Source organism: Spea bombifrons, chromosome 3, assembly GCF_027358695.1.
Source record: "Spea bombifrons isolate aSpeBom1 chromosome 3, aSpeBom1.2.pri, whole genome shotgun sequence".
NCBI lineage: Eukaryota > Metazoa > Chordata > Amphibia > Anura > Pelobatidae > Spea > Spea bombifrons.
Genome location: NC_071089.1, coordinates 57,854,145 through 57,992,290, shown reverse-complemented (window position 1 = coordinate 57,992,290; position 138,146 = coordinate 57,854,145). Strand labels below are relative to the sequence as shown.

The 138,146-nt window shown below is 38.2% G+C and overlaps 2 protein-coding genes across 3 annotated transcripts; one reads left to right on the top strand and one right to left on the bottom strand.

Annotated features, from left to right (window-relative positions):
* Positions 1-16,478: 16,478 nt before the first annotated feature.
* Positions 16,479-88,174, bottom strand: ROS1 (ROS proto-oncogene 1, receptor tyrosine kinase). Of its 2 annotated transcripts, XM_053460169.1 has the most exons (41): positions 87,732-88,174; positions 80,531-80,591; positions 79,491-79,639; positions 78,385-78,520; positions 77,995-78,202; positions 76,112-76,188; positions 75,133-75,249; positions 74,486-74,670; positions 73,464-73,561; positions 71,551-72,068; positions 71,039-71,248; positions 68,610-68,720; positions 67,884-68,059; positions 67,450-67,641; positions 67,069-67,169; positions 66,584-66,798; positions 64,844-65,007; positions 64,471-64,636; positions 62,728-62,963; positions 62,013-62,076; positions 61,347-61,549; positions 59,037-59,248; positions 58,342-58,631; positions 56,245-56,421; positions 55,064-55,281; positions 53,991-54,135; positions 52,737-52,969; positions 52,480-52,653; positions 51,321-51,492; positions 50,746-50,863; positions 49,216-49,403; positions 46,802-46,888; positions 46,525-46,660; positions 45,733-45,895; positions 44,064-44,128; positions 43,474-43,606; positions 43,107-43,204; positions 42,178-42,381; positions 38,736-38,870; positions 20,988-21,151; positions 16,479-16,594 (listed from the first exon to the last, which is right to left on the bottom strand). In XM_053460169.1, the coding sequence occupies exons 1-41, from the start codon at positions 87,843-87,845 to the stop codon at positions 16,488-16,490; spliced, it is 6,720 nt and encodes a 2,239-aa protein (XP_053316144.1). In that variant the 5' UTR covers positions 87,846-88,174; the 3' UTR covers positions 16,479-16,487. The 2 variants fall into 2 exon arrangements, 1 of the variants encoding a protein (XP_053316144.1); XR_008351118.1 differs by lacking the exons at positions 16,479-16,594; positions 20,988-21,151; positions 38,736-38,870; ... (1 more) ...; positions 43,107-43,204; positions 43,474-43,606 and having other exon boundaries at positions 44,072-44,128; positions 45,733-45,809.
* A 13,921-nt stretch (positions 88,175-102,095) lies between these two features.
* Positions 102,096-134,039, top strand: DCBLD1 (discoidin, CUB and LCCL domain containing 1). Its single transcript, XM_053460759.1, has 15 exons — positions 102,096-102,349; positions 111,110-111,328; positions 120,484-120,621; positions 121,281-121,332; positions 121,575-121,647; positions 125,242-125,375; positions 126,649-126,689; positions 127,893-128,099; positions 129,013-129,137; positions 129,541-129,688; positions 130,164-130,280; positions 130,425-130,509; positions 131,611-131,660; positions 131,753-131,881; positions 133,465-134,039. The coding sequence occupies exons 1-15, from the start codon at positions 102,280-102,282 to the stop codon at positions 133,992-133,994; spliced, it is 2,118 nt and encodes a 705-aa protein (XP_053316734.1). The 5' UTR covers positions 102,096-102,279; the 3' UTR covers positions 133,995-134,039.
* The last annotated feature ends 4,107 nt before the right edge of the window (positions 134,040-138,146 follow it).

Below are 138,146 nucleotides of genomic sequence, written 5' to 3'. Positions count from 1 at the left end.
TGTAAGGGCAGTTTCTCCCCCCTGGCTGCCTCTGTCTGCGGTGTGGCAACGCCTGCTACCTCCGCCGGAGTGGCCAGCTTACGCTAGGGCCTTGTGTCTGAGCTCTGGAAGTCTGCTGCCAAACGTCTAAGACTGACAGTGTTTGGGTGCTTTGCCCTGGGGTGAAACAGGTGAGTGGGTCGCCAATTGCCCACTCATTCGCCTTTCCCATTTTTCAATGCTGCTGCTGGTGGTGGTGGTGGTGCCAGCATCTCTTCTCTGCCAGTTCGCTTCCTGGCTAGAGTCATGCCCAAAATGTCCCTAGTGGTAAGGGCAGTTTCTCCCCTCTGGCTGCGTCTGTTTGCGGTGTGGCAACGCCTGCTACCTCCGCCGGAGTGGCCAGCTTACGCTAGGGCCTTGTGTCTGAGCTCTGGAAGTCTGCTGCCAAACGTCTAAGACTGACAGTGTTTGGGTGCTTTGCCCTGGGGTGAAACAGGTGAGTGGGTCGCCAATTGCCCACTCATTCGCCTTTCCCAATTCTGCTGCTGCTGCTGCTGCTGGTGGTGCCAGTGTCTCTTCGATGCCAGTTCGCTTCCTGGCTAGTGTCATGAATCAAATGTCCCTAATGGTAAGGGCAGTTTCTCCCCCCTGGCTGCCTCTGTCTGCGGTGTGGCAACGCCTGCTACCTCCGCCGGAGTGGCCAGCTTACGCTAGGGCCTAGTGTCTGAGCTCTGGAAGTCTGCTGCCAAACGTCTAAGACTGACAGTGTTTGGGTGCTTTGCCCTGGGGTGAAACAGGTGAGTGGGTCGCCAATTGCCCACTCATTCGCCTTTCCCAATTCTGCTGCTGCTGCTGCTGCTGGTGGTGCCAGTGTCTCTTCGATGCCAGTTCGCTTCCTGGCTAGTGTCATGAATCAAATGTCCCTAATGGTAAGGGCAGTTTCTCCCCCCTGGCTGCCTCTGTCTGCGGTGTGGCAACGCCTGCTACCTCCGCCGGAGTGGCCAGCTTACGCTAGGGCCTAGTGTCTGAGCTCTGGAAGTCTGCTGCCAAACGTCTAAGACTGACAGTGTTTGGGTGCTTTGCCCTGGGGTGAAACAGGTGAGTGGGTCGCCAATTGCCCACTCATTCGCCTTTCCAATTTTTCAATGCTGCTGGTGGTGGTGGTGGTGGTGGTGGTGGTGCCAGCATCTCTTCTCTGCCAGTTCGCTTCCTGGCTAGAGTCATGCCCAAAATGTCCCTAATTGTAAGGGCAGTTTCTCCCCCCTGGCTGCCTCTGTCTGCGGTGTGGCAACGCCTGCTACCTCCGCCGGAGTGGCCAGCTTACGCTAGGGCCTTGTGTCTGAGCTCTGGAAGTCTGCTGCCAAACGTCTAAGACTGACAGTGTTTGGGTGCTTTGCCCTGGGGTGAAACAGGTGAGTGGGTCGCCAATTGCCCACTCATTCGCCTTTCCCAATTCTGCTGCTGGTGGTGGTGCCAGTGTCTCTTCTCTGCCAGTTCGCTTCCTGGCTAGTGTCATGAATCAAATGTCCCTAATGGTAAGGGCAGTTTCTCCCCCCTGGCTGCCTCTGTCTGCGGTGTGGCAACGCCTGCTACCTCCGCCGGAGTGGCCAGCTTACGCTAGGGCCTTGTGTCTGAGCTCTGGAAGTCTGCTGCCAAACGTTTAAGACTGACAGTGTTTGGGTGCTTTGCCCTGGGGTGAAACAGGTGAGTGGGTCGCCAATTGCCCACTCATTCGCCTTTCCCAATTCTGCTGCTGCTGCTGCTGCTGGTGGTGCCAGTGTCTCTTCGATGCCAGTTCGCTTCCTGGCTAGTGTCATGAATCAAATGTCCCTAATGGTAAGGGCAGTTTCTCCCCCCTGGCTGCCTCTGTCTGCGGTGTGGCAACGCCTGCTACCTCCGCCGGAGTGGCCAGCTTACGCTAGGGCCTTGTGTCTGAGCTCTGGAAGTCTGCTGCCAAACGTCTAAGACTGACAGTGTTTGGGTGCTTTGCCCTGGGGTGAAACAGGTGAGTGGGTCGCCAATTGCCCACTCATTCGCCTTTTCAATGCTGCTGCTGGTGGTGGTGCCAGCATCTCTTCTCTGCCAGTTCGCTTCCTGGCTAGAGTCATGCCCAAAATGTCCCTAATGGTAAGGGCAGTTTCTCCCCCCTGGCTGCCTCTGTTTGCGGTGTGGCAACGCCTGCTACCTCCGCCGGAGTGGCCAGCTTACGCTAGGGCCTTGTGTCTGAGCTCTGGAAGTCTGCTGCCAAACGTCTAAGACTGACAGTGTTTGGGTGCTTTGCCCTGGGGTGAAACAGGTGAGCGGGTCGCCAATTGCCCACTCATTTGCCTTTCCCATTTCCTTTTCCATTTCATTATTTTCCTTCTGATACACAACCAACCAAACATAACACACACAATAACACATATAACACATATAACACACAGTGACATCACACATAACACACATACACACACACTTACAATGCACAAAACACAAGGACGTTTTCCTTGTTATTTGCCCTGGCCTTCACTCACTAATAGCATTACATTAACACTATAACTCACACTTCACCCTATAACATTTTTCCATCCACATACCTGCCAACAGACCCAACTTTTTCAGGGACAGTCCTGCTTTTTTCCAGTCCTGTCCCATCTAATTTAGCTAAACTAGGTATGCAAAATGCAAATACACATAGGTAGTTATAGCTTGGTAGGTAACGCTACTATAAACATTTAATAAATATAATCAAGTACTAAATAATAAATCTAACTTTAAAATACATTTAAATAAACCCCTATTTTTTTTTAAAAAAAAAACATTAAAATTAAATTATTATTATTTAGACATAATCCATCTTTAACCAAACCAGTGCACTGCTACTAATCTTAAACATAACCGTACATTAACCCTAAGCTATTTTTTAGTTCTTGTCCAACATTTTTCCATCAGCATACCTGCCAACACACCCAAGATTTTGGTGGACAGTCCTGCTATTTTCCAGTCCTGTCCAATAAGTAAGTTGGGTTGTTGCAAAGTATGCCATTGTAAATAGGTAGCAAATGTTAGGCATGTAAAGTGGTCCAAAATCAATTTAAAAATGTAAAATATTCCCTATTCTTTTATTAAACATCTATGGACAGTACACCTCGGTATGTGTGTGCAACTCTATTGGTCGTTTCGGCAGGGGGCTCGCCTGCCATCAACGAATGAAGTGCATTCTGCAGTTCTGCAATTCACTCGTTGATGCCAGACCAGCCCCCTGCCGAAACGACCAATAGAGCTGCACACACGTACCTTCACGGCAGCTGCTGCTGCTGTGATGTGTTATTAACCCCGTATTAACCCCTGCTAGGCAACCAGGAGGAAAACGAAGATTAAACGAGCACGAAGAATGTCCGCGAATATTCGCCCGAAGAGAAGACAGGAACGGGCGAATATTCGCGGAATACGAAGATTTTTTTTTCCCCGAAGACGAGCACGAAGACGAACACGAAGAGCCCCCTGGTGCCCAAGTCTAGTTAATACTTCTACAAAAAATAATGTATTCCTTTCAAATACAGGCATTTACCGCTTTAAAAGTTTAACATAGGTAATGTTGATGGCCTTTGGAGGAATTTTATTTCTCTTTGGGACTATTTGGTCTGTTTACTAAGAAGTAGAGTGGTAAGTCAAGTTAAAATTTAACTCAACGGAGCTGACAAGAGCATGAGAGCTGACTAAAAAATACTCCCAAAATTAAGCGAAGCAATGTGCAGTAGCCCATCCCACATTATCACAAAATACATTAAATAAAAAAGCGTAAAGAAAAAAATTAAGTTAAACAAAAGAGAAGTCCTTGAACATGGGGGAGAGGGGGGTGTAGTTGTAGCCTATACCCTTCAAAGTGATTTTATGACTTCCCACACCCCACTATAAATGGTGGTCATTCAACTTGCATGTCCTCAGCTGAAACATACAAAATTTCAAGTTGCAAACAAAATGTGAGTATATGTGACCTAAGTCGCACCTGGTCATTAGCATTAACCCTTAACTCAACTGACCAGATTCTGACCATTTACAGATTTATTCCCTTAAGGCTGCGTTGGTAGCAAATCCTTGCAGCCCTTCGTCAAAAGTAGGTGCATTACTTTTACATATACGGTATATTTGAACTTCTTCGAATGTGCACTTTCATACAATGACATATTACTGTCTCTTCAAACAGCTGGGTGTTTTTTCCAGGAATTAACCACTGCTATGCATAGTTGACCCCCTCCTACAGAAGGGGTTAAACAAAGTGACAAAATAAGCATAAGAAAACAGCAGAGTGGTGTCTGAGGTAATTCTACACCTCCTCTATAAATCAGTGATTTATTGCCTCTCCATCACTCATGTCAGCTTCTAGTGTCTGGTATTGAAGCCCTCATTCCTTCTGTCCTTTACAGTAGCACTGAATGAGTTACTTGTGGTCTGATGTTTAAATGCACCTGATGATCTGGCAGGGGAAGGGACAGAAATGTGACTCCCTGGACCCTGTCCATCCTAACATGACTCCTGTCTCCATATTATTCAGTACTTTGAAATTATCTCAAGCTTGCATGCAAATAAATCTTGTAGGTTGTCTCAGGTTTCTTCTAAGGTCTGGGAGCCCTGCTATGATCTATCACTGGAGCTTTGAAGTTCTATTTAGATCAATGCCAGCCACAAACTAATCCTAATCCTGGCTCTCTGTGAAAGGCTGGACAATATATGGTGGTTTTTGGACCTTGGGTCTCATTTACTTATGGGTAGGGAGAATAATCTTTCTAGACTAGTAATGTCATAAGCATGATGTCCTTCATAGTCTAAAGATGGTGCACAGTAGGTGACTGCCACAGTAGTTAACAAATTCCTAAGTAAGCTGCAGGCTCCGTCCACGTTTATATAAAACACAGAAAGCACTAGTGTTGGGAAATGTAAGCAGCTTGAACCATGTTAGCACTATGTCCATATCTGTCCCAGTTTGACAAGTGTTAAAGATTGCTAAAGATCTGCACCTGTTGAAGATATCAATGGGACCATAACACTAAGGAAGACAGTATTATTTTCATACTAGCTGATGTGCCCAAAGTTAAAATGACAGTAGGTGTTTTGCACAGTTTCATATCAGTGTCCAATCAGATCTGGATGTAGCGATTCTGTGCCTGTTGTCCCCAACTGCAGTCTCATCAGTGAAAGTGCCTCCACTCACAGCACATCAGGCATGAGGGCCAATATAAAGGGGAACCAGGCTGCTTTTTATGTTTATCTATTGACCTGGGGTGTACACAGCATACAGGCAGCACAGACAGGGGTCACCGAGAGAGATCAAGCCAAGGTGGTACATTCCATTGCTGTACCTATCGCCATTTTGTATCTGGAAGGCTTGACCAGAGCCGGCCTTAGGCGTTGTGGCACCCTGTGCGGACTACTCCTCTGGCGCCCCCCCTCACTACCCCCCCTCTGCCCCTTCAAAATACACCCCCCTGCCCCTTCAAACTACACCCCCCTCTGCCCCTTCAAACTACCCCCTGCCCCTTCAAACTACCCCCCCGCCCCCTTCAAACTACCCCCCCTCTGCCCCTTCAAACTACCCCCCCTCTGCCCCTTCAAACTACCCCCCCTCTCTGCCCCTTCAAACTACCCCCCCTCTCTGCCCCTTCAAACTACCCCCCCTCTGCCCCTTCAAACTACTCCCCCTCTGCCCCTTCAAACTACTCCCCCTCTCTGCCCCTTCAAACTACACCCCCACACACACACACACACTTACCTTGTTGCCGGAGTCCTGCGGTGAGAGCGGGAGGCATCCGTCTTGTCGCTCTGCCGCGGTGGCGGCATTTCATGTTGAGCGCGGGAATAGTCTGGCGCTCAACATGAGATACCGGCACCGCGACGGAGTCACGGAGAGTAAGGGGCGCCGAGCGGTTGCTGAGAACTTCACGAGCAACCGCTCGGCGCCCCTGCCCGGGACTTAGATTAAAGCATCGGGGTTCTTTTGTTGTTTTTTTTTAAAACTTTATTTAACATGAATGATGTTAAATAAAGTTTAAAAAAACAAACAAAAAAAACAATGTTTTAAGTTAAGTCCCGGGCAGGCGCCCCTGCTACCATGGCGCCCTGTGCGGTCACACAGGTCGCACACCCCTAAGGCCAGCCCTGGGCTTGACCATGTGTAAATAAACTTTACTAATTCAGTAAGTCGTATCAATCTACTTGCCCTACCTGTCTTTACCAAAACACAGGTCCATCTTTCCAAAACATGGCCACAAAAGAAGTTTGACAGTCCTACAGCCTTAATCGTTTCTAGGATAAGCTTCAGAGAACAAAAAAACAGCAACCCATATATAGAACATATAAATAATATGTATAATGTGCATTTCAAATAGATGAGCATACCAGCAGACCTTTGGCCAGGCCTCGTGTAATAAAGTCAGCCCTATTCATTTAATATAGGATACCAGGATCTTGTAGCATAAAGATTTTGCACTATTAAGATCGAGTGATAGGAGGAGGGAGCGCTTTGGTGACATTAGCATTCTTTTAACTGCTGTTTGTATGTAATTGAATCTGGATATTTGCTCAAGCAGTGTAGTTAGACAAACAAACCCCCTTCATTACCATTTCCTTCATTCCCCACCTCCTTTGAATAAAGTGAGAGGAATCCTGACACAATGTGCAATTTCCTGCAATGCAGCATCTAAAGTGCTCTCTTTCTGCGTTGACCTCGCACCAGCTCACATACCCACAAATGATTATTCTTGTTGGATCCCCTCATGCTTGGGCAGACTGCTCTGCCTGTTTCTAACTGCAGCCACAGGCTGCTGGATCAAGGAGCGATACTTGATAGCTGCTGTTTCCGTGGTTGAAATATTTGTGAAGTTAACGCATAATCTGAAAGCAGAAGCTAATAAATTATAGGGTGCTAATTGGGACCGGAGTGGAGCTGTCAATCATGTTATCCTAAACACACTGAGACCCTCATAACCTAAAAAGGCAAGAGAGAGTCTAAGAAGATCTCCCAGTTGTTCCTCGCCATGACCTCCACACAGAGGAAGAGCAACAAGAGTATAAAAAGTACAAAACAAATAGCAAAGTGCAGGTCACTTAGAGGACTGAGAATCAGCAAGTTGTGGCCACTGCAGTTAACAGCTTTGTTTGCAAATGTGTCATTATAAAAAAGCAAATAAAATCTGGATGTTGTGGCTTTCTGCAAAATAATGGTTCTCATTGTGTTTCCCATATGCTTTAGGCACTGGATCCTACTGCTATATGCAGTAGAAAAATAAAACATGTATAGCTGATTTTCTTAATTTCCTTCGAAAGAAACCCTTGCCAGACTGTCCATATTGGGTTGTTAACTGGCTGCTGAAATAAAAAAAAGACACAACATAAACAGCCTAGGAAACCTCCCACATTTCAAGCGGTTAGGCCGAATATTCATGAAATGTTTTATTATTGACTTGAAAATATAGTAATGCATCAAGGAAATTAATGTAAAGGGACAATTAACTGTCACTAACAGCCCCAACAAAGGGAAAAACCCCACTAACCTGTGGCAGAAGCTGCAGCCCTGCTGCCTCCATCTTTTTCAGTGTTTCTTGCCACTGATTAGTTGCTTGAGAGTGCTCCCACTGAACACATCTCCTGCACAGAAAACAGCTGGGAGTGGGGTCGTATGCTATGGTATTTAAATATCAATACTAATTAGGAAGTTCCCATATATTTGTATTTGTAATAATAATAGTAATATTTATCATTATTTATTGTTTTATAGCGCACCAGATTCCACAGCACTGTACAAAAGGGTAGATAGGATAATAAGTATATAACGTAACAAAATGACATACAGAAACAACATGTGAGGAGGGCCCTGCTCAAAGGAGCTCACAATCTAGAGGTGATGTCAATTCATTTAAAATAGCGTGGAAGTGGGAAAAGTAGATTTATTTGAATGCAGTAGAGAATGCACCACTCAGGCAACCCAAGGCATAGATATAACAGAGTGTATCTTTATACAATATGTATAAAAATACAATTGCACTGTTGTGTTCCACAAAACAACTCTGCTATTCTGGTGTGGGTAATTTAGGAACACAAGGCAGCATTTAGTCTCTTCTAATATGTATAAAACCCATACCACCCATTAGAAAGACAGACAGGTGCTGTGGTAAATTTAAGATTAGGGGAATCTAGTTTGCTAAACAGAAATAGCTCAATTATTTTTACATCACCTATTGTAATCATACATCTTTTTTATACCGATACAATATTCACTTACTAAAATCTTATTCTGTTCACTAAAAGTAGAGTGATCAGTCAGGTTACATGTTAACTTAGCTGATGTACCAATGTAAAACAAATGCACTTGTATGTTACAATTTGCAAAACAACTCCTTTTTTCGTGATGCATGGGTTGTTGGCAAGTTGATGTGAGTAAATGCAGCCTTGATTTGCTGAGTCGCAGTTGAGTTCATGAGCTTAACTCGACCCTTACCTTGCTAGCTGGTCTGCAACTTGCCATATCTGTTCAACACATAAAAAAGAAACTCAATTTAAAAAAATGAGGGTCCAAGAAGGAGATACGGCCAATTCTTCTCTTCCCCTGTGAGGAGGTGGGGGGGGGTCATAATACTCCCTCTGGAATAGGGAGTCTATACATAACCCCACACACATTCTCTAGGGCATAATACTTTGGTACCCACCCATACTGCCTCCTCTCCCAAAATAGAAGGCTTAGGGGGTTAAAGTAATGTGAATCCTTTGTGGAGCTATGGTGCCCAACAAATCCCCCCTCCACACACACAAACATCTGATGATGAAAGAGTCCACAATGCCATGCAGTGAAATTATACATCAAAAAACATAAAAACAGGGACAGAGAAATATAGGGCTCAGTTTACTAGAGCTTACAATATAAATCATCTGTCAATGTGGTTTATACGTTTTCAGATAAACATAAATAAAAAATGGTAATTGCGACACACATATAATACACATAATTGCTACATCATCAGTTGTAATAATGCATATACATGTCTGATATAAATTAGAAGGATTTCTGCTTTACGAATAGACCTTTTTGTAATGTTTGTAAGTATTTTAGGCAGACCATTGTAAATTGATGTTACCTATAACACATATTTACAATAAAGTTTATCAGTATTAGCAGCTAACGTGTTTATTCAGATGGACAAATTCATTGGAAAGCCGACAGAATCAGAAGCATGACAAAGGTTTTTGTGTGTCATCATAAAATCAAATAAGTGATGCACAAAATACAGGTGAAAAATTCCGGTTAGTTACAATTACAGTTTGTTAGTAAGAAAAAGAGTAGAGAAGCCTGATCAAAGTTGATTTTATAATCTACAGAATTTTAGAAAATATTATAATGTATAACTATAATGATCATTATTGTTGTTAAAATGTATTGATATAGTACCAAAAGTTGGAACAGGGCTTGATATGGATACGGCTTGATTATTATTATTATTATTGGACAAAAAATGTAATTCTTCTGCTATCAAAATGCATTTGTTTCTAATTTTGAATAGTTAACGAATGGCACTCATAGGCCAGTGCTCTGTGGGATGTGGGATGAACTTCCCCGGAGTTCATCAAGAATGTGAGCAATGCTTTGGTTGGGAAGCATCTCTTCATTATGGTACAGCAGCACACATGTCCTACATGCTTGGTCATTTTCACACTACTAATACTGACATTTTTTTGCATTATGCCGGCTTGGAATTTCGCACAGCTTTGATACAAAATGTTTGCCTTGAAATTTTGAAATTACAATGTTCAAACGTGCTTATAATTGAAGCAGTTGATGTACTCCTGTGTTGTGATCTGTGGAATAAAGACTTGCAATGTTACAGTTTATTTTGAACAACAAGAATAAATATATATACACCGATCAGCCATAACATTATGACCACTGACAGGCGAAGTGAATAACACTGATAATCTTGTTATCATTTAGCCTGTCAGTGGGTGGGATTTGTTAGACAGCAAGTGAACATTTCATCCTCAAACTTGATGAGTTAGAAGCAGGGACAAAGGGCAAGCATAAGGATATGAGCGACTTTGACAAGGGCCAAATTGTGATGGCTAGATGACTGGGTCAGAACATCTCCAAAACTGCAGCTCTGAGTGTTTGCAGGCAACAGTGAAGCATGGTGAAGGTTCCTTGCAAGTTTGGGGCTGCATTTCTGCAAATGGAGTTGAGGATTTGGTCAGAATTAATGGTCTCCTTAATGCTGAGAAGTACAGGCAGTACTTATCATGCAATGGCATAACTAAAAAAGTGATTATATATATATATATGTATATACATATATACAAACACACACACACATACATACATACATATACATATATATATATACACTCACTGGCCATTTTATTAGGTACACCTTGCTAATACCGGGTTGGACCCCCTTTTGCCTTCAGAACTGCCTTCATTCTTCTTGACATCCTTTCTACGAGGTGCTGGAAACATTCCTCAGAGAATTTGGTCCATATGGACATAATGGCATCACGCAGTTGCTGCAGATTTGTAGGTTGCACATCCATGATGCAAATCTCCCGTTCCACCACATCCCAAAGGTGCTCTATTGGATTTAGATCTGGTGACTGTAGAGGCCATTGGAGTACAGTGAACTCAGTTTGAGATGACGTGAGCTTCGTGACAATACTCAGGTAGGCTGATGCATTTAAACAATGCTCAATTGTCACTAATGGGCCCAATGTGTGCCAAGAAAATGTCCCGCACACCATTACACCACCAGCCTGAACCTTTGATACAAGGTAGGATGGATCTATGGTTCTTCCAGTCTTCCATAGTCCAATTTTGATGAGCCTGTGTGAATTGTAGCCTCGGTTTCCTGTTCTTAGCTGACAGGAGTGTCACCAGGTGTTGTCTTTTGCTGCTGTAGTGTTGTGCATTCAGAAATGGTATTCTGCATCCCTTAGATCAGCAGTTTCTGAAATACTCAGACCAGCCCGTCTGGCACCAACAACCATGCCACGTTCAAAGTCACTTAAATCCCCTTTCTTCCCCATTCTGATGTCAGTTTGAAATTCAGCAAGTTGTCTTGACCACGACTACATGCCTAAATACATTGAATTGCTGCCATGTGATTGTGTTAACAAGCAATTGAAGAGGTGTACCTAATAAAGTGGTCAGTGAGTGTGTGTGTATATATATATAGATATATAGACCGTATTGGCTCGAATATAAGACTGCCCTATAAGAAAAAAGTTTTACTTGTAAATATTAATTCACATGTAAACTATTTTTCATATTTAATAAAAACTATGATTGAGAAACAATTTTTTTTTGTTTTTATTTCCTTTTATTTGCCAACCTGTCCCCAGTTATGCACATCTGTCAACCAGATATGGCTTATACCCCCCTATATGCCACTCTGCCCCCAGATTTGCCTTTTAACCCCCCTATATGCCACTCTGCTCCAAAATATGCCTTTTAACCTCCTATATGCCACTCTGCCTCCATAATATTCCTTTTAACCTCCTATATGCCACTCTGCCTCCCTTATTTTTCTTTTAACCCCCTATATGCCACTCTGCCTCCAGAAAGCCCTTATACCCCCCATATGCCACTCTTACCCTCCCCCGACTTACCAGTGCTTCCCTAGACTTCTCCCCGTGCTTCAGATTCCTTGGTGTCTAGTGGTGGCAGCCGGTGAAGGTCTGTGCGACCTTCTAGGACTGAGAACCGAAAGGTCATGTGATGCTGGCGCTCTGTCAAAGAAGCCCCAGAGGAAGTGCCGGCAGCCGCTGAGGTTGTCTGCGTGCATCGCACAGACCCCCACCGGCTGCCGGAGAGGAGGATCCAGGTCCCTGGATGCGCTATGGGAGATCTGGATCTTAGTCTTGTAGTCAGACCTCTATTTGAGGTCTGATTAGAAGACGACCTTGAATAATAGGCGAGGGATATTTTTCAGAGCATTTGCTTTGAAAAAAACCTTGTCTTTTCATCGAGCAAATACAGTATCTGTATGATAGGCACTTATCAAACTTAATTAAAGTCACAGTCAGAAAAAAGGTTTTCAAGGTTATATTTCACAAAGCACATGGTAAAACACCATTAACCATTTCATTACATGCACTATAGCAGTTCTAAAACCCTGATAGCCCCAGGACCTTAAGAAGTATACTATCCCCACCTTAGTACATCTTGACATGTGTCTATTAAAATAAATCAAACCACATAGTCATTGTCTACAATTTACACGTGGAAAGCAAACCTTGGTAAACATTGCCCTAATTGAAAAAAAGGCAAAATCCAATTCAAATAAATAATTAAAATAATTTTTTTTTATTAATCCTGAAGAAGAGCTCGTAATGTTTGGCCAAACAGATACAGACACTTACCAAACTGTTGCATTAACCTTTCAGGCTTGTTACTTAAAAACCTATTACAAAAGATATATTTAAAAGCCTTGTTGCAGTAATTATGTAATGCTTCTATCGGAAACATTTAAGATTTTACAGAATTATGCACAGCAGCAACAAATATTCCTTTTATGTGTTTTGTTACATGAAAAAGTTAGAGGTCAAGGAAGAAGAAAATTACTCTCCTAGTTTTTATGTGACTTTAACAGGTCAAGGACTGTTTCCTTTTAGTTATGATGTCGAATATATTTATTTCCCACATACATGTAAACATACCAAACAATAGTCGATAAGTATCTGCAAAACAAATATCTATGTAGAAAAAAACAGTAAGTTACGTTCAAGAAAATTGCAGACCGAACAATAAAATGTAAATGCCAAGGTGAATAATTTTGTTACTTAAGCAATCAAAGAATATTTGAATATCGTTTTCTAGTGATCTCTGTTCCTTGAACCTATACTTCAGCATAATGAGTATTGGAGTGTAAACTTTGAATACAGTAAAAACCTTCAATTTAAAAAGTCAGTTCATAGAATTTGTTTGGGCTATAAGACTAAAAAGTTAGTGTTCGTACAATGTCTGAAATGTGATATTATCACCATGATCAATTGAATATTACTTTTGATTAGACCATTTCACTGGTTGCTATAGCGATAGGGCCACTTTCCAAAGTTTGCACTGCAACAATTTTTTTATACATAATCCTCTTTGGGTGTTAGGGATTGCAGTGTGCTCATGAAAGAGTGAAATGTTCAGTTAGGGTAGGTGATGGAAATAATTATTTTGACCAAGAAGATATACTTAATCGAGCATGGAGACTCTTAACCCTGCTGCTTCTTATTCTTCCATTGAAATATTTTCTACAAATAAAAAAAAGATTTTGCATAGTTGAACTTGCATTATTGTGCCTCTTATCCAGATATAGCAAGGAATGCACCCACACACACATATATTGTATTTGCTCGATTATAAGATGAGGTTTTTTCCAGAGCAAATGCTCTGAAAAATCCCCCTCGTCTTATAATCGAGGTCGTCTTCTAATCAGACCTCATTCTGCTGGGGCCAGGCTGCTTACCGGGCTTTGGTCGCGAGCAGCGTCCAGGAGAACAGGAAGCTAGCACAGTCCTCACATAACTCTGCCTCCCCCCTCCTTCCTCTGGGGGCGGGGCCAGAGAAGTTGCTCGCACAGCCGGACCCCTGCAGAAGTCTGCGAGTGGGAGATCTGCAGTTCAGGTAAGGGGGTGGGGGAGGGTTTTTGCACAAGTATGGAATGAATGAGTATTTAAAATGTTTGTGAATGAGTGTGTGTGTGTGTGATAGCATGGATGTGTAAGGGGGGTGGGGGTGGTATCATGGCATAGGGAGGCTATAATCACACTACTATCATCCCCAGGTTCCAGCATGTACTGGCTGCCTTGGCTTGATAGGAGTGTGATTGCTGTTAGCAGTTATATATATATATATACCTCCAGAAATGCATTTTAAACCCCCATATGCCACTCAGCCCAATGATATGCCTTTTAACCCCCTATATGCCAGAGTGGCATATAGGGGTATAAGGCATATCATGGGGCAGAGAGGCATATAGGGGGTTAAAAGGCATATCATGGGGCACAGTGGCATATAGGAGGGTATACGACATTTCTGGAGGCAGAGTGGCATATAGAGGGTTAGAAGGCACATCATGGGGCAGAGTGGCAAATAGGGGGATATAAGGCATTTCTGGGGGCAGAGTGGCAAGCCTGGGGGCAGATGTGCATAGCTGGGGGGGGCAGGTTGGCAAATAAAAGGAAATAAAAAATATATATTTTTCTCAATCAAAGCTTTTATTAAATATGAAAATTAGTTTACATTAATTAATATTTACTAGGGTCATCTTATATTCAGGCTTTTTGTTTTTTTCCTAAATTAATATTTTGATTTTGGGGGGGTCGACTTATAATCAGGGTCGTCTTATAATCGAGCAAATACAGTGTATATATATATATATATATATATATATATATATATATATATATATATATATAAACACATGCACTACCTTTCAAAAGTGGTCACTTTTTCTTGGAAAACAAGGACACTTCTAGCTGTAACATAATTGCAAAAGGGTTTTCTAACAATCAATTAGCCTTTTAAACTTAAACTTGGATTAGCGACCAAAACGTGCCATTGGAACATCAAGAATGATGGTTGTTGATAAAGGGCCTCTGTATGCCTATGAAGATATTTTGTTAAAAATCAGTCGTTTTCAGTCATTACAATAGTCATTTACAACATCAACAATACCTGCACTGTATTTCTGATCCATTTGATGGCAAGATGGCAAGTCACCCCAAATTTAGGAACGGTAGTTTGTATTAGATTTGTAAAAACAGACCAAAAACTATTTGCACACATTTTTTGTTTTCATTTTGGTCTATTGGTTTTCGAACAACAAATTTTGTTTCCTGCCCTTTTGGTTCAGATGAAATTCAGAGAACTGTGTTTGTCACTTACTCTCATTCACTCTCTCATGCTCTCTTACACACACATTCTCACGCTCATTCACACTCTCTTGTGCTCTATCTCAATGTCCCTACCTTCTCCACTGACCGCTTCTGTGTCCCTGTCTCCTTTCCTGCAGCTCTGCTTCTTCTCTTGCCTCTCCTTGTTTTTTATCTTCTTTCTTCGTCCGCTGTGCCCTGTGTCTTCTATCTTCATTCGCTTCTCTCTGTGAAGAAATGCTTCTCTTTCTCTGTAAATTCATTATTGTGGCTTCCCAGAGCACTTCCGCAAAATGACGGATGCTCTGAACACACCCTCTCTGTGATTGGAGGGGGGGGAGTCACTGTGGCTCAGCCCTTTTGTGGAAGTGCACACAAAGGCCAGAATAATGCAGATAGATTTTTCGACGATAAAGCGGTGCAGAAACACCTCTCCTTCTCGATGAATATAGGGACTTTCGGAAAGTTTCCGCACTTTTTTAACTCTATTTATTTCCAAACAAATTACGTCACTTGTCTACATACTCACCTTCCTGTGCCATGCAGTGTTCCCAATGTTGTACCAACTTTTTCCCAGAAGACAGTCAACATCAACATCTGACCCTGCCATCAGAATGTCGCAGCTTGAATCGAGACTCATCAGACCAGGCAACATTCTTCCAGTCTTCAGTTGTCCAATTTTGGTGAGCCTGTGCGAATTGTAGCCTCAGTTTCCTGTTCATGGCCGGCAGGAGTGGCACCTGGTGTGGTCTTCTGCTGCTATTGCGTTGTGCGTGAAAATCCCAGTAGATCAGCAGTTTCTGAAATACTCAGACCAGCCCGCCTGGCACCAAGAACCATGCCACGTTCAAAGTCACTTAAATCCCCTTTCTTCCCCATTCTGATGCTCGGTTTGAACTTCAGCAAGTCCTCTTGACTAAGTCTACATACCTAAATGCATCGAGTTGCTGATTAGCTATTTCTGTTAACAAGCAATTTAACAGGTGTACCTAATAAAGTGGCCAGTGAGTGTACAGTATACATACCGGATAGATAGATAGGACAGACCATTCTTTACCAATATTGGACCATCGATTAATTATGAAATATCTAATTATATTCAAAATCGCAAGGTATATTTGTATGTTTTACAATTTCTTTGAGGAACAAACAGATAACAAAGGATTAATGACAAAAACATATGAAAGGAGATTACATTTCTTTATATAATAAGCAATTCATAAGCAGTCTTTTTCTTTTTTAAGTATATATATATATATATATATATATATATATATACACATGAGGGCTCAGTGCATTAAGTGTGTACAGTTGACCCAGACATTGTTAGTTGGCCTTCTGTTATATGTGGAGGAATAGGGAGAGAATAAAGGTAAAGAGGTAGAGAAAAGAAAAAAAGAAAGAAAGAGGGAGGGAGGGTGGTAGAGAAGAAACAGAAGTAAATGGAAAAAGGAAAAAAGGGATGCTGCTCCTATGGAATTGAACATCTAATAATTTAAGCAGTTCCAGTCAAGCATATTTTCAACGAAACCTAAAGATTGAAGCATTTTGAAGGATTTCTGTCTTTTAACATGGGAGATAATAATATGTTTTCTTATCTTGATTATTTTTTGATGTTTGGTCTTCTATGTTGTAATCATAAGGTAATTGAGCCCTTCCGGATTTCTTGTTTCAGTAAGAGTCAATGGACCACTACCTTCTGGTTCTCTGCTGCTAATATTGACTTCTGTATCTGAAACGAAAACAGGTTGTTCAGTTGCAATATTAAAATGTCAGGGGAATGCACAAGTATACTCTTTAAAAATCCAAACAAGAAGAAGCCCACACAATAAATATTTACATTACTCTTATAGGCATAGAAAAATACCCCCAAAAATATATAGCTTATTTTACTGGCATCATTTCTTTCTTTATAAAAATGATTTAAGGTTTAAGATAAAAAAATACTATTTTTACCAGACCTGTTCCACCAGTCTATGTAAATTAAGTTGAACGTCAGAATACCAACATGTCCAACCAAAGGATTAACCAACGTGGCTTGGTATTGTATCTGATTGCCTCACATCTATTCACCGCTAGTCAAAGCCTTCATATGGATAGCCACACTTCATATCACAAAGCTCTATTTTCTCATATGGAGAAAGGAGATTACAATTCTGTACCAGAATACCTGAGAAGTCCTTAAACGCTTCTTCGGTTACTGCCGATAACAGGTATGTGCTGCTTTAAACTTGCCCTTAAGGTGGACATTTTATAATAAGGCCTTCCAATTAAACCTTGGTATTTATGTCTCAGACATTTGCTGGCCTGTCTGCCTAACTTTAGATCTGTTCCTTGTGAAAGTGTTAAGTGCTAGTGTTCGCCTAAATCGAGCTACATGAAGTCATTGTGGTATTTTTATTCAGTATGTGTCTACGTTACTATTCCCAGGGCTTAAGTGTTCACAGAATGGGCTTCATTTAGATTTTATACGTGAGATGTGCTTCCGGCTACAAAACAATTATTCTCCTTGAACCATAATGCAGGTTAGGGCCACCTTTAATATTTCCCACACATTTTTCATGTTATTACTCTTATTTAACATTAGTGGCGTTGCTGGGGGATCTATTGAAGCTAAAGTCCTACATCTCAATGTCATAGCCCTGAATGAGAAATACCAATAACAAAGGTAATGATGGGCAAAGGTGATGGATAACCTTTCCACTTAAAATTAAGGGGGTAGTAGAAGAATTATTAAACACTCATCTACAGATTCTGGGTAGGCGCATGCAAATAAGGTCAATAATGATCACCTTTTGCCTCTATATCCAATCCCCCCAGAAATTAAAGGGTATCAAAGTCATTTTGAAGGAAAAATGATATTGGGATGATAAGCTCATGATCACTTAGATAAAACTCATGAGTTTATTCACATTTCACACAGAGCACGTTTGATTCACACTTTTTGTATTACCTATTTTTTAATATATTCACGTAAACACTCTTTACAAATCAGTGTTATTTATTATATAGTCAGTATCTTTAGTATATATCCAAACTGGGGTGTACAATTGCAGAAAGTTTTGCTTAATGCACATTGCTTGCATCTATTTTCATTATTTTTCATGTTAAATTGTTTGAAAAGAAATAAGGTAATAACGGACAGAATTTAATATGACTTTATCACCTAAACATTGTTTTTACTGTTAATGGAGAAATTAAAAAAAAATGATTGGAAATAATCTATACATTATGTTAGCAGAACTGCAAGCAATTGCCTAAATTAGGGAAAAGATGTGTTTTCAATGTGGAGTCTCCTGTTTATGACATCGCTTGTGGCTTTATATGCAAATTACACATAACCCATTGAAAACCAGTTCATTAACTTTTCATTTAACATTTTTCTCCTAAGTTAGCTATTTGCTTGCAATATTGCGAACACAATGTATGCATTATTTTCAATTATTTTTTCTTTTCATTCACAGTAAAAACATTGTTTAGGTAATAGAGTACCTTTAACTAAATCTGTTTTTGGTGAAGATATTCATTGTTTTGCACTATTGTTTACATGTAAAGCTGAAATCTCAAGAATTAAAATTGCACTCCAAATTCAGTTTTTTTACTAAACTATTGAAAAAGGTTTTCTTAAGAATTGTTTTATATATGACATTTATGTGGCATAACAAATATATATCTCCTAGTCTCTTCACTGGGGTGTACAAATGTACAAGGCCATTGTTTACATCTGTTCATGCATATATTTTTTTTATTATTTTGTTGCCAATTTTTTTTTTTAATGACTCTAGCCTTATTTTCTTTTCTACATATCACATTTATTTTATTTACGTTTGATAGAGGAGGCCAACAGTTGGGCTATATTACCGGTATTTTAAATGACGTGTCCAAAAACATGAAAGCAGTCAGTTTTTTATCATTTCATTTATTTTCATTTATGAATATTATCCATAGCTTATGCCTTTCGTTTTTTAATTTGGAGATAATTGGTTTGAAAGGAATATTTGTCCTCAGTGGAACTAATATACGTGGTAAATGTTGGCAAAACTAACATCACAATTAACTCACTTCCCCCAAGCCTCTCCTTATAATATATTATAAAATTAAAGCAATGTGGTAAAAGGTAGGAACAAGAAAATAAGAACAACTCTAGTCTGCCTTTTTCCTGCTTAAAAACCCCAAACCTAAATTCTTCCTTGAAGAATTATACATGTACTCAGTAATGGGAGGAGAGCAGAGGTGATGATGGCGCATAGCCAGAGGCAGGTATGGGTGTGTTGTCATGTGTGTCATTAAAAACACACTTGCACTTTGCGATCTGTTGAAGCAGAATGTTGGGATATGATTTCATGTGCTAGAATCCAACTTCAAGTGGAAGCATGACAGCCTCGATTCTCATTATTAACTGGCCAGTGGGCCAGTCTGGGGAGATTTGCTTGGGAAAGTGCCCTGAAAATCGGGATGTATATTATAGGTAAGGTGATCCAATGGCCCCATAAACCAGGCGCGCTTACAGAAAATGCACGTTGCAGGGCTACATTAAAATCAGAGCTGCCCAGCATCAACCTGCAAAATCCCTTATTATCTGATCAGCCTATATTTCTGTGTTTGAAAAGGAAAAATAAAGAGGAGGGGAAAGAGGTGGAGGAAAAAGTGTATGTTACATGATTTCTTACAAAGCAAGATAAACATTGCTCCAATTGCTTATATTAACCCCTTAAGGACCAGGCTGTTTTTTACTTTTTGTACCCTTTGGGGCCGAGGCTGTTTTTAACACTTTTGCGGTGCTCGTGTTTCGATGTAATTTTCTCCTCACCCATTTAGTGTACCCACACAAGTTATATATTGTTTTTTTCAGGACAAGAAGGGCTTTCTCCACTGTTTTGATCATATTATCTAATTTCCTATAAAAATAATAATAAAATATGATGAAAATTTTTGAAAAAAAAAACATTTTCTCACTTTTATTTGAAAAATCTTTTACTCATACAAAAAAGCTAATGAAAAAACCTGCGAAAAAGATTCTACTATTTGTCCCGAGTTTAGAAATACCCAATGTTTTTATGTTTTTTTGCTTTTTCTTATTGGGCAATAAGTACAAGTAGCATTTTGCTATTTCAAAACCAATTTTTTTTTTTCAAATCTGGTCATTCTGCACTATGTGCTACTCCGGGTATCTTTGAAGCCGGCCAATGCAATTTACCCCATCAAACCCCATCTCCTGAGTACAGTGATACCATCCATGCATGGGTTTGTCTGGTGCGCCCCCCCCCCATTTTGGTCAGTCTGTGCCTATTCCGTAGCATTCCAGGCACGTCATTGGTCCGTTTGTTTCTGACGTGTCTGGGCCGTCATTGGACGTTAAGGGGTTAAAGTTCACCAACAAAGAATGCCTATTTAAGTTGTTTGTAAGTACTTATGCAATCTCAGCCTCTTAAAATAAATTACCTTAAGCGAATCCAAGCGGGATCATGTTAGACCACCCCAAACTCTCGTACTAACTAGCTTACTGGGGGTAAGTGTGACATGTGAGCAGTGTGGCAGTTGGAAATGTGTTCAGCCAAACATATCTCCTGCAAGGCAAGTAGTCTAAGATCTGGGAAAATTGCAAATGTATATGGAGGAATTCTACAAAATCCTCCTCCAATGCATTTGCAAGGGAGTAAAAAAAACAATTATATAAAGGGATCACTCAGCTATCATTTGCATTAAAGTGTATATGAAAGCTGAAATGTCTTTTTAAACTGCTATTTTGCTTTTTAGTATGAGGCAGACAAAAGAAACACATTTAAAATACACTAATTTCTTATGTAAAGTTACAACTTTTTTAAAGATAACAAACTGACCAGCCTGTCAATGTGGTGAGATGCATGCCAAGAATATATTTCATCATATAAAACAGGTAATGTTAGTGCAAATCTGTTAAACATAAAGTGTCCACAATGTATAATACAGAGATAACAAATATTTATGTAGCACAAGGAAATATTGTATAAAATCTATGGAATAATGTGAAAACCGTCAAACTTAACTTAATTTGCGTTGAATTTAGATTGTGGGAGGGTGGTGTAAAGTGTCTTTAATAACTGTAAAATACCATATATAGATCTTTATGAATAATGCTTAATTACCTTCAAAGGCTGGATTGAAAACGCCTTCCAGACTCATCCTTTTGACATTACGTTGGGTCCATCTTAAAGAGCACAATTTTAGCTCTTCTAATTGTTTACGAAGGTAAGAGAATGATGGTCTTTCTTTCGGGTGCTGGGCCCAGCATTTGAGAATCAAATCCCACCTAAAAGGAAAAAAAAGTAAAAACCAGAATCAAGTAGTAGACTAAAATATTTATGAAATGCTTCTTTCTAAAAAAAAAATAGTAATGTTCTTGATATGATAATATTAATACAAGTGTCTTCTTTAGCTTTAGTTGTTTCTCTACTTTTAATAATTGGCTTCTTCAAATTAGCTCATCTCGTCAAAAGAAAAGTTCTCAGTTGATGGTCTAAACTTTATTTCAGTGCGTAGTCTTCTTTTGAAATAATAACAGAGGGAGGTGATTTTCTAAAATGAATGGTACCAGGTCAATTGTTATTTGGTTATCACTCATAGGTATGAAAGACTCTGTTCTCTGCCTGTCAAAGAGCACTAAGGTCTGATGAAAGCTCATGAGTGCATATTCATTTCTATATGAGTAGCAGCAGCAGCAAAAAAGGCATTCCACTGCATCTCTTGCTGGCCGTTACTAAAAGGAATCAAGGTGTACATTGATGAAGATGGACAAAATAATCCATGGTAATATGTATAGTACAGTACTGAAACTTTTTGTTTATTAATACAATGCAGAATCTCCTTGTCCAAATAACGATATTAATCAACCATTTTTTATAAATAGGGAATGCTTATTTCCCTATCATATAATAATCTATTTGCCAAATGCAAAATAGTCATACTTATCGTTGTACATATTCATATATGTATATTCATATATATATATATATTATTCATAGATGTGTATGTGCTTCAGAATGATCTGTCATCTTGTTTGTTGTTATATTTCTTGTTAATTGAATTCTTTTCACTGGAAGGTGTTTTATGAGGAAGTTGTTCTGCATCATTACTGCTCCAGTAGAGCTTTCAGTGGTTTCCTGCCATGAAAACTACAAATAATAGACAACTTTCATTTTGTTCTTCAAGGCACAGGAAGTATGAGGAATCACCTTACAGACCGTGCTACGGCTGCCTTGAGTTAAGAGCGTTTGATGCCCATGAAATGCCTAAGAAAAGACTTTCAGGAAACAAAAAGATTCTGAGTCGCTACTGAAAAAACCAACACGTAGACACAACAAAGTAAGAGATCAGCCCACAACCAGTAAATACGGTTTAGAAACAACTTACAAATATTGATTGAAAATGGAGTTACTGAACATCAATGGATTATTTACATTAAAGGAAATCTAATAAAGTATACAGACTGCACTGATGTAAGCATCACCACGGGGACTTTCTAGTTACAAAAGAGAATCACAAGATCTATAAAACACAGCAAGTGAACAAAAATACGAAAATATAAAGAAACATTTTTTTAAAAGACACCTTGTAACCAACACAGATCCAAAGATTTGAGAGAATCTTATTTTAATGACCGGTTGCTAACATTAAGCATGAAGAGTTAATGACAATGAACATTATGCTTCCTGTCAGAGAAGTATTGTTAGCTTTAATGAAGAGATGGGACAGAATATGTTTAGGAAGCTGTCAGTGAGTCTGGTATTCATAAATGTTACTGAGATATGTAACACTATGTTTAGTGACAAGGTCACAGTAAAGTTGGAAGGTTTTGGTATGCCTGTGAAATAGAAGATGGATAGCAGATCTGCTAATGGGAAAAATAGTTTTACACTAGAAATAGTTTTACACTAGAAAACTGTGCTTGGGGTATGGGCGCGGAGACAAATGTATCTGGAAAAAGCCTGAACAGAACGAAAAAAGTAAAACTGTCTATATTTACCCGATGACTGTATGACGGAAGGAACTGGAAAATACTTACTAGATGGCATTACCATACTAACAGTAAGATAATACAAAAGCAGCATAAACATGGTTGTAGAGGTAAATAAGCATGTATGAAGTATTTTTTTTTATTTATTATAGATAGAACAATAATTATTTTAAAACTGCTCATGAGGGTTGAGGTTATCCAGAAAATCTATTACTGCTCCCTATCTAAGTGAGACAAGGATCACAGTAAATGTTATATAATTGTGCATATTGACCAGTGGGGCCTTTTATATTCAAAATCGCATAAAAAGTAACTGTCCTTTGTCTGTCGACACAAACATGGAATTGCAAGAAAAAGAAACTTGGCAACCCATGAGCATACCTGGGAACTCTCCGGGTTTGACCCGGAGATTGCCGGGTGAAGCACAGCTTCTCCAGTTCTCCGGGTCAAGACATGAATCCTCCGGGTCGTGGGGTCTTAACACGCCCCGCTCCCCGCCCATTTTCCCTGTAAATGGGGGTGACTGACGACGGCAGGAACTCCCACTGACGGCGGTGGGACATCCCACTGACGTTGGAGGGACCGCCCCCTGATGACAAGGGACCGCCCCCTGACGACAAGGGACCGCCCCCTGACATCAGCAGGCCCATTCCCAGCACTCCCCTGGATTATCAGAGGAGCAGATAGAGGCAGGGAACATAAAAACACAAGCCATTAGGATATGGACTTACTCTAGAACTACAAAAAGTACAAATGGATTGAGAATACTGAATACTCTCAGTACCTGTTATGGTCAGTGCAGCAAGCAGACCCCAATGTAAGTCAGCGGTATAGATGAGACAAGAATGCACCAGCAGCATATTGTGAACCTTGCTGGGGGATACATAATACAGACGCAAATATCCATTCCATATATGGTTTAAAGCACATGTCACAAGTCAACCGTCGAGCAATGATCTAGTGGAAGAGTCAATATGGTTGGTTGATAATTTTAAGTAGTTCTGGTTCTATTAGGATTATAACAGTTGGACAAGTAACTGGAAATCTGTTAACCGAGACAATCCAAAAAACTTTTATTGACATGGAATAATGTTCCGTTCATCAGTATCAGAGATCACTAATTGTAACCTTTCTTCAAGCCATTGTACAGTGCTGGGGAATATGATGGCAGTATATTAAGCAATAAATAATAATAAGGATTAGCATTCTATAATCATGTATATCACATTTAACTTTTTACAGCACATATGTTTTTTTTTTAAGAACTAACAATATAAAATGGACCACATCTTATGAATAATATATAATATTACATACATTTAAAAATATGAAAACAGACATGTATCCATTCCATTATGGTGAAGATCTCACATTAATTTAGTTGAACTCTTTTTCTAGTGTTTTATCATAAAGTAGATAGATAGATAGATAGATAGATAGAATAGATTAGATAGATTTTTTCAGTAACCTTTACAACAGCTGCATAATTGTATAAGGTACACATACTGAACAGGTGTATACATCCAAAAGAAGCTATTATGATTGTGCTGGTATTATCCATGTTTTATTATTTTTATTTGAAAAACATGGTTGGAAACTTTATTTCTACTCTTTATGACATGAACCATTCACAAAAAAGTGTACAATATTTACTTTGTGAACTGTGACTGAACGTATAGCAGTCAGTGTTAATATGGTGCCCTCTACTGGACATTCATCAGAAAACAATGGAATAAACCCTTTAAAATCCTTTAGTGACCAGAATGGAGGGTTGACAAAAACTGTTAAAATGTCTAATATATTTATATGATGTGGTTTTATGCCATCTTGATTAATGTACCATGATATCTTGTTCTCTTTTTAAATTAACAGGAAAAAAAGGAATAAACAGTGTTATCTATTTTACTGATTTATTTAAATATATAGGTCTTAAAAAGATACAGGTTGTCTGCTAGATCTTATAAAATGTGATTAAAGAATTGAAGAAGAGAAAACATCTCAAGTTAATAATGTTGAGTTTATTCAGTGGGCTTACGGGACACTTTTTTTTACTGGATGTGGCTGTACCAAGACTTTGGATGTGGCTTATTCACTTGCTAATAGCTTTTAATGCACTATAGTAAGACATTGTAAATATAATAATGCATTTAATTGAAAAAAATATTTTCTACTTTACAACACTATGATATACTCACAATCAAAAAATATTGCTTTATGACACTAAGATATACTTTTTTATTTCATTGCGACACTAAGATATCAAAATTCTCCTACAAAAAGGGATATCAGGGGTGGCTAGAAGGAGAGAGGGATATGTTTCTAAAAGATGTACTGTCCCTCCTAAATATGGACACTCGGCAGGTATGGCGTAAGAGATAATAAGTCGCCTGAGGATGTAGGAAAAATTGTGAGACCCACAAGTGGCATGCTGGTAATTTATTCAAATATGAGTAGGAAATAGGGAATATATATACAGTATCTCACAAAAGTGAGTACACCCCTCACATCTTTGTAAAAGTATTATTATATCTTTTCGTGTGAGAACATTGAAGAAATGACACTCTGCTACAATGTAACGTAGTGACCATAGAGGCTGTATAACAGTGTCATTTGGTGTTCCCTTAAAAATAACTCAACACACAGCCATTAACCTTGGCAACAAAAGTGAGTACACCCCTAAGTGGAAATGCCCAAATTGGGCCCAATTAGCCATTTCCCTGTGTTAAATTTAGTGTTATCGCTCTCACACTGTCTCATACTGGTCACTGAAAGTTCAGCATGGCACCTCATGGCAAAGAACTCTCTGAGGATCTGAAAAAAAGAATCGTTGCTCTACATAAAGATGGCGTTGGCTATAAGAAGATTGCCAAGACCCTGAAACTGAGCTGCAGCACGGTGGGCAAGACCATACAGCGGTTTCATGGGACAGGTTCCACTCAGAACAGGTCTCGCCATGGTCGACCAAAGAAGTTGGGTGCACGTGCTCAGCGTCATATCCAGAAGTTGTCTTTGGGAAATAGATGTATGAGTGCTGCCAGCATTGAAGGGTCAGCCTGTCAGTGCTCAGACCATACGCCGCACACTGCGTCAAATTAGTCTGCATGGCTGTTGTCCCAGAAGGAAGCCTCTTCTAAAGATGATGCACAAGAAAGCCTGCAAACAGTTTGCTGAAGACAAGCAGACTAAGGACATGGATTACTGCTGGAAAATAATGGTGGCCACACAAAATGGCCCCATTTGGACATTTCCACTTAGGGGTGTATTCACTTTTGTTGCCAAGGTTTAGACATTAATGGCTGTGTGTTCAGTTATTTTGAGGGGACAGCAGATTAAGGCTTTCCACTTGGGTTTTTGTTCTGCGTTTTTTTCTTGATGAAAAACGCCAGGAAAAACGCCAGGAAAACTGCCACTGCATTTACATGCATTTTGGCGTTTTTTCTGGAGTTTCTTCTGGCGTTTTAGCCTTTCTGTGGAAATTGCTTTTTTGACCTTAGGCTGTTTTTCCAGCCTTTACAGGTTAGAATTGTCACCCAGCTAAAAGGGATTCGGATAAATGGCAAGTATCTGCCCCCTCCTGATGTAATTTACTTGGTAGAGTTCTACTTAAACGCCCCGGCGGACCCTTTTGTCTCTGTTCTGTGGTTTGTAAGGCGTGCTTTATTCCGAATGTCTGCTCCTCTAGGAAGATTGGCCCCAAATGATGGTGCAAATGTAACAATTTGGAACAAACATGCCATTACAAACAAACATACGCGACGCATCAACTGGATCCTGCGTGCCAAAAGCAACAGCAAACAATTTGCACCATCATTTGGGGCCAATCTTCCTAGAGGAGCAGACATTCGGAATAAAGCATGTGGAAACCTAGCCTTACACTGTTATACAGGCTGTACACTCACTACTTTACATTGTAGCAGAGAGTCATTTCTTCAGTGTTGTCACATGAAAAGATATAATAAAATATTTACAAAAATGTGAGGGGAGTACTCACTATATATATATGCTGAACTTTAGTTCAACTGCTAACTTGTATGCACTCACTGCTTAATGAAAAGTGAAAGGGCATTTTGCATTATTTCCACAATATCTTAAACACAAAAAAGAACCCCAGAGTAAGGAAGGAAACAGAGGAGTAGCAGCAGTAGGTGCTGGGCCTGGGCAAGCACTGGCAGAGAGACATATCCAGCCTCTTAGTGCAGGACTTAATTTCCCCAATATTCAGAAAAATAAAAGAACTGATCCAGTAAAGAAAGAGTTTTATTCTGTGCTTGATTATAGAATAGCTTACAAGCAATCTTCGCCCTGGATCCCACCAAGGCACCAGAACATGACACCTTTGTGAGTCCTTGGTAGTAACTAAAATCGCGTCATGCTTTGGTAGTTGAGGTGAACAAGATATTAGCCCTACTAGAGTGAGGAAGTTCAGTACTGCTGGTGCTGGCAGTACTGTGATGACCAATCACAGCAATCACATGACTGTTTCATCAGTTACTGTGCCTCTCTCCATAATCTTTATGATCTGTGGTGAGACACAGCATTGGTGTGTGAAATCTGCAAAAAATAATTTTCCAACCATCAAGTATCCAATTTAACCCATTGATTAACGAGACATAACCGGACACCATCCTGATCCTGCCAAACCCAAAAAAATGTTTTGGCTAGTTCGGTTTTCCGAACTGCTGAAGAAGCCTATACTATTCTGGCCAAGTCAGATGTTTCGTCTGACAAAGCCACAATTACAGCATCAGATATTGAGCCAATATCTGATGTGTCTGGTGTCACATCAGATAATAAGTGTGATGGAACCCACCATCACTGGGGCCACTGGAGAGGCCAGCCTCCTCCCTATTAACTATGGGCCCTGGGTTTGTAAAGGCTTCTGTGGCTACCCCCAGCAGTATCATCTCATCACTGTGTCAGCAACCATGCGGACAACCGACCCGCAGCCACTCACCGGAATACCCGCGGGTCGGTTCTCCGCAACTTCCACGCCGTGTCCAACCGGCAGGGACGCGGTTCGGTCCTCACCGCATCCAGCCGGCACAGACACGGGTCCATCCTCGCTCGCGTCCTCGCCGCATCTAGCCGGCGCGCGCGAAACCCCGCCTCCTGTTTCTCTGCTTCAGGAGGGTGGGGGCCGCGCGCGCTCCCGATGACGTCACCAGCCCGGGAACATTTAAAACCCAGCAGCTTCTGCTGCTGGGCACTTGGTATATTTCTCTCTCTGTACGTTCCTGTTACCAAAGTTGTGTTTTGCTGATCTTCTGGATACCCTGACCCTGGCTTGTTTAACGGACTTTGCTAATCTTCTGGATACCCTGACCCCGGCTTGTTTAACGGATTTTGCTAATCTTCTGGATACCCTGACCCCGGCTTGTTTAACGGACTTTGCTTATCTTCTGGATACCCTGACCCTGGCTTGCATACCGGACTCCGCCAAACATTTAGTGACATTATACCAAGTCATACATGGAACCCGCAAGCCAATTTTTGGACGCCATGTCCACTCTCACTCAGCAGGTGTCTTCATTAACACAATCTGTCCAAGACCTGCAGTCAAGTCATATCCAGCTTCATCAACAGCTCCAACAGCTTCAGACAACGCCAGCAGCCTCAGGGAATCCATCTATTGTGGCTCCTCCGCCTCTTCCATTAGCTCAAGAAGGGGCCATGGCGTTAGAACCTCAAGTGGCCCTCCCAGACAAGTTTACAGGAGACAGGAAAAAATACCGTACCTTTATTACATCCTGCCAGATACTGTTCAATCTAAAACCACGTACCTACGTCTCTGATTACGTCAGGATTCATACGGTTATTTCTCTCCTCCAGGAAGAACCCCAACTATGGGCTCACCATTTACTGCATACCCAGAGTCCAGTCCTGGATTCTTGGGCCACGTTTCGTCATGCACTAGATTCTATGTACGAGGATCCGTTTAGAGTCTCCACCGCTACCACTAACCTACGGGCCCTCAAACAAGGGCGCCGACCGGTAGAAGAATATATCACGGAATTCCGCCGCATATCTCTAGAAACCACGTGGAACGAATCGGCATTACTCGATCAATTTCGTCTGGGCCTATCGGACGCTCTTAAAGATGAGCTGGCACGAGTCGGTATTCCCAACTCCCTGGACGAGCTTACCCACTTGGCGACCCAAATTGACCGCCGCCTGAGAGAAAGAAAAGCAGAACGGGGTCCCACGTCGGTTACTTCAGGTTTCAACCGTTTCCCGGTACCGTATTCGCCTTCCCGAGCACCCACTCCTGCCGAGGAACCCATGCAAATTGGGCTTGCGAGAGGCCATTTGACACCGGAAGAAAGATCCAGACGCAGATCACTAAGTTTGTGCCTGTATTGCGGGAAACCGGGACATACAGTTAACAACTGCGGTAATCGCCACCGTCTCTATGATGGTAAGAATATTGTCACCCAGAAAAGACTTATTTCACCCCACATTTGCACACCACATTTATCAATCTCTCTTTCCTTGCAGTGGACTAAAAAGCCTATCCTCCTCGCTGCAATGATTGATTCTGGAGCAAGTGGATGCTTCTTGGACGTGGAGCTAGCCAAGACCTGGGCTATTCCTACACAACGGAGATCAAGCCCTATTCATATCCAGCTGGTCGACGGCAGCCCCCTTAAGTCGGGACCGATTACCCAAGAGACTATTCCATTAATCGTTTCCATCGGTGACAAGCATCACGAATTGCTCCAATTTGACATTGTTCCAGCCCCCACTTTCCCTATCATCCTGGGCCTCCCATGGCTCCGAAGTCACAATCCTGTTATTAATTGGGAGACCGGGACATTAACCTTTTCATCATTATTTTGTACCAATAAATGTTTACTACCTTCAGCACTATGTTCGACTACTGATTATTCCTTGGCCGCCGCCATTCCTCCAGCGTATCATCAATTTCTGGATGTATTCGAAAAGAAAAAAGCGGAGAAGTTGCCCCCTCATCGCTCATATGATTGCCCTATTGAGCTTCTCCCTGGTGCATCTATCCCTTTTGGAAGAATATTTCCTCTCTCAGAACCAGAACTTGCCACCCTCAAAGAATATATTGATGAGAATTTGGCCAAAGGCTTTATCCGGCCTTCTACCTCCCCTGCTGGAGCTGGCATCTTTTTTGTTAAAAAAAAGAATGGAGAATTACGCCCGTGCATCGACTACAGAGGGTTAAATAACATAACTGTTAAAAATCGCTACCCTCTTCCATTAATCTCTGAGCTCATGAATCATGCCCGCACGGCCCAGGTATTCACAAAACTTGACTTACGGGGCGCCTATAATCTCATACGAATACGCAACGGGGATGAATGGAAAACGGCCTTCCGATCTAGATACGGTCATTTTGAATATTTGGTCATGCCATTCGGACTATGTAATGCCCCTGCTACATTTCAATATTTTATCAATGATATTTTTCGGGACGTCTTGGATAAATTCATTATTATCTACCTAGACGACATTCTCATTTATTCCTCCTCGCTTACCGCTCACCGTGAACACGTCAAGATGGTACTTAGTCGTCTCAGACTACACCAGTTATACGCCAATCACTGGAGCTGGGGGGGCCTGCAACTAGCGGGGAGGGGCAGTCAGAGGGACAAATGCATATGGGGAGATTCTGCCGATTAAATAAATGGACCACTTAACCATATTCTTTAAATGAATTTAGTTATGCTGACAGTTTTCCGTTAAGGTGAGGAAAAGCCACTTTGTAATCCATCTTCAGAACACTTGCACAACTCGGTATGGATTATAGAGGGTATTATTAGTTTAAGGCGTGCTGCTAGTATAGATGCATATAATTTTATATCCACATTAATTAAAGAAATTGGTCTATAATTTCTTATATTAGTAGGATCTTTTTCAGGTTTTAATATCGGTAAAATATTAGCGTGAAGGAATTCGGCAGGCGTTTTAGAGCTTAATGCTATTTCATTAAAAGTCGACAAAAGACATGGTGAGAAGGAATCTTTAAAGATTTTATAAAAGCTATTACCAAATCCGTCGGGACCGGGAGTTTTTTGATTTTCTAAATGGTCTATTGCTTTTGTCAATTCTTTTATAGTTATTGGTTGATTTATAGTATCTCTTTGAAGATCTGATATTCTTGGAATTTTTATTTCTTTAAGATATTCATCAATTTCTCTTACTGAAACTCCTTTACTTAGATTATAAAGGCCGCTATAATAATTATTAAATGCTTGGCCAATATCCTCCGGGGATAAGAATATTTTATCTCCTTCAATGATTTTTGATATTTTACTCGCTGATCTTTTATTTTTGAGTTTTTTGGTCAAGATCTTATCTGCTTTATTCCCCTTATAGTAATTTTTTAATTTTAAATTATGAATAGCTTTTATAATCTTATCTTCTAATTTAATGTTTATTTTTTGTTTTATCTCCTTGATTGCTTTTAAATTATCTACTTTAGGAGAGATTTTATTACTGGAAGTCAGTTTAAAGTAATTCATATATAAATCAGACAAATCCAAGTCCCTATTTCTTTTATCTTGTTTACTTATTTTGATAAGATATCCTCTCATTACTGCTTTATAAGAAAGCCAGATTGTAGCCGAATCTAAATCAGGAGTCATATTTTCTTTAAAGAAAAAATCTGACATTCTTAATAAATATTCTCTATTTTCTTTATTTTTTAAGATAAAGTCATTTAACTTCCATGAAGTCGCACCTACTATTCTATTACCAATCTCTATAACATTAAAACTATGATCTGACCATGTATTCTCTATTAGAGACGCTTTCTTAACTCTCCTTATCATAGAAGCACAGCCCAGGCAAAGGTCGATCCTAGAATAAGATCCATATACTCGAGACAGATGTGAATAATCTTTTGTGTATGGATGGAGAGTACGCCAGATATCGAAAAGATCTCCTTTTTTACAAATAGTTGTCAATTTTTTGGCTTGTTTAACTAGGTTTTTATCTACTAAACCATCATTAGGAATTTTTTTGTCTAGAATCGGATCCATTATACAATTGAAATCTCCCGCTATTAATACACAACCTTTTTGAATCTTTTCAGCTCTATCTATAATTTTTTGAAAGAGCAGAGTGGGGTTTTTATTTGGGAGATATACATTAATAAAGGTAAATATAGCATGTTCTATTTCGCAAACAAGGATAATAAAGCGACCCTCAGGGTCTACATCCTGACCTAGAATGTTTATTTGTAAATTTTCCGCAAAAACAATGGCTACACCCCTCTTTTTTTTTTCCGTTAAAGAGGCCTGGATTATTAATGGGAATTTCTTACCCCCCCATGATTGTTTCTCTGACTTTTTCCAATGGGTCTCTTGAAGGAAGGCCACTTGGATATTATTTTTTATTAATGTGTCGTAAAGTAGGCCTCTTTTTCGCGTTGAATTTAGCCCTTGGGCATTGAGAGACATAACTCTTATAGCCATTTATTAACTAATTCTCTCCTCGTTCCCCTTCCCAATTTAAGAATTTTATATAAGCAAGACAATACTCCTGGTATAGACTCCCTATCGCGAGAAAGGGAGTGTTGTACCAGACAAAAAACATAAAATTTGGAGCAAAAGCTCCATCTAAGTTCTTTCCTAACCATTGTATTTGGAAAGAAACTAAGGTGCTCTGCGTTTAAAGCGCAGTAGGCGGAATTTTGTACGGTAGGAGCCTCTACTTTTGATTGTAAATATCCCTTACTCAACGTGTGGACCAGGAGAAAAAAAAGAAAAAAAAAAAAAAAAAAAAAAAAAAAAAAATGGTATATTCCCCCAAAGTATTTAAGCGAAAGTGTCATATTATTTCTTGTATGAATATAACATGTATATCCCTGCGTTAATTTAAGTTTAAGGGCCTTTAATAACCCCACTTAACTGGCGTAAATTGTATAGTTATATTCCCCATTACATATGTAGTGATATAAACCATAGTAACTCTAAAGGAGTATATTTATTATAATACTACTTTATTAAAAAAAAAAAAAAAAAAAAAAAAAAAAAATTTGCTCTTGTATTTTTAATTCTAGTGATAGTGTCTAAATTATAAAAATGACGAGTATGACCCTACAGTAATTTTAAGTTTGGTGACACTTAATTCCAGAGAATTTAATATTCTCTATTTCAAATATATATTTAAGACAGTGGGGTCCTAAATATTTAAATTCATCCTATTTCTCATATAATTTTAGCGTGTATATCTCTGCATTACTTTGAACAAATCAGAATCTAGTGAATAATTAATTTAGGAGAAAAAATTCCGTAGCATTATAATGTGAATATATAATAAAATATAACAAATGTGTCCCTACAGTGATTTTAAGTTTAGTGTCACTTAATTCCAGCCTTTTTGACTGGAAATTTAATATTCTCTATTTCAAATATATATATAAAAAAAAAAAAAAAAAAAAAAAAAAAACATAGAGTGGTATGCAAGTGTATATGTATATAGATATGAGTTAGTAATACATTAACAATAATAAAGTGTGATGTAGAAAGAGAGAGAGAAAAAAAAAAAAAAAAAAAAAAAAAAAAAAAAATCTAGTGTACCCCCCTAAAATATTTAAACTAGAAATTCGTACTATTTCTTATATAGTTTTAGCGTACATATCTCTGCACTGCTTTAAAAAAAGTCAGAATCTAGTAAATAATTTATTTAGGGTAAAAATTCCGTGCGGTTTTTCATATGGATATAATATATGTGACCCTAAAATGTTTAATCCCTCTTAACTGCATATTTAGTATTCTCCGCTTCAAGTGTATATTTAAATCAGTGTAACCCTAAAGAGATTTATTTAAAGTAATAAATTATTTATTTATTTAAAGTAATAATAAGTTTATTAGTTTGTGTGGAGGAAAAAAAAAAAAAAAAAAAAAAAAAATTGCTCTTGTATTTTTAATTCTAGTGAAGGTGTCTAAATTATAAAAATGACGAGTATGACCCTACAGTGATTTTAAGTTTAGTGACCCTTAATTCCAGAGAATTTAATATTCTCTATTTCAAATATATATTTAAGACAGTGGGGTCCTAAATATTTAAATTCATCCTATTTCTCATATAATTTTAGCGTGTATATCTCTGCATTACTTTAAACAAATCAGAATCTAGTGAATAATTAATTTAAGAGAAAAAATTCCATACTATTATGATGTGAATATATAATAAAATATAACAAATGTGTCCCTACAGTGATTTTAAGTTTAGTGTCACTTAATTCCAGCCCTTTTGACTGGAAATTTAATATTCTCTATTTCAAATATATATAAAAAAAAAAAAAAAAAAAAAAGAGAAAAACACCTAGTGGTATGTAAGTGTATATGTATATAGATATGAGTTAGTAATACATTAGCAATAGTAAAGTGTGATGTAGAAAGAGAGAGAAAAAAAAAAAAAAAAAAAAAAATAAATAAATAAATAAATAAATAAATAAAGTCTAGTGTACCCCCCTAAAATATTTAATCTAGAAATTCGTATTATTTCTTATATAATTTTAGCGTACATATCTCTGCACTACTTTAAAAAAAAGTCTGAATCTAGTAAATAATTTATTTAGGGTAAAAATTCCGTGCGGTTTTTCATATGAATATAATATATGTGACCCTAAAATGTTTTATCCCTATTAACTGAATATTTAGTATTCTCCGCTTCAAGTGTATATTTGGATCAGTGTAACCCTAAAGAGATTTATTTAAAGTAATAAATTATTTATTTATTTAAAGTAATAATAAATTTATTAATTTGTGTGGAGGAAAAAAAAAAAAAAAAAAAAAAAAAAAAAAAAAAAAAATTGCGATTCATTATAGACATATGTTCAATATAGTTATAGCAATTATATCCCTGCAGTTGTAATAACCTTAATTTACAGCTTTAATTACTTCCACTTGAGTATACCTCAATTTGTGTATAGCGATGACTAATATGTCGCCTATGATATGGCACTTATATTAAAAAAGTATATTAATGAAACCCAATAAAAAAAAAAAAAAAAAAAAAAAAAAAAAAAAAGAAATTCTATTTGATATTTTTCAGTTTTAGCCATTCCTTCACTTCGTCCGGAGACGAAAATTGTTCTATTGAATTGTCAAAAAAAATTGCAATTTTTGCTGATGGGCGCCAACTGAATCTAATTTTGTTTCGCCATAATATAGTCGTGACAGTGGAGTATAGTTTTCTCTTCATTCTTGTATTGTATGAAATGTCTAGTAATGGAATTACACCCTTAAATTTGCCTTCGTATATACTCTTCTGTTTACTAGCTTTATAAATTTGTTGTTTAAAATAATAGGAGTGAAAGCAGACCAATATATCCCTCGGAACTTCCTTAGAGATTGATTTAGGTCTAGGGATCCTGAAGCAAATGTCAATAATTTCCTCGAAATTTTTAAAGTTTACCCCCAGATATTGGAAGTATTCTTTCATTATTAAGGAAAGATCTTCCGGATGTTCTGTTTCTTTAATATTCCTGAAACGGAGATTCTTTTTGTTGATTTTATCTTCTAGGTTGCCAATCTTGAATTCCATTGATTCCATTTGGTTTGTAGCAAAATGTTTGTATTCAAGTAATGTATTGACTTGCATTTGAAGATCTTTAAATTTATTTTCCATTTCTTTCATTTTAGTAACTACTATGTTCATTTCTTTTTTGAAGTCGCTTAGGTTATTAGACATTTCTTTTTTTAATTCAGTCACCACGTCTTGTAGGCTTAAAGTTAGTAATTCTGGTGTAATTGATTCTTGAGATTTTGCACGATCAAGGTCTGGGGAGAAGTGTTCATCTGTGAGATCAGAGGATGATTTATCTGTTGCTTCTTTTGAGCTTTGAGGCGAAAAAAAAGACAGTCTCTTGTCCAATTTTGTATCCTGTTTGCCCCGTTTCGAATGGAGTTTAGGGTCTTGCTTTCTTGAGGCCATTTTAATTCCCAATAGTAACTTCCTTAAATGGTATCAGGTCAGTTTATATTTAAGTACAAGACTTCAATTGGAGTTTTAGGGAATATTCATATTACCATTAAGTTTACACATCAATGTAACAAGCAATTTAGCTTCAGAAAACCTCTTCAAGCATTCTTTAACCACTTAGTCATAAGACTTTCACCTCAGACCCTTCCCTTCTCTTCCTTTGCCATTTAAAGTATATAAGATGAAAAATGTCCAAAAGAAAAAAAAAAAAAAAAAAAAAAAAAAAAAAAAAAAAAATAAAATATATATTTCTACTTGCCGGAGAGCAAATTTAGTCCTTCAAGCTTCACGAGCTATGTTTATACGTCGTTGGTCTCGGCACTGTGATCTCCGTTGCTCTATATTTTTCAGTTGCCCCGGTCCCCACAGTGAGTATTGTAGGCGGGCAGCGTCAAGTCCGCGAGGTCAGCGAAACCCGCGAAACCCGCGAGGCCGGCGTTCACCCGCCATCACGTCCCAGGCTCCGACCGCTCGTAGGATCCGCCTCCGAGAGCGTCAGCACGTCATCGCGTCAACCGCCCCCCACCTTTTTGTCTTTTTTTGTGAACAGAGATTGACACTTCTGATGAAAGCTGAGTAGTGTGGCATATTACACTACCAACGAATACACTTCCATATTTCTAAATGTTACGTATATAAAACAAATACTGAGCAAAACAGCTTCTCCTTTAGATTTGTCAGTAAAAAGAAACTGTTTTTGTTCATTATTTTGAAATACAGTGATGAGAAAAAGTATTTGCCCCTTTCCTGATTTCTTTTATTGTTACTTTTTGTCACGTTTAAATATTTCAGGTCACTTACTCACTTAGCTAATATAAAACATCGTGAGCAAACACAAAACGCAGTTCTTAAATTAATATTTCATTTCTTGAATGTAAAGAGTTAGTCAGAACCTATATCACCCACATGAAAAAGTAGTCGATCCCCTAAACCAAATAACTGATTGTGCCACCCTTGGTGCCAACAACTTCAATTAAATATTTGCAATTAGTTTTTTGCATCGCACTTGGCAGAATCGTTCAGCCACATTGCAGGGTTCTTGAGCATGGACTGTTTTTTTAGGGTCATGCCATGGCATCTTAATCAGATTAAAATCAAGACTTTGACTAAGCAGGCTCCTGGCCTGTTTGATTTATTTCTGCTTTGTGATTTTGTACCTTGCTGACCTGATCTGTGCACCATACCTGGCTATCATGACTACCTGCATTGTGTACCGACCTTAGCTATTTCTGACTACACTTTAAGTGTACCGAACCCAGGATTGGCCTGGGCATCTACCTCTGGCATTACCTATATAGAGGTATCTGGCACCTCCAGCGAGTGCTTTGCTATCCTCTACTCAGTACAGATATACTAATATTGGCACCCTTGGTAAATATGAGCAAAGAAGGCTGAGAAAAATTGTCTTTATTGTTAAACCTTTTTGATATTTTCTTAAAAATACTCAAAAATACTCTGCTCATGGATATCAAACAATTGCAAAAATAAAAAATATATATACCATGAAAATCCCAGTAGATCAGCAGTTTCTGAAATACTCAGACCAGCCCATCTGGCACCAACAACCATTCCACGTTCAAAGTCACTTAAATCCCCTTTCTTCACCATTCTGATGCTCGGTTTAAACTTCAGCAAGGTGTCTTGACCACGTCTACATGCCTAAATACATTGCGTTGCTGCCATGTGATTGGCTGATTAGCTATTTGTGTTGACAAACAATTGAACAGGTGTACCTAATAAACTGGCCAGTGAGTGTATACATATATCTGCCTCTATGTGAGCCTCCACATTGCTGAGATCATCGAAGCCCCTGTTTTCCTATCTTGGGGCTCATCCCCCCGTCAGGTGTATCTTGGTGAAGATTGTCTGTGGGACGCACCCAGGACTACCTACTCACGTCAGAAACACCCTCATTTAAAGAGGAAATGGGTGGGGAGTGGGGCAGGTCAGGACCCCGCTCTCTCAACCAGGAGGATTCTGGTGTCGACCCAGAGAACCAGAGAAGCAAGCTTCTTCAGAAGTCTTTTGTTCCTGGGCAGAGCAAGATAGGAGACACTGTAAGGGAGCAGCGAGAAGGCAGCCTTGCGGGACTGCGCGGGATTACCGGGACCCGCAGGTACAGTGCCTGACAGCCGCTCCCGCCCGCAGCCCCAGCAAGACAGCCCGCACGCCCACCTCCCAATGCAGTCCTCTACAAGTGAGCCCTGCAGTTCTTTAATACATTTGACCACCTAGATGATTTTTCAATGTGCTCTAGGAGGAATTTTGATTGACTGGCCACTCCTGGAAAGGCTCACTACTGTTCCAAGTTTTCTCTATTTGTGGATAATGGTTCTCATCGTGGTTTGCTGGAGTCCCAGAGCCCTTGAAATGGCTTAGTAGCCCTTTCCAGGCTGATAGATGTCAATGTTTCTCACCAGACCTTTTAGCCTACTTCACTTTGCAGGACAGGTTGTATTTAATTTATGTTTAAATTCATCGTGCAGTGATCATGCCTGGGAGTGTCTAGTGAACTAGTGAATTTAGTAACTAAGGGGGCAAATACTTTTTCACATAAGGCCAGGTAGGATTGGATAGCTTTTTTCCTTGTATACATGAAATAATTTGTGAGTACCATGGTTATCTTTGTCTAATATTAAAATTTATTTGATGATCTGAAACACTTAAGTGAGACAAATATGCAAAATTATTACGTAATCGGGAAGGGGGCAGATATTTTTTTCATAGCACTGTATGTATGAAAACCAATTCCTAAATGGCAGATTAAATTGTTAGGATTTATAGAGATGATTCATATCTTCACACAGGGCTATACAATGGGGAGTACATTAAACTCACAGTTAAACAGTTTAAACACTGAATTAAACTCACAATGCTTAAGTATTGGTAAGTAAGATATTTGCACTTAAATACTCACAGATCATCAGAACAGTTCACTGGGGCCTCCATTCTTTGCCCGGAACGTACATGGTGTAAGACCTCCAAGTTAGAGTATCCTGGATAAGGCTGTTGACCAAAAGAGAAAACTTCCCAGAGGACAATGCCATAGGACCTATAACAGGCAAAATAAGAATGTTGGACATGTTTGAAATGTATATATATTCTAAAGAAGACTGTGATGATTATCATGAGAACCTCCCTTTCTCCTATGAAACCACTATACTACTAAATACTACGAAATACTACTAATTTGTTAATAGGTGTTTTTACCCTATTACTTTAGCATTCTTGTGTTTCAACTTCCCTTTTCTCACTTCAATATCCTTTTCCCATTTCCACACATTATGCATATTATGTTATTATGCACATCATATGACTATCCACACAGGTCATTTTAGGGTATATATACTACCAAAGTAACAGCTAAAAAGTTCACAATTATACAACAGTGTGGTAACAAAGAATATAATATGAGGGACGATTACAAGATTCACCATCAATCCAAGGACCGCTATCTATAGGATATTGTCTTTAATCCAAAGAGATTTGTGAGATTTCCTAACTGGATTACATATATTTTAAAGCACCAAGCAAACTTTCTTTCAATTGCTTACTTCATTTTCTGGTAAGATACTTGTCCTGCTGTTTTGATTTCATGAGTCTTTTTATATTTTTTTCCAAACCATATTTGTACTTCAAATAAATAAATGTTAAATGAAAGGAATGCAAGTTTATGGAAAAATATATACTAATGGAATGCATTGTTCAGTCAATTTCAATAAACATCTTTTGAATTTACATATCTCTTTGATCTGCTTTTAAAGAATTTAAAAGAAGTAACATTCTGCTTAAACAGCAGCAATTGTTAGGTGGTCAGGGCTTTGCTATACCGAAATACTTCAAAATGGAGACACTGTAATAAAGCCATTCTGCAAGGTTGTACCGGAACAATAAATGGCAAGGTTGCTCTAGAACAACAGATGTTAATGTTTTGCTGGAGCAACACACAATGCCTACAGAATACTTTCTTCCTAAATTTACATATAGGAGTGGAATGGTGGTTTCTGAACACTTAATAAATGTGACAAAACATTAACCTATAAAAAACAGGAAGTGTTGAAAACATATTGATTCATTTGCCTGTTTCCATACAAAAAAAATTGAAGATTGGAAGAGAGATTGACACACAAAAAAAACCGCTTGAAACATTCAGAATAATTGTATATGGCTTTTTTTCAAATTCCGCAGTAAATGCTGAATACTCTGATACTTTTCTAGATTAGATCTCAGGTAAGCAATAAGGAAAATGCATCCGCTAGGCAACATAATCACTATTCCATGTTTATTCTCATCTTACTTCCCTCCTGTGTTAAAACAAACACCATCCTCTCATGGATTGAACCTCCATTCACGGAATGCTTAATGCAAAAACCTGTCAATTATATGTGCCACTGGAAGTACCATGCAAAATGTCCATTTGGGCATCATCATCCCCATAGGCATTTACATAGATTTACATGAAAGGATAGGCAATATTATTAGAATTATTAATTCCTTGACTTTTAAAGATTATGGGGATTATATATTTATTAAATGTGCTCATCTGCTGAATTTTCAAAAAATTGTTACAAAAATGCATTATTAGAAACATACTTTACCAGAAATAAAAATTTAGCTGGGAACACTTGCCACGTGAAACCAAAGAAAGTACTAATAGGGTTGTGAAAAGCTCCTTAAAAGTGTTTCCCATAAAGGAATAAAATGATAGATCTGCTAAGGGTTATTTTTTTAAACATATTAGAGAGCGCAATCAATTTGTTGTCCAGAGCCAGTTCTTACATGGCAGCACTTTGACAGGGGTGGCAAATTGCAGCCACAAGACATGCTCTTTTCAGATAGATTTGTATGGAAAGAGAATTGTTTCCCCATGCCTCTTTCTCTGTGAATCTATCTGGCCTCTCAGGCACTTCCACAAAAAGACGTTCGGGTGAGTGTGCCTGGAAGCTTCACCATTTTGCAGAAGTGCATTGGGAGCAGTGGCGTACTGCAGGGAAGATCAGGGAGGCAGGAACATGAGGTTACATGACGCCGCGGTAAATTGTGAGGCTGCTCACAGCCGTAGGGAAAGCTGTGGTTGATATATGGGGGTGTGCATGCATGTGTGCATGCATGGATGTGTGTGTGAGCATGGTTGTGTATGTGTGTAAGCATGGATTTGTAAATGTGAGCATGAATGTATATTGGTAAATGTGTAAGCATGGATCTGTATGCATTAGTGTTTGTGTGTGAGAATGGATGTGCGTATGTAAGCGTGTGTGAGCATGTGTGTCAGCATGGATGTGTATGTGCAAGTGTGTATGAGCATGTTTGGATGTGTAAGTGTGTATGGGTATGTATGTGGATATGTGTGTGAGCATAAATGTATGTAAGCGTGTGTGAGCATGTGTCGGCATGGATGTGTATAAGCATCTTTGTGTAAATGTTGGTGTGAGAGCATGGATGTGTATGTGTAAGTGCTTGTGTGTGAGCATGGATATGTATGTGTATGTGTGTGCGTGAGCATGGATGTGTGTGTGTGAATGATCATGGATGTGTATGTGTGTGTGCGGGAGAGCATGGATGTGTATGGGTAAATGTGTGAGCATGGATGTGTAAGTGTGTGTGAGCATGTTTCAGGTAAATGCTGGTGTGTGAGCATGGATGTGTATGTGTGTGTTACAGCATGGGTTTGTGTGTGAGGATGATGTGTATGTGCAAGTGCATGTGAGCATGAATTTGTATGTGTAATTCTGTGAGCATGGGTATACAAATGTTTGTAAGCATGAATGTGTGTGTTTGAGCAGGGATGTGTTTGAGCAGGGATGTGTCTGTTTATGTGAGTGTGAATGTGTATGTATACGTGCGTGTAGAGTGTAAATGAGTATGTGCATATGCATGTGTGTTAGCGTGAGTGTGCGAGGCTGAGCAAATGTGAGATTGTGTAAAAATGTGTGCCAGTGTGTATGTGTGTTCCTAGGGGGGCAAGGGTGTGCCAATATATAGGATCGGAGAGGTCAGGTTCATGAAGAAGACACAGGGAGAAGCGGAAAAATAACACGACAGAAGAACAAGAAGAGGTAAAGGTGAAGACCTGCTGGAAGCAGTCGGCAGAGAAGGTAGGAAGACACTGACAGCATGAGTGAAAGTATGAGAGAGCATGAGAGAGTGAATTTATTAGTCATGATATAATATAATGCATGTCGGCGTGGTTTTGGTGGCTATGGTTGTAAGGGGGCAGCATTTCACCTTTGGACCTAGGCACCACAATGTCTTGGGCCAACCTTGTTGTTGTCTTGTGCAAATGTCTCTTTAATTGGATGAATTGTAGCTTCTGAACTACGATCCATTGCGGTTTTAGATTTGCATTTAGCATAACTCACCATACATCAGAACGGCTGGTAAATATCCCATCAATTAAACTTTCAGGCGCCATCCATCGAACAGGAAGAAATCCCTCTCCTTTCTTTTTGTAGTAGTCATTACTGTAGATATCTCTAGCAAGTCCGAAATCCCCTATCTTTACAATTCTGTCAGGGCTATTGTATCCCTTCACTGAAACCAGGCAATTGCGGGCAGCCAGATCTCTAAAAAGATATCATACATGTCCATTATTGGTATTTTTCTCAAAAGTGGGTGTTATAGATTTTTAAGTAAAAACTTTATGTAAATATTTGTGGGATTTGGTAGGTATGACTCCACATCAAAATATATCTTAAGGGTCACAAAGTATGTTATTGTAACATGCTGAATAGGTTTTGGCTTTCTTATTCACTCTGTATTAATGTTTATACATTTACTCAAGTCATGTAGACTAGTGTTGGTTCAAGGGAAGACTTAAGATATATTTTTTTCAATTTCATTAATTTTTTTTGTTTATTCATTAAAGGGAGAGTTGAAAAGACAGCTTGCAGGGAAGCTGTGTTTCAGCTCCTTGATTTCTGTATACATTATGATAGGACATACTCGTGAGCTTCAAAAACCTGGCTTCTTTACATCCCTAGTCTACATGACAAGGATCGAGTTTTCCACTCTCACTCTCACTCTTACTCACTTGGGAAGCTAAGACTTGCAGATATGGATTTTTATCTAATTAAATAAATATAATCCAAACAAAATATGTTTTTTGTTATTCAATACATATGGTAACAAAAAAAAATCTCCTCTGTCAACAGTATAGGAAGCAAACTAAATGTTCTGGAGTTTTTCAGATATTACACTTAAATTAATTTGTATGTCTTTCTCCTTTTAATCTTGATTATGTTTTAATGCAAACATTGATAATTATTTATTTTAAAACAATTTACTCTACCTGTGGACAAAATGCATTTTTTCAAGGTAGGCACCACCATTACAAATGTTAAGGGCTATGTCAAGAAGGTCTAATGTTGACAGCAAAGGTTTCTGTAGCTAAAAGAAAGAGACAAGTAACAGATAGCATTATTATAACATTTGAATTTAAGACTGAAACTACTTATTCAAACTCTTCAATATATATAATGTATGTATATATATATATAATGTATATATTTATATATACCATATTTAGCCAGTAATCTACAATAGCTTCAAACCAACGCTTTGTGGACGAGTACGGAAGAGTATAAGTAACACAACAAATACCCAGGAATATGCATAAAGACCACTTTTGACAAGGATATATATTTATACACACTTACAAATGTATTTGCTCGAGCATCTCGTAGATACGAAAGCAGGTCTCCACCATCCATCAATTCCAAGATAATATACTGTGGTTCATTGAAAAGGCAAACCCCAAGCAGTTTCAGGATATTAGGATGGTCAAATTGGCTATGTGCATATAAGGAAACTTATGATAAGATAATTGTAATAATACATGACATATATATATGTATTAAAATCAGCAGTGGTTGGATAAAAGTGGTTGGAAACACTAATGCAGTTGGGGGAACAGCACATTGCAAGAAGTTCAGTATGGTTTCACGTTATACTATTGCAAGACATCCTGCAAATTATAGATAGTTGATTATAAGATGAAACTACAGCTGAATTTTCGTAGGCGTTATTGATGTTTTCAATCTAAAGACATCTAGATGGTCATGACCCATGTTCGTGATCCTTTATACTAACTCACCATAAGTTGTGGAATGAATGTCATTTTCACAGCTCATTCAGTAACAGATAATTAAAAGACATACAAGAATACTAGGCATGTGATCAAAGGAACTACAATGTGATGTTATGAATTCCAGTGTTCAGGTACAACCTTTATTTAGGACAGAAATACCTCATCAAGTGTGCTTCCTTTAGGAATTCGGACTTTTCATGGTCTGTTGCATCACTCTTTAGCGTCTATTTGCACAGAGACAAAACAAGCAAATCTCACCTTTAACTACAAGGTATTGGACAATGCTGTTACCAGAATGCCACACAACTAGCAACATGCCTGAAGCAAAATATACTTTACAAAGCAAAAGATCTCTCCTAAGTTTGTATCGCTATGTAAATCAACCCTTGTTGATGTTCGGAGTGCTCTGTTTTGGTTTCATAAGAGTATTGAGGGTTTTAAAGAGTTGTGCAAGTGTTCTGAAGATGGATTACAAAGTGGCTTTTCCTCACCTTAACGGAAAACTGTCAGCATAACTAAATTCATTTAAAGAATATGGTTAAGTGGTCCATTTATTTAATCGGCAGAATCTCCCCATATGCATTTGTCCCTCTGACTGCCCCTCCCCGCTAGTTGCAGGCCCCCCCAGCTCCAGTGATTGTAGGGACCACTGCCCGGGCTCCCTGAGATCATTTATAGTCCCCCTCAACATACCTGCCGTCCCGGTGGGCACTGCAGGGACTTGCTTCCCTAGAAGACTGCAATGCACACTACAGCAGACCCTAGTCCAACACTTTTTGCTGCCTCAAATGAAGGGCTTCAGCAAAAAAAACATGTGGGCAGTTTACTTAAAGGGGTTTACTGGTAATTTGATTCAGCCTCCTGGAGGTTTTGCTGTACCACCCTCAGTGACAGGCTTACTATTTAATGATGGGAGTTATGTTGTACCATTGACAGTGTCTGGCTTGCTAAATACTGATGGGGATTATGCCGTCATTGTTTAGCAATGTATAATTATGGTAGTTATGCAGTACAAGGATCAGTGTCTCAATCAATATATTGTAGTATAATTTCTACTGTATAACATATGCCAGGCTTACTATGAGTGGCACTGTATCATAACTATGTTTGGCTAACTGTATACTGATGAGGGCTATGCCGTGTATCTACAGCATACCAAGCATGTATGGCAGTGATGGTGGGAATTCGGTACTATAATCTGCACCATGATAACCGGGTGTAGCTAAATTATGGTAATTGTGTGGGTTAGGCACAGTGGGTGGAGCTTTGAAGAAGTGGTTGTGTTACATTTTCAAGTATGTTATTGATAGCTGTTCTGCAAAGTGTCCCTGGATTTTTTCAAATGTTGGCAACTATGCCTTAGCACCCATAACATTCCATTCAAAGGCTTTAGATTACATCATTTACTATGAGTCACAGTACATTAAGATATGTGGAAAGATTTTTAAATTATATTTTGTGAGAGAAACAATATCAAAAATTCTAGCGTCACAGGAAAGTGAAGATAATGTGGTTAGAATCTTTACCATCTTTTATGTAACTGTAATAACTATGTATGACGGCATTCATTAGAATGATATAGTATTTTATTTACATAATTAAATTTATAAACATGAATTCTGCTGTTTCTAAACACAGTATTGTGACTTTTGGGGCTGTGGAACATTCTGGTACATTCATAACCAGCAAACATTCTAGGGTCGTAAAAAAGAGATATTAAGGGAAGACAGAAGGACAAGGGGATTTGGGAGGTGTGCAATAATTACTAAACTGTATTATTAAAATACCACAAAAACTTATTTTAACAAGATATATATAAAAATATTACCTTCACAGCTACTCTTGTGGTGCCAGTTTCAGGTCCTAGAATGTCCGCAGCAGTTCCCTCATAGACCTCACCAAAGGCTCCACTCCCCAAGAAAAGACATAACGTTAGCTTCTCCCGAGGAAATTGCGCCAAACTTTGCATATCAGTTTGTGTAGGAAGGATACTGGAGAATTGAACATTATATTTTAGAGGCATTTCAGATAAAAAAGGAAACCATCTTGAATTTGAGGTATCTATAAATTCACGGGGAAGGCCATATGGATAACTCAGTCCACCTATTATTATTATTACTATTATCTATTTTACTTTATTATTAATTTAAGATCCTTCCTGAGAGAATCTCAGAACAATAGAAGAAAATATAATCACTCTGTAAGAACAATGTATAGCACAGTATACATCATTTATCACAACAACCCGGTTAGAAGGAAGAAACCAGTTAGGAAGCAAAGACTCTCTTAGATTGGAAAAGACTGTAAGGGAACAAATAGTTCAAGTCTGGTTATGGAATGAAAAAAAAAATCCCAACTATGATCATACCTAATTAAAAATATATAAACCATTATTAATTAGTCATCAAAATGAATCAAATAAAATTAAATATATATAATTAGAGATGAATACTTTCTATTTTTGTTTCAAGATGTATTATCACCCCAGTGGCATATACAAAATATTGGACAAAAGGCTCCTGTAATATTACTGCTGGTGCTTCACATTTCTTGTACTCTCATTTCTCTTCCAAGGGGAATATAGTTATGTTTCAACCAAACTGTGAATTTTTGGGTTTACCTTATAGCATAACAAGCTTTCCCGAAACCAACAGCATTAGATAATCCTCGCAACTCTGCTAGTTCTTTGTCTTCAAAGATAACAGTTGGGTTTTCTTTGGTTGTGTTGTGTTTGTATTTTACCCTTTTATATATTGCTACGAAATGTATAAGGTAAAAAAATAGACAATTATGTTAGAGAAATTCCAGGTACAATCTGTTCACAAACTTACAGAAATACACAATGGAGTGACAGTAAGGATGCAGAAATGAATGCAAATGACCTAAATGCTACCCACCAAAAGCAGCTGTCACAAGAACCCCAAGGAGTATGGCTGAAATAGTTGCCACGATGATGGTGACTTCATTCACAGAGTCAGATTTCTCTATTGAAAAACACAACAAGAAATAGAGTTTGCATGATTTATCATAAAATAAGTCGTGGACTACAAACGAAGCGAGCATGACCCCATAGAGAATGGAGAAACTTTGGAAGCTTTATTCACCAAACAGTGATTGCATGCATGGTGGTTACAATCTACACAGAAGTTAGACTTAAGTCCAACATGAATCACTGTTGCCACCTTAAATTTGCACTTGCGGAAATTAACATTAACATACATTCACCTGACTCGACCCCAAAGGGTGGACTGAAAATGTCTTAATAAATAGACTTAATTGAGAGGGTTTATGCTTAGGGCTGGACTGGGGATGAAAAGCAGCCCTGGCATCTTAAGGACAGTGGCTGCTAAATAACGTACATCCTTTTGTTACAAGTGCAATGCGTAGATTTAGTTCAGTTTAGTTTAAGCTTGTTCATGCAATCACAGTGTGACATCAATAGCCGACACTTGTGCTTTAGCTGTTAAACCCCTAATACACATATGTGAGGAAAGAACCAATAGGATATCATGGGGCATGGGGTGTTTGTCTTCTTTAGGCTAGGTTTCCACTTGGGTTTTGTCCTGCGTTATTTTCTTGATGAAAAACGCCAGGAAAAATGCCAAGAAAACTGCCACTCCATTTTCCTGTGTTTTGGCGTTTTTTTCTGGAGTTTTTTCTCTTGTTTTTTTCTGGCGTTTTAGCCTTTCTGTGGAAATTGCTTTTTTGACCTTAGGCAGCTAAAAGGGATTTCCTTGGTAGAGTTCTACTTAAATGCCCCAGCGGACCCTTTTGTCTCTTTTCTGTGCTTTGTAAGGCATGCTTCCTTTTTACGAATGTCTGCTCCTCTAGGAAGATTGGCCCCAAATGATGGTGCAAATTGTTTGCTGTTGCTTTTGGCACGCAGGATCCAGTCGGGTATGTTTCTTTGTAATGGCATGTTTGTTCCAAGTGGTGTAAAATTCAATATGAACTTTGTTTTGTGTGAAACTGTTTGTTTCCAGCCTATTTCTCGTAGGACACACAGATACTGGGTCCATCCTCTGCATTGTAACTGTGGAAAAAAACGCCATAAAAAACGCCAAGGCAAAACCCACATGGCTTTTTCATGGCGTTTTTTCTCTCCCATAGACTTCTATTGGAGAGAAATGCAAAAGATTTCCTTGCAAAAAACGCCAGAGTGTCAACATGCTGCGATTTTGAAAAACTGCCACAGAGCCCAAAAAAGCAGAAAAATTCCAAAGAGGACTGAAAAAACGCCAAACAGAAAAACGCCAAGTGGATATGGCATTGTGCGATTTCCTATTGAAGAACAGCTAACATCTGGCTGCAGCGTTTATTCACTAAAAAAACGCTGTGTGGTTGAATTGGCGTTATTATGGGCGTTTTTAGCACAAAAAAACCCAAGTGGAAACCTAGCCTAAGAACACTCCAAGGGTTAATCAAATTGTACATAAAAGCATAACATATCAGTTCTGTCTAACTCAGATAAGAAAGCTAAGCTGATGTATCATCATTTTCTGGATCATGTGCACAAAGGTGCAAATAAGCTGGTATATCTGTTTATTTGCAATGCTTGCAGGCAGGACAGTGGGTTTTGTATAAAGTTATCCATGACTAATCATGTGCCTAATCTCAGTGCTTTTGCCGATATGTCCTTTTAGTTCTTTTGCTGGCGTGAAAGAAAGAAGCTACATGGATTTTTTTGTTAATGTAACCTTAACCAATTTGATGCTCCAAATACATTACTTTAAGTTTTTTTCCAGAGCTTACTTACATTATAATTTCCATTATTCTATGATTTCAATGTTACCTATACTTTTGGTTATTGTTGGCACTAACATTTTTACATTGGTACACGCATGTTATATGCCAAAATCATGCAGGTATGTACCAAATACATTACTAAAGGAAAAATTAAATAAGCAATTAAGGAATAAAAACATAGGTATATGTGCAAATATAGGAATTTGCCCATTTAGGAATTTGACCAGCAAAATAAATTTCATTGTACACCCTCTTGACCTAACAGGTTAAACCTTTTTTGGATTGCTCATTCCTCAGCATTAAATATATTGAGTCTCAAGTCATTGCTTTAACACGGACCCCCAAAGGACTTAGAATACTCACAAGGTGGACTCAGATTAACGCAATTGATGTAGTGCCAGGTCTGGTACTAAATATTTGTAATATTATTTCTATTGTGAATCAGATTAAAGGTTTGAGTGTTGCCACTCCTTTGGCACTGAAAAGTTGAATTTGCATTTGTATAATTGGTCACATTAAAGCCACGTGCACTGAATTCTACGTCCTTTTCCAGATATTCATTTACCTTTAGTTAGTAGAATACTTTCGCTGACGTCACTGTAGTCCCCAAGTCCTAACACATTTGCAGCTGCAGCTCTGAACTGGAATGTCCCTTCCATCGTTGTTGCCTTCCATATGCAAATATCAATGCATGAGCCATTATATGCCACATGCCAGAGAGTCAGAGCTCCTTTTTTGTTATCCAGTACCTTTCTGAAGTGCAAAGAGTTGGCAGAAAATAAAACGAAACCGTCTACATCAAACTATTCAGGCAATGTGCAATGAGAAGTATGTTAGAAAATGAATGCAATCATTATGTTATTATTTAAGCGTTATGGACACAAATCATTTCCACATAAATACATTGAATGGTCATTCATTTTTGGCTGTTTCGTTAACTATGTTCCTTGTTTTCAGCCAACCTATCTAGAAGCTAACTACATATCTGATCCACATACTCCAACTTTTCTCTTGAATAATATGGGTTGCACCTCTTATTTAATCTACGTCACAAATACCCATTCCCATTTCCCTAACTCTCAGATGGGGACAATGGCAGCAAGGTTTATCCATTCATCTCAACATAATTTGCCTTATATAGAAAAGGTATTGCTACATATAGATAATATATGTTAGTAAAAATTACCTGATTAATCGTCTTTTTTTGTTAAAAAAACAACAAAAAAACAGTATGTAGGGCGTAGGAAAAATGCCAAAGGAAAGCCAGGATGAGGGAACATATAGGGTCTATAAATGCGGAAAACCCTAAAACACCAATGGGTAAACATTTTAAAGCCTATGAATCATGAGACAAAAACGTTAGATGTCCACCAAAGGGGAGGCAATTTGCATACTTTACTTTGCCAATGTGAAGTTTATTGGATTTTTACACTTGATGCACATAAATCACTAGGTATGAGCTCAGAACGGGACGTGAGATGTTATTTTAAGCATAATTAAATATTTAAATATTTATTATGGTACACATAGCTATTTTTACATAAATTGGCATTATGTTATTTCTACTAAATGAATCCACCACCACCCCCCCCCTTCCCACATCTCTGTTTACTTTAGGTTTATAAGGGTTGTTTACTATACTTTACACAGTTGTTGCCTAAATGGTAACACACGTTAATTCATCATATAAGAATTTTCAAATGTATCTACCCACTAAAAAAAACTTTGATACACTTAATTCAGATGAGCTGCAGTGTTTTTCTTTTCATTTAAAGTTGCATGTTAAGCCTGTGTAGCACAGGTGAAACGCCTATACACCTTCATATTTTACTCTTATTAAAAGATTTTTTTTTTTGAATCAAGAACAACATAATCTTTGTGATGTGAATTATTTTGGAGTCACGGGGTCAGGTCATGTTTAACATAAATGGACAATCCAAAATCCATTCTGGCTTTTCCACCTGCAGCTAAAATCAACTTCTACCATTCAATTACAAACAGTGGAGTCCCTTTAGAACTTCTCTAGTAACCCCCAGCTGTTGAGGAACTAGTGATAACAGACTCCATTTTTGTCAAACTCCTATAAAACAATTACCTGTATTCTAAAATATTGTAGGTCAGATTACCACCATTATCTTCTGCAGTGTTCCAGTGGATTGTATTTTGATCACCAGGCAGACAATATGGAGTTCCTGCTTTACCTGGAATTCCAGCTGCAATAGAACAGATACAATATATATATATATATAGTACTAGCATGTGTGTGGTCATCATAGATCCCTCTAAACATTTTTTTTCTTCTCTATTACTTTCATAATTTATGAACTATGTTAAACATACCTCACAGGACCTCCAACATTTACTAATGAAAATGACAAAGTTTTATCAAAATTAAGTTTAATAATTGTATAATTTATTACGTTTTTTAGATACATTCAGAATTCTCAGTATTTTTGTTCAAATAATTAAATCCGGATTATTGATGAGCAGAAGCTTAGTATAAAATTTCGCATGGTTTTGTCAACAATCCTGCACAATAGCACAGCCCCCTAAAATTGTAATTACCTAAAAGTCAGACTATAATATTTATGACAAGTGTGTGTGACATGTGGTCTTTTATGACTACTTCTTTCGTTTAATTTAAAAATGTAAATACATCAATCTACTGACCTGAAGTTTTGAAGTCTGCTGGCTTGGAAGTACCTTTAGCTCCAGTTACATAGATTACAATGGCACGCACATGATAATAAGTGTTGGGCGTTACTCCTGTGAGGATGCAGGTATAGAGTGGTCTACCTATGCAGGACATGTTCATTGGTCGCCTCCAGTCTTGTCCTATTAACTAATAGAAACAAAGTGCAGAGCAGAGTATAAAATAAAATAGTAATAATGCTATTAAACAATTCCCATCAAGCTGCTTGCTGAGGAACAGACGTTGTTAAAGGTGCTGCCCCACTTAGACAAAACATTAATTGTGCTCTCTAGCATGTTTTAAGAAGTGTTTTACGCTTCTAGGACAACAAAATCAATTCCCACTTTTATAAGAAAATGCAAATTAAGGGTTCTAGGCAAAAAACATGAAGATGACAATATTTTTCATGAATAAAGAATTACTTCTTGAAAAGGATTGGGCATTCAACAGTACTAGAAATGGTTTTGTGGTGGTGTTTTGAATACTTAATAGTGTTAAATTCAGCAGAGTAGGTGCAACAGAGTATTTAATTTTTAAAATATCCTTTCAGGTTCTTGTTCTTACAATAGTATTTAAATATCTCACAACTGTAATCAGTAATCAAAATGACTCTTTTTATTTTATCAACATATTTTGCTTTATCAAACATAATAAAATCTAAATATGCCAAGATATGATTGATTAAAAAATAAATTAGGATATAAAAGATAACAGTAGGTTTGACACACGATCTAACAAAAAACAATCCTTTAATTAAGTACTTGTAGGTCAAAATGTAGGTCAGACAGGTCTGTATCATTGTATTCTCAAGTATATCTATGAAAAATGTTACATACATTCACATTCATTGGAATTTAAATAACCATATGTTAGTGTAGCATTAACTTTTGTAGACATTGGAGATTTCATTTTACTCATTGTACCTTCAGGGTTAGCCTGTCAGTACTGCTGGCATGGAAAAGAGTTATGAATGAGTTTGGTTTAGTGGATAACCAGGGTGATAATTGTCTGATCAACAGCTTGGCGTAATCACTCACCTTAACAAAACAGCAAGGTCCGAAACCATATTACTGACAGGATAATGCAAAAAATAAATACATTTATGCTAGCGATTTAACACAAAGGAAAACAATTTACCTCTTTTATTTCGAAATAGAAGTTCATTATGTCCTCCTCAGAAGTTGTCCACTGAAGTTCCAAAGTGGTGTTACCAGGAACTATGTTGCTGGGTGTGGCTGGTGCTTTAAATGTTGTGATATAAGTTGGAGGGCTTTCATTGAACCAGTTTTCTTCTGGGTGAAATGCAAGAACCTAGAAAATCAATCATTTCACAGAGATCAAATAATTCAAAAAATGACTAAAAGGTACGTTATAATGACTTCAAGATCTCATACCTTAAACAAATAGGAAGTTCCACCATGTAGACCAGTGAAAGACCATGCGAGCTGCCCATTTGGGAATTCACTTTGTCTCCATGGAGAAATAGGAGTTAGTGGCAAAATGTTTGATGCAATTTGATATCGTATGGATGAAAGTGGTCCATTTGGTTGGGATGGGCTACTCCATTGGATGTTTACAGATGTGTCTGATAAAACGCTTGTCAGCATGGTAGTCACTGCTCCTGGAACTGAGGAAAAACATTAGAGCAATAATAGGAGGGTACAAAAGAAAATCTCCCAGTATATTCTAAAAACACATTCCATGAATTTGTAGTGAATGTTCATAAGTTCCTTAATTGGTACTGATAACACATCCATAATTCAGCTGAGCCAGAAACATCCTGATCCAGTAACCAATAGCACAATCAAAAGAAAACTGTCCAGCCTTTATGGTAGAACAATCAACTCAAAATCACCTTTTTATAAACAATATAAATACGTCACAGTTGAAGTAAAGTGAAGATTTTGGTTGCAGTTCATTTGAAGAGATGGTCGCATGAGTACCATCCTATTCTGCCTTCTGGCTTAAAGTTGTGTGTAAGAGGATTCATTTTCCAGAGGGTCAATGATCCTAAACACACACAGAAGCTGTGTCAGGCATATCTGAACCCCAAGGAAGAGAAAGGAGCGCTAATTTGTATGGCTTTCCCACCTCAATTGCCAGACCTCAACCCCATTTAACATCTTTTGGCAACATTTAAAAAAAGGAAAAAGGCGAAAGACACTGTGACATCGCTAGACACCAACTGGGATACTCTAATGGAGTGCTGGAATAATGTGGATTGCAAAGCTCTGCCCAAACTTGTGAAATCAATGTAGATTTGGTTAAAGCGATCATTAATGTAAATGGCGGCCATACTAGGTATTTTAGTATGCACTAACAAACATATGGTTTTATTAGTTGTTCAGAAATGTAGAAATAAAAGCAGATCGTAGTAAATCCAGACTTTTGGACCTATATATAAATATATATTATTTTTTTATTTATATGTTTATATTTTTAAAGTCAACAGAGTGATATTCTATGTGTTATAAGAGAAATAGAACTAGAGAGATTAAAGGGGTTGTAGCAGGAGTAATCAAAATGCTCAAGCTGTTTAGCCACCATCTTAAAAAAATGTTCCTGTGACTGGTGAAGCATCAAGTTTTTTATTTTACATCTTTTAGAACCAAATGTTGTAGCCCCGCATGTGAAAAAGACAGACTTACCTCCATAAGCAGTTTTGGCAATTATCGCAGTTTCTGAAGGAGGCTGATCAAGTAGGAAAGAGTAATAATTTGTCACTATTACACCAAATTCATAGCTGCAATATGGTTGTAATCCAGGAATGACTACAACTTGATCATGAAATTCCTGGAATCATATTGGAGACACCGGTGTTACCAAAACATAACAATCACATTATATCACTTTATTTACTGTACATTATCATGTTTCCTCGCTCCAACATACTAGCCACTACCCATTTACTTCACAAAAGTGGCCAAATAGAACCATGTCATTAAAAGAAGAGTGATAGTTCCATTATATGCTACATATATGTTTCCATAACACACTTGGTTGAATTGCGACTCTTGGTTGAATTGCGAAATATTATATTTACATAACAATTTATGCTATGTACGACTGAGAAATGACGTTAAAAAAACATAAGACAGCGGTCAGAAACTTAGTAATGTTTCATTAAACATTATTGAAGAATAGTAAAGAAAAATCACTTTGTACAAATAACAAGACGAAAACCAATTGAAATGCATTCTAGTGAAACCAAGGATAAGCAGGCCATTGACTTTTTTAATCATTTTATCCCAAAGAAAATACTTAGCTAATCCAAACCCAATATAGTTTGTATACACAGCTCCATTTTGCACTGTAGAGTTCAGGGGCTTTTAGTTTTGTAGCCACCAGAAAATGAGTTATTAAAAATGATTTTCTTTTGACATAGGAGTGCAGCACAATACTATCTGGCGTAAAGGATATCAATATCCCACACAGCATCCTATTATTTTTCCCAGACGGTTCTCCAAAGTACGTTTATTGATCTGCAGTTTCACCAAATGTGTAAAAAATAAGTTCTGATCAATAGAATTGTACATTTTAGCTAAAGGTTGCTGGAACTAGGTACCATCTGGTTTCCACTACCATAAAGTTTCCACTATATTCAGGAAGAGGAACACATTGTTGACACCTCTTATGGCCTTAAGCCAATCTTCTACTGACATGCTTCTACGTAATTATTTTCCCCATTTTGTACTGTTCAATTGGAGAAAAAAGATCTTACCAACGTAATGTCGTCAGATTTATGTGCACTGTAGTATCTCACACCACTGTCATTGATATGTTTCCTAAATGTAACCTTGTATGTTGGAGTGGGGGTGATTATCCAAGAGCAGTTTGACTGGGTCACAGCTGGGGGCAATTCCAATGTAAGGCTGGTGTTTGCTGCGCTCAATAACCTTGGCTGAGTGCCATCTGAAACCAATACTAAGCATTCTTTTTCTGAAAGAAAAAAAAAATTAATAGACTGCATTTTTTTAAAATAAATACTTAAAAATGGCTACAATATAAACCTCTTTTGGCAAAATATCAAAATAAAATATACAAAAGAAAAACTATTTCTACCAGTACCATGCTTCCCAACTGTCCCAACTTGTGCTGGACAGTCACAATTTTGCCTCTCTATCCTGCTGTCCCACCAAGGTCTACCTCTGTCTAGTGCTGCCAGTTTGAGTAACACTCTACCTCCCAAGTTTGTTGCTAAGAACTAATCTGTAACTGATATTGTGTATCAAAACATTAATTCCTAAACTTAAATATTATTTAAAGCGGTATCCAGACATACACACACACACACACATTTTATAAATAATTAATAGATGCAATCAGAGCTGGATTATATTTATTATAAGAGACAGACGCTTCTCCAGTTCCTTTGTTTGGCAAAGTATCCTCAAATAAACTGTTTTACACATTATTTTCTCATATAATTTCAAGCTAAACTCTGTAGAGAAGGTGAATATACCATAGTTCATCACTTTCTATATTTTCATAAAGCTCAAAATATAGACACCCCTCATATTTTTGTAAATATTTTATTATATCTTTTCATGTGACAACACTGAAGAAATGACACTCCGCTACAATGTAAAGCAGTGAGTGTACAGCCTGTATAGCAGTGTAAATTTGGGTTTCCCATCAAAATAACTCAACACACAGCCATTAATGTCTAAACCTTAGCAACAAAAGTGAGTACATCCCTAAGTGGAAATGTCGAAATTAGTAGCAGAGTGTCATTTCTTCAGTGTTGTCAAATGAAAAGATATAATAAAATTTTTACAAAAATGCGAGGGGTGTACTCACTTTTGTGAGATACTGTATATACTGCATATATATATATATATATATATACTGAAATACAAGAGATTTGGTGCAATATATGTTACTTAATTAGATATGTTGTACCTGGGAAAGGCTGTAAAGAAATGCTATATGCCATAACAATAGTCATTTCCTGGGTCATCCCTAGGATCACTGGGTGTTTAGCATATTTACTTGCATAATAAATAGTAGTATTTTTTTGGTTTGTTACACTCCAATATATGAAATAGTCATCAACAGCCAAACTCGTAATAGTTGCACCTGTTATAAAGAAACAATGAAGAAGTTATAATAATGCATACATGCATTATGTACATTTTCACATACCTTGTTGTTAGTATTTATGTTTTTCTTAGCAACCTCCACCCACAGCAAAATGGAAGACAAGGTATGTGTTGGATCAACACCTTTCCATAGGATTTTTAATTGGTATTTAATCCTCATCCTACTCTGTCTCTAAGTGGGCATGGGAAATTAAAATGCCAGTCCACTGGCAAATTATTAGCCCACCATTCCTCTGTAGCTGAGGTGGAGTTAAAGATACTAGTTAGGCCTTGATGAATGTGTGATTAATGTGTCCTGCGGTAAGGTGACCAGATTTTTAAAATTAAATCCAGGGACATTTTTTAAAATTGGCAAATGGTAAAAAAACATTTTATAAGCATATTTTCACAGAACCATTCACAGATACTAATCATTCACAGATACTCATTCATTCCCTCAATCACTCATACTCATTCATTCACCCTCCCCTTACCCGAACTGCAGATTCTCACACAGGGGAAGCAGGAACGGAGCAGAGTCACGTGACTCTGCTGGGTTCCTGTTTCCCCTGGGCATAGCAAGAGACGCTGCACACACAGTGTGCGCAAGCAATGCACAAGTAAGCAGCAGGGCCCCTGAGGAAGAGAACATTAATCCAGCACTGCATCCAGGGACATAATTTGTCCGGGGACAGTGTCCTCAATCCGGTGTCTGTCTCCGGAAAGCAGGGACATCTGGTCACGCTATACTGAGGACCCCTGGCTTTTCAAAACCAATTGTTTTGTAACTTAACACACATAGATATACACTATGGTTCAAACGTTTGGAATCACTTACAGATGTCCTTGTTATTGAAAGAAACACATTTTGTCCATTAAAATAACATAAAAGGGTCAGTAATACAGCACATACATTGTTAATGCTGTAAATGACTAACTTTGCTGTAAATGGCTGATTTTTAAATGGAACCTCGTCATAGGCGTACAGAGGCCCTTTATCTCTCCCATCACGCCTGTGTTCCAGTGGCTGTTGTGCTTGCTAATCCAAGTTGAAGTTTAAAAGGCTAACTGATAATTAATTAATTAAAACCCCAAACTTTTGAATATATATTATTGTGTGGGCTGGGAATACATTTTGACAAGGTCTACTTTTTGTCCTCTAAGAGACTTTATTCAATTGCAAAAGGCAGACCAGCTAAGATGAGTGCAGGGCTGTAATTACACAGAGGCCACAAGCTCCACGTTCGTGTAAAGAGCAATTCCATATAGTACCTCTAGAGTAACTGCTTCAGAACAGCTTTTCAACATTTATTGAACAAAGCAAAAGACAGGCAAGTGAAAAGATTTACAGCTAGCCACGATATTTATTCCCTGCTGCAAAAACAAGCATGATTTTATTGCTCCCTATATATGTATTACCCTGAGCTTTTTTTGTGAGTAGTTTTTAATTACTTTTTGATAAAATTACACTTTAATGATACTACACTCTTCGCTCTATGTTTACATCTATGGTACATTATAAATGTGGTGCTGCTTACGTTGATTTTGAGCGGATATCTTCAATTAATTGACGTGGATTCATTTAGGAATTGGAATGGAAGATGAATTATTTCTGATATTTATTGAACTTCTCTCTAATGGGACTTCTTTAATCTTATTTTTTTTAATTTATGTTTATACAGAGTATATTTTTGTATGAAATTAATTTATATTTCATTATATAAAGGGAGTCATATTTATGCTAATTGAGGTTTACAAATTAGACCTGCTTACTAAAGTCGATATGATATTTAACACCACACGGAAATGCCAGTTTTTTATGTATGGATAATTGATTTGATCCCCCCTGCTAATTTAAAAACACATAGAAGTCGATGTTAAAAAAAAAAATAAAATAAAGAAAAATTAAATTACTTACCAGAAAGCATTGGTACAGTGATCACTTTTAGACAACGACAACCTTCCAAATCAGAGGACCAGATGTCTGTGACATTGCTTACATAGTATATGCCGGGATTAGCCTTATCAGTTATATCCAGTGCCAATGATGTGCCTAACTCCGAGGGCTCCACAGAACAGTTGCAGTTGCCTGTCTTAACAGAGCTTGTTTTATTCTCACTTCCTAAGACAGGAGTCTCTGAACTGTCTTGAATATTATAGTAGGAAATTCTTTTGCCTTTGTCCCAAGATTCCATCAAGTACAAACGGCTATAACACAAACAATGAAGATTTGAATTTAGTTTTTTAATTGTTACTATTTGCTTCCCTGAAGTCTATTGGTATATCTCTGAAAATTATATATAAAATGTGAATATATGTAGCAGAAAATGTGTACATAAAATATATTCTTCTAAATCCCTTTCTCATGGACATAAGTAGGTCTCAATAGGCCTATATGTTATATAAAAAGCAAAACCCAACTAAGTCTCCTACCACAGCCTTAAAAGCAAAAATGTTCCAATCAGTAGCAATTTGAATTCAATTCAAATTGTAAAATGCTACCCAGGCTACAATTTTTTTAATGCAAGCCTTGCTCAGCAATTTAAAAAATATATTTGAAATCTATTATTTGGTGGTTTATTATTTTTTGATTTTTTTTTATTGTAAACATACCTCTGTAACGGATAGGCTGCAATCGCTTCTATGCTTGAATTCTCAGGTATTAGGAACGTGCTGACAGTTTTTAAGACTTTATTCTTTTGTTCCAGGTCAATGACAAAGAGTTGCGAAACATTCTTCTCTGAATGTATATTAACATAAATGTGTCTTGCAATCCAATCCACGGTCATGCTATGACTGCGCAATAGTTTTTCATCCTTTAACAACTTAGCAAAAGACAAACAGCTTAGTAGGTGCAAACATTTTCAATCATGACATTATGATGAACAATCAACATTTTATCACTTTTGTCATTGATGTACAGTACCCCTACAGTTTTGTTTCTACTTATTACCTAGAACAGGAGTCTCCAAACTGCGGCTCTCCAGCTGTCGCGGGACTACATGTCCCATGCTCCTCTGCCAGCCTTTGAGCTGTATGGGAGATGTAGGGCCACAGCTTGGAGACCCCTGAGCTATCTCTTCATGTCCAGAAAAACCTTTTGTTGGGGACAGATTAACTCAATGCGGTGATATACTTACGACCAGTCAACTCTAACAATGGCTCGATGAATGCTTTGGTTGTTCGGGTGCGAGTAGGGCTCTGCATAGACCCTACCCCGCACTCATGCACCGAGAGCAGCCAATCAGTGACAAAAATCCAACCACAGAGGAGGAGTGCAGCTACAGAGTCATACACTTTTTTATACATTTTTAACATTTTCTTTTTTTTTTACCTTGTTCATCTGTTATTTTGCACTGCTGTTCGTCAAAGTATAGTGCAACATGACGAAAGACCCCCTTGGCCTAAAGGGATTTCTGTTGTAACTAGTGAGTGTGATATTACTTTTTGTTTCAATATTTATTGTTAAATTTTATTTATTAACAGGGAGAACACCCCCCCACACACACACACACACACACACACACACCTGTGTGATCAGGAAGCAAAGTTCTGTCACTTTAAGTGGGCTTTACAATATGAGAGAAGTGACATGCTTGAGCCAGCAATGCTGAGTTCTGTTGACAGAAGGGAGACCAGGCTAATCTCCAGTGTATCAGAAATGAATTGCTTGAACTACTAACTGATGTTAGATCATTTCATGGGATCTGGGATAATGGTTTTCTCCCAGGCCCCTATGGGTGAGCCATACTTCCCTCATTACTATTAGATAACCCTAAAGTGGACAAAAGGGGCTCCTTGGAACAATAAGGAAAGGGAGCAAGACTGCTGGACCATGCATAAAGGCAGCGATAAGGAATTTCACCATTGGTGGGGTGGCTGCAGCAAGGGGTTAATATAGGGGGGGTCATTTAGTACCTTTTCCCCTTAGGACAGCAGCTAGGTGATAGCCGTCCCGTCCAACCTATGGCATGGCTAGACTAGGATATGGTGTTTGTTATTTACCGTATGTTAAGATGTTTCATCCTGGAGTCGTTTCCTCTATGATGTTGGGATTGGTCTGTTTTGTTTTCTGACAGCTGCGGTGTGGGTCTCCTGGCCAGCACAAAATACAAGGACTACATGATGTTTTACCTGTAATGGGCTGATGGCACCTGCAAGGCTAGGACTCCAGTGAAAGTGTTGATGAAGAGCTGCCTGTTAGACCCATGGCTTAAAAGCTGGCAGGTTGTCAATGGGTGATGTATACCCGGTTAGTACCGCTAGCATGAGGAATCTGATTCAATGTTATTAATCAATAACGCTGTGACCAATGCCCTACCCCACAATCTGTGTCCAACGTCATTATTGGGTTTGGCTGGGTGGGGGTTGGGCTTTGATTTTTGTGCTTTCGGTCTAAGCAGTCATGGTTTTAGCAGCATCAGAATACTAGAAACGGCACATTTTAATTAGTAAAAATAATACAAAAATTGGATGCTAAAAAGCATGATTTTTTTAAAAATAATTCACACAAATTGTTAGATAATTAAATTCTCATTTATAATGGGAAAAAAAATTACTGACATTTATTTATTCAAGTATCTTCTTTTCTGTTTTTGTTACAATACGTAGTTAGAAATAATAAAAGAAAACTAAGGACGAAAGCTAAATTTTGTAGACTATGTATATTATGTGTATTCATGTTTTCACTTTATAAAGAAGGTCATTTACCAAATGAATTCTTTTCTTGGAAAATACAAAGGTTACAATTAATGAATGTCATGTTTTATAAGTGAACTGTTTCTATTGTTTTCAGTACATTTGTTGGTACCTTTGCTTGTCATTACGGTGCGTTGTAAAAAAGAGAAAAAGATACCAATATCTAATAAGTGCCGTTTATCGTATTCAGAGAAAGAAACAAAGAAACGCTATTTAGATAAGTACCAGAACATTGGAGAGGTTTCCAATATCTCGACTGAATAGCAAATCATTCAGTATGTAATATAGTTTTCCATTGTGGGCTGTGTAGGAAAGCGACTTCAACGGTTCCTCTACAGTAAAATTCCACATGGCTTCCATTCTGTCGGTATCAACCAGAGTTATTTCTTTAGAGGAGATATTTATTATAGCAGGTGCAGGGCGAACATCTGAAAAAAAGATTGTTAAATCAAACACAACTTTAAGCATGACCAGATTCATTTTTAGCTTTTTTCTGCTTATATAAAGGTTGTACAGTAAGGAAATGTTCCCACAGAGAACCTGATATAGGCAGCTAAATTACTACAATATACATTATTATTTGAGATAATTTGCCCTTTCATTACTCTACCCTTACAAAGGCTCCTCTGGCTTCTCCCCATTCCAGCCTTACATAGTTATGGGTAACTTTTGATTTTTTTCATGGACTCCAATGTATTTTACTGTATGGAGCAAGCAATATTTAATTATTGCCAATTTCCTCCCTTGGCTGCCTCTACAGAAACCAGGTGGCATTTGTATATACACATCCCTGCAATGCGAAATACACTAACCTCGGCCAAGAATGTCCTCTCTATAATAGACAAACCCTAATTTTTTCCTTTCGATGTTCTAGAATCTAGTAAAATCTACCTGATATATTTGCCTCGGCTGTCTCGGAGAATGGACCAGGTCCTATAGAAGTGTGTGCTTTAACCTGCAAAATAGTATTATACATGGTGCATCATATAATCCAGTGAACATTGTTGGTTTTTTTAATACTGTAATAGTTCAATCTTTAACTTTGGAGAAAAATAAAATAGCAGACTGTCAACACAAGGGATTTATTAACTAATTTATTAACTCGAAACTCGAGTTAAAGGTCCGTACGAATGACCAATAGAGTCAATTGGTTGATGCCAGAGTAGACCCCTGCAGGTGACCAACAGAGTCGCTTGTACAGACCTTTAACATCTGATGGGGAACCTACGGATTTCCGCTCCCGTTCACCCCTGCGAGGCTATATTGGAAGGGACCAGGGAAATTAGTAAAAGAAGACGAACATGAAGATTCTTTGTATTGTGTGTCTTCATCTTTGTATACGTTTTGCCGCCACCATGTTCATTTCTTCGGTATTTCGGCTGAACAACGAAAACGCACCCTAATTACCTTAGTCTGACCCACAGTATAACATTGTCAATTGTGCTCACATAAGCCCTTCATTTTCTAGCACTCCCCAAAAACATGTACCATGTGAAATTCCATCCATATATATTTTTATGCTTATGAAACATAGCTGTAGTGCAATTTTGTTGAATACAATTGTTTTGCATTTGATATGGCTAATAATAAATTATGCAAGGCCTACCTGGAACTGTAGGAGAATTTCTGGTTTCAGATCATAAAGGTAAAAGGATGTTGTTGAAACTGTGGCATTGAGGATGCTCCGCATAGCATTTTTGCTTTCATTTATTATCCTGTAGCACACTGTAAAGTGTGTCAAAACACCATTAGGTGCCTCTGGGTAATCCCACCTCATTTCCACACCCATGCTTTCTTTGTCTTGTAATCGAAATATCCGTGGATTCAAAGGTACAGAAGGAACTGTGGTTGAACATAAAAATGTTTTGAAAAAAAAAATAAAAAAAACATGCTAATCAATAATAATCTACTGGTTTTAGGTCATAAGATAACCATATGAAATGAGAATGAAGAGCTTTGTGTGTTTACTGTTTCTATTAAATAACGTTACACAAAAGGCACATATAGTATGGTATTTCACAAATTAAAACCACATATTGTTGTATTAAGTATAATTGATCTATAAAAAAGACAAGTGCATGTATTTAATGACTAGTTATCAGTTGCTGAACATGGTGCAGCTGTGATTTTCTTTTGCTGTCGATGTAAGTTCCCTCAGTCCGCAGCCAAAACCCAACAGAATGATCTTCTACTCAAAGCAAATTACGTGTAAAGATTTTTAGGTGTGTCTAGGGATTAATTATACATCACTAAAGAGAAAACTGTGGTCTTTATATTGCTTAACTTTAATGATAACCAAATTAAATTCTATTAAGTTGGTGTAGTAATTGCTCAAATGAAGCCAAAGACCAGCTAGGAAGACCAGGCAAAGTCAGAGTGTGTTAGTGTGTGTTGAAGCGTAGTTAGTATTTGAGTTAAAAGAAGTAATTCCAGGCCATGTGGACTAGCTTCAAAAGTAGAATGGATCAAGGATAGGCGAGTACTTGTATCAAACAAGTTACTATGTATGGCAGGTTCTGACAAAATATTTTATATGTATTCCTTGTATGGTTACTGCTTCATAACAAAAAAAGTGTATATAAATATCTGTTATCTGTATTTGTTATCTCAGTCAAATAGACATACTGGTGAGAGATGTCATTTAGTCAAATTCACTTTCCACTGGCTGCTCCTCTCAAAACATGAGTTCTAGGTTAATACAAATAATGCATATGGACATAACTGCACTTAAAATTATAATTAAGTTATCAACTACCAAATAATGACTAAAAATAAGTGTATGACAAGGTCTATAACTGAAGATAAGAGATCAAGAAAAGAGAAGGGGTTTTTTTTTCAATGGAACGGATGCATCCAAAGGTATTTTAACATTACATTTTTCCAAAACAGAGATTATAATCATTCACGGTTAAATTTACTTCAAAAAGCATCATAACTCAGCTATTATACATATTTCTATTTTCAAGTGCGCCACTCAATTGCTACATTCAAAATATTTAGGCGTTTTCAAATGAGTTAGGTCATTAATAGCACTGTTCCATTTTAATAGGCCACATATTTTACAATGTTTTGGATAGTAATGTATCAACATATCAAGGTTTTAATACAGTACTTGAGTTGCAAATTGGAACAGATGAAATATGTAGAGCTTGCCTTTGTTTGTACAATAATAGAATTCTTTCATTAATAACGGATCTTTCTTTTGTGTAAACAAAACTACAATATGTCAGTAGTATGGTTGCAGCCCATGTTCAGAAATACAATAGGACAAGGCAACATAAAAAAAAATTGAAATGAAAAACAATTTTTGCCTATTATGTCACTTCCAAATGTACCGATAAAACCAAACCTCCTTCTGGTGCTCGAAGAGTTAAAGTTGTTGTGGGTCCCTTTCTCCAATATGTGTAGGGAGTCACAGAGAAATCAAACTCAATATATGGTTTCAGTCCTTGTACAACAAAGAAAGGATTGCTGTAACCTTCAGGGGAGAGACAGGGGTCTCTGTCCAACCCAGACTGAAAAAACAGACATTAACTTTTACTGTATATGCATATATAATTTGCTTACGTGATCATAACAATCTATATTTGTTAAACATTCACCCTAAATTATATCAATATAATGTTTCCACTGGAACCTGGCCTTACTTAATTGGAATGAAAATACAATTACCTATAATAGATGATGTTGTCAGTAGGAAATAAAATGCTTAGAATCCATACCATATGCTGCAGAACCTTGGACTCCACACAGTAAAATACAACGCCATATTCCACATTTAATGTCCCTTTCCAAACAACGAGAAAATGCGAATAATTCCCTTGAATTTTAAATGAAGAACTGGGAACCAAATCAGGAATGACTTTGGGAGTGTATGAAAAATTCCCTGTGAACAGAAAATAAATCATGTTTTTTTTAAATTAAATTATTTTTAACATTACATTTTACACTTAAGGGTATGTTCATTATATAGTTATTTAGGTGGGTCTAGTAAATTATAGTATGGTGCTGTAACTGCATCCATTAAGGAGTTTTTCCTTATTTAGTAAAGTGCTAATTTAGATACTCGTATGTTGATTTTTGTGATATAAATTGCCCTGCTAGAGATATAGAAGCACCATAATCTATAGAGAACTACAGTACCAAGCAACACCTTTCTAGGACAAATTAGTGACTTTTTTTGTACCATCTATATGAGGCGACATATTGACCTATCAGGGCTTTTGTGTCTTTTCAGGCCAGGAGGTATGAGTTAGGTATCTCAAACTTTGGTCATGTCAATTTATCCACCTTTAGATTCCAGTAGTATTATATTGTCTGGGACTCTTTAGAATAACATCAAGTAGCTTTTAAACCAAGATTCCTCTTTAATTATCCCAAAGATACTTTTTTTTAATTAAATCAATAGTAAGATATTGTTAAATAATGTCTACACTCCTTAAAAAAGATAATTGTATTATTAATTAAGTACATCAGCAACTTTATTAAGTAGGATTACATGCCATTCTTTCAATTGTGTGGGGAAACACCGCCTCACAGTGGCAGATTGTCAATACAACAAGCTGATTATTATTATTGAAACCTTAAAAAAGTAGTTATCTGCAACAGACTTCTCTAAAACACTTGTTCATTAAAACAAAAGAAAGCCATCATCAACAAAACAGAACAAAATACTAGTAAATGAAACAAATGTATCGGTTAAAAAAACTAATGCTTTTCATGCTTGATGTTTAATGCTCTTTTTTATGTTTAAACCAATTAAAAACAGTACACAGCCAGTGCAGATAATTGACTTTATGCTGAGGAAATAGTCATTAAATTATTTATTATTATTATTGTTATTATTATTATTGTTTGAATCACCAAGGAACTTGGAAAGTGATATTCAAATGTTGGACGAGTATAAAGAGACACTCCAGTGTCCCATGCTATTTCAGTGTGGAAATTATATTAAAGAACTTTGTATTTTGTTATACATTGTTAACTGAAGAAAAAATCACTTACCTCAAGGAGAAGCTGTTGCTCCAGGGGTGCAGCACAACACCCTCTTCATGGTTTAATGCATTGTATGCACTAAAGTATATATGGTGGCTGGAGTTTTACTTTAAAGACTATGGTGCTAGTTTGTTCTAATGTAGCCATATTTTTGGGTTCAAATTTAAAGCAGTCCCACTGATTAAGCTCATTGGTAAGCAATTTAGCCATAAAAAATAATACAGGACTCGCTAAACTTGGGGTACTTTGACATAGTGGGGGGCTAAGCAACACGTGTGACAGAATCCCCAATATAGGTGTTTTTTGATTGGCATTTGCTGGGTTTGTGGTGAATTCATGCTTTGTTTTGTGTACTTATTGGTTATTATTCTATCAGCAATCTGGGAAACTGAATGTGTGTGCCTTTTATGCTTTTTAGGTTGTGTGCTCCCCTGTTTCAGTGTTTGTTTTTTGCATTGTTTTGTTACCTGGCAATGGTTTAATGCTGTTCAGAACCAATGTAAAAGCCGTAAATTCTGCTGGCTGTGAGAATGCTGTACAAATCCGTTGATTAACTTCTTGCACTGTAATATATTTTTGCCCATTTATCCAGAATAACCGGTCACTATGGAACATTAAAGCATTCTGCCAAATTTCTGAAGAACTCCAAAAAGCAAACTCGGTGATTGGTGCATCTGGAATCCTATTGCAGGACAACATATAATAAGCTCATAATAACCATGGCAAGGTAACTTTTTAAAATACACATTAAGATACAGCTAAATAAAATAGCGCTTAGATAGTTAATGAAACTTGTGATAAGATTTACACTGTACACACAAAGATAAACAGATCAGATCAATGGTAGGGTTGGTTAGTAGGGGAAACGTATTGATAAGTAGTAATATTAATGAGATAGATATATGCATTTAATCAATACGCTTAAAAGTATAAAAAACATAGCATTAATTACCCATCGTCTCGGAGTTTGCTATGATACAAGTTGATATTCAGTCCATCCTTCACAAGCCAATACAGCAAGCAATGTTTAAAGTCCATTGCAAGGGCAACCACCTTGTATAAAATAAGTAAAAAGGGAATTCATTTAATTGTTTACTTTGTATCCAAGCAGAAAATGTTTAATTTGCATTGACTGCAAAAATAATATATTTTATTCATAGAAAATATAAAAAAGGATATCAGTAAGGGACAGCAGGACAGATCGTTTGGGTTTTTAACCCCTTAAGGACAATGGGCGGTCCCTAAACTCATTGAAAACAATGCATTTTGAGCCCGTACATGTACAGGCTTTGTCATTAAGGGGTTAAGAAGGGCATTTGTGTTGAATGCTTACCTGTCTACTGGTAAATAATGTTAAGTTTTGTATAACTGAATGTTTCTGTCCATTGAGTTTGCTGCTTTCCACTGTGTAGTCTGTGCTCCAATAAAGAAAGCCATTGGTTGAATCCACTGCCATATCATTTACTAGATAACTGACAGATCTGATTACTTCTATGTCAGGTGAGCTCAGGGGTTTTCTGTAAATCTGTCAACAAAACAGACCATACTGGTGTATTCAGCATTCAGTAGGAGTTTATTGGAAACATCTACATAGTTTTCTTTACAAATTATACAAATAGATTTCCAGTAGAAGTCAAGAGAACAAAACTTCATTAACGAGAATCCACCTTCTTTTTCTCCACCTCCAGCTATTTTCGTTGCTCCTGTTAATCAGGAACACTGGCTTAATGTTAAACTAGTTTACACAGGTAACACAAGATTTCATACCTTGGCACTTATTCTGTCAGACCAGTAGATACAAAGGCCAAGCCAATCAAAAGATATAGGTCCAGCTCTTCTTATCTCCTTTATGTAAATGGGAGAAAAAGTATCGTTCATGTTCCACATGTGCACATGTCCCGTTTCATTGCTCCAAAAGAGTGTGTTATTGTACCAGTCCAGATCTTCAATCAGAAAGACACATTACACTCAAAGAGAATGTGGCAGTTGGATTTGTGTTAAAACTATGCTCTCCTTTACCATACAACATTCAAAGTGTTAGGTCGTCTCCGCTCATACAGTAATAAATACATTCCTTATTATACTGCCCTTCCCTTAATAATTTGTTAGGTGGAGTAAAGTATTTCAACAGTTTAAATCCAACAGGTCCACACAACACTGAAACATCTTAAATCACAGAAATTTGTCTTAAATGATGCATACAAATGTACTACGGAACATTCTGCTGTTATCAAGCTGCTGGAGGCCACCACTTAATCATACATGGCTTGGCATACATGGCTACAGGGTTGACTGTACCGTGACAGCAACTACTGAGCCACTGGCAGTTCTGCTGTCAGCTCCATGCAGTCCTACCCATACGCTTCAATTTAGACCGTATCTAATAAACAAGTGACTTTAATCACTTTTCACATATGCCTACTTTTTTTTTTTTTTTTTTTTGCTTTAGGGCATATTCGCTTATAATAAAATGTCAGTAAATTGGAAAAATACCTGTTATAAATCTCAGGTTCCTATAAAGAAGTTCTCCTGGTCCGAATAAATCCAAAGGTTGCCTCCAGGTTCCCTCATGGCCTACTGCAATGAAAAAAGGTTCCTCTTCAGCTGGAAAAGAAACAAGATTGACATAATTTTTAAGATTTGTGACCCTTATTTAATATCTTAGCACCCTCAGTCCTTAATGCAACAGAGCTCTAGAGATATCTGTGCCCTGACATTTGCAACAATGCACGATATGGAATTAGAACCAAACATTTTTAGACAAAAGGGCTAATTGCTGTATAATGCCAGTAAAATTGGTTTAGGGATGTGAGGGCAAAATGGCAGTAAGATTGCCTCTAGGGAGTGACACTGTTTTTTTTAATTATATTCAATAGTGTGTTTTTCTTTGAAGCTAAGTGGGCTTTTTGCCATTCACTTAGCTTTAAAAAGCAATTAAAGTCATTACTGAGCTCTTCAATTTGAAACAATGCGATGACATACTGTGTTACTCACATAGTTAACCAAGTTTGTTTTATTATAGAGATATGATTTTTTGGATGTGTTAGCATGCAAGGGCATGCTACCTCAGTTGAGTCTGGTCAGTTAAGTTAGGGGCATCAGAATTCATTGTGCATTTTAAAGGGCCAGCCCTAGCAAGGTTCTACTACGAGAAGGCCTGAGTCACCCTTGCGTAATGCATGGTTCATTTATTAAGGTGACCTAAGAAATTGCTCTACTTTTATTATAAAGCTAAACCAATTCTCTTCTAACAGAAGTTCAGTGAGGTGAAATCCTTCTTGATTCTATAGCAGCAATCAGATTACTCCCTGGATCAACTTTCTTATGCTTAACCAGAAAAGCACCCAGAACTTTCTTAAAAATATCCACAGAGTTAGATAATACAACATCCTTAGGCAGAGAATTCCATATTCTTTTTGTTCTCACTCTGAAGAACCTTTCCTATGCTGATGCTGAAATCTCCTTTCCTCAAGTCTCAACTGATGACCCCATGTCTTTTGTAGAGACCTCTTGGTGAATAGATCACTAGAAAGCTGTTTATACTGACCTTGTATGTATTTGTACAATGTGATCAGATCCCCTCTTAGACATCTCTTTTCATGTGAAAACAAGTTCAGTTGTTCAGTAGTCTCTTTATAACTAAAATTCTCCATTCCTCTAATTAACTTTGTATCCCGCCTCTGTACTTTCTCCAGCTCTACAATATCCTTCTTAAAAACTAGTGCCCACAATTGCGCTGCATATTCAAGGTGAGGCCTCACCATTGCTTTATAAGAAGGTCAAATTATATTTTCATCTTGTGATTTAATACTCCTCTTTATGCATGCCAATACTTTACTGGCTTTTGCAACTGCTGACTGGCCCTGCACTTTGTTGCTAAGTCTATGGTCTACAATTATACCTAAGTGCTTCTCATTTTCTGCTTTTCCCAATGCAATGCCCTTAAGAGTGTAAGTTGTGTGCTTATTTTTGTACCAAAGTGCATTACCTTACACTTATCTATATTTAATCTCATCTGCCACTTATTTGCCCAGTCCCCTAGTTTATCCAAATCATTCTGAAGAGATGCTACATCCTGGTCAGACTTGATAACCTTACCTAATTTTGTGTCGTCAGCAAACACAGACAAGTGACTTCCAATATCTATTTCAAGATCATTAATAAATAAGTTAAAGAGAACTGGATCCAAGACAGGCACTCCATTTACCACAGTTGTCCAGCTTGAGAATTTACCATTAACAACAACTCTTTGCACCCTGTCACTAAGCCAATTTCTAATCCAAACACAGGCATTTTCTCCAACACCTATTTGTCCTCGCTTATACAATAACCGCTGGTTTGGAACAGCGTCAAATGCTTTTGCAAAAATCTAAGTAGACAACATCTACAGCAACACCCTGATCTATACATTTACTCAGATCATCATAAAATGCAATTAAATTGGTCTGACAAGATCTGTTCTGAAAACCGTGCTGACTCCTACTGATTATATCATTGTTCACAATATATTCCTGTATGCCATTTCTCAATAAACTCTCAAACAATTTTATCCCATGGATAAACAAGGTTTACATCAATAGAATCATTTTTGTCTGGCTATGCTATTAAGAACATATGTCATTATATAATTAATATGTAAGTAATATATTTAAAATGGTCCCATTGTCATCTTTCTCAGCTTTTCTCCTTGAGGAACTTGAGCAAAAATAATGGTCATAATTATCATTTTCCGCAGAAAATATCAACGCTCCATGATTGGGGTTGACAAGAGGGTAATGACACAAAAAGGACAAGTAGCCCTACCTCTGTTGTGTAGGTTAAATGATATCTAGGGCTATATTACCCCTTTCTGTTATAACGTTTTGATTGCAATATCACACCCTGGAATGCATATAATAACATGGTCTGCAATAATAACTCACATGGGTCCAGTGTGGTTCCTGTTACTGGTACTGTCCATTGGCTGTTTCCAGCAGGTGACGATGCATGCACTGTTACACTGTATTTTGTAGATGGAGCCATTTTTGTTACTGTTATATTAGTGTAACTAATATTTGAAAACATCTGTGATGCTTTTGAGTCTTCTGACGTTACGTTAATGCTATACATCCAGTCTCTCCATGCAGTAGGACCTTAGGAAGCATAATGCCAACATTATTTCAATGTCTGTAAATATAAGGCTTAAGAGTACAACTGAGGAGCAAATATAATTTGCCAAGTGTTTATTTTTATCTTGTTATAATTAAATAAACACATTTATGTTCAAAAGGATAAAATCATTTTAACTGTGATATCCTCGGCTTAAATGCTAAAAAAAAAACACATAAGAAATCAACAGAAATAAATAGTGCCATAAACTCACTCAAGTTCACTTGATGATCATTCAACCAAAAGAAATCAGTGAGCACTAAATGAGAACTCTGGGAAAACTTACTAGATTCTATAGTGGACCTTGGTGGCTGCCAAATAATGGTAGCAAACTGGGCTCCAAATAACACCATTACATTCTGGGGCTGGGTTGGCAGTGGAAATGGCTGAATTGATTCTCCATATAACATAATGTTATTATAATCTGAAGACGCAGAAGCCGCCAGATCACAAGTTACCAAGTATTCATTATACCAATATCTATCTGAATAGAAGTATTCTTGGAACACCTGATTTCCGTCTGTGAAGAATAAATGGTCATTGAAATAAAAAAAGCTTCTAATTTCGGTAATGTCACTATCCTTTATGTGCCTCAGTAATTTATCATTGGTTCCATCCAGAAAGGCTGATACAATTGAGATGTTTCCCCGATGTACACTGGCATAAACAACTCTTTTCAACTGAACATTGACCATAAAGTCCTGAATAATGGAGCTATTTATTATATGGGTCACAATGGCCTGATTAGGACTCTCCGGGAGAACTGTTCTGTGGATACCATTATTCAGAAGCAGGAATAAATACCTAGGAGTAAGAAAAACAAGTTAAAGTATACAAAAAGTAAACAATCTACAAAACTAATAATTCCCCTTTTGCTTGGATTTGAAAAAAAATATTTCTGCTATCAGTATTTATTCAAAGGGACACCACAGCCATCATATGTACTTTAGTTCAGATGACAACTGTGCTAATCCCTTAAGGACCAGGCTGTTTTCTTTGGGGGTTTTTGTACCCATCATGACAATAGCTGTTTTAACATCTCTGCAGTGCTCGTGTTTAGCTGTAATTTTCTTCTTTCCCATTTACTGAACCCACACAAGTTATATATCGACATTGAGGAATTACAGCAACACCATTTGGGTGCAGGAAGCGAACATAGGCCCATTTAAAGTCATGACGGTCCTGGTACGTCAATTGTCACTAACTGGATGTTTGCGCATGACGTGCCCGGACCGTCAATTGTCTTTCAGGGGTTAAGTCATCAGCAAGCACAATGGCTTGTAATGGTGCCAAAATGGCCTGTAATGGTGCCAAAATGGCTCGTAATGGGGGCTACACCTGCAGATGAATGAACAAATCTTAACGATTTTATGTTACATTTGCAATTCGTTTTCCTTTATGTTGTCAGAAATTGTCCTTGTTTTCATTGATTAGTACGAGCGCACAAAACAGGCAATTTTCATTCAAAATAAAGTTCGTTTGAAAAAAAATGCATTTTAACTGCAATTTACAATTATGGCATTTTATTGACCGTATTAAGAAGTCTTAAGATTTTTGGGCATCATAAGCTAAGTTCAATGATTTAGTCTGCTGTCCGCTAAATAATACAGCCTGGAGAATTTTACACACATCCTCCATTTTCTAGCAATTCTAATAAACCATTCCTATACCTTTAGACTTACTTTATTAATTTGAATAACTGCACAAAATTAGTTTAGAATGGTTCCAATGTTTTTTTTCTAAGTTGATCAAAAGGATATGAAAAAACAGTACTGATTTCATTTAGTCTGAAATGGTGGGCATTTAAGGAGACTGCTTCACAGGAACAGGTCCTGCCCTAGGATTTCTAGCCTGTTCTTGCTCCCTAGGTGAACTTGGTTCCTAATGACCCTCTGCATGCACTTCCTTGCTAACCTAGGAAAGACCTTCATGGCGATGCCCCCTCCAGTTCAGCACACCAGGCAGCTGTTTTGTTTGGCGATATGATAGGCTGACACATTTTATATATACAAAGTAACTTCACTCCTGTTCTAGAATTGCAATGCCTATGTAGAATTGGATGTTCACTATGCAGTTAGACTGGATTTCATTGTGTCCACTAATTGGGCAAAATTGTGAGTGTTCGTTCTCAAATTATTATAAATTGAATTGATTCAGAGTTTCTGGTCTGAGTTAAACTGGACATAAAGCAATACATACCCATTGTACGGATCCACCACAATCTTCAGTGGAGGCAGAACAATTGTCAGTGGGATATGTTCTGCAGATGTGCAGTTCTTTAAGTCGCAGAAGTACAACTAAAACCAAGGAAGCAAATGTTACTATATATTATTTGCCTTATCCCAACTGAAAACAGTCTCTTAAGCACCATGAGTGTGAATAGTAGTATTGTTTAGTTATTCTTAATAAATATTTTTGCATCCAAAACGTATTAGAGGACATTGGACTTTATATATAGTCTTTGCATTACACATTTTATTATCATTTATTATTTACAGACCACAAGCACCTCTGGGTCCCTGTTAAGCCTAGCTTCCGAGTGTACTGAAATTCCTAAGGTGATGACCCTTGCCTAGAACTTATAGGCAATCCATTTGACCAAGTTCAGACACCTTGACTGGTTCACTGAAATCCAGAATGCACAGGACTTGAATATGTCACAGATCAACATCTTTAGGGTTTATTCACTAAAGCAGGTTTGATGTTGAGTTTGCAGTAGAGTTGAGTTTTAATTTAACAATTATGCATTATAAAGAGACAAACAGCATTATATTTTGTTTTGGGCTGACTAGACCTAGGTTTGCAACAGCAGCCCTGGGCCACATCAATGACGGTATATCATCCTAGTGGTAATGAGACTCTCCAATGCACCCTTGTTAGCAGTCTATATACACTACTTAAGTCTGCACCTAGCCAGTGCGCCTGAGTTGACATTTTATATTATTTAGCGAAGCCAATGAGTTGAAACTAACTCTCCTGAAAACCCAAACCTCTGCTTTACTGAATATACCCCACATGTCACCTACAGGTTAATGATACATCTATGTAAGAATTAAGGAATGTTCACACAAAAACTCTATTACAATGAAACTTTGCACTATAGTATTCAAAAGACATCTTTATAGGGGTTACACTGATGGCAGATCATATTTGAGCACCATTTTCTTTAGTAAATGATACAGATTTTGAAAACATTTTAAGAAGTTTTCCTGAAAGCCTACCTGATTGTCCATGATAAAATAGATATTGTTATTTAACCAGTCCACGGATATTGAAGTGATGTTCCCCGAGCCAGCATACAAAATCCTAAAATCGGTCATGTCCGACATGTCATTAGCCCCTTTTACCCAGATTTCATAGTCTTCAGAAAAATAGACTTTCTGGTTATAAATATCCATGGAAATTCCTGTGGAAATTAATATTCAAAGTGTCTTTAATGTCATACAAATATTACACCATGGTCACTTGTTTTAGAGGAGTTCATTCTGGGACTCTATTGAAAGCATAAAAAATCAAGTATTATTTTTCCACTACCAGCTACAGCAGAATCACTAAAATAACAAAATATTACATATAGACATTAATCATTTCATAATTATAATAATTAGATTTTTAAAGGATGGGGCCTGTTCTGATCTGGAGCCCAGTAGTGAGCGCAACACAGGATTACTTAAATATTGCCCTCTAGTGATGTGCGTAGGCTTTCCACACGTGTATTTATCTCATTGATAAACTTTTGGTAACCAACTCATTTATAACACTGAACAATCACTCATTATAGTGCTGCTTTTGATTAAAACATGATGATCAAAAGTGTAACACCTAGAATCTGAAAGCTAATATGGAATGGCCACAAGAGTACACTTACCAGTTATTCTGTTGTGCACCGTCAGACACTGAGCTTCATATATCATTTCCGGCAGGTTCTCTCTCTTTTTAAATGTATTATTCCTTGATAAAAATAACCAAAGGGGTTTATCTGAAACTAATCAAAGTAGAATGTGAAGGTGAAACACAAAATTATATTCATTTTCACTGCAAAACTAAAAATACGTTCACAACACTAAGAAGATTACACACTGAAACATTGTCAAAATGGCTGTATATCCTTTAGAGAGTAATCCATATTGTGGTGCATTCAAACCTTTTTAATGGTAGTATGTAATTTTTTATCTTGCTTAGAAATCTGTGTATGATCCTGTACGAGGGCTGATGAATCAAAAAATTCTGAAAACCGAAAACATACTTTCCCTAGCTATATGGAAATGTGTTCACAATGAAACCAGAAACACCATAGAACAGCAAAGTGGATGTCAGAATTCACAACCCAGTCCTTAAATCAAATCCACATGTGACAAGACTGATGTAGGGCATCATATATTAACCTCATCAACTGACAGTTAATGCACAGATGTATAGCTTTCAGTGCATTTGTTAACAAAACATGAAAATCCTTTGTTTAAAAAAAAGTTTAGAAAATACATTGAATAAGCCAAGCAATTTGAAACCAGTGGCCTGGTCATACCTGTTCCTTTTCTACAGAAACTCAAGCACCCCTGGGCCCTGCATGGAAAGTTGGTTCTGCCTCTGTCAAGGAATGGCATTCTAGCTTGTTCAGCAGGCCACCTTGCCAATGGACAAGTCGCAACCGTGGACAACTCTTAACAGACTGCCGGTGGTAGACTTTATTGCAACCCCAATGCGCGTAACATGCTAACGACATTATGTTATTCTGTCATAAGGTATCTCTGTCAATTAACTTCAACAATTCAGACCATTGAAGGAAAATTGCGTAGAAAAAAGATTAAAATGTCCTCTAAATTGATTATATTCTTTATTTATTATACCTGTTGCGTTCATCATGGTAATGCTGGCTTCTGCTGCAGGTCCTTCTCCTTGTACATTTACTGCAGCGATAGAGATCCTGTAGAAAAACATTATCACATTGAATCAATACTATCCAATATATGAGTAACAAATGATTTAAACATAATAATCTCATGATAAATATAAAATACTTCCAGATTAACATGTCAGCCTCTTGACTGTTGGGATTCTTAATTGTCTGCTCACCTCATGATCGCAACTTCCCACATAAATGAATTCAATACATTTAGCCACTAATGCAGTGGCCTCAATCAATCCAGCAGCATATGTCAAACTACAGTTCTGTGAATTCTCTGTATAATTCTACACCCTGATGCCACATACATTGTATTATTATTTTTATTTAATGTTCAGTTATTTTTTATATTTTATTTTCGTCATTTTATATGTTTCATAGTTAGTTAGTAATCTGTCCATGTAAAGTCAGAGATCACAGAATGCAAGAATTTGTGTAAATCCTTAGTCACAGTCAGAGGTTGAGTATGACTGATAAGGGTTATATTTTTACGGTATAAATGTATATATTCTTAAACATAATACTAATTCGATGTATTATCATACTGTATGCATGACAGTTATTGATGGATTTGTGCCTCTGCGCAATTTCCTTTAAATTTAATAATGAAAATAAAATTTATCTAATCAGTTTGCACAAAAAAAACTAGATTACATCTTCTATCCAGTTCTACATTCAGAACGCAAAGATGACCAGGTAAGGTCAACATTACTGAAATCACTGTGACTATACTGCAACTGTTTGCAAGCAGAAGCAGCTTTGGTAAGTAGCTACAACATCAGTCATTTGATTTTGAAGTGTCATGTCATAAACATATCTTAAAACCTGACTTTCTTTTGATAGGTATGTTGAATTGAGTACAGTGTGCTTATTACTTAAACAGCACCCTCGTAATACTGTTGGATTTACTCTTGACTCATAAACCATAAAATAATCACATATTCTAAAAACAAGAAACTGTCTTTCCTTGTTCGCCTATACAGTCATGTGAAAAAGAAAGTACACCCTCTTTGAATTCTATGGATTTACATATCAGGATAAAATAAAAATAATCTCTTCCTTAGCAGGTCATTATGGCCAAACATCTCCACTTTGGTCTCGTCTGTCCAAATGACATTGTTCTTGTGTTTTTTTTCAAATGCAACGTTGAGTCAACCATTCATTGAAATGCTGTGGCGGGGCCTTAAGTGAGCGGTGCATAAACAAATGCAAGCAATGAACTGGAGCAGTGTTATAAAGAAGGGTGGGCCAAAATTCCTCCAGACCGATGGGAGAGAAAACAATAACTTAAAGTTATTGCCGCTAAAAGTGGTTCTACAAGCTATTGAATCATAACGTGTACTTCGTTTTTCACAGTTCTACATTTTGGCTATATGTTTGTTGAATAGGCCATGAGACGCAATGTAATATGTCGTGTTGTTGTTCATCTGAGGTTGTATTTACCTACTGTAATTTTTAGACCGGCTAAGGAACAGAAGATTGTTGTTATATCCTCATATGTAAAGCCACAGAATTCAAGAGGGTGTGCTTTCTTTTTCACACAACTGTACGGTTATCCCATGTTAGCCATACAACAGTGAGAAACCAAATTTCATAAATTTGCAAGCTTTCAAGACAATCTAGGTCTCTTCTTCAGGCACAGAAGAAGAGACCTAGATAGTCTTGAAAGCTTGCAAGCCATTATATGTCAGTTAGCCAATAAAGATATCATCTTTACCAAATGAGCTTTCTTGTTAGCATAATTATGTTCCTAATTTTAATAATCTGAGTAGAATTCATATATATCTATTTGCTTTTGCAGGCATTTTTGCTCAACACTCGCATTACCTGTATGTGGTTCCAGGTTTAGTGGCATAAAACTGAAAGCTAAGTTTCCCAGTCACCGAAGAGTATTGCGGGTTTTCCTGGTCAGTAGACAGTTTCAGATTGTAGCCTACAATAGGTCCATTTGGAAACATCGGAGGAAGCCAGCTGACTTCTATTGAATAAAGACTAGAACCTTCCAGATTTTCAATAATGGGAGCTACTGAAGGAACTGTAAAATATGTACATCATACAATGAATATATATATATTTAACTCTTTGATTTTGATGAAACGTATTCAGAACAGACCTTTATGACAGACTAGCTTCTGTGTATAGTACTGAAACTCTGATTCTAGATATGATTATCACGCTCTCCATGTGTCTTACAATCGAAGAAACAGTATGTTTTACCTCCAAATGCCAGTGTCCGGTATACAAGACTTGGCAGGGATTGAAACTGGAGTTGGCATATAATCCAGATAACTCTGAACCAATACTCAGTGTAGGGTGACAGGTTATTGACTGTATATGAAGGCTCTGTTACTATCTGAATTAAAAGTACAATATATTAAAACAAGTACATATACAAATAAATAACATAGCACGAGTACCACTAGACAAATATTACATGTTTGGATCAACATTAAGTTAACTTATTAAAAATATCCATCTCAATTCTTATTTAAATGCATGTAATTAACACATAAATTGATATTGCTGTATAGGTCCCAGAGAATAGTGCAAAATTTATTTGCAATGTATTACCGTATTGGCTCGGATATAGGCCGCCCCCGTATATAGGCCGCACCCTAAAAGTTTGGTGCTTTTATAAAGAAAACGTTTTTTTCTTTAAAAAAGCACCAAAAAAACATGCTGCCACTCTGCCCCCCCCCGAGATATGCTGCCACTGTCCTCCCTCCCCGAGATATGCTACCACTGTCCTCCCTCCCCGAGATCCGCTGCCACTGTCCTCCCTCCCCGAGATATGCTGCCACTGTCCTCCCTCCCCGAGATATGCTACCACTGTCCTCCTCTGCCCCCCCCCCCGACTTACCAGAGCAGACTCCCGGGTGTCTTGCGGGGCCGGCGGGGGACATCTACGCAATATAACTTCCGGAAGTTGTATACGCATATTGCGTAGATGTCCCCCGCCGGCCCCGCAAGACACCCGGGAGTCTGCTCCGGTAAGTCCGGGGGGGGGGTAGAGGTAAAACAGGACAGTCCGCACGATGCGCTTAGACAACCTCCCGTGCCGGCACCCCCCTCCGTGGAAAGTGCTGGCAGGGGAGGCTGTCTGAGCGTATCGGGGAGTGGGATGCAGGTCCCCTGCACCGCTGCGGGGGATCTGTATCCTAACCCGGCTGCCTGCCCGGCGCCCGGGACTGCATGTCCCGGGCGTCGGGCGCTAGACCCCGAATATAGGCCGCACCCCCACTTTAAAGACTTAAAGTGGGGGAAAAAAGTGCGGCCTTTATTCGAGCCAATACGGTATTTGTTGGCAGCATGCAATCTCTTACCTCTGTGTATTCCCATTCACTTGCAATATGCACATACTTCCACTGAATTATATATTTTACTCCCGAGATATTTAGTGGGCTCCAGCCCAACGTAATATTATACGCCCCAAGGTAGGAGGCAAAGGGTGGTGTGGGTTCAATTGTGCAGTCTGAAATAAAATGGAGGTAATTATTATTATGTTTTACATATTATTCAACAGCTTTCACCATCAATGCTATCTAACATAGGAACATGGACATTTGATATAAATACTCGTACCTTAATCAGTTCTTGATCTTAGATCCAGGATAGCTTTATGCCTATCCCATGGCCAGCAAACCGTGGTTTGAGGACCACTATGGAGCTCAAATAATTTCTAAGGGTTCCATCAGCAGTCCCCTCAACATTATTTTTTATATGTTCCTTATGCAGTCATCAGGCCATCACTTAAAATCTATGTTTAGGTCCTAATGCTCAGGTAGGAATACTTTTTATATAGATGAATGAATACTATCTATATTTGCTTTAACATTATTGTTACTGGTAGATCAATACATACGTATACACATATTTAAGATGCTATGAACGCCCTAAAAAATGCAAAAGGGGACAAAAATGGTAATTTACGCAATAAAATGATTTAATAAATCAATATTCTAAGATAATGTAAAAAAGCTTAGTAAAATACAATACAGGGTCATAAAAATGTAAGGGCTTTGCATGACCATAAACGTAGCAATTAGATTTACTGTGACCTATTTCCTCAATTACGCAACAGGTACAAAACACATATTTCTTCTGGAATAATAAAATGTAAAACTTTAAAAGTATATTAGACGACATCGATCTTTTTCATGGTTAACAATTGTGTAACTATGTAAAACCACCTGATCTCATGCAGGAAATGGCTTGATCAAATACAAAGTATATACTTTTAACACACAGCCAATATAATTTTTACAACAGCGTTCAAGATATTTAGAAAATAATCATCTGAGATATGACATAGGAAGAGTCACAGGACAATCAGTACACAGAGATAAAATAAGGAGTGCCATACCTTGAATATCATTATAAGAACCATTTTCTGTGTGTCTGCATTCAAAGTCATAGCATGTTATCTGTACAGAACAAACATTCACGTCGTAAATAAATTGAATAGTTTGCAGTTGTTAAATGCTTACAAATCATTTTAAGTTATTTATTTTTAAATATAACATTATGTTGTGTTAAAAATGGTTTCCATAAAGTGTTAGCCCAATCAACAACAAATCCAAAAATCAACAATATTCTTTTGTTTGTGTGATAACCCCGCTTTGCTTCAGAATTGTTCCACATGGGGATGTAAACCCATCTGAGTTTTATATATAACGGTTTATCTTATTTTTATTTAATTTACTTTTTTGTATACCTAATCATATTGAAGAAAAGGGACAAGAATCATGCCTATTGTGGGTTAGAATCTATATACTTATTATTTAGACCATTGTTAAGATGTTCCAACTCTAGTTCTAAATCCAATGCCCTGGAGCCTTCATGGGCAATAGAGCATTGAGGATAAATTACAAATTAATAGTATAACAACCCATGGATGGGTCATGCAGGTGTTACACTGCAATACGTAGTAAATGATTTAATGCACAGAGTAAATTGGCCATTGTTTTCTGAAAAGGGTAAATTATAATGATAAATAAGTCGTTGTTAATTACCTTTTAAAAACTGTTCACTCACAGGGGCATTGCTAAACTTATCGAGAGCCAAGGCTTAAGACCGTACTATACTATAAAGCACCTTATACGCATCTTACAATACTCAACATCCTATTAACATTGACTGGTGGATATAGCTTATTTATAATAATTATTGATTATAATAATTAGACTCTTAACCCACCTCTAACAACACCTTTGTGATTTTAGCGCACAAAAGAGTTAAACCGTGAGGCACATAATGGATTTTAGAACAAGAATGAGTGTGTAATGATTGACCCTGGCAGACAGATGAAATTGATCTATGGTGGCCTTCCCAGCTCTGCTTGATCCAAGTTCAATTCTATTAATAATAAATAATGCAAGCTAGATTGCTGGACTAAGTGACAGGGATGCATGACTTGGGGCATGAGAGGTAATCCAGTTATAGTGAGAAATATGCTGTATATTTATTTTGAAACAATCATTTTTTTACCACTGAACACATTTTTAAAATTACAGGATGTTTTGTTACCTACAGCAAACCAGAAGATTAGAAAAAGTCCCAGTCATGGGTACCTGAGACTTGACATAGTCATATTTCATGTGGCCACATCCAAGGTTAATAAGGCAATGCAGGGTTTACTGAGGAGCAACATCCATCAGAACAGGAGTATATATATATACTTTTAGTTCTTCATGATAAACATTGATCAGGTTCTAATAATAGGGTATAATAAAATAAATTGAGGCAGGCAAAAAGCACCCCAAAAATCATTCATGACCTGTGTTTGTGCTTACTTCTAATGACTATTATTTTCTTAGCTTTCTTATAATGTAAGGCCGGGCGGTGTGGGTACTAACACTGATTAACCCATCTGCCCTGGGACTCATTTTCTCACTCCCAGGCTCCCACAGTTTGTAGACTCCAGCTTTCTCCTGTCCTCTCTCAATCAGCAGTTTGATTCATTGCCTGCTTAAAGGCTGTGTAATCACATTTTATCTTAATTTTAATCCCCCAGCGCTCACATATATCATGTTTTCTGACAATAGCCATTGTTTGCTGCTGTGGCCTGGCTTCGTTATGCTAACGTAAAACAAATGTGTAAACTCAACATTGTTGACTTGGTGCTGAAAGAAACATCGGCTGATGGAAATTCTGTTATTAAAGCTGGTTTGTTGTCATCTGATTATTTCACCTTGCTACAGTACTATATCCACGTATGGATGTAAGATGAACAACGAAATACTGATATTACTATTTATGACGGATATCCATAAAAATAAACCTTAAATTTAGAGGAAATGTACGTAAATAAATGCAACCTAACATTTTTATTTTCTCAAATGATTCCATATGTTGCAAAAGCCTACAAAACAGAGACTAGGTTTTGGAACATGTCACATTAGTTTTGTTGCAAGTACATTCCACCTCTTTCTACTCATTTTTTTCTGTGTCTCAAATGCAAAGCCATTAAAAACACTGGGACTCACATATTCACTATATTTACAAGTGACTGGCTATGCATATACCTTCAGGTTTTTATACACTGGCTTTTGCTTTTTATTATAGATCATGTGATTAAGGCACCCCTTATGCCAAAACATTGGCGTCATCTCCTTTGCCCCCGTTGTTTTGGGTTGAATTTGTGGTACATATAACTTGATATTTCTTCCTTTCCTCTGTGCATGACTTCATAATTGTTACTTTTTTATTGTCACATGAATGCTTCATGGGTATTTTTACTTTATGGTGTACAGCGTTTTCTATTATCTGAGTTATTCATCACTTTTACTTAATACAGTTAAGTTACAACAACTGCTTTTGAGGGCAGTGGGGATCATGGGCCGGTTAAGGAGATCCTCTTATCGGCGTTCACCGACCCAGTGAGCTGCAAAATAAATGGACCGACAGCACAGACCTCTAGTGCAGCTCCCATGTGCCCACCTCGCAATCCTCTGAAGCTGAATGCTGCCCACACCACTGCCACAGGTGTCCCAATCCAGGCACCAGGAATGTTGGTGGTATGACATTGTGACATAGGTGTTCTCTCATCTAGTCCTTTTTAATGTTATGGGCATCATGTGCTGCCCACACCACTGCCACAGGTGTCCCAAATCAGGCACCAGGAATGTTGGTGGTATGACATTGTGACATAGGTGTTCTCTCGTCTAGTCCTTTTTAATGTTAAGGGCATCATGTGCTGGGTAATCCCACTAACCAGGAAATGCTAACCACAGGTCAGGTCACACAGCTAGTCAAGAATTTAGCATGTTGCATATAATGTAAGCTGAAAATGAAAAATATGCTAAAAATGGTTGCAATAGCTAATAGGGAGAACTTTATGGGTGTGATTTGACAATCCCTGGTTTTAGTAGAAATACCAACTTGTGTTCCACCTTCAAGAAGCAAATGAGATGGAGCAAAATAATTAAAATGTAACCGATAACACTTTAATCTCCCATTAACTACAAGCTGATGAACAGGCAATGCTGGGAGGAGATGGTCCAAAGGCGTCTCATTGTATAGCAATAAGATGTTGGAGCTGTGTATATGGCACATTAGTGTCTATTAATCGTTCAGCTAAAGGCAAGGTGAAACCATAGTGGCCCTTGATTTTTATTTCATACACACTGCTCTGTCATACATATGCCTTAAAATAAATATCTACATTGGTCGAGACAGTATTTGGTAGGTCTAGCGTGTCATCCCATCAGCTTTATCATTTTATTGTAGTTGGTATATGAATTTTATTCATTTTGTAACGCAGCCCCCTGTTTCTTTATATATAATTTTGTTCATAAAAAATTAGTTAATAGGAAAAAAACATTGACTTGAATATGCATTGTTAAATAATAATAAATTAATTAAGGCTCCCTTTACCTCAACCACACAGAGCAAGGACATGCTAAATTTCAAAATGTTTCGCTGTTTAAGGATCCGTACGCATAATCAAATTCAACATCAGCGTTCTGTTTTCAAAGGAGACATGTGGAACCCTACAAAAGCTTTACAAGGGCAGCTGCCTTAATGGAATATAAAAGAACACACAACACAATAACAATGACACCATTCAGTGGCTTCTATGATCATTGTTTAAGTTTGTAAGCGTTCCTGACAGTATTGAAGAAGAGCTGCTAATCTACACCAGTTAGGCTTTGTTAATATTAAAAAAAAATAACGGCAGCCATTTTCTCCTAAAATGATCTGCATTAAGATGTTCAAGGCCATCAGAGCTGTTGTGTATCAGAAGTAGAACCGATATTATATTTACACAGCATTTTAGCAGTAAATTCATTTACTATAAACTACATATAGCTTGTGCTTTTTTTCTTGTCGATTAATTAACCCCTTAAGGACCAGGTTTTTTTTGGGGGGGGGGTTACCATGTTTGCACTGAAGGACCAGAGCCATTTTTGTGCTTTTGCTATGACTGTCTTCAACTCTGAATGCCCATTAACTCATTTAGTGCACCACAACACATTATATATTGTTTTTTTTCAGCACAAGTAGGGCTTTCACCTATAAAACTATATATAACCAGTGCAAATGGGAAAAAAACTCCAAAAGTGTATTTAGGTATTTGTCCTTTTTTGGAAACACCTCATATGCATGGATTTGTATTTATTTTGGCACTTACAGGATTGAATATGAATGACGCGCATTGCTGTTTCTAAACAAGATTTTTTTTAAATGTGATATGCTGGCAGTTTGCCCCAATAGCATCCAGAAAAAGAAAAACTGCTAAACAAAAGTATATGTTTTTTGAAAGATGACAGTCTGTCCTAAACATTGCAGTAAAATGTATTTTTCATTTTTAACAAACCCATCCTATCCAAACACAGTATTTCAGTATTTTTTCCCTGGGTACATGAAATTACTGAAACAACTTGTGATTTGTATTTAGAAACACCCCCCGAGTACAGGAATACCCCATATACATGGGTAGGGCATGTCTCTTTGGCAGTGCGGGTTCAAAATTGGAACATGCACATTTCAGTTTTCAAACATGAAATTTTGACAGATCAGTTTGCTGGGTCCAGGTCTCATCTGAGTGGATCTTTGTGAAAGAACAAAATAGGTCTTGATTTGTGTTCAGTAACACCCCCTGAGTACAGCGCTACCCCACATGTATAGATAATGTTTCTCAGACATTGTGGAGTCAAAACTGGAACGTGAGCATTTAAATTTTTAAACTTTTTAAAAATATTTTTTTATCAGATTACTTGTTAGCAGGGCCGGCCTTAGGGGTGTGCCGTCCCATCACCAAGCCCAGGGCTGCGCACATGAAAAAGTTTTCAGCAACCGCTCAACCCCCTTTGTCTCCTCTGCTCCCTATCGCTGCCCTGACTGCGGTGGTGGGAGCTCAAGGCCTTGGTCGTGGCGCGGCGAATTCATGATGAGTGCCAGAATATGACGTCATATCCCAACGCTCAGCGGTGAAGCTGCACGCGCCGTGGCAGGACAGTGAGACTGAGGCCTCGTGCTCCCACTACAGGACGCCACCAGGGTAAGTGAACTGTAAAGGGGGGTAGATCGTAAGAAGGAAGAGGGGGTAGATAGTAAGAGTGGGGTAGATAGTAAGAAGGGGGAGAGGGGGTAGATAGTAAGAAGGAGGGAGGGGGTAGATAGTAAGAAGGGGGAGCAGGTAGATATTAAGAAGGGGTAGATAGTAAGAAGATGGGAAGAGGGGGGAAGAGATCGTGAGAAACGGAGGTAGTGAGAATCTTGAAAGAAAGACTGAAAATGATTAAGATAATGAATGAAGTAATGTGTGGCTGAATTGTGTGAATGGGTGAGATAATTGATGAACTAATGTGTGGGTGAATTGTGTGAGTGAGTAAGAGCATGAATTAATTGGTGTGTGGATGAATTGTGTGAATGAGGGAGATAACGAATGAATTAATGTGTGGATGAATTGCATGAATGAGTGAGAGTGCAGGGGACCTGGATCCTCCTCTCTGGCAGCCAGTGGAGGTCTGTGCGATGCGCGCAGACAACCTCCGCTGCTGCCGGCACTTCTGCTGGGGCTTCTATGACTGAGCACCAGCGTCACATGACCTTCCAGTGCTCATTCATAGAAGCCCGGCGGAAGTACCAGCAGCAAAGGATGTTTGTGTGCATCGTGCAGAACTCCACTGGCTGTCCCCACTGGACACCAAGAAATCTGAAGCACGGGGAGAAGTCTAAGGAATTTTTTAAATATGAAAAATAGTTTATATGTGAATTAATATTTACTAGTAAACCTAGAATTCCTTTACACAATTATTAATTCTCTCACTAATTCACACAAATTCTCACCATTCATCCACACATTAATTCATTCACACAATTTATCCACACATTACCGTATTTGCTCAATTATAAGACGACCCCACAAAATTTGAATATTAATTTAGGAAAAAAAGAAAAAGCCTGAATATAAGACTACCCTATAAGATAAAACTTTTACTAGTTCACATGTAAACTATTTTTTTATATTTAATAAAAACTATGATTGAAATAATGATTTTTTTTGTTTTTTATTTCCTTTTATTTGCCGCTCTGCCCCAGTTATGCACATCTGCCCCCAGATATGCCTTTTCTGTCCCCAGATATGCCGGTGGGTATCAGTGTGATGCAGACCTCCACTACTGCTGGCCGGTACTTCCGCTGGGGCTTCTATGACTGAGCGCCGGCATCACATGACCTTCCAGTGCTCCACCATAGAAGCCCTGGCAGAAGTGCCGGCAGCAGTGGAGGTTGTCTGTGCGCATTCCGCAAAGGTTCACCAGCTGCGGGATGTGCACAGACAACCTCTGCTGCTGTCAGCATTTCTGCCAGGGCTTCTATGGTGGAGCACCGCAAGGTCATGTGATGCCGGCGCTCTGTCATAGAAGCCTCCAGAGGAAGTGCTGGCAGCAGCAGAGGCTGTCAGAGAGGAGGATCCAGGTCCCCTGCAGCGCTGCGGGGGATCTTAGTCTTGTAGTCAGACCATCAGATTTGAGGTCTGATTAGAAGACGACCTCGAACATAAGATGAGGGGTATTTTTCAGAGCATTTGCGGTTTGCCGGCGATTGTGTTTTGAGCCTACAGAATCGCTCCGTGGGAGTGATCGAAGGCTCGGGGGCAGGCTGGGGGTGGCTGTGCTGGTCTGCCCAGACACCTGGGAAGAAAGCAGCAGCAGCGCCCCCGCGATCACCACCATTGTGACGACGTGTGGCCATTTTTGGGGGGATGATGTACCTGGTACGTCCCGGTCACGAAGGGGTTAAATTGTTTTAAAAATATTTACTTTAAGCAGCATTGCATAATTGATATACTGTCTAAAAGTTCTCTCCCATCTCTTCGCCCACCCTGAACCAATCAATCCCAATCAGCAACTTATTATACACATGAGGTGCATGGTTTTATTTACCAAGCAGAACTATAAAATGCAGAATTTTGATAAAATGACAGATCCTTTACATTTTGTTTTAAATAAATCTTTTTAGAAAATCCATAAATGTTCAAAACAGAGATGTGGCAAACTCTAGCTTCCAAAATTCCAAAAGTAAAACACAAGAATCAAATATATGAAAGTATAACTTACCGGAATACTTGTGCATAAATCCAAACAAACTCCGAGTATAAATAATGGCAAAGTAGCAGTCCATGAAAAAAGACCAAATTTGTTTTGTGCACCGAATAACAAAATAAAACGCATAATTAGATTTCTATTATTCTCCAATTTGTTTGTATATAAAACATATTAGCACCAATTCAGACAGTTAAAAAAAAAAGTAAATATGGAACAGCATTCTCTTTCCGTATGTAAGAAAAGTATATTCCAGCACGAGCATGCTACAATGTAATCGTTTTTAAGCATGTCATGCTTTTACACACATAATTGTAAAGTTTGTATATCCATTACGAACAACTGTAGAGGAACTGATCCAATTACACTACAGTTACGTTTGAAAGATTTGACTAATTCCAAAAAACGATAATTTTCCAAACAATATCTGGAAAGGCTAGTTTGCCATGGAAGATCTCAGGAAGACGTGTATTTAATGTGTGTAAAGACTAAAAATGATGTGTTTTCTAATCTCCTTTTACACAGTCACTCCTTTTTATGACTCAAGTTCCATAGGTTGTCTAATTTAAGATTATGCAATGACCTTTTCTAGTTATTCATCAAGCCAGCTGCAGTGTTTTCTTTTTGTTCTTCCTGTTCTGGCAAAGTATTAATATTTGTTTTACAGTAATTATATGCTCGATCCACATAGAAGCTGAAGTTTATTTAGTTTTCTAGGGCGTTTTAGTTTAGATACATATCGCTATGTGTAACAGAAAAATATTTTATCTTTTTCATACAGGGAAATCTGTTAGCGGCAAACAAGCTAAAAACTGTTTGAAATAGACCAGTACATACACCGATTGATTAAAGTTGGCAATTTAATTATATTAGAAATTCACTTGATGTGTACACCAGGGGAACATTCATCTTAACCTGTTCTGAGAATCTGCCTGATTAACTGATTTATCCCATTTACCCCATTTGCTGCTGACTCTCCATAATGATTTGAGAGGGAAAATGCTAAAAATCAACCTGCATTTGTGCAAGCTGAGCTCAAGAGCTACTGTATACGCAAAGACAGCATATTTAAGTCATTTAAGAAAATGCGAAAGAATTGTCCAATTATTACTCATCCTTTCATATAACAAATGGGTGTCCCAATCTACATGCAGTAAAATGCACCATGAACTTGTTGGGATGGAGGCCATGGAGTATGGGCAGGCAACGGGGATATTTTAGTATAAGTGTCTGGTTGTGTAAGTTTTAAGTGTCTGGGTTAGTGTGTGTTAGTGTGAGTGCCTGTGTGTTTTAGTGTGAGTGTCCGAGTATGCGTGCTAGTGTGAGTGTCTGGGTTTGTTAGCGTGTGTTAATGTGAATGTTTGGTGTGCTATCTTTACTTTTCCTTGTGTACAGTGTTTCTGATTTCATTATAGCATTATTAGTACTCCTAAGGTACATTTTACGAACTTATGGACCAACTCCACTGCATCAAGAACCCCTGTAAACAAGGAGCATAACACTTAACAAAATATCATGGCTATAACAAACACTTCCAGGCAAGGCAAAGTGGGATATGTGATGGAGGTGTGATAAAGGTGTGAGATGTGGTGATGTGTGACTGATAGACTGAGGTTTGATGGAGTGAGTATATATTTGTGTTAATGTGAGAGTGTATGTGTAAGTGTATTCGAGTGAGTGTGTATGTGTGTTTATTAGTGTGAGTGTATGTGTGTGTTATAGTGAGTGTGTGTATAAGTGTGTGCTAGTGTGTACGTTATGTTTAAGGATACCTTCCCCCCTGTGCCAGAAGGTGCCAGCCATCCACTGGTGTATAGTGTTAGAGTGTTTGGAGGTGTAAGTGTACAGTGTTAAAGTGAGTGTTAGCACATGGTATTAGAGTAAGAGTGAGGGTTGTATATAAAAAATGACATGCTTATTTGTTACTGTTCTACTTCCCTTATTGTTCCTGGAGAATTGTCTGTTTCTAAGACAGTGGATTGCTTTTCCCGCCACTCACCTCAGGATTCCTTCAAATAGCTTGCTTCTCATCTTGCAGCTCCATACATAGCAGGCCAGTAAAAACATTACTTAGGGACAATTTTAACCATTTTGTTATTTTATTTTTATTAAAGCAGGCACTATAAAACAAGTTTTCTGTCTCTCATGTCAATAACCTTCCACAAGATGGCACTGCTAATTGTGATATTATTTGTGAGAGCCAGAGAGGGAAGACAATCATTTTTGCAATTAATAATATGTTTTCATTATTATAAAAATACAGTTATTACAATATTATAAAAAAAATATGAGTTTAAATATTACACAGGGTATTATAAAGACCTGTAACATTATTTATTAATTTAATACAGTGTGAAAAGACGAAAGGTTAAGTGATTTTGGAAATTCACAATATTATGTCTAATCACTGAAGTTTGTGGCATGCACCATTTAGAGATTAACGGAAGAATGTTGGTGCCATTGACCTGGACATATCAGTAAATGAAATGTTGGACCCCTTACTCTGTATTTTTTATTTTGTTTCCAAACATGCCATAGTCTATGTCCATGGACTGGAGCCAGTACAGCACAACTCACATATTTATGTGCACACATTTTGAGGTTGAAAACTCCAAAGTGGGGCTGCGTCCTAAAAGGCTTTTGGGAGGGGAACTGTGTCCTTTCACAGGCAGCCCACCTTAAAGACTTCAGTGTGCCCCATTTAAGAGGGAGCCCAAGAAGGTCTAGCCCTCCCTTTGCTTTAGCCAGGTAGGGAAGGATGGGGCTATAATTCTCCAAAAGAGGAAAGATGGGAATCTGGTTTTTCAACATTTTTCTGCATGACAAAGGGAAACACGAGGTACGTGGGGCTTCAATGAAAAATATGAGGTATGTTTGCCTTAAAGGTGTTTCTTTTCAAGCAAAAACATTGTCTTTTAGTTACATCGGAATAAAAGACAAGAAATTGGTTCTATAGAAGTTAGGTTGCATACAAACAATCTTCCTGATTTATGATTGATTTATCCAACCCACACCACCCAAAGCACACAAAAAAACTTGGATCTATATACTACAGTAGTGGTGCATTCTGACGTAGGCTGACCAGGCGTAGGGCACCCCAATGTCCCGCTGCACAATGCATCGGTTACAAGGTACTGTAGATCTTTGATCTCCCCAACCAGCCCATTTACACTACAGAGGCTGTGTGGATGCTTTGTGTCTTTTAATGAATTCAGGATGCTGACCACGGAGGGGGGCTGGTGGTGCTGCCTTGAGTCAGGCATTGGAAAGCATGAGACCACAGTGATCCAGCATATAAAATTGTTAGAGCAAGTTCCAGAAGTTGTAGACTACCTTAGAACAAAGGAAGGAAAGTTGACGTGTGCCTCCACCACCAGGATGCAAAGGATAAGACAAGAAAAGTGTTGCACCCAGGGAACCGTTATGTAAAAATTTCTCCACTTTATCTTCATGGTATCGAGTGAGGTCACATAAATACGCTAAACTTTGATACAGAATTGTGTTAATTATGTAACCCAAACTTTCCAGACAAACATGAGATATCAGTATATTATTTAGTTTAAACAGGTCTGTTACCTGTACACCACATAGAGTAACCCAAGTATCTACCTATATTGGCGACTCAAGCGAGTTGAAAAGGCAGTATTCAGCAAAATAAGTTGTCTTATTGTTTGTTTGGTTGTTTGGTGGGAATTGATGACACTTAAAGCTAAAAGTGCTTCTGAAATATAATGTATCTTTTACAATTTAGAGGTCTCAAAGGACAGTTAGAAGGGCAAATAGAAGAAGGTGACCTTGAAAACAAGGCGATCTGGTCATTCAAGTTTGCAAGTTTACAGTTAAAAAATAAACAACCCTATTTGAAATCAAAGAGTAAATTTATTTGCAATCAACCAAACAACCTATTTACTTGGTTTATTAATGATGAGATGACAGCTTCATGTCTATGTTTACACTTGATGCTACCTCTTGTTCATGTTTGTTGTTTGAGTAACTTTTTTTCCCTTGCTGCCCTGCCCCTAAAGTGCTAGGTCCCACAGTCCTGTCTGCATGTCATTTGATGTCACTATTGTTAACTGTGCATAGAACGTTCTTACGCATCAATTGATTGGTTTGCATACATATGAATTATTCACTCACTCAGATGTTGATTAATACCAGCATAGGATAATATGTGCTGCAGTGGCACAGCAGGTGAATATTATTACATTATATCCCAAAGCCCATAGACTGGCCACAAATTCATATTCACATTGCATTCACAGGACTCACCTATCTGAGGTCTCTTCTCAGTCAGAACTCCTCTCAGACCTGGCTCATGTGCATCCTTGGTTCGTTCTATACTAGTTAGGCCCCATAACAGTAACAGTATACTACACTTACAAGTGCCTCCCCATAAACAAATATGCTTGCCCATACCAACGTTCACCCTTACTCATAAACATTCTGACTTACACTTGACCTTGCATCTACACACTTACTTGCTCTAGCATAAACACTTTCAACAACACACATACTGTTTGCCATTTCTTGTACTGTTAGCCCTATCTCATTATCGCTAATTTTTCTCATTATCTCTTCCCTTTCTACTCATCTCTCCCCTTTCTATTTAGCTCTCCTCTTTTCTTTATCAATCCCATTTCTCTTCATCTCTCCCTTTTCTCTGTATATGTTCCCTTTCTTTTTATCTCTCTTTGTTCTCCTTATCTTCTATCTTTTCTCTTTATCGCTCCTCCTGTTTCTTTTTTTTTCTCCATTTCTGCTTACCGCTCATCTTTCTGTTTATTTCCACTTCTCTTTCTATTTAACTCTCCCTTTTCTCCCTACCACTCCTTTTCTCTAGCTTTATCTATGGTCCCCTTCTCATGATCTCTCCTCCTCTTTCTCTTTATCTTTTTCTCTCTCTTCTTTCTTTTAATCACTCCTTTTCTTTTTTATCTTTGTTCTCTTTATCTAACCACCTTTGCTCTTTATCTCTCCTCCACTTTTCTCTCCTCTTTCTCTTAATCTCTCCATTTTCTCTTTATCTCAATTTTCTCACCTTTCTCTTTCTCTCCTCTTTTTCATTACCTCACCTTTCCCCCCATGCCTCCCCTTTCTCGACTACTTTTTTGTCTCTCCTTATCACTCCCATTTCCCCCTTTCTCTTTATCTCTCTTCCTCTTTACCTCACTTTTTTTACCATCTCCCCTCCTCTTCTTCCCTTTTTCTCTCCATTTTCTTTGATACCCCCTTTTCATTATTTCTCTCCCTTTTCACCCAATCTCCCCATTTCTCTCCTTTCTTCTTATCTCTTCTTATCTCCATTCTTTCTCTATCTCTCCTCCTCTTTGTCTTTATCTCTCTTCTTTGTCTTTATCTCTTCCCTTTGTCCACATGTCACCTCCTTCTCATTATCTCTCCACTTTCTCGTTATCTCTCCACCTTTTCCGTTTTCTCATCTTTCTCATTATCTCTCCTTTTTCTTGCAATGTTATTTTTCATTATCTCTCCTTTTCATTACCTCTCCTCTTTCTCATTTCCTGTTTTCTCTATCTTTACCCTTCTGTCTATCGTTCTCTCCCTCTGTCTCTCTACTCCTCACTAGATCTCCTCTTCCCCACTATATATCTCACCCTTCACTTACCTTTCTCAAATTCTATGGTGTGAGCGTAAGGTCTGTTCATACAAACCTTTGTCTCACTACTACTTTTGGCCTCAGTGCTGTGTGCAGGGATATGATATAATATCCTGGCAATCACCATTTATAGCTGGTGCACTTCATAAGGAAATGGGAGCGAGCTCTGTATAAACAGACCTTGTGCTTCTTTTATTTTTGGCCGGTTAGAGGGAGATCTATGCTCTCTTCTCAACAAGCCCTGATCCTGCAGCGGCGATGTCACGCAGGTGTACCCGGTCAGGATACAGGTTGTCCCGTCACACGCGATCTGGTTGGCAGTCGGCGTTTCAGTTGGGGGGTACATGGATTATGTGTGGTGGGGCAATGGTCCCCTCTGCCCTCTCCCCCTAGCGAAACCACTGAAAGAGATGTGTTCAGCTGCACACATCTGTTGCTCGGAAAATAGCTGTGGGGTAGGGAAAGGATGCACATGCGAGAATTCTGCAGAATCCCTCCATGTATTTGAAGGGGGAACACAACATAAGTCTAAAGGGACTTCTCAGCTATCATACTCATTAAATGTGTCCCTTCAAATCAATTTGCATTTGCCTCTTCATATTTTGTTCAAGTGACATGAATAATAGACCAGCCTTTCAGTAACACACAAACAAAAGCATTAGCCATGTACCTTCCCTGCTGTCCTCTTTTCAGAGGCAGCTACTCCTCTGCTTTTTGGTTTTAACCTCCTGTGCATAGCCATTGTTCTTTCTGCTGTCATTGTAAGAAATATGCCTGGGCCTGTTCACAGTAAATGACCTTCTCGCTGTCCAAAGGCACCAAGCCTCATTATTATGCATTACTTGAGGTGGACAGCTTCCGAAAAATCTGATACTGAGATCAACACTATTCTGATTAGGTGGCACTGACTAATTTCAGAGTGATTGCATATTAACTAAAATGTATTACAATCATGTGTAGCTGTGAACTTGTGGTGCGAGGAATCTTAAATATTCAAGACTGGGAGTGTAGGCAACCTTTATGACGCGTGCATTTGCTAAAGTCCTGTTGGCCCACATTCCAAATCACACCAAATTGTCAGATGACATTTGTGTGACATGAACATTAAGAAACTCACTGTGAGAAATATTTGGAAAGGAAATAAGGGCTATTTTAAGTGCAGTGTGCACTTAATTCACAGATTTTATGTTGGTCTGAGTTAGATCTTTGTTTTTTTGTCAATGGGTTGGTCCTTCAGGCTTTATAAGGCAACGTAATCTTTTGTTGTACTTTATTTAATAAAAGAGTCTGTCATCCAGGTCTCTTCTAGTGGTATTGGGACTTATTATTTTTATTATTTATTGTTTTATATAGTGCCATGATATTCCGCAGTGCTGCACAAGTTTTAAAAAATAACTTTATATATTTCTGTTTGAGCACATCTAGTTCATCTACACAATGGGACTGCTGGTTCTTTGAAAATCACTGGATTAGTTTGTGAGGGGAAGTTTGGAGTTATGTATGTATGTTAGGACATAACAGTAGACTATCACAGAACAGCCTGCCTTGCAATGTATTTACTCCGTGTACCAGCTTACAAGAGAATTAAATACAGTTCTTTTAAAAGGAGTAACATTATACCACATTTTTCATAATTCACAATAAATTGCTATAGTGGGTGATCTTGTTACGAATGTTCTAAGCTTTGGCTTGACGTGACAATGTGTGAAATCAAGCTTGTGGGCAATGAGGAAGACAAACTTGGTTGGTTGCTGCTGATTGAGTTATAGAAGGCATCCACTGCATTGATAAGGGAAGTCACATTAGCCTCACATTGCTCCTGGTAGAAAAGGAGAAGCTGATGAATTGCTAAGAATTGCTAAGAGAACTACGAACTGGGATGTAGTGTTGAGGAGGTGTCCAGTTTGACAGTTCAATTTCAATAGGTCGACCAACTTCCTCTTCTAGGCATTCAAACTGCTTTAGTTGTTGTTCTAAGTAAGCTTTTCCTTGTCGTATAATATTTCCCTTTTCAAGAAGCTCCTTTTGGGTTTTTTAAACTCTTCCCTTTTCCTGCAAGTGATCATTGTCATGATCCTCCGTCCATCCACTCTCATTGTTCTCATACTGTCCTTCCAGAGATTCTTCTGCTATAAATTTAGGGAGTGATGGCAGAGGTCTTCATTGTATACAAACTTTTTATGTGTGTCCTGGTTGACTGACTGACAGATTATTGTTATTATTAGCCAAGTGACCTATCTATTTTCCCGTCCAGACTGGGAATCACCCAAACGAAAATGGTGCTTGGTCCTTTTAAAGAATAAAGAAGAATTTCCATGGAGAAACGAAGCAAGCTGTTTGGTGTCATCTGGTATCCCTCTAGAATACATGAGAAAATGGTCAAGGCCATCAGATGAGCTTTGTTTATTGGTTGTCAAGATGCTCAAGGGCCAGTTGCAGCTGTCCAATGCTTGGCTGTGCTTGGGCAGATGCTGGTAAACCTCTTCTATCTAATCATGGGTTAACAACACTGCACCGGGTGATTTAATTTTGTCTCATTGATAACAATATTAAATGTACAGGTAGCCCAAGGCTAATATCATTGCCAAAGCTTTATCTTCAAGAACTTTGAGGAATAATTTAAACAATAGAAATAAATATAGAAGTATATGTTTAAATACCCTTTTAAATCAATGTAGCTTAACTGGTAAAATATTCATTGTGGTTGTTCATTCAAAAGAAGCAAAAAAGAAATACATTCAAATGCACTTGTCTTTTTTATGATTATTCTTCAAGATGGCATAGCAGTTCTTATTGTCATAGCACCCACTCATGCATTGACACATAAACTTAATGAATTTAAGTATTTGTGTATGTGAATATAGAGGAATAGTCTTTGCAGCAGCAATGCCAACAGCACAAATGTAAGCAAACCATTAACTTTGCGGTAGTGATCACTCACCCACCCTGTTTACTTGCCGGTCAAGGAAGTGATTAGGTATTTGGAATATGAGATGCATGTTTTTTTAGTTCCCCTATCAAGCTAAAAGTTGTGGCTTACTATAGTATGGACATTAAAAATTCTATATTGTACGTGCAAAAATAGGTTTAGGCAACTTACAGATATGTAAAACATTTAGGTTAGAAGTAACTAAAATATAAGTAAGAAATTGAGCATTAAATGTAGTGCTGTATACAGTAATGTTGTTTAGGATTTACAGATGCTTGGCTTTATTTCACTTTATTCCAATAAACTTCCTTTATCTGCAGATCTAGAGGCTGCCATTGCTGTACTGAGATAATTCTTTTATGGCAATGCTAACAAGGTCCTGTTTATTTCATTTTTTATATGATAGTAATGAAAAAAGATGGTTGGCTTTTCCCTTTTAAGGAGAATTATTACGTTAGAGATTATTCCTTATCCTGCATATATTGCTACATTTATATGTAAAAGAAGCATGATTAAGAATTGAGTAATAATTCAAATGTTTGGCATGTCATGGCTGTAGAGTGTCCCTTAAAGTTTCCAATTCATAAAAATGTTTTGGGTTTAGATTTCTTTTAAAGGATCAAGAATGGATATTAAAATCAATCTGATCGATGGCAGTACCTTCACCTCTCCACACATCCCATTTACAAATGTTTAAAGTGAGAAATCCCATCAGCCCTACTGGTATTTTGAGACACATGTGTCATGTCACACATGGTATGCGGTGGTAGTCTGGGGTTCCAGATCTTCATACCAACTTACAGGGCCGGCCCTATAATGGGGCAGACTGGGGCAATTGCCCCAGGCAGCACTTTAGAAGGGGCGGCACTTTGCCGCCCCAAGCGCTTTTTTTTTTTGAAGCGGAGCAGAGAGAGAGGGGCACCGAGTGGTTTTCGCTTACCCGCTCGGCGCCCCTCTCTCTCTCCTCTGCGGCGAGTCTCCCTGTTCGGTCCCGGCTTGTAATGCAGAGCGCCGGAAGTGACGTCAATTTCCGGCGCTCAGCATTACAAGCCGGCACCGTGGCAGAGCAGGGAGACTCGCCGCAGGACTGTTTAAAGGTAAGTACCGGGGGGGGAATCGTAGATTATGGCGTCGGCGAAGTTTAAAATGCCCCCCCCGGCGTCGGCGGGGGGGGGCGATGTTTTAAACTTCGCCCCAGGCGGCGTTAAGTCTTCGGCCGGCCCTGCCAACTTACATTCTGATGCATAGAGCATGGTCTCTAGAAGCCTAATACGGAGTAAAGGGGGACATATTGAAAGTTCCTGACCTTGTTGATTTTACTGTCACGTGATAAGAAAAATAGAATATTGATAAATCACTGGGGAAACATAGAAGATCCCAATCAAGCATAACATATTTCCAAATTACCCAAAATAAAATGTGTAAAAATATGACCAATTTATATAATATGTAAAAACTAGACAAAGGTAATATTAACCCCTTAATGACAAAGCCCGTACATGTACAGGCTCAAAATGCATTGTTTTCAATGGGTTTAGGGGCCGCCCATTGTCCTTAAGGGGTTAAATGTCTAAAAATCTACAGTATACAGCAGATATTTAATAATACTAAACAAATTCTAGGAGTCAAGTTTCCCTGCATTTGATTATTCGTGCACCAGCGTAACGCTAACCGGGTGGCTCTAGAATGCATGATTACAATGCACTTTACTATAATGGACAAAACAAAGATGCCTTCCTTCATTAGGTGTCAATCCCATCAATACCGGTTGGGCACGTAAAACTGGTGCCTCCAGTTTAGCAACTTACATGAAGACAGTTCCTCTCTCTGTAGGGGTGTGGTTGATGGGTGTTTGGTTTTGTTCAATGTTATCTTGAAATAGACAAAGTATCTCCACAAGGCTGATAATAGGTAGCCAGCTTTTTCTGAAGTACTAGAACAGTAATGAATAAAATATTGGCCGCTATTTACATAGTAAATTAACTGCCCACCCAGACTGCCATTTTTTTAAAATACAATTTATGTTTAACCCCTTAATGACATATACAGGCTCAAAATGCATTGTTTTCAATGGGTTTAGGGACCGCCCATTGTCCTTAAGGGGTTAAATACATGTAGTACAGAAAAACAACCATAAAGATTAACTCTACTTTTAACCATAGACATTGGGTAGGCCCACCATGCTACCTAACCAGTAATATCTGATCTTTAAAGTTGATTTAATAAAACACCACCTGTCAGGTTCCATCCACTAAACCACTGGTTTGAGTGAACAAGGTCAAGAAAACTAGAGCCAAAACTATTCAGAATATTCATAACATCTACTGAGTTTCGCAAAGGTTCTTCCTCGCTCACTCCGAACTTTCTAGGTTTACGATGGTTCTAAGGTCAAATGTAAGACTAAGAAGCCTTGAGTTTTGATGTCACTTTTGAGACAATGCAGCCTAATAACTGTGTGATTTGCTTTCTATAATAGTGAGTTGACCCTGGGCTCTTTACATTTTTAGTGAACAAAGCCACAATATTAAGAAAATATTATTAAAAATAAAACAAAGCTGTATGCATGTTTCAGTAGGACAATAGGATAGCTCTTCATGCTTAAAAAAGATGATATTTTGACTTGAGGATAGTATCACCTGAATCCGGGAATTAGTTGATCATATTATACAATAACTTTGTGATAACAAAAATGTATGGCTCGCTATCAACTAGAGTGCCCTCAATGTTAAAAGAAAAAAGAGCACAAACCTTCTTTCTTCAGGGCCCCCATGTTCAACAAGCACATTCATCTTACAAGTCCCTACCTCGAAACAATGTGCCTAAGGCAAATTAGGTACATGTGGGGAGCATACTATTGTGGGACTATGGGGGCTTCAGATTTAGATGTACTGACTGTACCCCCAATGGCTGCCCTAATCATGAATATGTAGCATGTCAGCCTCACATTATCATTTTTATAACTACCGTATTTATCGGCGTATAACACGCACTTTTTAAACCTAAATACGAAGCTGAAACCATACCTGCGTGTTATACGCCGATAAATCCTAGAGCTGCACGATTTGCAGCGACGTCTCCCTCACTTCCGGTCCTGGGGAGGGTGCGTGTTATACGCCGGCAAGTACGGTATTTTTTTTATTAAAACATCTAGTTGTAAAAGTGTACTATTTGCTTACATTTATTTTATCAATATTTGCCTCATGGGGAAAGGAAATGGTAAACTACCGTGTGCTTAATGAATCTTTGAATGTCCTTAAGACTTCTTTACCAGTCATTGTCTGCAGTCTGAGTTTGCCATGCCCTATTTACTATATAAATGCATAACAAAGAAATTGTTGACACTCTATAATATCATTGCATAACCTAAAATAAAATGAAAAGGCATCGCCTATGAACAGAGTGTATGGAGGCTTGTGTCAGCGCCGCACAGGCCTCCATAGTGTAAACTGGCCGGTTGCAGCGAGGGACTATTGCCGTGAGCCCAGGTCTAGTCAGCCTAGGCCAGAATACATTGCTGTTCCTTCTATAGATGCACTTGTGCCAACCCAAGTTTACTTAATGGGGAGATGACGCATTGATAAAGAGGCAGGCACATGTGTGTAATGGTTTTGGTTTTTGAATAAATATTGGTGACACAAGTGCACCAATTAAAAGAAGTTGTGGAGTTCATGTTTTGTTGAATCTTTTTGGTCATTTATATTGTTAGCATAACATAAATCTTTCAGTTGCTGTTGTTCATCTTGATGGAATAGATTCCTATCTTGGAACAATATTTAGGTGCACAGCTTCATAAATCCAGAAACTAGGAGAGCGTGAGTCCTAAAATTGTGTACTGAGGTCTAACGTTTTAACAGCATAATAATGAATTCTAGTTTGAAAAACTATTTGGATGTACCTTTTTCCTGGTTCATAAATACATCAAATTGAGTAAACAACTTGGTCTGTACTGTATAATTCCCAATTTCAACAAACCTTTGTCCACCGCTTCTCACACCAATACCGTATTTTGATCATTAGCATCACCCTGAGTCGCTGGTAACGAAGTGGATGCAGAATTTTGAGTGGCCAGGTCAGAAGAGAATTAGGGCTACAAATCACTTGGAAGTTTGCTAATGAATAATACAAAGAATGCTCTTGGAAGCAGATCAACATCTCAATGCTTGAGATGTTGAATGCAGCGTTAAGGTTCTTTATTTGCCTAGTCTCCGTTCCGTAACAGTAGGTGAAAGATTTATTCGCTCACAGTGTGAAGCCAGTTTCAGTCTATCACTTTACACAATGTAAAGGGGAAAGTGTGCTGTGTCTTTGTTATTCTTTAACATTTCGTACTGAATATAAACAGAATAGGCAAGGTAAGCAAAGTTGGGTTGACCGAGAAACTGGTGTCCAAATGATCATGTTAGTCAGCCTAAAATTACAATTATTATCGTTATTATTTATTCCTAAATATATGCGCACTGACATAAGTTCCCTTCTAAATACATAAAGCCAGATAAACAGCATGGTAAAAGTGGAACTAAAATCTACAAGTCAGGGGTTTTTTTTTTTAAAGCATTGCTAATTTTCTTGTGGTTTGTTGTAATTCTGTAACAAAAAAAATACCCATTTTCAATAACAATTAAAACATAAAAGTCCTTTTTTGCCAACAAGTATAGACAGTATATGCACAGATGTACATGTTCTACCCATATGTATAGCGAGAGCTAAAAATGGGATGTAGAATGTATATTTTGGGTGTTTCAGGACAAACGCAAGTAGTTAACACCTCACCCTGGCCTTCATTTGTTTGTGTGGAATGTGCCGTGTGTTTTTTCAGCACGAGTGTCCCATATTTCTGTACATACTTGAAATGTTTTGTAATGTTAATATGGGTGGTAAGGACATTTTTGCCTTTTCTTGCAAGCCTGTCCGGCTCTGCCTTCTGTAGAAGAAAAGTAAAAATAATATTTTTTTAAAAAAAGGCCACGTTATAAATATTTTACTATTCACACAACGTTATGAATGGTTATTTTACTATTCACAATCTGTTGCGTGGATCATTTTGTTTGAATTATAATTTAATGTATAATTGTAAAGGAGATTGAATAGGCATTGTTCTTCGAAAAGAAAGTAGCAGTGGCTTTTTAATCATTATGACTGGGTAAAGGCTTGGCTTTGGCTTGGCTTAGCGCTATAGGAGAAGTGAGCTGAAGTTGTATATAAGCACATACCCCTCCATCAGCAACCCGGTGGTTCTCCATAGCCTAAATTTAAAAAAAAAACATAAAACACCTACAGGTTAAAGATGATTCAGCACGTATCTTCCCTGTAAAACTATATGTTTAATAAATCTGCCCTTGCAACGTATGATGCAATATTGTGATATATGGTTGGGAACAGATGGAGAGTTTAGCTCACCTGTTACTCTTCACCATTCAGTACATAAAGGCCAGAGGAATAAAGGTAAAGGAAAAAAAGATGATGGCGCTATATAAAACCATAAATAAGAAAACCCTTGGGAAATGATTAATTAACATTAAATATATATCTTAATTTAAAAAATGCATGTAAATGTACCTATATGGCTAAAATGATCAGGCTACAATTTTCATCATTCTCTTTATTTATTTTTTATTGTAATGGACACAAATCAGACTAAACCCAATACTGGTGAGCAAGTGAAACAATAGAAGACTATAACTGATATGGCTTCAGGTCATGGCTACAGGCAAAAAGTAACATGGCCGCTAGGGGCCGCTGTTGCGCTCAGGACTGCCGGCTTTGCGCCCTCCCCCAGGTTTAGGAGGAGCACACGGGGATCTGTGTCAAGCGGCTTGAGAGCAAGGATCAGACACATGAGGAAGGGTGAAGTGTGAGTGTGTGCTTCTCATTCATTGAGTGTAGGGCAGCCTCACCTTACCCTGCTCTTGGCTGCACTTCGTATATAAACTTTTCAGGAAAGGTGGATCTAAAGGAAAGGTCGTGGATCTAAAGCTGGGGTCGTATTTTGGATCAAAGGGCTTTCCCGGACTGACCCTATGGCTGGATTATTAGCCCTGCTGGGGCTCTCCCTATCTGCCCCTGTGCTGCTGTTGGCAGAAACGCTAGGTGAGTTGTTTGCTCAACTTTGCGCCTCTCTTGAAATCGCTTTAGAAAGTACTGTGCGCACACCTGTGAGAGTAGCGCTGGCTGGGGATCGGAATGCTGGGTTAGAAAGTTCGGTGTGGGAGATGAGGTTGTGCGAGCTCTGGCACTGGAATCGTTCCATAGGATCACATGTGCCGTGGGGTGACTGGGGGTAATTATATGTTTGCCCTGACCCCGCTCTCACTTATGGCTGAGATCAGTCCTGAACCCAGCTGCAAATGGGGGTAACCCATAGACCCCCCAAATCTCCTGTTTAGGGAGCCCAGATCCAATACAGTACCGGTAAGTTTCCATCACTGCCCACTTTGTCTTTGTATCCCGTGTCTGTATAGATGGCACTAAATACATTATATGTAATCGGTGCTTACACTGGGATAAACTTGCATGGTGTTTTGGTAATATATCCACACCTCCTCCTAGATTGTAAGCTCATTTGAACAGCCACCCCTTTCCTTTGATTCATGTCCTGTTTAGTTATTGTACACCGCTGCAGTGTATGATGGTGCTATATCAATCAAATAAGAGATCGATGAACGGTGTTGTATGTGGATTTCCCTGCTGGATAATGTCACATCACGTTGACTGGTTCATTGAGGACAGTCGAGGTGCGCTGACCCATGCGTTTCGTATTGATAGACATACGTTCAGTCCTGTGTCCCATGTTTGCGTGTTAGTAGCCCGTGCACATTGGATCGATTAGGAAGTGTCTGCCGCAGACATGTAAGCTTTGTGTTTTAAACATGAATGACTTATCGTTATCCGGCATCTTTCTTTTAACCCACTTTCTCGTTAGACGACATAGTTAACCCTTTTCAAATCCTAGTGTAAAAATGTAGGCTTAGTGAATCACTAATTGTTATGAGACGCGTGTATTCTATCTTGGTGATTGTCTAATAGTAGTTTCAGTTTCTTTTATTTATTGTATAATTGTATTTGTTGATTACGTACCTTGACAATCTTACAGCCTCCCAGCAGTGGTGGTAAGAGACTAAAACAGTTGAGGGAATTTAAACACGCATGAGACTATCCTTAATCTATTAGAACATCCAGGGTTGATTACAAAATGGGCCAAATGTTTCTATTTGAACTGGTGCTTCACTCCTGGTTGCTATCTTGTTTAACGGGAATAGAGCGTTTTATTTTTGTATGTATTTAGTGGTAATTATGGTTTAGTAAATGCATGTCTTCTAGAAAAGAAGGCTAAAAACAGCTATCTGCTTACCCAAATAGTCTTACATTCTGAAATAAATAGTATGACAAAAACAGATCAGCCTGTGGTTGTATTTGCTAAAACATTTTAACTCTAAAATATAAAAATGTGAATGTCTTCTGCCTTAATCATGGGTTCTAGAAATATACAGGTATACTGTGTGATTCGAATCAAACATTCTTGCTCCAACACACACAGGATAGTATGAGAACCTTCTGCAAGGCTGCCCGGTATATTGTTATAACGATCACGGTTGGAAGCTTGCTAACTGCTAAACTGGGCAAATGCTCCCAGCAGAAGTGTCAGAAGCTAATACAGTGAAGGAATTTTAGAACGCATGGGATAGGTATAAAGCTATCTTGACTATAGCTCAAGGAAGACTAGATGGGTCCAATGGATCTTATCTGCCATCAAATTTAGTTGATCATTCCCAGATGGCATGGGGCACTTACCCTTGCTGCCACTCGCATGGCGGATCCACACTGGATGTTGGCCTTAATGTCTGTCCCTGATCCCTGTTGTTATACTCTAGGAAGTTTTGGAAGACCGCTGTTGCCCAGGTCTACTGAAGATAGAATAGAAATTACTGTGCATTCCCTTTAAGCCATCAAGTCTATACTAATTTTGATATACTGTAGCTTTTCTATTTATGTGAAGAAGAAGCCATCTCATTCTCCAAAACAAGCTAACAGTGCGATGTAGACTATATATATTTAAGTCCTATCTGTAACAGGTACGTACGTTACTTGGCCTCAAGCAAAAGAATTGTTGCTCGCTTTTTCCCCTTAAAGTGTAATTCTGAATACTTTTATAGATTGTTCATTTATTGAGCCTTTTTTTTTTCTATATCAGATTTTATATCTACTCGAACCGTTAACCTAAAGGGCAAAATGTGGGAGGTCCTCAACACCTATTAATTGTCTTTGGTTGATTCAAGGGAATACTTGGTGACCACACGATTGATGTCCCAGATGCCATGTTGGACAAATCAGTCATCAGTTTTACTTGTTTGGGAGACCTAGTTCCAGGTTTTGTTTTGTAGCGCCGTTATTATTCATGCTGTTCATTAGAAAAACAGGTCACTTTTCTGATAGGAAATTAATTTTTGTTGACATCATGTCTCATTCTGTGATATTTATGTAAAATACTCCGGAAGATCTTATTTGGTTACACACAGACACGTTTCCTTATATTATCATTCTTTACTGGTTGTACTGGTTCCAGTAGAATTATCAAGGGAATGGTTTGCTTCACATGAGACTGTGACTGTGTGGGAGATAAAGTCCTGCTCAGCTTGATCCTATCATCGTGTCTGTTAAATATGTCTGTAGGATTTCCAGGCTGCTCTCTTTATGTTTGTTAGAAGTGGCACCTCTCTACAAAGCATTTATACTTCTTCAAAGGCCTCCTCCGTGCTTCCCTTTTCTTTACTATTGTTTGGCCATGTTCTATTTTAATATAGCTAAACCTTTGCAAGGAAGACTGTGTTTGTTGCTGGTGATATCTAACAAAGCCTAATCTAATAAACTCTAAACGCATTGAATTGTGTAATTTCCTTATATGTAAAGTATATATATTTCTATTTAATGGGGAACTTAGCTAGGTGAAGGAGTGTGTCGGGTGTCCTTGCTTCCTTCCGCCACCCTCCAGCCGGATAACAGAAGACGTCAGGTTCTCCTTGTGTCAAGCCGTGTACTGGCAAAAATGAAGGCTTCGATTTGCGCCCATTTTGGCAACGCGCTGTTTCTATGTGGGTCATATGCAGACTTCTCACGCAGGCTGGGGCAGTAAAAGTGGCAATTTGACTTCAGCTTTGCCAAAGATCGCTGGGAATGTGGCCCTAATTTTGTTGTGCTTATATATAACAATACACAAACTGCAGTAAGTGATGAGAGATGCGCTGCTAGTGGCCAATAACTAAGTGGAAGCCTCAGCATTGACGAGAAGTGTTTTTAATAACCTTTCTTTGACAACCTGGAAGCTTCCATTGTCAGTCATGTGATATTTTGGATGGCTTTCCCTGTTCGATCACCACACTGAGCAGTCATGGTTTTTGTCTAGTACATTGGGATAAGATAACAGAGGTAAAACACAATCGAATGGTTAATATGTAGTACCATGTAACAGACCAAAACATAACTATACAATGTTTTGAATTTTTTTTTAATCTGATTCTATTAATATTTTTTTTTTCTTCATACACATATACATCTCTTAAAGCATTGTTCCTTCACTTTTAAAATTACATAGGCCAGCTTTCCCTAAACTCACAACACATCTCATAGCTAATTATTCACATTAGTTTTAAGGTGGACTTTGAATGCTCTGCATACCTGTTACTGAGAACAGAATTAAATATGTGGCTATAGCGGTTCCACGTGCTGCCAATCTTTATCTTTTTTTCTTGTTTTAAGCAAACAGCTCTCATTCAATGAGTAGAATTTGACCTGGACAAGACCTGGTCCTTCTAAGAGCAAACGCATTTACTGTGAAGACAGAACAGGTTGAGTTGCTTAAATGCAAACAGACCTTCATAAGCTAATTTACATCAGACCTTTGGAGAGAAACCAGCTGGCCAAAATCCAGCTGAGGTTGGCATTTTCTAGGTTTACATTGAGGTTTTAGTTTGCTGATCTGTTTCAAACAAAACACAACACGCTTTGGTAGTTTTTCATGTGGCTTGAGTGCCTTGTCCTGCTCTGGGAACCTTCTGTGAAAATTCTGCTGTGTCACAGGTCAGAAAGCAATGTTTCCCATTCTCTGGTATATAAAAACATATGGACATTTGTCCATGTTGTGAACATTCATTCTTTTGTTCCCATTTCTGTCTTTGTTCTGTGAGCATTCTGAGGGGGTTGTCTAACGAGATTTCTCAAACACAAGAGCAGAAAGTGCTACCGTTGATTTCAGTGGCACAAAACATTAGAACATATCGGAGGTGTTTCTTCAGCTTCTACTAATACCGTGTTTCCCCGATAGTAAGACACCCCCGATTGTAAGACGTATCGGGGGTTTCAGAGGGGTCGGCTAATATAAGCCGTACCCCGAAAGTAAGACATATGTCTTACTTTCGGGGAAACACGGGGGATTTGCCGGGTCCACCACTCTAAGGGGCCGGGAAGTCCCCACCAAGGCCGGCCTTACGTGTCTGCGGCCGCACAGGATTTAAATTAAAACATCGGGGGGGTTTTTTAACTTTATTTAACATCCTCCATGTTAAAGTTTTTTTAACTTTATTTAACATGGAGGATGTTAAATAAAGTTGAAAAAAAACCCCGATGTTTTTATTTAAACCCTGTGCGGCCGCAGACCCCTAAGGCCGGCCCCTTAGAGCAGGGCCGACCTTTGGGGTGTGCGACCGCACAGGGCGCCACACTCCAGGGGGTGCCAACCTGCGGCACCCGGCACCCCTCCAGAGACGGACAGTAATGTCCGCCGCTGGAGGAGCAGGCTCGCAAGGGAGCGGTATCGGAGGTCTTTAACAGACCTCCGGCTCCCTTGAGTGATTTTAAGCCGGGTTCAACCCGGCTTAAAATCACTCAAGGGAGCCGGAGGTCTGTTAATGACCTCCGATACCGCTCCCTTGTGATCTGCGCGGCAACAGCTGTTGTGCGCCGGGGTTTCTTGTCAGATCCCGGCGCACAACACTGAAGCCGCGCCCACCGCTGTCCGTGCCCTCTGAACCAGGAAGAAGACAGAACTGAAGAAGAGGAGCGAAGAGGAGGAAAAGAAGCTGAAAGAAGAAAGGAAAGGTAGGAAAGCATTAAGTGAGAGTGGATTGGTGTATATGTGTGTGTGGATTGGTGTATGTGTGTGTGGATTGGTGTATATGTGTGTGGATTGGTGTATATGTGTGTGGATTGGTGTATATGTGTGTGGATTGGTATATGTGTGTGGATTAGTGTATATGTGTGTGGATTTGTGTATACGTGTGGATTGGTGTATATGTGTGTGGATTGGTATACGTGTGGATTGGTAGGTGTGTTGATTGGTAAGTGTGTGAGAGTGATGGGTGTTATGCTGTACCATTTCCAATGTCTTTTTCATGATCTAATTATGCTCTAAAAGTACATCATAACTCCCATCACTCTCAATTTTTTCCCAATATAAGACATACCCCGAAAGTAAGACATAGTGGGGCTTTTAGGGATAAAAAGAAAGTAAGACACTGTCTTACTTTCGGGGAAACACGGTAGTAAACCGTTTCATTTTGGCAGGTGTAATGGGTGCTTGTTACAAAGTACTTTAATATGCATTTTTTTGTTCAGGAGTCTGCCTGGAACACTGGAGAATCCCTTTAAGTTTTGTACTGTGCCAGCTAGTTAGTGATATGATCTAACTAGACCTTGTTCAGATTATGGAGTGTCGTGGCCACGGGCTAGAAGGTCATTGATCATTGAAAGGACTGACTTGGCGGCCTGTAGCTGTGTCTCCTGTAAAACCAGAGTGAACTCTAGACAATTGATCATTGTAAATGCTCCACGTCCTGGAGCTGCTGTGACATCTGCGGGGGTTTGCTATTCACATGACGTTCCACATGTTTCCTTTTCATATTTTAATCCATGGAGGATTTCCTGAGAGTTTGGTTTTGTCATTAGATAGAACCACAAGAATGTGTTCAGAGGGCGCTGTGTATATATTTTGCATCAGATAAAGGAAGGGCACTTTCTGGACCTCTGAATATTGAGGTTACAGGAGTGTACCTACTTAAAGGATTAAGCTTTAGGTGTGTTTATAATTTAATTTGTATTTAGCGACGAAAGTGTGCCTAATAGAGCAAGGTCCGGGCTGATATGACACCGTGTCAAAAGTACGTTCTAATGATTACACATTAGAAGAGAAGATCAACCTTTATTTTTGGTGGGGTTTTTTTGTGATCATTAATTATATCACATTACAGCATTTAATACGAGAAACCTACAGTAAATTCATGGTTAATTGATTTATTTGGGAAGATAAGTCAGGGTGCGGCTGTTGAACAAGTGGAAGCGAGGGGAATGTTTCACGTACGCAAAGATTTCCTATCTTTTAACAGCTACAGTCTTTACCTTATGTATCTTACCTGCAGCTTGTCCCGGAATACACTTATTGACAGTCCCTTAGAAGGCAATATCATTTAACTCCTCAAAAAGCTTTAATAGGTAATACTATGTCACATGTGACAATACGTATATTTATTAAATAAATACACATTCTAGAGATTTTCTTAGGGCACCCTTGTCCCAGGAGCTGACTTGGAGCAATGTTAATGGTTAATGTTAATTTCATTAACCATTCGTTATAAAATGACCGGTCGTGGCTAGTTTCTTGTTTGTGAAGGCAGAATTTGTAGTTAATGCAATCGTATAATGATTTTCTTTGCACTGCCGTTCACCTACAACTTACTGTTTAGCACATAAACCCCTTCAGGCCAAATTATATTTCCACTCTGCTAAACATACGTGACAGATGTAAAGCTTTCATGCAGTGCAGCAGTATGACGAATACCGTGTTTGGAAATACATCTGCTTTGTGTTTATGTTCTTATCTTTCGTTGCCTGTCACTGTTGTGTCTTGTCATAGCAGCTTTGTGACTGCTGGTCTACCCCCATCTTCTTTCAGCACTTATGCTGCTGTTCCTCACCCACACATGCATACGGACCACCTCCAGTCTGGGCTTAATTATCCCAACTTCTATGGTACATTTAACATGGCTAGTGTGGTATATAACTCATTTAGGCGTGTTGTGTGGGCATGTGGATATTTTACATACGGATGACATAGGCCCTGATGATCTACAAAAGACTATTTATTTCAGCACTCAAAGCCTGCAATCCTGATGGATTTTTTTTTGATCCCCCTAATTAAAGTTAAAGTTACTAATTAAACCGGCTATCTCTAAGCATCCTAAGTATTATCCGGGAAAATCCAGGATGGCTGCGTTTCTTGATTTCTGGACTTGAATTGCTATCTTCCAGGCTGTATGCATCTCATAAATATGTGATCATATTAAAAAGTTCAAAGCCAGATGGTACTCGGGGAGATAAAATGCAAATATTGTGTGAAATTTGTATATTAGCAACCAACATTTTAAAATGTATTTTATAGCACATGCAAAGATATCTTAACATACACAAAAATACAAATACCTTTATCTGTACAAATCACACAACGTTGTTACGGTTTGCTAATGACACACTATAAAGTAATATTAAAGTCAGCTGGATTGGGGAATATTAATGCATGTGAATGAGGTAGGCACCAACATTGCTTATGGTGGACATTTATTGAAGTCTGTGGTGGACAATTTAATGTTCTATGAACCTTCACAAACCTTGCCACAGAAACGGCCTTGTTTGAACGCTTTGCCTATGCCTGCGTCTAATTTAAGGTAGGGCACGTGGGCTTTTTCCCATTCAATATTAACATTCTAGTGGAAAGTGCATACTACTTGTCAGTACTATGGGTGCTAAATAGAGAGAAGTAACGGAGAGGCATGTGCTTGGGCACTGTGCTATAGCATACCTCCCAAGTATCATGCCGGTTGGAGAGATGTGCTGATCTCCCCCAGACCTGTTCAAGGAGCTGTAAAATCAAAGGCGGTCTGTGCTGTTACCTCACAGTCCTCCATTGCAGCTCCCACATGGCCTCCTGCTGCCATCCAGGTGAAGGATATACGCGAGACAGAAGTTAACTTTCTAACTCCATTAACTAAGCAATCGACATACCATAACATGGAGACCATGCAAAATTGACCCCCACATGCACTAAAATACAAATATATATATTTTTTAGACGATTGGAATGTATTCAGTAGGAGGCTACTTTCCTTATGCTTAATGCTCTCTGCATTATAGACATGGGTATAACAATCAAAACATAAACTTCCCACAGGATTAATAGTATCAGTGCTTCCTGTTTATCTGCCTAGTCTGATTACTAGAGGCAGAGGTTTGTTTTGGGAGTTAACTTTCCGGAAGAACATGTATGTGACCACGGTGACATTCATATTCTTTCTTACTTCAGTTTGGTTTCGCTGCGATTTTGGGATATCTTTATAGTACTTCTATCCGGGGGAAATAATACTTCCTGTTTGTCTCTTGTGGAAAGGATGTGGCCATTTCTTGAATTCATAAGCCTTGATTGTTAGACTGGATCGGTAAACTAAACAAACACAGTAACTCTAGCGGGTGGTGAGAATACGCACTCGGTTACGGTCAATCAAAATGGCTGGTATGGATTAGGTTGTAGTTGTTACATACAAATGAGCTCTTCAAGCAATAATGGTAGCACCATGATTCTGGACATGCCACTATGTGTAAATAGTGCCCCCACTACACCCACTAAAATGGTGTATAGCTTAATAGTACAGCCTAAACTATAAAGTTACTCCTCTCTGATTAATTAGTGTACACATCTTGTAGGTGGATATGTCCTTCTACACAGAATTATTTTGTTGACTCCTCTGCATGTAAATATGTTTCGAATGCATCCCGTTATTGTTATTGATGACGTCCCTCTGTTTATCACAGTGGATGGATGTGGACACGTGATCATGTATGAAGAAAGTGGAACGTTGACATCTAAGAACTACCCTGGCACATACCCGAACCATACGCTTTGTGAAATAACAATCAAAGTGGCAACTGGTAAAAGCCTATATGTGAAACTGGCTGATCTAGACATAGAGTCTCGGGATTGTGAATCTGCGTACCTCAAGATCTACAAGGGATCCTCTTCTACAGAATATGGTAAGTTCACAGCGTAACAGATGTGAGAACAAATCCACTTAGCAAAAGTGTGTAAAGGAGAAAAGGTCACTTAGAATGTGAATGCTTAGATCCACCCAAATTGTATTGCATATGGAGCAGAATTTGTAATGTCCACCAGCTCTGTAGACCTTCTACAAATGTTTAAAGGCACTGGCAACATGTATTTTTACTGTTAAAAGAACAAGTGACTATTCCACCCATGTTAGGCAGTTTTTCTAGTCTTGTCTGTTCATTTAAAGTATATTACTTAATATGTATATATTTGTTAATATTTTATTCTTAATACTTCTTTGTTTTTGATATCTAAGGAACATTGCAGTTATTTGTAGTTTTGCATCGTGTCCCACCTTATGCTGTCTGAGGATCAAGGACTTGTAATTTAGCAGCTGTAAAGCTACCAGTCATTTTCTGGAGCAAGCTCACTCTTCCATTGATATTCTGATACCACCATGATTAGACCCCCACCACAATTTTTGTTTGGTGGCAACAGTTACTAAATAAAGTGTCAAAGTGCGAATGACGTTGAAGTGTGAAATGTTAAATCACAGCTGGTCGCTTCCTTCTCTCTCATACTTTACGAAAAGTCTTCTGTCCAAAGACTGAATATCATATTTTTGGTTTATGGAGATCCAGCAGTTAAATTACACAAAGCCAGTGTACTGTTTTAATTAAGAGAAACGCTAACAAGAATGCACATGGACCCTAATTACATTAAATATAAGTATTAGTCCTGACACCTCTTTGCGGCAACATGTTAAAATGTGTAAATTTACTTGAAAAACTCTGCAGGAAAACACTTTTCCTCCATGCCAAGGGCAGGTAGCTTTTGTCATAATATTGCTTGTAAAATGTGTATTCCTAGGGTTTTAGTCACCCAAATTAGTATTTCCTTCCATACAAAACCATTTATAGCAGAAGAGCGAGATTCATGATTCCCCTTTTTTAAATGGGTAAAGGTATCAAAAATGCATCTTTCAGGGCAGCAAGGATTTTAACCCCTTAATGACAAAGCCCGTACATGTACGGGCTCAAAATGCATTGTTTTCAATGGGTTTAGGGACTGCCCATTGTCCTTAAGGGGTTAATCCAACCCTACAATGTATGTTATACCTGTGTCTCTTTCCCTGACCAAATACCATGTCCTAATGAAAATGTGTGTGCATATGGATAATGTATATCATCTAAATCCAAAGCAACATTGCACGTAGGTTACAGATCCACCCATGGGTGCGTCTTCAAACCAATGTCCATTTATAGGAAAGTAAAAGAACCACTTTTTTTATGGACACTTACAACATTACATTACTTACAAGCGCTCACCTTTCCTACTCACTCTCCTGCAATACTTATGCTTATGTGGCTGGTCCATCCCTAACAACGGCGCTACGGAATATGATGGCGCTATATAAAACAGTAAATAATAATAAGAGCACACTGAGGATTTCTGCGTATGATATATAAATATATATAATGCATCAGATCGTTGCTTTTATAGAGCCTGGGAGCCTTGGAAGCAAATTTGCAGTATTTAGAAATAAAAGCATCTGATTGTTACTAATGAAATTAGGTAATTGTTCCAGTGCTTGTCGTTTAGCGGTCAGGTCGTCTCATTAAGTAAATGCAGCACTTTGCCCTTAATCCCCACTTGTGGTTGGAGCATAATTTCATAGTTTCTTAGTGTAAACATTCTCATCGGATTTAGTACTTGGATATCCATTGAAGACAATATTGTAGAGCGTTACCTGTCTGTGGCCCTTTGACTGGTATTTCCTTCATTATCGTACAATCTGACAGAAGGTTCCGAGTATATACCAGTGGAAATATACATGTATTTGCTAAGAATAATAGCAATTTTATAAAAATGGCCTGCGGTGGATATGTTTCATTCTAAGAAACTGGCAATCTAGTGTCCTAAGCGTTCCGATTTACTCTGTATTTTCAGCGTGTTTCTATGTAAACAAATCTGGTGGTTACCACCGGGTATTATCAATGTCTGATCCCTTGTCAGTAGGATTTTCTAAGCTGCCATGAGGCCTATTAAATACAGTATTATGTCCCTTACAATTAACTGATGGCTCCATAGAGTGGGAGAGCTGATGAAGCCATACCATATGTTTTAGTGACCCCCTTTAATCTTGTCTCCCTTTTCATATACTGATAATTAAACTCAAGTAATTAAACTGATTAATTAAACTCAAGTAAAGTTACATTCGCAGGGCCTTGGTGGTGGACTTTCTAGTGATCTGAAAGCCGTTTGGGGTAACTGACACGTTTGCCCACCCTGTTGGTAGGTGCACTCACCCTATTTATGATCGGCAGTAACCGAGGATTGGATTATTGCCTCTTCTGCTGGCTCAAACTTCACCTTTTTTTGTTTTGTTTTAAATTTAAAAATGCCTTTTAAACTTAAACTTGGATCATCAAATCTGTAATAGCAAGTGGAGTTCTGTCCTGTTGGAGGTAAAACATGCAACAGTCAACAGCATTAAAAGCCGAATGTGAATAGAAAATATTTTCCGAATGTTGTAGAAACTGTACTTTTTCCCCATCCCAAAGTGTGAGTATGGGTGCCATGTGTACATTAGAGAGGTAAATATGCAACTCCTGTTGTGTTTGTATTTAAGGGTAAATATTTACCCAAGAAACATCTATTTAGAATTAACCATATACAAAACGGTCTGACCTGTTTGATTTCTGTATGTATGCAGTTTCTTTGGGTTAGAGCATATTGCTAGCATACCTTCTCCTCCCACCTAAACACGTAGTCACACTTCGTGACTCCACACCCATTGCCTTCACACATGGCCAAGCAGATTTTGCTGAGTTTGCATGTAGTACTTTCCAGGGGGTCTAAGCATTGTCTGTCTGGGCAGAATAAAAGCCTGTCTGCCTAAGGGTTTAAGCATTAGCATGGGGGAGGGTATAAAAGGAGGCAAACACAACTGTAGGAACCGATGGCACAACTACAGTAATTGAAATTCTGCCTATCGTGATATAATGCGTTCTAATGTTAGACATCGGTTTTATAATAAGATTGTCCTTTAGGTTTCCAGACTAAACAAGTTATTCGGTCCATGGTTAAGCGATAGCAGAGTCATGTTTGTTGTCTTTTCTCTCTAGCTGCTATGTGCCAAGGTTCATGCCGGTCTAGTGTTGCACATACACATATCATGAAGTTGAAGTCCGATAAATCCTTCCTTATCAGTTACTATTAAAAAGTTGCTCAATTAATATAACCATTTTGTTTTTTTAATCTTTATTTTAATTTTCTAATGTAAAGAACCCTATCTTAATCTTGGACTTGTCTTTCAGATGAACTTTTTTTTTTCACGGTGCATGTTTAAAATCCCTCACTACATTAGCCTCCACCACTAAGAAGAATGTTCTGTTATTCCACCACCCTCTCGGTAAAGTAACTCCAATACTCATCCTTTAGAAAGTTAAGGAGTCCGGTAAAGATTCTGTCATTAAAGCAGCTGGCTGGTTAGGGCCACTGGTTATTGAAGTTGCACTCCAGTGACTTCCCCAGAGCGCCCACAACCCCAGTACTTTTCTATAGGTTGGCTATTCTCCAAGACGCCTTCTCAAACAGCTTTGTTGGAGTGAGGGATTGGGCCGATAAGATGATCCAGGCATCACTATTAAAATTGTATTTCTATGTAAAGTTATATCACGAGTGTAAAGCGGTGTATCTTATGTTGCACATGGTGCTAGACAAGTGGGGCTCCTTAAAATGCAGACCTTGAAATAGCCGTCCCTGGTTTAATACAGGTTTTGCTATCTGTATTACGTGTGAGTCTTTTGTCTGATTCCCTAAAGACCAGTTTGAATTAGTTCTTGGAATAATTGTCGATTGTGAACTGCTTGAGGGTCAGCCCATCTTGAAATGTCTCAGGTATGTATATGCGTGGGTGGAAAGGCTTGTCTCTGAAATGGTTCCCACTCTCTCTTCTAAATAGCATCAGAAGCCTTGTTCAAAGCCACTTCCTTTCTTTTAAGGCTTACGCCTCTCTTTATTAGTGGGTTACTGAATGGTTTGCATGTCATGAAGTTGCGTCCTTTTAAAGTGTCCATCCCACTTTTTATTTGACAGGACAATATACCTTGGAGACTCTAATGTAATTTACAGTTGGGTTTGTCTCTTCTTTCATCTGTTAACCAGATCAGGCGGGGGCTACTTTGAATTCTATTTCCAATTTGCACCTTCATGTTATTTACAGGTCTGGGTTCCTGCAGTTAAGTGTCCATATGGCTCCACAAAGGAGCTCCATTCATTTAGACTGCTATACACACTATGTTGAAAGCCAGTGCATTATTCGTTTACATTTTCATCTGTTGTTCTTGATCCCTAGAAAGATGTCAGAATCGGTTTATGTTGTGTTTTAGATTGTTCAGTAAATTATATAATGTTTTTTTTATTTTTTTTTTGTGATCTCTAGTTTCCCCAATAAAGGAACATAACATATACAGTAAACGTAGGATAGAATGCATATTTTCACAGCATTGTTACAATAGCTCAGAAGCTGACAGCGTCATGTAGGAGTCGGTACATTAATGCATGTTATATCAATATGTTATAATTATATAATTGTTACCAAAGCTTTGCTGTTTCAGTGGTTCTCATTTTATGGTGTATTTTGGTTATGCCTGCCAAAGTTTCTGGGCATATGTGTAGCCTTGGTTTTTATTAGGCAAGGCGACTGTAACCTTTTCGGAGGATGTCTGTTAAGAATGTTGTGCAAAACTAAAGACTTCCTGGGCTTGCATGCACATTTTTAATGGGGCTCCAATAAAAAGTTTCACCCTATTGAGTAGTGGTGTTTTTTATATGCTATTGTGATTTGCATATAATGATACATCGTTTTAAAACAATAAAGGATGCATTCTAAAATCTATTAATACTTTTTATAATTTTTTTCACAAAAAAAATTCAGAACCATAAAAATGGGAGATTCGTTATTTTTTGCTTTTGACGTTGACCACTTAAAACATACCGTATTTGTTTCATATTTTGGTTCCTTGGGATTACTAAAAATGTGAGGTTTATTAAAGTGAGCATTAATAAAAAGCCATAATTGCTCTTTATGTTGTTTCTTTCTGTAACGTTAAGATAGTAATGTTTTCTGGCAAGCAATCCTGAATGTTCCTACGGTTAAACCTCTTGGACGGTTTGTCTGCTTGAATAGATCTGTTGTTTTTCCACACAATTTGTTGTGTGTAGCTCTCAGTGCCCTGTCATCTGTTACTTTGCTGCATGGTGCGGTGGCAGGTACAAATCTCTTGTGGCTGCTTCTGGAGCACATTGTTCCATTGCCTGTTCGTTTTTCTTTAATCAGACTGACAAGGAACAAAGCTCTCATGATGTGACAAAATGTCCATGCTTGCTGGTGTCCAGCCGAGGAAGCCAACACAGGCCTCTTGCTCCAGGCCACAGATTTTGATGAAGGCTACTGAACGCATTTTCTTTTCTTGACTGATAGGTTCATAACTCATTGTGGAGCAATAAGCTCCAAGTGAATTATTAAGATCTCCCTGGTGGGGAAGAAGATAGATAAGGGCATCATTACCCTTCATGGATGAGAACTCCTTAACCCTGACACAGAATGATCTGTCCACCTCCTATCAGCCTGCAGAGACGGTGGTTATTCTTATCTCCTCTAGACTCTGTCTGCTTCAATCTGTTGGGTTTGTCATGGGTATACATGATTGTAGCTGACACTTTTATTACTTATATGGTTGTGTAGATTGAGATACGGAAAACTGTAGTTTGTTGGTGGTCCTTAAATTGTAACCTTGTTTATATTTAAGATCTTTCTGGTGTGTTCATGTCCAAGCTTCCTACCTAACATGAGATTCGAAATTACCCTTCTTTATTGCTTTTCTACAGGTGGTCTCACAGGACGCCTGTGCCAAGAACACTTGTAATATAAGCAAACCAGGCTTTTCTTACACAGCATTCTACAACAAAATACTTTAGTGCTTGCCTGGTCTGCTTAATGGGAAATACAGCCTTCCAGTGCCTTCCAACAGTTCAAATTATAATGTTTTTCTCACTTTTAGTGACCTAGGAAATTCTGTGGTGTACAAGTTTATTTTATGCTGATAGTTATCATTTGGGATACTTATTATAAATGACAACTCTATTTCCTCCCAGGATCTAAATCCAGTGTGAAAAATGATTTATAAAAACAATTCCATTGCTGAATCTACAATGCCAGCAATTAAAGACGCTTCTGATGAGGTTATATATTCATTAGATGTAAAAGATATAATTAGCAAGTGATGCACTGAAGAATACACCATCACAGAGGATATTCATCACTTACAGCGGTTATGCTAATGATCCAAGCCATTTATAATAAGTATCTTGATTAATTGCCAGGACCATTGAATCCATTGTGCATTTAACATTGACAAATATGCAAATTCTTTATCTGTTTTTAAGTATAATGCCCCATATAGCCCCCATCAATGCATATTAAAGTATTTTGTAAGTAGTTTAATATGCATTCTTTAACGAAAAAAGACAAATAGAAAATGTTCAAATGTTGCAGTTCTGAAGCCTTGTTTTGGCTGCTTAAAGCTTCATTACACACCCTAAAAATGTCACGTGCGCTTGAGTTTGCTAGGGATGGGTATACCGTGCATGTGCACTATGTAGGTGATGTCTTTGGCTGATCACATGCCAAGGAGCTGTGCAAAAACTTTTTAAAAGTAAATTCAAAAGTGGCGATTTGTTAGCGCAAGTATGATGACTGAAGGGTCCCTTTAGCTGACTGTTATAAGACCTCTATAGGGTTATGGTGCCTTTCCCCCTTACTGATCAGGATCAGCATGGTTCAGAAAAGCGGTCTTGTGCGAGCTTTTATAGTGTAACATTTTAAATCCAAGCCGTGTCTTTATATGTTCTACAAATGTAATGCGACTAAAATGCCAGCTCAAGCAAGGCAATTACTGCAATGTTGCCAGAACACAGTAGGTGCAAATTAGAATTCACACCATTAGAAAGTCCATTTTCAAATATTTTTTAAAGATCAAAAAGGTTAATTAGTTCAATGTAATGTTGCAATAAGAAAATTAAAACAATTTCCGGTTAAAGCAAAACAAGCTTTTTTTTTTTTTTTTTTTTTTTTTTTAATTTTTTTTGTTTGTTGCTCAGACATGCAAGTGGGTGGGTTTTTAACCCTTTCAGTACATCATGGGCTAATTTTGCAGTGGCTGGGTTAAAAATTAGCATTGCAAAGTGATTATCTCACATTGAAGCGCTTTCAAGCAGATCTGTGTATACCATCTGTTTCTGTGTGTTTTCAATCTGCCACAAATTCGTATGCTTTTATCTCTTTATTGTGCAATATGTTTAATCTTTGCTACTATAAATTATTTATAATCTTTAAAAAAAAACAAAACAAAAATAAAACTTCTATCGTGTGATTGATCCTTGCTACAAAATGCTACATTCTTATTCCTACATTTCATGCTTGAAGGCTTCTTATAATATTGTGGGGAGAGGGCCATATGTATCTGCAGTTTTGCGGAATCAGCTTGTATTTTGGAGGCAAGGAATAAGGATTGTCTCTGACTTTATCAGTGTGATCATGACTCTGTGCGACTCCACTGACAGGGCTGTAGTGTCTGTGTGGTCATAGACACTTCTCGGAGGGGGATCTGCTCCAGGCCACACTGATTTGCATGAGAATGCCGGGCTCTTTGAGGAAGTTTAAAATGCGATTGCTCATGTATCTAGAATATATAAAAGTAGGTGTAGTAGGTGATGCGGAGCATAACAAAAACAATAGTGTACAAAGTGCAGCAAGAACAGCCAAGACAAACTCCACAATTTTATCAAAATAAGAATATACAAAAAACTAAAATAAGTGTCTATGCCCCTTGTGGTAGGTGAAAGATATATTAAATAATGTAGATGATATTCAGGTAAAGAATCCAGGTATGATCATGGAAAAACAAAAATAAAATAAACCAATATAGTGTAGTATGTCGCACAACTTAATAATTCACCTTCACAAACCCTGCCACGGACATTGGTGTACCTTTGTCTATCCCTGCCACAGACTGTACTTGTGATCAGGACTAACACAGCGCCTTTGAGAGATGCAGCAACGCAGCTATCTCGAAAGGTCCAAGTAGGTCCATCAATATATGCCACATAGTTGTCCATTGTGAATCAATTCATCATACTCTTTTAATGATGTACTAGTGAATGTGGCAGGTGTAGTTACCTGTAAATAATGAAATCTGTTCAGTAGTAGCACATATCAGAATGGTCCATCTCATTCTGTATGTTCCACAATGGAGGTATTGCGGGAAAGTTTCACACACACACTTCAGAAGGAAATGAAGAGTCTATCGTGTCTGGTATTAGTAATTACTAGTCTGGCACGGGCAGCTCACCTGCTTGAGCAGATATGCTCACTCCAGCTTACTGTTCCAGAACTCTACGTTAATGTTGTCCTCACGTACGTTATTTGTTTTGAGTATCATCCTACTCTACATGAAACCAAATGTAGGAAAGCAGTCTCATTCCTAAAGGATTGCAAAGGTTCAAAAGTTTATCTGTAGATGGTCCTTACAAGAGGATTCCAAACCTGTCCACAAGTACTTCTGGGAGGGCAGAGGTTAAGGAACCAAGCCAAGATAGGTCAATCAATTTGAGACTAAACCGAGGAGATTAAAATATATCCTGATTGCATTCATTGAAAACTGACTTGGGGACACGTGTCATAAACACTGTAATGTCTTGAAGCTGGTACACTTGAGATATTGTAGAGGGTCGTTGTAAGCTTGACATACCATAAGTGTATTTAAACTTTTTTTTTTCTATTTTTTCCACAACCACGTAGACTACTAAACTGGAGGATTACATATTATAAAGATTGTAAATTTGCGAGCACATCTGTTTGTCAATTCTAATCTTGTCATTTGGTTGAATATATGTATTATAAGAAGCACTGCGTAAAATTGTTGGCACTATATAAATATGATGATAATAATAATAATGTGGATTATTATCATGCAGATTCTGTATACCTGTTATTTCATGGATATTATGTGACTGCTATCATGCTTCTAACATGTATTTGTGTATGCTGAATTTTCTATATATTTTTTTTTTCCAGCAAGCTACTGTGATGATTTCAGTAATGCACCCATGGAAGTTTTCTTGGATACAAATGTAGCAACCATACGTTTTGAGAGTGGCCTTCACGTGTCCGGACGTGGATTTTTGCTAAACTATGCCAGCAGCGATCATCCAGGTGTGTGTGATTTTTGTCAAATAACATGACTATAACATGCAGGGTTAATATTATACATGGTATCCATCACTGTAGTCGTGGACCTCTATAGTCTTTCTCAATAAGAAAAGTAGACTGCTGAAGTTCTGCAAATGTATGATTTTACTTTTTTTGTTTTGATCCAATAAAAGGCATCAACTTGGACTAAAAACTCTCTTTGCATGGTCATCCATGGCTATATAAATGTCTGTGAAATTAAAGACAAAAGGTGGTGTTTATGTGTTTATTGCTTTCCTTTCCCTGTGTTTTAGCACAGTGAACAGAGGCTCAGTTTCAACTATGCTCTTTTATTTTCTTGGCGGCTGACGTGTACGTACATGCACAGACGTAGGGAGCATGTGTTCGCACAGTGCCGGTATATTCACACCTAGGAGCTGGGTTCAGGATTGAGCTCATCTAAGGACTTGGCACATTAGCTTGCTAACCATATTGAAGCCTGGAAATTGGAGGGTCTTAGAAGGAGACTTTTTTTTCTCTGTTACAAATAATATGACAAATGATTTCATATTTAAAAGTTAAGCCTTATTTTTTGTGCTTCAGCAAGCGTATCCATATATATATATTTTTTTTTGTAACTGCACTTACGTAATGAATGTCTTTGTGCTTTTTTCGTATAATAGATCTAATCAGCTGCTTGGCTCGAGCAAACCATTATGAAGAGACTAAATTCAGGTACGAATGAATGTAAATGTTGTAGCATTATGCATGAATGGAGCAATCTGCGAGTGTCACCGCAGTCAGCCTCCGTAAGGCTGTCTGCAAATCATGACTGTCTTTCTTGTTGTGGATTTTTTATTTTATTTTTATTAACTGTAGAATGTGAATTAATAGTGTACGTGAAACAAACAAAAAAGCTGGTAATGGTGGAAATGGTAAAGTGTGTTTTCCATGAGTCTTGTTTTCTTTTATTTCAGTAGGTACTGTCCAGCTGGCTGCCGAGATGTTGCAGGAGACATATCTGGAGATGTGATAGATGGATACAGAGATGTAAGTATAATGATTCTCTAAATAATATATTGACCAGAGTAAAAGCTGTACCCATAAAATTAAAGGGTATGAATAGCAAATTGACTTTGTGACCCCCTACATCTGATCCATGTAGACCAGTCCAAATGTGATCTCCTTAACCCATTAAATAGCGTCCCATTTTAATTGCCCTGTAATTCGATTTCCCCATCCCATTAAAGTTTTCCCACGCACACATTCAACACAAAATGATTAATACTAATTCATATATATTTACCTACACAGTATCACTCATCTGTTTAAACACAGACATTCATTCAGAGGGTACTTACACGTTCATTCATTTATACACATACCAACGCCTAGTCAGTTATTTAATTTACCTCATGCACTGGCTGAGTATGATACTATTGCAGTCCTTAAATGTAATGCAGACCTTGTAAATTGTGTTCAGCATCTGACTTGGTACTAAAGGGAAAACCAAGTAGTACAATTCCTAAGTTCCTAAAGTCACAGACTGAGTATGATCGGAGGTCTCATTTAAGCAGAGGCACACTGGGGGAGTCTGACCAACAGGATGATTTGCCCCTGGTTATGCCAGTGTATTTCACTGATCATGCAGCACATGCCTTAGAGTGCCAGAGGTTGTAATTCACGGGGACCAGAAATCTGAGGTATAGCTGCAAAGTCGAGCTTTGGCTATGTAGGGTAAAGGGCAATATAGCAAATGGTAACTTGTCTCAATCAGAGAAATCCTTTCGGAGACATTTAGAACTCTCTAGTAAGGCTACGAAATTTTAAACAGATGTATGGATTTACAAAAACATGCATTTCGTTGAGGTACATGTAGTTGATCTTGGTCTGTTTTATCAGTGACTTGTAATTCTATTTAATCCATTATTGCAGATGTGCTACTGCTTTGCATTGTCCATTTTCTCTATTCCCCAATAGTGTGTTCCTCAGTGCACTATTGTTTCTAACTTCACAAATAGGTGTGTTTAAGAGTTCAAAGTGATAGTTCTGTTTTATGTCCTCAACAGTAAGCGTTTGCCCCACCTAATTACACCTGCCCCATCCTGTAATTATGAATAGCTTTGATTGTACATGGTGGCTCTTTTGCAAAACTCTCATTTCACTCTAATGATGTACACTTTGTGTTCTTGCTTTCTCTGGGCAAAGCATTGTGTTTGTGACTTCATTAAGCTTCCTAGTCTCACTGATACTCATTGCCTTGGGGGTCAGTATCAGTAACATGAAGTAATGAGGGTCAAAACAGGTCATTTACAGTTCAAGTAAAGAGTAAGGAACAGCCTATTTGAATACTTTGTCCTCCAATTATGACCACTTTTGGAATGGAATGTCTACACTAATCCGGTCAGTCACTTGAGCTTAGGCTACAGTTGGTTGTGAACAGATTAGCCTATTTATTTTCATGTCTCAAGGTCAGACAAAAATCTTAATGGCAGCGAACAGCCAGAGATACCTGTCTACCGGTTGTAAACCATATGTTCTCAACTAAGTGTCCTTTGCATTGGCCTTGTTCAGCCCTTCTACATTAGACAGGTAAGTATGGTAAAGAAACTGGAAGTTAGTCACCTCCAAGATATACCTGATTTACCTCTCTGTCACCTAGTAATTGCTTAGTTACTTCCAGCTATTTTTGAAGACAGCTTCTGATCTCAGAAAAACTAATTGAGGAGCCACTGAGAAGTTTGAAAGAGTCATGCCACACCTAATAATTATATGATTGGGGTGATCTGTAAAATAATATGACTTATTTTTCTTGACTGAAAGCTGATCCATAATAAATAGTTTCATTGAACACTTAACTTTCGTTTACACCATGTCCGTTTTGTCCATCAGTAACTGTTATTATTATTAGATGTCTTCCTAACCCACAGTATGACACATGAACGTGTGAAGTCTTTATAATCCCAGTTCTACGTAGTCGTAGATGTACTATATTATGCATGATGTTTGCGGGCAAAAGATGTCCAAAAATGGCAAATTTATGTCTTAAATCTGTGTTGATTCTGTCTGTTTTGCCTGATTTTGATTAATCGCATAGTACTTCAGAGGCAATGGGAGAAAACACGGACATTTGTTCCTCATTCCTTCATTACAGGGTTGTAATTTCAAGGAATGGATTCTTATGTACCGCTAGGTCCGTTATCCACCAGGGGTTCTCTGTGTATTGCTTATTTTAGACCATTTATACACAAAATACCTTTTGGGTAATTTGTGTGTAATATACAGTTGTTTTCCAGTTGTAGTTTGGTATCCTTTGTTATTAAAATCGATAAAGTTCTCACAGACAGAAGGAATCCGCGATAGATTTTGAAGTATTAATGAGTATCGTTTGGCATTATCTAGGCAGATGAACAAAGAGATGCTCACTCCTAAAAATATAAATGTATTGCAGCAATCACTGGTTAATCATGCGCATGAATGTATGGAAGTATGTCTGTCAGACTTTCACACTGGGTTTCTGTCATGTCTTGTCATGAACTAGCAATGTGGCCTAGGGCAGAGTTGTCATGCAGCATTCCAGGTCTAGCAGGTCTGCCCTGACTTTAACATTGGAAACGGGGCCTGTTCACAGCACCGATTTATGTGTCCTCTACAATTTTTTTTGCGTAGTCCTTATTTATAAGCCATGAGTCAATGACTGTCTCACCAACTTCCAAAAATCTTGATTTACTTCTTTGATTTGCTGTACCGTGGGAATGCTGCCCTACCGTGTCCAGACCTCTACGCTGAGCATCACATATGAGCAAACTAAGAATATGTGGTACTTAATACTGCCAAATGACCAAAAGTAAACTTAATGGAATGGATTCACCAACGGAAGTCTGACCTCCATACAAAACTTGTTCCATTTATTGTTGGTTTTGTTATTCTGACATAATTATAATTATTACTAATTATAGGACAGTATTCTATTGTATTATTATACTGTAGTCAAGTCAAATATAGCTATACGGAAGAGGGCATGTGATGTGTTCGTAGCATGTTATGTTGGTAGTTCTTATGCTCTTGATTTAATGCTGAGCGTATACTATTACTTTCATCCTGCAGTTGTGGAGTCTTCTCTCCAGCTACATTCATTACAGATAGTCTTACGTTTGTGCATCAGTGGTCACCTGACAGACGTGAGGTCTAAATAAACTTAGGTCAGGACAGGTGATTGACAGTGGTATTTTATACAGGACCACCCTCTTTCACAAAGGAATTCTTCCAGTTTGCACAATATGAATGGAGTCTTCTATCTGCGAGCAGTTTGAAGGCCCTTGAATCCAAGCTTCTACTTGAAGCTACGTCCTATGATTGATATACAATATGTAAATTATACTATTTGAAATTATTAAGCATTAGAAAACTTTATGGAAATTTATATCGGGGATTATCTTGCTGGTATTTACAATTATTATTAAGACAAACCGAATATCATGATATATTATGTAAATATGCAATTTGAGTTTCATTTTTTTCGCAATATGGTTATATGGAGCGGTAAAATCACTGATGGTTGCGGGTAATAAATTCATGTAATATAAAATGAATAACTCAGAAATACTTATGATAAATATTTTTAATTTATTCTTTTCTCTGTAGACCTCCCTGCTTTGCAAAGCTGCCATTCATGCCGGAGTCATTGCAGATGAGCTAGGTGGACAGATCCAACTCACACAGCGCAAGGGCGCAAGTCGATATAGAGGAGTTCTGGCTAACGGGATTTTGTCTAAAGAGTATGTTTCACCATTTTTTTTTTTTTTTTTTATGTTGCTGTATTTTCAAAGTTCAGTTTGATTTTTCACCTTCAATCCTTTATGTCCTAATGATTTTCATGACATCCCAATCTGTCCGTATCTGTTTTAACGATGCAGGGAAGTTATGAATGATTCCCCTGCTAATTGTGCAGACATGACCTTGACATTTTGTCTCCTTTCCTATGAAGTCTGTATGCGGGATTCCAGTAACATGTACGCATGCGATACACATCCTCTTTCACATATAGTAATAGGTATAATGAGTAAACCATACTAACAAAAGATACAATAGTGAATGTAAATAAAACAATGCAATCAACCCTACGAACAACTTTGCGTTTGTAGTGTGAACAGACATATCCCTGCTCCCAGCTGTGTGTTCTCACCTAGGGCTGCAGCCCCTTTGCAGCACTACCAGGGCCAGATCGATGCAAGCCTTTAACCCCTTAAGGACAAAGGGCGGTCCCTAAACCCATTGAAAACAATGCATTTTGAGCCCGTACATATACGGGCTTTGTCATTAAGTGGTTAAAATTGCATCTTATCTCTCTCGCATTTAGCTCTATCACATTACTTTATGCACTACATCTATATCTCCTTTTTTCGGATTACATTTTATTAGTTATTCAAACTACCCGGAAGCTATCCCCCCTCATTACATATAAGATATAACCCTCTATACGTTTTTGCCATATAATTTCTTTGTGTTATTGTGAAGGACGATTGATTTAAATTATTAAATAAAATAAAACATGCCCTGAAACCAGAAAACTTGAGTGTTTTGATGACATGAAAAATGTTTTTCTTCTTGCTGGACCTTCCTCTTATTCATTCGTACATGTGCACGCATTGAATGATGGGTTGACTAGCGCAGTCAAAAACATAATTGGTTAATTGCCGTGCTGATAAATCCAACTAAAGGGGACATTGTTTTAACCTAAAATGACACATGCTTGATAAGTCTTTCTTTAATAAGGTTACTGACATCAGACTAAATAATAATATCCTGGCTAATCCCAGAATTAAGGAAACATTGTTTCCACTACTTTCAGTCCAATACTGGACAAAACATGTCACTTCTTAAACAGAAGTGGGGGAGAGAATGATCCTTGATGATGTGTCGCCTCTGGTAGGGACAAACTGATCGGGGCAATGCTTTTGTGTGGCTCCGATAATGAGCTTACCCGCTCTGTTAAAGAATGCTTTGTCTACACTCCGTCTGAATGGCTTCTCCTTGTATTTTATCTTGCAGTGGCTCGCTTTCAGATCGCCAGTTTGAGTTTAACAGTCTCGGTAAGCAGAATACATTGTAAATGCCTGTGTGTGTGCGCGTCTTTTGTGTTTGAACATGCTTATTGTATCAAGTTAGCAAACAGATTGCGGCTTCAGAATACACCATCCCTCGCAAGCTTTCGCAGTCGGTGCCCTTGTCAATACACCAAGGCTTACAAGGTTTACATTGATTCTAAAACAATACGTGTCTTGCAGGGATCTTGCTTTTTACTTTACTTTCTGCCTTCAAGACAAATGAGAAATAAATGACTGCCAGTATGCGCCTTCAAGAAGGTGTGATTTATAACATGCTAGTGTTCGGGTCTTCAGCAACTCTTTCATAAGTAACTTGAAAAAGAGCCAAAAGAGATGCATTGTTCCCTTCCATAACTGATTATGGATAATTTAAAGTGGCATTATAGATAGATATAGATAGATGTAGATATAGATAGATAGATCTATAGATATCCAAGGTATCATTTTGCATGATATTAGAATATTTAAAGACTAGACTACTTAAAGTCTTATTAATAACAATCAAATATTCCATTTTAAATGAGACATTGTACATATGATGATACCTTTTTAAAACAGTGAAAAGTAACAAAAAATTAACCAATACAATCTAAATTTCATGGCTGTAATTGACTGTGTAACAGTTCAGCTGTTATGATAATTTGGTGTAATTTTATTGCAAAATAACATTGAAGTGCATCCAAAAAAAATGTAACTGGAGGTCACAGTGATCATGCAGCTGTTCTTTAAATATCTAGCTTGTCTAGGCAAAGGTTACATGAATTCCAGCTTATGAGTCTGCCTTCAGGGGGATCCTTGGCATGTCTTAATTAAGGTGGACCTAAGGAAATAAACTCCTCCAAGCAGAGCGTACCAGTTTTGCAAACAAAATATTCTATCTTTTTAAATACTAATGGCTGTTCTTTATATTCTTGATCTGTGGACGCTGGGAACACTTAATTGTCATGTGACACAAAACTAGGCGCTCATTGGATGTTTTCATGGAAACTAAAATAGCTTCTTAAACGTTTCTGTGTGTTTTTGGGATTAAGTATTCTGAAGAAAGAAAGGATGGATCTGCTGCCAAGGATTATTTACTTGACATCCCGTTGAGTGTTTTGTTCTGTCTAAGTGTAGCAATACATTTAATATGTTACATGTGTTTTGAATACATTATTCTTTTTAACAACTCCTGATGTCTGATTTTAGACTGCAGGACCTCATTGATGGCTGGTCCAAGAGCTGATATGTTTTCAGCCACCTCTTCTTGGGAGTGGATGAGTAACACTGGAGAGATGATCTACTGGTCACCCGAGAGAGCACAGCTGAATAGTCCAGGCGTATCTTGGGCATCTAGTCACCAGGCGGAGCGGGAGTGGTTGGAAATAGATTTGGGGGAGAAAAAGAAAATAACCGGTGAGTATGAGGACACTTTCACTATTTCTTTCCTTCCTTGCAGGAAGGTTGCTTATGGTTAGGATGGAACTATTTAAGTACCTTAGAAACACAATGTAGGCACACAAAATGTGGACATAACACATTATCCTTATGTTTTGGGAAGGCTGATGAGCACTGGAAGCCAAAAACCTTTTCACAGAAAGACTTTTGTTATCCTTCATATTCTAGTTGGTGGATACTCCTGTTTTAAACAGTTTGTGGCTCCCCAGTGCTTTTAACTCCTCTCCATTTACCTTCATTGTCAGGAGATGGGGCGCTCACAGATGAGTATTCCTGTGGTCTGGTGGGGGAGCAGGGAGATCTCTGCCGCCATCGTCACATTGCTTTACCTGCTCTCTTCTGGTCTATGCGTACAAAGAAATTCAAAGAGCTGGGTGATTGTGTCACAGCCGGGGGTCCTAAATCTCTTTTTTATATGTAGATTGACACGAAGCAGAAGTACCTCTATTGTACCTCTTATCCCCACCAGATCATTGGATTCGGTTGTGCCAATGTTGCCATTTTAGATTTTGCTGGAGCTTATACCAGTCGTGACTGCACTTGACATGGTTTTGTTACTCTATGTGAATGGCATTGTGTGTTCAACACAAACACAAGCAGCACAATATAAATAACCTCATTGTCTCCATCACAGACTATTTTGTGGGACTATTGGCAAAGTTATTTGGTTAAAATATAAATAGTTAAGTTTCTTCTGAACGAATCCATCATATATCACTGTGGAGCTTCATTGCTAACCCGGTTTTTGCATTATTTCTAGTGTTCTGTGTGGAATATAGCATTTTCTCTGTAATGAATTATGAAAGTGGATGCTCTGCTGTTCACAGTTGATTATGTCACACTTAACGTGTCCTCTTTTGGTATGTTCCAGGTATTGTGACTACAGGATCCACATTACCAAACTTTAACTTTTACGTCAAATCTTATGTCATCAGCTTTAGGAAAGATGGGCCAAAATGGAGACTATATAAAGGAGTCATCAGCAGCGAAGAAAAGGTGATCTTTAGATTTATCTGTTAACATGCTCAACAAATGATATAAATCAAAGGCATTGCATTTATTTTTTTAGAGCATTGGTCAATCTCACAGAGCTATTACAATAGGGGACTGTGAAATTGTACAATGACATTTAAAATGACAATGTACGAAATTGACAATGTTGATGTGTTGAGAACTATTGGTACGAGAAGGAGGATGGTCCTGCTCTTGTGAGTTTAAAATCTATTACACATTAGAACATGGTTTTACTGTCATGCCCCTTGGCCCACTTGGAGATGCTATGATGTATGTATCATAAGTATAAGTGACATGTTATGAAGAAAATACTGTCTGTTTTGTTCCTTGTGACACGCATATTTACCACATTATACTTATTTTCTTGGTCTTTATTTATATGCAGCTGTTGGCAGGTAATTCAAACAATATGGGTCAAACACGGAACAACTTCATCCCTCCGATTGTGGCACGATACCTTCGAATTGTACCACAGACATGGCACCAGCGGATTGCCCTGAAGGTCGAGCTAGTAGGATGCTCCTTAGCACAGAGTATGTAATGCCAGATAATCTCAGTGTTCTGTTCTTCAGTGAAATTACGTTGCTCTGTTGATCATGTAATTAAGCTAATCTTGTTCACAAAATCATATCGGTAATTGTGTTTTTTCATTTCAATACCACTACAACTTACATTTTTGTGTGTCTATTTTTTTCCGTAATTTCTGGTTTGTTTTTACATATTATATTTCGTTCTTTATATTCAGAACTAGATCTACGAAATCTGGCGCTATATAAAACAAAAAATAATAATAATTTACTATGTTAAAGAATGTTGTGGGGTTTGATCTTATACCTTTAGCATTCAATTGAAACGGGAGCTTCACAATGTAATATTTTCACAGTTAGACAGTGGCCTAGGAACGAGTTGGGTCTATAGGAAGAGATTTCAGCCCAGTTTTGTAATTTGGCCTGATTATGAAAGCTTCATCAGAACATCACTGTTTATTGCTCAATCTTTATTTTACAGATCATAATTCATCCACACACCCCATGTGGAAAAAGACAAATCTCCGAAATGCTAAAACCCCCACGACGGAAGAGAAGACCTTCACTGAGCCGATACCGTCTGAAGAGACGAACTTTGGTGAGGATACCATATAATTGTCAATTTAAATACTCAGGCTTTAGACTAAATGTAATACTCTTATGTTTTTCTGTATGTGATGTATAATATTTTCTTATTACAAGAAGAATAGAGTAGTCACAATTTTCTAAATTCTTTTTTTAGGGTGGATTATCGTTGTGGTCGTCGTCTCGCTTGCTCTGGTCCTGTTTTTAGTGCTAGTTGGCATTTGCATTTGCCTGTCACGAAGGTATGTATTTTAATTATATATCTGTTTGTGTGTGCTTTTGCGTGAATGTGCTGACCCTTTGGGTCCCAGGTAAGAGTGCAACACATTTAGTAGCAAGATGCGTTTCACCTGTTCTGTGGAATTGTCTGCTGTCCCCCACAATCTTTTTCATTGTGGGGGCAGTACAGTTTTTTGTTTTTTTTTCCTTTTTAAGAAAACGATTAAGGAAACTTTATTAAAATGAAGGGGTCCACAACCATTGTTGCTCCCTTTCTCCTGTGTGCCTTCTCCCTGTTCTCAGTGGAGAGTCTGTCTACAGCGGTATGTCCATAAAGCACTGTCCATCTTGTTAGGTCAGGAACTGAAGACTTGGGACAACATCATCTTGCGATGTCTATACAGTGTTTCTCCACAAAACTCTAGGGATAATTCTGAGAATAATGTAAAGTTTAATCTTTTTTTTATGTATTTAAAAGGAAAAGCTCTCCATTTGTCTCTCAATTTGCAGAGTTGTAGTCCTTTGCGTTTATTGGATCCCCTCCTGTGTCTGTAGTGTTTGCTTGTTTGTTTTAGCTGACTTCGAAGCGATTATATACTCTGCGTTCCTTAATTGCTATTGGAATTAGCCCCCTTCTCCTGACTCTCCGCATTGTTGTGATATCTGTAAGCATCGGCACCCAGCTTGCGATGCGAGGTTAAGCTTGCGAAGGGGTTATCAGGCCTTTTAAAAGTCAATCAATCCCCAGACTGTATCTCCTCAACTAAATTGCATCCAAATCAAGTGCTGCCATCTGTAACTGTTTGGGTCTTGACAGATAATCACCATTATTGCCTTTTAGTCATGGCTTTCAGGTCTCTTCCTGAGAGATATAAAGAACGAGGCTGCTTACTTATTAAGGGATTGTCCGTTGGGGATTCATTATTCTGGACTTGTAAATATTTTAAATGGCTTGCACCGTGCCTTTGGTTGTTTTAAATGTCTACCAAGCCTGAGTTCCGGATTACCTTACAAACTGTTTTTAATGCCCCCCCCCGGGCAAAATTCAGCCACAAGTGTTTGATGAAAAATCATTCCTGGTAGAATTCACACACAATTGGATATATGATTTGTCTTTGGGACAGGAACAGGACAAAAACAGATGTATACAAAGCGACTGATGAACAGAAAAGTGGTAAGATAAGAATAATAGGCTGATTTTTTTTACATCTAGTTACCCATGGATTATAGGAGGTTCTGTATATATAATTTGTTTGTCTCCCGCAGGCTGCTGGAAGCAACTTGAACAGCCGTTTGTGAGACAGAATTCCACCGAATTCACCATCAGCTACAGTAACAACGATAATGACAAGGATGAGCTACCAAAGTTTGATCTTGGCAAGTGCGACATGGAAGGTAAAAGAAATTGTTACTCTGTGCCGACAGCAAATTGTGATTATCTTCCCCACCCCCATAACTTGAGACGCTTTGCATATTCTATATGTCTGGGCATGACAAAAAACACACCCTGAATATTTAGTGCTTTGGGATTTCAGACTCCATCCAGCGTGTTTGTTTCGTGGTCTGTGAAAAGAAAAAGGATGCACAGTGGGGGAAAAACAGGGGGCACATTTATAATATGGAAGCCTATGTTATTGTCTTGTGCCAATGTTCTGGTTAGGTGGCAACAAAGATGTTTTCCAGAAGTATCAGACGCTGCCACAAGCAGTAGAGTTATGAATTTGTTATATACTGTTACATTTGTTCCACCAACAGTTATTCCATGAATTACATTTTCAAGCAAGGGTTTTAGTTTGAGATCGGTGTGTAGAGGTGTTACAGGAATGGGAATGTCATTGGGAAGTGGTAGGAATGAGATCTACCTGAATACTTAGAATTGGATATGTTTCCATAAAACAGGTGATGCAACCACATCAGGACAAATGTGCTTCTAAAATGCCTTTTTTTTTTTTTTTTTTTTTTTTTTTAATCTCATAGCCCCAGTAATATATATTGGGGAATTACTAATTGAAAACACGTTTTCATGGACCATAGAAAATATAGCTAAAATACATGGCTTGACCCTTGAGTATAGTTTCCACCCTGATAGCAGATGACTCATTTATATTCCCTGACAGAGCATATATTGTGGTAGAACACAAATAATTGTAGCTAATGATAAGTTCAGCAAAATGAACATTATCCTTAAATATTTATCTTCAAATAACTTGCCAATGCTAACTGTGGCTAATATTAGAGTGTTCATTAGAAAGCATTTTCACTACTGTCCATTAGTCCATAACAGTTTCTTCCATAATAGAAAAGCAATTCCAACTGTATTGGCCACCTAGATTATAGTTTATTCGTTCTTCATTAAATGTTTAAGTCTTTGTCACTGTATCAGGCTTATCCCATCTTGTATAATAATATTAATAGGAAGAACATTAATCATCATCATTCAACTCTATGATCGTACTGTGTTTGCATGATCCTCGATATAAAATTATTTTATAAAATTAATGTGATATCATTAAGAATGGATTATTTAGGCTTATTAGTAATTTTCTTTGTAAAGCAGCAGGGTAGATGGGACATTCTCATGCTTGTCTGTGGAATCTTGTATAGAGGATGGTTTGTGGAAATATATCGCCACCTTGTGGAGAAAGAAATGTAGGCAGCAATAGGTTCTGATTCCAGTAGCTGTTGAGCTGAGATTGTTGGGCACAATGCCTTTGCTGCTCTTGTTAGGCATAATCATTAGCAAATGTATTCAAGGACACTCTGAAACAACATGCATTATTATAGTAATACTGGCAATATTTAATATATGTGAGTGTAATGTAGAGTGTGTGCATGCGTTATTTATAATAATATCACAAAAAAATGAAGGAAACATGAGCACTGTTACTTATAAAATGTGAATTCCATTGAAACTTTCATTCAAATGCAAACAATTGTTGGTGAATTTACCCATTCTCTCTATTTTTTCTTTGATTTAGACTATGACCAGTCCAATATGATAGGCACTGGCTTGGTGACGAGAAAAGGATCCACCTTCAAGCCTATGGACACAGATGTTAAAGAGTCTCTTGATGGGCAGGAGATTGAAAACCACTATGATTGCCCACACAGTCGCAACAGACCTGAGTATGCTCTTCCCCTTAATTATCCTGAGCCGGAATATGCCACTCCTATAATAGACCGCCACATAACACGAGAAAACATGTTCGTACCCGTGTCCGGCTACAGCGTCCCTGTGGTATCACTAAACCGCCAACAATCCTTCTCGGTCGCCAGCTTCTCCATCTCCACAAGCCCAGAGAACAGTGGTGGAGAGTACCAGACACCGCACTGTATAAACTTCGACGAGAGCGAATATGATAAACCAAAGGTCTACAGGGGATGGGGTACATTGGAGAATGGCGATTATCAAAAACCACCGCTCTGCTCAATGGTGGCAGATGGTTATTCATCTCCAAGAGACTGTCTAAAACCCATCAGTCAGACTGCAATAACATCTCTATTGTGACCCCATGAAGAGCTAACTAATGTTACTGCACAGCTGCTTTAAAAACCAACATTGTTTACATTAAGAACATTGGTATATTAGATTCCCCCCCTCTCACAATTGTCAAGACGGTGTTACTAGGGTGTATGTGGTTTTAATGACTTAATTTGTTACACGGCTCTATTGCCAATCATAAATCAAATCATATGCCAGAAACCCAATCCATATATATATAACAGGGAAGTAAACATGAATAGAACTGAGATGATAGATTTATTATATTTATTACAGGAATTAAATAACCTTAAGACTGCTGCCATGACATCATATAGTAACGCATACCTTCCCATAATCCATGGTACTTAACTGCAAAAATCATAATGCCATATATGTGAAGTATAAAACTTTCATAGTTTGTTGGGGGTTTTTTGCAGTCAAATCCAAGGAATAGCATATTTTTAGATATATTGGGAATTAATCGGTATCTTAGGAGGGCCCTGAGATCAGGCTGCTACTTTCCCAAATTATCGATCCCCGGCACAGCTCTTCCCTTCTGGTTGAACCACCTACCTCTACCACATTCCCACGTCATGTCAGACACCGTCTACTTTGTGTATTATGTGCAATGTGTATAGAGTTTTATAAAGAATCTTATTTGTTAGATTTGCCTTGTTACTGAATATTTTTCCATAATTTTTATATTGCCTACAAAAAAAATGCAGGTTGGTCCCCAACACTGTGAATATTTGGACCTTCTATATGTCAGGATTTGGGGTTTTAGGTTGGCAGTTTGTTATATAATGCCATCGTTGCTAAATAACGAGATATTGTTGTGTTATTCTGTTACTGGTCTTCTGATGTTTTTGTTCTGGGCCAGACGTTACTTGAGCGCACAATAGAATGGTCAAATAACTGAGCCGCTGACTGTCCAACCCATGTGCAACACTGATAATGGTAAAACTTCTGTATCTGCGGGCAAGCAAGCATTCTTGGACCTGATTTTGCGCAGTCGCTAAACTAGACATGCGTCTTAATAATTTAGGCAGCCAAAATGTTTAGCGTTAGAATTCTAAAGCTCGCACATTTCTGTTTTAGTAATAGGTTGAAGATGGGTTATAGGGAGATCTAGCATTTAACCATCTTAACTAGGCATTATAAAGTGCCTGCTCTAGTGTCTGCCCATCAAAATGTATAGCGAAGATGGTAGGTAACAATTTTTCATCTCACTGCGACCTACTACATTATAAAAAACACTTTTGCATTCTGTGTCATTTTTCCATTTGACTTTAAGGTAAGTATATTTAAAAAGTACATTGAAAGTAAAAAATGTTATGCTTTAGTTTAGTCTTCAAGGCAGTATCACTTACGCAGTCATTGACTGGTCCAAAGTACAGCTGATAACACACGCTGATGTGTCATAGAAACCTATCAGTATTCTCATAAAGTGTGTGCACGCAACTTTAGTGGGTGGTTTAAAAGTGTCATAGTGGCTATTTGTATACATTTTAAATGGAGACTAAAATTTTATTTTAATTTTTATTTTTTACACTTTTTTTAAAGGTGCGTTTTCCACTCACTCTGCTGAAGTTGCAACCGTTATATAAAATGTAGCATTAGGAGCCTCGTAATGCTATTTATCACAATGCTATCCTAGTACTGTTGAATGCCAAATCCTTTTTAGCTGGGAACTCTCCTGGTTTGACCCAAAGTTTTCAACTTTCCGACAGTTTTTTCCTTATATGAACAGGTTACAGTGTTTGGCTGTGATCACTCTCCTCCCAAACCCACCAAAGGCTGTATGGAAAGGGCGAATCAAGGTAGTCTTGGGAGTTTCCAGAAAACAATATTGAAATTTTGCCTCATTAATATTTTTCGGGGATGACTTAAAGCAGCCTTCAGGGTTTGCTGGACCCCTTTGTCCATAGGAATGGATAAGTGGGCATTCTGCTCTGGTCTCTGAATCACGGAGTGAAGCAGAGCTTTAGAATATGACATCATCTCTAAGCAAGCTGACTCAAACAACTTCTCTGCCATAGGGATTGGATTCACAGTTTGAATCCCAGTGTGAGATCTGGGGTCTCGCTCAGCAAGTGCCGTACCTCCAGGTGGCTCACCCACCAATAGTTACACATAGATCAGGATACAGCTGGCTTCTCTTTATATGCTATAAAGGGTGTTTAATTCAATATCGTTGCTGCTTCCCGCAGTGCACTGAAGCGTCCAGTCACCTTATTAGTCACATATTTAATATTTATTTGGGTAATGGGTGAGGTTTACAGACTATTATTTTGGGGTGAAACTACTAATATATATCTTTCATATTATTTGTAATATGTTTTTTGGATAACCCCATTTGAGATGCTCATATTTTGTATACAAATGTTTTTTTCGAGACTCCATGTAAATAATGTGTTATTATACATCTGTACACAATCTTCTAATTTCAGCTTTTCGTTTTTTTTTTTTGTTTTTTTTTTTAAATTTCATTTGTGAAATGGAAAATCACCAAGAACAAACTATGGATGTAATTAATTCAAAGACAAATCGATTTGACCTTTTTATCATTGTATATATGTAATATTGTAACATGACAGCTAAACCAATTTGCACACTGTGATTTATACATTCTGGTGCTGGAAAAAAAAAAGAATGTGAGAAACTGAATGTTTAAAAGCAAAAATTTGATTAAACTGTGTAAATGGTGACATTTCTGTGAAATAATAAACCATTTCCGTTTTAAAAAGTGGTCATTTTATATGTAACTATAACAACATGTAAGCTAGACTTTATTGATTGAAAATCCATTTTTTTAGAGGGGTCATGTATCCAGAATCATAATGGGGCCTAGATCGTACCATGTGGCATCCCAGAATTAGATGAATCTAGCTTTAGATGGTGCCATCATTAGCATTGCCTTCAGTGGGGCTGGGAAAACCATATGCCCGTTCACATATCTTGGAAAGCTTGCTCCATTACAATTGAAATATATGGGAGAGTGTGTGCATGTACAGGTGAAGCAGTAGATTTGGTGCAGTTGTGTAGAGTACATTGTTACTCTGTTGTCTTGAATTGTAGGAAATGCCTGTAGCATTTGAAGGCTATCAATATCTGGCATTCTGGTGTTTCTATGAATTGTGATCCTTGAGAAAAAAATTGTCAGCGGCTAAAAGCACAGGGAAAAGGGAATGCACAAGGAACAAAATGTAGATGGGTAGCTAAGGGCTAAAGGTCACACAGAGTGGGAGCATGCTTTTTGCAGCTTAGTGAAAAGGAATGCAACAAGGAAGCGAGAATTTTCTCAATGCCGAGTGCTTATCGTTAACTTGTGCACAGAGCAGAGTGACTACCTTCCATATAGTGGCATAGAACACAAAGCTTGTATTGTGTAAACTTTTCCTTCTATGTAGTTTCATCTCAATACTCAAGAATGTATGCTCTGCTCAGTTATATTCATGTTTTCTTCCCTGAAGCAGTGTCTTACAATAACTGAACACGTTTCGGTGCGTTGCTGTAACATTTATATATACCATTATACTGCATATTTATTGTTCATAGTATATTATAGGAGAGGAGATTTTTCACAAGCCATACTTAAGGGGAACCTCCAGCCGTCATATGTGTACAATAGCTGTGGTCGTAGGAGTCGCTATATTGACCAGGCCCATCACTCTCGAGGGCCCCGGTGACCCCTGGAATCACTCGTCCTGTAATGTTGTCCGTAATACCCGCAGCTAGCGGCACAGACAGCAAGGGTGGGTTTGCTGCAAAACTATCAAAAAAGGGCTGATCCAACTTACAGAAATGTGCTGGGGGGTTGGTCACGTAACCCTGCACCTAACGAATGGCTGCTTGAAAAGAAGCTTCCACGAAGGTGAGGGTCGAGGGGGAAGGATGAAAGTCAGAGGGTGAGAGGGTAAGGGAGGCAGGCAAGGAGGGACGGAGAGAATGAAATAGATAAGTAAGTTAGAGGAGGAGAGGGTATGTATACATGCATGTATGTAATAGTGAATGTGTGTGTCATAGCAAACAGCCTGCTTACTACTATCTCAAGCCGAGCCCCTGCAAGATGGAAAAGCTCTTGCCAGATCTGCAAGCAAGTTTCTAAATTCCTATTTTGTATAATTATGCATGTTTTCCTATACATGTACCAAATTTGTATTTTGGGAGGCTTTC

What these genes read in the sequence shown, in the direction of transcription:
- ROS1 (XM_053460169.1), bottom strand. Translation starts at nt 87,845, where the DNA reads ATGCGTTTTATTTTGTTATTCGGTGCACAAAACAAATTTGGTCTTTTT. An exon ending in GGTGCACAACAGAATAACTG is followed by an intron (nt 74,671 to 75,132) that starts GTAAGTGTACTC and finishes TAATTTCCACAG; the next exon opens with GAATTTCCATGGATATTTAT. An exon ending in GTGGTGGATCCGTACAATGG is followed by an intron (nt 72,069 to 73,463) that starts GTATGTATTGCT and finishes TCTTACTCCTAG; the next exon opens with GTATTTATTCCTGCTTCTGA.
- DCBLD1 (XM_053460759.1), top strand. Translation starts at nt 102,280, where the DNA reads ATGGCTGGATTATTAGCCCTGCTGGGGCTCTCCCTATCTGCCCCTGTG. An exon ending in GCTGTTGGCAGAAACGCTAG is followed by an intron (nt 102,350 to 111,109) that starts GTGAGTTGTTTG and finishes TGTTTATCACAG; the next exon opens with TGGATGGATGTGGACACGTG. An exon ending in TGCCAGCAGCGATCATCCAG is followed by an intron (nt 120,622 to 121,280) that starts GTGTGTGTGATT and finishes TTCGTATAATAG; the next exon opens with ATCTAATCAGCTGCTTGGCT.